At 42.4% G+C, this 144,179-nt stretch overlaps 2 protein-coding genes, 2 long non-coding RNA genes and 1 pseudogene across 5 annotated transcripts; 2 read left to right on the top strand and 3 right to left on the bottom strand.

Annotated features, from left to right (window-relative positions):
- Positions 1–10,280: 10,280 nt before the first annotated feature.
- LOC113877439 lies at positions 10,281–18,575 on the top strand. Of its 2 annotated transcripts, none has more exons than XR_003506744.1 (2): positions 10,281–12,612; positions 18,407–18,575. It is a non-coding gene; the product is annotated as an uncharacterized LOC113877439 (long non-coding RNA). The 2 variants fall into 2 exon arrangements; XR_003506743.1 differs by having other exon boundaries at positions 18,230–18,575.
- Positions 18,576–52,916: 34,341 nt separating this feature from the next.
- PTP4A2 (protein tyrosine phosphatase type IVA, member 2) lies at positions 52,917–81,187 on the bottom strand. The gene is made up of 6 exons (XM_027517519.1): positions 80,796–81,187; positions 64,081–64,778; positions 61,790–61,882; positions 57,780–57,910; positions 56,382–56,456; positions 52,917–55,407 (listed from the first exon to the last, which is right to left on the bottom strand). The coding sequence occupies exons 2-6, from the start codon at positions 64,174–64,176 to the stop codon at positions 55,299–55,301; spliced, it is 504 nt and encodes a 167-aa protein (XP_027373320.1). The 5' UTR covers positions 64,177–64,778; positions 80,796–81,187; the 3' UTR covers positions 52,917–55,298.
- LOC113877410 (tubulin alpha-1C chain-like) lies at positions 69,899–71,466 on the bottom strand. The gene has a single exon (XM_027517493.1). The coding sequence runs from the start codon at positions 71,360–71,362 to the stop codon at positions 70,013–70,015; it is 1,350 nt and encodes a 449-aa protein (XP_027373294.1). The 5' UTR covers positions 71,363–71,466; the 3' UTR covers positions 69,899–70,012.
- Positions 81,188–90,499: 9,312 nt separating the features above from the next.
- On the bottom strand, positions 90,500–93,252 carry LOC113877435. The gene is made up of 3 exons (XR_003506742.1): positions 93,212–93,252; positions 92,268–92,341; positions 90,500–91,865 (listed from the first exon to the last, which is right to left on the bottom strand). It is a non-coding gene; the product is annotated as an uncharacterized LOC113877435 (long non-coding RNA).
- A 3,477-nt stretch (positions 93,253–96,729) lies between these two features.
- On the top strand, positions 96,730–123,855 carry LOC113900429 (annotated as a pseudogene).
- The last annotated feature ends 20,324 nt before the right edge of the window (positions 123,856–144,179 follow it).

The following is a 144,179-nucleotide window of genomic DNA, read 5'->3' as shown; positions in this document are numbered from 1 at the left end:
CACAAATAAAAAACAATTTTAGAATTTTTACTGTGGTAAATACACATAACATAAAACATCATTTTAATCATTTTAAAGTGTATAGTTTAGTGACATTAAGTACAGTCACACTGCTACACAGCCATCACCACCATCCATCTCTGGAATTATTTTATCATCCCAAATTGAGACTCTGTGCCTATTAAATAATAATCCCCATTTCTTCCCTTCTCCCACAAGAAAAAAATTTAATGAATAAAACTAAGGGACAACTGCCAATCCAGAAATAAAAATACTTATAAAACAAGAGAAATTCTATCTATCACAAGTGTAACATTTCAAATCTATGGGGGAAATTCAGACTATTTAATCAATGGCAGGAGGACAAATGACTGTCCAATTTGAAAAACAAAATTTGAACTCCACCTCACACCAGACACATGTACAAAGTACCTTTGATTTGAAGAACTAAATGTAAAACACAAACCTCATAAACCACTGGAAGAAAAGTGGAAAAGGTGGATAGATTTGACTACACAGAGACATTTCACTTCTGAATGACAGAGGACTATGGGAGCAAAGTTAAAAGACATGTAACAGCCTGGAAAACAAACCTGTCATTGACATGCAGGAAGGCAACACAAGCACATCTCGAAATAACTATTCTTTTATTTTCCCCACTTCCTCGCGTCAATCAGAGGTCCCACTTTACCTCCAGGAGAATGAGTGCTTTCATAGCAGGAATATAAAGAGAAGGAAACAGCCAACGTTCAGATGTCATTGTTTTTTAACTTCCCAGATAGTCTGCTGAAGCTCACATCAGAAACCACACGTTTGAAAGGCAGAGCCTTTGATTTGCAAGAGACTGCTTTTGCTGAGAGAAGAAAATGTTCTTGAAAATCGAAAGGGAAGGTCCTGAAGGAAGCTGGAGGCAGAGTTTAATGCGTTAACTATAGATGGAAAAGAGAACAGAGACAACCCAGATCACGTGCCACCTGGGGAAGTAAATGGGGTCACTGAGCTGGGAGAGGGGTAAGGAGTGGGAGGAGGCATGACCTTGGAAAAGGTCGGTGGGTAGGGGCCTGGGATGAGGGAACTTGACCTGTGGGACCACAAGGAGTGGAAGGGAGTCAGTGCCTAGAGTGCTAAGCCCTCTCCATCACCACTACCAGGGGTTTTCTGGGCACGGGACCATCACCAGCAGATCTTCTGCCTTAAGTGGGCACCAGAGGCCACCTTGGCTGAAGAGCCACATTAGCCATTGGCTCTTCACTGACCAACCTGGGCCTTCATTGGCCGCTCTGTGGAGTGCTCAGTGGGAGTGATGGCTACCCTTGTCCTGAGTAGCACCCTTGTCCTGCTCAACTTTGCTGAGCAGCCCCGTCTACACTTACCCTTATTAATGCATTCCTTTTTCAAACAGTTCAAGACATTCACCAGGCTCCCAAACCAGGGGATGGGATCTTCAGCTCCCATAGCAAAGGTCAGTCAGTTCAGTTCAGTCGCTCAGTCGTGTCTGACTCTTTGTGATCCCATGGACTGCAGCCTGCCAGGCCTCCCTGTCCATCACCAACTCCTGAAGTTTACTCAAACTCATGTCCATTGAGTCGGTGATGCCATCCAACCATCTCATCTGCTGTCATCCCCTTCTCCTCCCGCCTTCAATCTTTCCCAGCATCAGGGTCTTTTCAGATGAGTCAGTTCTTCACATCAGGTGGCCAAAGTATTGCATTTCAGCTTCAACATCAGTCCTTTCAATGAACATTCAGGATTGATTTCCTTTAGGATGGACTAGTTGGATCCCCTTGCAGTCCATGGGACTCTCAAGAGTCTTCTCCAACACCGCAGTTCAAAAGCATCAATTCTTCAGCACTCAGCCTTCTTTATGGTCCAACTCTCACATCCATACATGACCACTGGAAAAACCATAACTTTGACTAGACGGACTTTTGTTGGCAAAATAATGTCTCTCTTTTTTTAATATGCTATCTAGGTTGGTCATAGCTTTTCTTCCAAGGAGCAAGCATCTTTTGATTTCATGGCTGCAGTCACCATCTGCAGTGAGTTTGGAGCTCCAAGATAAAGTCTGTCATTGTTTCCACCGTTTCCCCATCTATTTCCCATGAAGTGATGGGACCAGATGCCATGATCTTAGCTTTCTGAATGTTGAGTTTTAAGCCAACTTTTTCATGCTCCTCTTTCACTTTCATCAAGAGGCTCTTTAGTTCTTCACTTTCTGCCATAAGGGTGGTGTCATCTGCATATCTGAGGTTATTATTAAGATAAAAAAGCAACATATTAAATTAAAAGTATAGGATGATATGGGGCTTCCATGGTGGTTCAGTGGTTAAAGAATCCACCTGCCAATGCAGGAGATGCGTGTTGATTCCTGGACCAGGAAGATCCCCTGGAGAAGGAAATGGCAAACCACTCTGATATTCTTGCCTGGAAAATCGCATGGGCAGAGGAGCCTGGTGGGCTATCGTCTGTGGGGTAGCAAGGGAGTCAGACACAACTAAGAGACTAAACGACAACAACAAAATAGGGTAATATGCTTAAAAACTCATTTTTTAAAGACTGAAAGGAAATCAACAAAATTGACCACAGCTGTTGAGTCAGAATGAAGGGATTGTTCATTTTTTCCTCTCTCTAACTTTTAATGTCTTTATGGTATGTTTACTATTTAAAATTTTTATAAGAGGTTTTTTCTTTTTTTTTAAACTGGCTCCTGTTTGAAAAGCAGAAAACTATCCTGAAGGAGGAGGAAGAACACAGAGCCATGGAGAGTTCCAGGTGGAGGCCCATGGCCTGACAGAGGCAGAAATGCGGCCTGGGGTCGGGAACCAGGTGTCGGGGGTGGGAAAGCAAGGAAGAGAGCGCGACAGATGGAGAGCTGGGGAAGAGTGAGGCTGAGAGCGCCTGAGAGATGAGAGGTGGCGACCAGAACAGGGGCAGGGTCCTAACAGGGTCCAGGCCAGGGACCAGAGACGAAGCAGCTGCCTGGACCTACGGAGGGGCCCAGCCCCACTATAACCCACCAAGCCCTCAATACCCTGTCAACCCCACAGTTCCATGTGCCCGACCCAGGCAGCTGAGCAGCAGCCCATCCCCCAGCCTCTTTCCACCATCTCAGGAGGCGCCGCAGGGCTGCTGGGCTGATCTTAAACAGGGAAGTGACATGTTTGAACTTGAACGTTCACAGAACCCATGTCTGTGAGCAGGAAATGAGCTGCACCCAGTACAGAAACTCTGAGCACCACCTGGTATTACAAGTGCCTTCACACTCCCCCCTCCACACACACACACACGCACACACATCACACATCACAGCCTGCTTTCACAGGGGAAATTCTGGTACCTGGTGAGGACCAGAGGTATCTGCAGGAGGTACCCAGTAGCAGGGGTAGCAAAAGGCCTTTGTTTTTGAGAACCATGAGAATTTGCCAAGATGCTTCCAGACAATGATGGTGTCCCTCCCCACAACCCTTTGGCCCACTGACTCCTGGCAGCTGGGGAGCCAGTTTTGTGCACCTTGCCCTGCCACCCCTGGGCTCTGTGGCTTCCCTGGGCTTTCTCCTTTGCTGGGGAAAGCCACTCAGCCTTCCAGCAGGCATAGTTTGGAAATGCAGAAAGCTGATGCCCTGAGAGTAATCTTCCGCCGTGGAGTGCAGGATAAATGCCTCAGCTCTCTGGTCTTAAGAGGCACAACTCCAAGGCCTGCTCCTTGTGGGTCCTCAGAGGGGCCCCAGTGGGATTGGGCCCATTGCTCACCAGGGTAACTAGCTCAGAGAACAGCATGTTGAAGAAGTCATTTGTCCTGCAGAGTATCCTCCATTCTGGATTTGTCTGCCTTCATCTATGTGTATCATTCATCTTATTCCTCCTAGCGGAGTTCCTGTCACTAGAAGTCAACTCTTCCAGCAAGACACAAAGCAGCTGGGGCTGATGTCTGGCTAGATCCTCTTGGTCAATCCTAGACTCCACTTGCAGATGTGCGGTACCAATGCCCTGCTGAGTCTTGCACACTGAGGGCATTCTCTGGGGTATTAATACAACAGAGGAGACCTTTAAAAAATTTTTTTATGTATGTATGTATTATTTATTTATGGCTGCACTGGGTCTTCATTGCTGCACACAGGCTTTGTCTAGCTGTGGCAAGCGAGAGCTACCCTAGTTGCAGTGCTCGGGCTTCTCATTGGAGGTGGGGGGGGGGTCTCTTGGAGCGCAGCACAAGCTCTAGGATGCTCAGGCTTCAGTAGTTTAGTCCACGGGCTTAGTTGCCCCATGATATGTGGAAACTTCCCGGACTAGGGATTGAACCTGTGTCCCCAGCATTGGCAGGCAGATTCTTTTTTTTTTTTTTTTTTTGGCAGGCAGATTCTTAACCAGGGAGGTTCCCAGGAGTAATCTTTGACCAAGCAGGATGGGAGCGGGTGGCTCAATACTCCAGCTTGCTTGCCTCTCAGAGGAGGTTTCTAACACTGCCTGCATGGCATTTCAGAGGGTCCCCAGAGAAACTGGGGCCCAGTTGTCTAAGTGATAGGCCACTCATTAATTCACTTTGTATTAGATTTCTACCTTCCTGGCCTCACCTCCCCAAACTCCCATAAAGGTACTTCCTGTGATCATCTCCCAAATAAGCTACTTGTGCCCAGATCCTTTTCCTACGGTCTGCTTTTCTGAGGGAATCCAAGCAAAGGCAGACACTTGATAGGCAGGGCTATGCGTGCCACGTGACATTGCAGCAGGAAACACACACAGTAATACTAAGATTAAGCAGTGGGCTCAGGGGGTGACAATCTGATCCCTCCATCATAAAACTCCCTGTCAACTTTTAGTATAATAATTTCATCCGTTGGTGATTATTGCCTGAACCCATTATTTTATTAAGGGCTGTAAAAAAGATGATTTTCTTAATCCTATCAATCCTTCCACATTTATTAGCTGGAATTTTTTATAGGGAACTTTCTCTCATAAACTAGGGCTTTTAAGTTGAGATGAAATAGTAGAAAAATGACAGGATAAAGGCCTAATTCTTTCCTTTTCATGGCTAATCCTCAGGATGAGGAATTATGCCCTGGTTACCTCCAATGGTATTTAATGATACTTGGTTGATTTGAAGCCTTCTTTCTCTGAGCATCAATAGGGCCATATAAATGTTTATATAGTCAATGTGTTTCAATCGATATCTTGCTTTTCTTTTTGGCTCCTGTACATCCTTTGGACATGATCCCCTTATTCCTTGACAATGTCCTTGCTTTCTGGCCCAACAAGATTTCCCAGACTCATCTTGTCTATTTCCTGCCACAGATCTGGGATTAGCCAGTCTCCAAGGAGCTGAGATTTTTGGTAGTTGGAGAACACAATCTGGGCTCTAGATATGCTCATTGATAAAGGATTATCATTGCTGTCAACATTTTCAGTGGACAGAACTGGAAAATATACACTTTAGAACAGAAAAATAAAAGGATTGCAAGTTTCTGCTATTATTTCCAATTCAAATGTAACATTTTAAGGTTCTTACTTAACTTCTTTGGTCTTATCCTCATATCTCTTTTCTCAAATCCACTGAAGATCTTAGATTCCAGTCCATCATCATTGCTATGCTATGCTAAGTCGCTTCAGCCGTATCCGACTCTGTGCGACCCCAGAGACGGCAGCCCACCAGGCTCCGCCGTCCCTGGGATTCTCCAGGCAAGAACACTGGAGTGGGTTGCCATTTCCTTCTCCAATGCATGAAAGAGAAAAGTGAAAGTGAAGTCACTCAGTTGTGTCCGACTCTGTGCAACCCCATGGACTGCAGCCTACCAGGCTCCTCCGTCCACGGGATTTTCCAGGCAAGAGTACTGGAGTGGGGTGCCATTTGCATTATCCTGTGATTTATATAAACTAGGTTCAAAAATAATGCCAGTATTTTTACTAACAGAAAGACTTCCAAATGAAATGTTAAGATTTCTTTGCAGTTCTTTTTGACCTTCAAAAATGTTTCTTTATGGACTTCCCTGGTGGTCTAGAGGCTAAGACTCTGAGCCCCAGCGAAGAGGGCCTGGGTTCAGTTCCCTGGTCAGGGAACTAGATCCAGAATGCTGCAACAGAGACCCAGAACAGCTAAGTAAATAATTAAAATAGCAACTAAAAAAGATTAATTTTTTTTAAAGATATAGTAGCTATGTTGTGTCGTAAAGCCCACTGGAACATTGGAACAATCATTTTTACTGACTTGGTTATATCACTAACTTGATACACATTCAGGGTCCTTCGTTTCATGTTGCTTTCAAATTCTAGAGATGCTTTTTTTCTCCCTTCCTTTTGATTTAATGTTATTTTTGAATGTGTAAAATATTTATCTGATTCTGAAGTCAAAACCATACAACAGTCTATGTGTAAGAAAATATCCCTTCCATCACTGTCCCTCTGCTCTATTCTTTCCCACAAAAGTCATCATTTTCAGGGGTTTTTATATGTTTGTTTATTCTTTTACTATTTTTTTGCAAATATAAACAATTTGTATACATATTTATAACTCTTTCTGCCCCATTGTTACACAGAAAATAGCATCCTAGATATTCAGTTCTACGAAGTTGTGCTTTTTCACTTAGCAATACATCTGGAGATCATGCCATTGCAGTGACCTTCCACATTTCTTTTTACAGCCAGAGAATATTCCACTGTGTGAATGGACCACAGCTGATTCAGCCTGTCTCCTAATGATGGGCATTTGGATTGCTTCCAACCTTTTGTATCTCAAATAATGCCACAATGAATAACCTTGTGCAATAAATCATGTTAGCATTTTTTTCCAGTGTGTCTTTAGGTTAAAATACTGGAAGTGGGATTGCTGGATTAAAGGGTGAATGCACAAGCAATCAGGTATTTTTAAAAAGTATTTTCAAGTTCCCCTCCCAAAGAGTTGTACTGTTTGACATTCTCCCTAATAACGAGTTTTCAGTCATTCATTCAATAAATACATATTGAAGCCCTGAACAAGATAAACATGGTCCCTGCACTGAGGAGTTCAGTCTGGTAAGGAAGAGAAAGTAACAGATGGTGGCACAAATAATCATTCATGATGTATTAAGAAGTATCAGTTCTGGAAGAGTTTACGACAAGAAGTCCTAACCTGATTTGCGGGGTCAGGAAGACTTCCCTGAGGAATAATGTCTGAGCTGAATCTGATGAACAAGTAAGAATTAGCCAGGAAAAGTTGATGGAAGACAATACCTGGTAAAGAGGAAATAAAAACAGAAATAATAATAATCAAATTAAGGGAAAGAGAAACCCATTATAGCAAAACCTATGGGGTACAGTGATCTTTATTCAGAAGACAATTTATAACTCCAAATTATTTTACTGTTAAAAAAACTGTTGAATGCAAATAAGCTGAATATGCAACCTAAGGCCTAGAGAAATTACAAAATGAAGAAAAGTTGAAAAAATGAATAAAAATAAAATAAAAAATGAATGAAGTAGCAAAGAAAGAAATAAAAAGGAGTTGAAAGGATAAACTAAAGTTGGGTTTTCAAAAACATTTTTTTAAAGTACAAAATCACTAGCAAGCCTAATTAAGTATAACACACACATGTATACATATATGAATATAGAAACTGCTAAGGGAATTTAAAAACAACATAATAACATCATGGTAACTAATGTGCAAATTCACAGGAAAGTGACAATCTATCAAAACAAATTACCAGAATTGTCTCTAGTAGAAGTAGAAAAGCTGAACTGACCAATGATCAAAGATTTTAAAGACTGCCATTAAAACATGCCATAGGTCTCTCTCTCCCTCCCTCCCTCACATACTCTCTCCCTCTCCCTCTCTCTACCTTTATTCTTATGTTGGTTCCATGCCATCAGGTCACATACTCTCTTTGTGACCAGAAAGAAATCCACTGACATCCTCAGGGGCAACCTCACTGACAGCCTGCACCTCATTCCCTTGTGAAACATAAGAAAGAATAACATCCATCTTGCTAATTATAATAATAATAGTAATAATAATAGCAACAATAATAAAAGCCCCCAGCTGATTGGCCAACTTCAGTCACGAGTCCATCAGTCACAGGATTGACCTGGGCCAGGCCATACTTCACCTCTCCATGGCTTAATGCCTGGGGCACCACCTTGGTTACCACCTTGGTAACTCTACCCAGATCACGAGGAGTTGGGAGGAGTTATGCAAGGAAATAAAAGCCAGTGGAGGACTACGGTCCACTGTAGTGAAAACAGGAAGGAACAAGTGGCATGTGCAATAAATTGGAAAATGGCATGATGAATGGTGACCTTGTATCAGACAAAGCCATATAATACAGCTAAAATTTAACTGGCTATCATCTCAAATATCATCTATTTAACATTTGACAAACATCTGTGGAACACTTACCTTGCTCCAGGCACTGTTTTATTAGATATTGGGAAATCAATAAGAAACAAAAGACACAGAGTATCCAAAAATGTGTCTTCATGAAGCTTATGTTTGGTCTGTAGAGTTACGTGACCACAAGAACATGACAGAATGAACAATCCCATCCAGTTGAAAGGTCTTTCCTGTAAAAAGGAAAATCATGTTTACATATGTTAAGAGGAAAAAAGAAAGCAAAATTCAGCCTCAACCTGAATGGTCATGCACTTTTTTTTTTTTGGCTGCACCAGTGAAAGCGAGGAGGTTTCACTGAACCACCAAGGAATTCCTGGGAGTACATTCTTTGGGGAGTAAAAAGAATTAGATAATATAAGGAACTTGAATCCCAGAAATAGCCTACATAGACATTCCCATGTTTTAAGTCTCAAAGAGGCAATTCAGTGTTGTTTTTAGGATCAAGGATTGTCGGTTCAAATCCCAGCCTCACCACTCACTGGCTGGGTGACCTGGGACAGATTCCTTATCTTCTCTGTGCCCCAGGTTCCTCATCTATAAGAAGTAAATAAAACATGTACTTCTCAAATGGAATTGGTCATTTAAAAAGTATTTCCTGAGTTCCCACCAAATGCCAGGCATCATTCTAGGCATTTAGGAGACATTGGGGAACAAAACAAAGATCTTGGCCTCTAGCTGGGCAAAGAGTAAGCACAATCAGCAAGTAAGTTATGTGTCGTTTTGGAGCTGATAAATGCTGTGGGAACAAAAAGCAGAGCAGGGTAAGACACAAAGACGGCTGGGAGGACAGATTACTTACTGGCAACTAAGCCCACTCACTGCAACTACTGAGCTCAGGCATCTTTGAGCCTGTGCTCTGAAACAAGAGAAGCCACCGCAGTGAGAAGCCTGAGCACGGCACCTAGAGACTAGCCCTGCTTGCCGCAACTAGACAAAGCCCTCACGCAGCAACAAGGACCCAGCCCAGCCAAAAAGGAAAGGATCCCTCTAGTACTGCTACTGAAAATGTGGGGTCTGGCTGATCGCTGTTGAAGAGCCAATAAAGAGGCCAGGTTGGTGGAAAGGAAAGTTTGCTTTATTTTGTAGGCCAGCAACCTGGAGCAGGGGTGTTAGATGGAGGGGGCAGACGTCTGTCCAAAGGCTGACTCCCCACCGATGGACAGTCAGTGGGTAAGAGCTTTTACAGACAGAGGGAGGGGGCTACATGCAGAAACAGTACAGTCAGCTCTGACAATCATCTTGAAATTGGCCATCGGTGGTCTAATCAGTGTCATGTTGATTGTTTTAGGTACAGTTAATCTTCAGTTCCAGGGTTGTATTGTTTCCATTTCTTTGAGGCTAATTCTCAGAACTGTGGCAGCTTATGAAACTCCAATACTTTGGCCACCTCATGCTAGGAGTTGACTCGTTGGAAAGGACTCTGATGCTGGGAGGGATTGGGGGCAGGAGGAGAAGGGGACGACAGAGATGGCTGGATGGCATTGCTGACTCGATGGACGTGAGTCTCAGTGAACTCCGGGAGTTGGTGATGGACAGGGAGGCCTGGCGTGCTGCGATTCATGGGGTCGCAAAGAGTCGGACACGACTGAGCGACTGATCTGATCTGATCTGATGTCATGGCTACAGTCTGATCATCATGAAGTTAACTTCCCCACCTGGTGGGGTTTTCAGGATCTATAAGACAGCTCACAGGATATGGCTCAGAATATTATGTATAGCCCTTGAGAAGGAACTAAAAGTCCTGACCACGTTTAATGAGTACATTATTATTATTTGGTCTCCTTTGACTGTTTTCCTTTGTTTCCACATGTTCTCATTTCTCTGATTAAACTTATGCTTTGGCTAACGTTTTTCCACAGACAAAAGGCAGGCTGAGGACATGGGGGGAGCGGGGGAGGGATCACAGTGTCCTAATCTATTATATGGATTATGTTGAGCACAGAATGTCAGTGGGTGAGGTAGAAGCAGGGAGACCAACAAGGTAGCCATTGCAGCAATCCAAGTGATAGGCGATGGTTCAGACGAGGGTGAGGAAGTGGAGATAAGAAACAATGGCCAAATTCTGGGTATATATATATTTTTTTCTGGGTATATTTTGATGGCAGAACCAGTGGAATTTCCCAGTTGGAAAGAGAGGAATCCAGGGTTTTCAGTCTGAGAAACTAGAAGGATGCTCATCAACTGAGGTAGGGTTGGGGGGGACTTGGGTGGAACAGTCTTTGGGAATGAGGGAAAGATCAGGAATTCAGTTTTGAATGTGTTCAGTTTGAGATGTCTGCTAGACACCCAGTACAAATATTGAGTAAATATGTGGCTGGATAGGTGAGCATGTAGTTGAAAAGAGAGTTCTGGGAAGACAATATAATTTAGGATTCACGGGTGTGTAAATAAACGCATTGAAGACCATGGACCTAGATGGGAGCATCAGGGGAACGAGAGGACACAGGGAAGGGAGGACAAACAAGGCCCAAGCCTCGGGCACTCGATGTGAGAGAAGAGAAAAGAGACGAACCATAAAAGACACAGAGCTGGGATGAGCAGTGAGGAAGGAGGACACACCAGGAGCAAGGAGGTCCTACAAGTGGTGTCTGCAGGCAGCAAGAGTAATTAATTGTGTCAAATGCTGCTGATGGTTCCGAAAAGATGAACAGAAGTGGAGTACTGGGAGAGAAGGATGTCCGGGAACAGGTTTAGAGGAGACAAGAGGAGAGGAGTGGAGATCAAGGGCAACAATGCTTTAGAGGAATTTGGTTGCAAAAGAGAAGTTTTTTTTTTTTTAATGGGCTAATCTGAGACTTCCTTGGTGGTCCAGGGGTTGGGAATCCCCCTTCTAATGGAGGAAACACAGGTTTGAGCCCTGATCAGGAACCAAGATCCCACGTGGACAACTAGTCCCATGCACTGTAACTGCTAAACCCTCGAGCCGCAACTAAGACCCGTTGCAAGCCAAACAAATATTTAAAACGAAAAAATAAAAAAGCAAAATGGGCTGATAGTTAGCAGAGAAAATACGGCTTTTAAACAAGATTTATTTTTGTCTTACTTTATAAGATGGGAGAAATCACAATATGCCTGTTTCTGATGGAAATCATCCAGTGAGTCACTGAGACAGGTCACTGACTGAGACTGACCGGGGAGCAGGTTGAAACAAAATGCAGGAAACAGTCACTCAAAAGCATGTGGAAGTGAAGGGGCCATTGCCGTACAGTGTGATTGACAGGCAGCCTTCAGGGCACACTTGAAGCCTGTGGTCAAGAACTTGTGAGAATTAAATGAGCTAATACATAATATATGAAAAGCACTTAGAACAGAATTTGGCACATAGAAAATGCAATGTATTAGCTATTATTGTTTAAAATTAAGTGCCGAAAGGTCTAAGAGAACTAGAACTATAGCATTAATAATGCTGTGATAAGACAAAATCTACTCATATTTGGTATTTTATGTGTTTGGAATGTTTAAGAGCACTTGGTCTATTAGAATGACAAATTAACTGTGTAACTCTAGCATAAATGTGTAATGGAATAATTGATTAAGATGTATGATTGTCAGAAATTTTACTAAACTAATGCACAATGCTGGAACATCAAAGTGAGTTTTTGGCTCACCATATTTATTAGTTTAATTTTCTAGATTGATAAGAATTATTTTGCACTTACGAAAGTTCTGTTTGTTAAGTAAGAAAATTTGAATGCTTAAAAAGAAGTCAAATCTATTTAAATTTATCAATGCAGTTTTATGTTGGTGAAGGTGTTTAATTAACTGAGCTCATAAACAGGATCAAATATTATTCAAAGTCTCCTTAAAAATTATTCTTAAAATGTGTTAGGGTTATAAATAGAATAATAAGATTTGTAACCTGAACATAAAAGCCTGAGAAAGAACCAAAGTCTGTGAATTTGTAATTTTAATAAACTGACTCCATTTTTAAAACCAAAAATAAACTTTTTTAATAGTCTTCTCTGCAGACAAAAATCATCCTCAAGGGCAACAGAGAACAGCATCAACAAATCCCAGGGACAGCTGCTTCTTGTGGGAGAAGCGATCACAGCCGAAGACAAAATACCTTGCTGGGGAGGGTCGTGTAGAGAACTGAGCGCCATGAGTGGGCACAGGGTGGAGAAGGAAGGGAACGGGGGTGAAAGGAATGGAAGGAGAGAGAGGATGCTTGCCCGCTAGGGTGGAAGATGAGAGAAGGCTGAGTCTTCAAGGCAACTGGGAGGTGTGAGTGAAGTAGAGAAAGGCCATTTCAGGTATGAGATTTCTTCATTTGAACCCATTTTACATTACTCAGGATGCGTCAGTAAAAATGGAAATTGCTTTTTTTTGGGTGGCTGGACAGCCTTTGTTCAAATGCAGTCCCAGGTCACAATGGATCCACACGTAGGGCCTGGTTTAGGAGAATCTGAGGTGTCCAGGCAGAAAGTTGACTGTTGCAATGATCCCTGCAACTGTTTGCTGGCAAAAGATGCTGAATTTGAAAGGTACATGAGACGTGGGTGCCAGAGAGGGGGTCCTGCTGTGGGCAGAGATATTTTCTGAGGCTTTTCTTCAGCGTGGAAGGAGTCATCTTCAGGACCATTCTCCCTGTGCCTTATTTCTGGTTCATCCAATAGCCTTCTGGGTTTTGTTTTTTTCCAGTTTGGTTTTCAGATGTTGTCTGTTTAGTGTTTACTATGATCAGGCATTGTCCTCAGTTCTATTCACAATCATCTTGTTAAAACTCTCTTAAGAAACTGGAGATGGCGGGGTAGGGGGAAGGATGCCCAAGGTCACTGGCTAGTTAGCCTCGCCCTCCAGCCCAGACTTTTCCACCATGTTGGAGTGTCTTTCGCTGATGAGGTTTGCCTCCCAGAGACCTTGACACCAGGCTTAATGATGGCAAGTCTGAATCTCAGTCGCCTCAGGTATCACAAGGGAAGGATGCCACCTACATATCAGGCAGTTACGTCAATAAATAGGGACAACTGTACCAGGCGAAAGAGAAAGAAGGAAATATTCCTGGTTTTCTTTACAAAACCCCTGTGTTCTAAACTCAAGGACAGTGCAGAAAAGGAAGAGAATAGAACAACTTCACTTACTCATATTGATGAAAACTGATAAAGAAAATTATGACAGAATGAGAAATGTGATATTTCTTGTGCAACTAAGCTATACACTGAGTTTATACTCTTAAAAATATTAACACAGAGAACTTATAGTGTATTAAGAGAGAAATATGCCATGATCAAGAGTTATTTATTATAGGAATGTTAGGATAGCACAATATTAATGTCTATTAATATAATTTATTCTGAAAAATAGACTAAAATACTGGTTTAAAAGAAAAATACATCATGGCTTTTGGGGGCATTGTTTACAGGAATAAAAAGAGATAGATCAATATTAGAAAATCTATGAATATAATTTATCTTATTAATATGTAGAAAAAGAAAATGATATAATATTAAAAATAATGAAAATACATTTGATACATTTTATATCCATAACTATCTTAAATCTTAGTAAAATAGAAATAATTCCTTCAAATGATTATTTTTTTTAATGTCTCAAACCAACCTTAAGCACTGTACTTTATAATGAAACTCTAAATATAAAGAAAAATCAGAAATGATATCATGACTCTTCATTAATGGAGTTCTGAAAATACTCATTAATTTGATTAGGGAAACACATGAAAAAGAGTGTAAATATTAGAAAACAGGAGGCAAAGTAATCATTTTTAGAGTTAATATGATTATTTATCTGGAAATCCCCATAAAAGCCATTAAAAATATCATACTAAGAGAAGTAAATCAGAAAGAGAAAGACAAATACCATATGATATCACTTACTTGTGGAATGTAAAATACTGTATAAATGAACATATCTATGAAACAAAAAAAGACTCACGGATATAGAGAACATACTTGTAGTTGCCAAGGTGAGGCAGAGGGTGGTGGGTAGAATTGGGAGTTTGGGATTAGCAGATTCAAACGGCTACATATAGGATGGATGAGCAACAAGGTCTTACTGTATAGCACAGGGACCTATATTCAGTAAAGTGAAGTGTTAGTTGCTCAGTCATGTTCAACTCTTTGGGACCCCATGGACTCTTCTGTCCATGGAATTTCCCCGGCAAGAACACTGGAGTGGGTTGCCATTTCCTTCTCCAGGGGATCTTCCCTACCCATGGATCAAACCCAGGATTCCAGCATTGCAGGCAGATTATTTACTGTCTGAGCCACCGGGGGAACCCAATATCTTATGATAAATCATAATGGAAAAGAATATGAAAAAGAATGTATGTATATGTGTAACTGAATCACTTTGCTGTATTGCAGAAATTAACACAACATTGTAAATAGACTATACTTCAATACAAATTTTAAAAAACTGTACTTCAATAAAATAAATCTAAAAATAAATTGAGTCCCAGAACATGGCCAATTTACAAAATAAATACACAAGAATCAAATAAAAAGCAGTTAGAAATTACAATGGGGAGGAGTTCCATTCACAATATCAGTAAAGACATAAAGTAACTAGAAATAAACTTTCTGGTGGAAAAAGTCTATTGAGGGTCATAGAAGAGAACTTGGAAACTTCTTAAACAGAAACACTCAATATTTAAAATCCACCTATTTTCCTCAAATTAATGCAAAAATTCACAGATTCAAATTAAAATCCCCAAAGATCTTATCTTCAAATTTAACAAAGCAATTCTAAAGGCAATTTGAAGAATAAAGGTATAATAATATTCAGGGAAAGTCTGAAAAATAAGAGAAAGGGCTTGCCCATCCATTAAAAATTACCTTTTAGAAGTTAAAACAGTATGGTACTGGCAGAGATGTTTTTCGATGTGCCTGGGATTGTGTATTAATCAGCTATGACAGGGTGATAGATGTAAGCACACTGCCTTTGAAAGAAGAGTTTATTATTTACAGTTCCCAAGAGGAATGGGCATGCCGGGCCATGCCAGGACAGGTAAGGAAGAAATCCAGGTAGGTCAGGAGGAAGGAGGAAGAGGAAACCACAGGCCAGGTCCTTTTTTGTGGTTTTCATGGGGTAAACAACTAAACAGGTTTAAGATTGGTCAGCCCGAAACATTTCAGCTGCTCTGGGAATGGTCCCTAGGTGTCTGGTACAGGACCCTAGGGGGATTTAGGGCAGGGAGAATGTCGGCCTGGTGAGAGAGGCAGGTCAAGAATGTGACTGTGGGTATGGGCTTTGGATTGGTTGCTTTGCATTTGCGTTGCTGTTGTTCAGTTGCTGAGTCATGTCCGACTCTTTGTGACCTCATGGACTGCAGTATTCCAGGCTCCTCACTCCTTCATTATATCCTGGAATTTGCTCACATTCACGTCCATTGGGTCGGTGACAATATTTAACCATCTCACCCTCTGCCACCCTCTTCTCCTTTTGCCTACAACCTCTCACAGCATCAGGGTCTTTTCCAGTGAGTCAGCTCTTCATGTCAGGCGGCAAAAGTATTGGAGTTTCAGCTTCAACATCCGTCCTTTCAATGAATATTCAGGGTTGATTTTCTTTAGGATTGACTGGTTTGATCTTGCAAGTCCAAGGGACTCTCAAGAGTCTTCTCCAACACCACAGTTCAAAAGCATCAATTCTTCGGTGCTCAGCCTTCTTCACAGTCCAACTCTCACATCCATACATGACCACTGAAAAAACCATAGCCTTGACTAGATGGACCTTTGTCAGCAAAGTGATGTCTCTGCTTTTTCATATGCTATCTAGTTTTGTTATGGCTTTCCTTCCAAGGAGTAGTACCTTTTAATTTCATGGCTGCAAGCACTGTCTGCTGTGTTTTTGGAGCCCGAGAAAAGAAAATCTGTCACTGCCTCCACTTTGTCCCCTTCTATTTGCCACGAAGCAATGGGACCAGATGCCATGATCTTAATTTTTTAATGTTGTGTTTTAAGTGAGCTTCCTCACTCTCCTTTGCGTATGTGTGCCCGCAGGCAACTTGACTCATTGGAAAAGACTCTGATGCTGGGAGGGATTGGGGACAAGAGGAGAAGGGGACGACAGAGGATGAGATGGTTGGATGGCATCACTGACTCAATGGACATGAGTCTGAGTGAACTCTGGGAGTTGGTGATGGACAGGGAGGCCTGGCGTGCTGCGATTCATGGGGTCGCAAAGAGTCGGACACGACTGAGCGACTGATCTAATCTGATCTGATATGAGGAGTTAGCCTCTCTAGCCCTGGGAGAGGCAGTCTCTTCAGGATTAGTAAGAACCCAAGATGTCAGAGCATCCCTGAAACAGAAAAAAAAAGTTTTTAAATGATTAGTAGAACACAGTAGACAAACGACAATGAAACAGAATAGAAAGATGAGACCAAAGTATGTAAAATAATTTTATACGAGGGAATTCCTTGGCAGTGCAGTGGTTCCCTGGTGGCTCAGATGGTAAAGCATCTGACTACATGTGGGAGACCCAGGTTTGATCCCTGGGTTGGGAAGATCCTCTGGAGAAGGAAATGGCAACCCACTCCAGTACTCTTGCCTCGAAAATCCCATGGACGGAGAAGCACGATAGGCTACAGTCCATGGGGTCGCAAAGAGTTGGACAGGGCTGAGCGACTTCACTTTCCAGTGGTTAGGACTCGGTGCTTCCACTGCAGGGGCCCTGGGTTCCATCCCTGGTTGGGGAACTAAGTTCCTGAAGCCCAATGGCATGGCAAAAAAAAAAGATGTGAAAAGATAGTTTTCTAAATCACGATAAACTGTTAGATTATTCAATAAGTAGTGCTGGAACAACTTCCTAACCATTTAGGAAAAATTTAAATTAGAACTGTATCTCATAAAATAAACATGAGACAGCTTCAAAAACAACTTGACCAAAAATCTGTCACAGAATTTGAGACCTATTAAACAATTTTTTAAAATTTAATGAGAAAAAAATCTAAATGAAATGATAATGTGTTAGAAACATGAACAGGTGAATATTTTTTATAACCTTGGGGTGGGGAAAAGTTTGTCAGCAAAAACAAAGAATGCCTATGCAATATTTGGGACATCCTTGAGAAGCATTTCTTCTTTATCTGGAGTTCATATTAACTGTGGAGAAGGAAATGGCAACCCACTCCAGTACTCTTGCCTAGAGAATCCCATGGACAGAGGAGCCTGGTGGGCTGCAGTCCATGGGGTTGCTGAGAGTCGGACACGACTGGGCAACTTCACTTTCACTTTCACTTTCATGCATTGGAGAAGGAAATAGCAACCCACTCCAGTATTCTTGCCTGGAGAATCCCAGGGACAGGGGAGCCTGGTGGGCTGCCATCTATGGGGTCTCACAGGGTCGGACACGACTGAAGTGACATAGAAGCAGCAGCAGCAGCAACCTGGGGACAGGAGACTTTTCTAAAAAGAAGAAATAACCAATCAACTGCACTGACAATCAACTAAGTGAAAATAAAAGTAATGAGAAGGCATGTTAACCTATCAGGCAGATGAAGAGTAAAAAATGGCCAAATCCAGTGCTGGCGGAAGGTGTGGGAAAAGAGGAAAGGCCACGCCCGCCAGCCCTTTGACTCCTGCTTCCTCAGTGGTTCCAAACCCACAGAGACCTGGCACTTGTCATCTGCTTCCTCACCCTCATTCCTCAACCCCCTGTAACTCGATTTCCACCACTGTCACACCATTAAACTACTCCTGCTCCTGTGGAAACTTGAACGGACATGTCTCAGCTTTTGTCTTATTCAACTCCTTGGACATTGTTCACTACCTTCTCCTTGATACATCCTCTTCCCTTGGCTTCCATGCCCCTCCAACGCCTGGTTTTTCACTTATTTTTCCATCCCTCCTTCCCAGTTGTCTTTCTCTCTCCATCTTTTTAGTATTGGCATGTCTCCCGTTTCTCCAGGTCTTCCTTCTTCATGGTCTCCAGGAGCAAAGCAACGACTACCATTCACATCTGTCTTCAGAGCTCCAGACCTACAAACCCAACTGTTTACTAGCCTTTGATATCCCACAGGGCACCCCAAACTCAAATGGCCAAAAGGAAAAGCATCATCTTTGTTCCCTATCTTCCCCATTGCAGAAGAGGTCACTTCCACCTAACCAGAAGAAATAAAGAAACTCCCACTCCCACCAGCTGAAGAAACCAGAAACCTGGATGTCATCCTTAACTGCCTTCTCTTCTGCTCTCCCGTATCCAGACCATCACCAAAACCATCATGTAAACATAAACCACTTGAACTTCTCTCGGATCCATCTACTGATTTTCATTTACTCTGAGTGTCCTCTGATGCCACTGCATCAGCCAAATCAGGTTCAGCTCTTCTGTGTCCCTCACCTCCGATGACCAACAGAAAAGCGGGCAAAGGGTGAAAATAGAAAATTTGCCAAAGAAATTCAAATGACCAACAAATGTGAGAAAGTGGTCAACCTTATGAGTCATTAAAGATACTTCCAACTTAAAAATTAATAAGAAAAAAGGTGAGCTTTTTGCCTTTAAAAAGTCAACAGAGATAATGAAGTTCTGGAGAAATGGGATAAACCCTTCTGGAGAACAATTTTCAGTATCTGTCAAAGTTCTAAATGAACAGAAACTGTAACCCAGAGATTCCTCTTCTAGGAATTTATCCTAAGGAAATGATTGGTTGTGATAAGTATGGGCCATAAAGTTCATTACAGCCCTGTGTATAAGAGCTATTACCCACTGAGAACTTACTCTGGGCATTTTCTCATTTAAACCTTACAGCAATCAACCCTATGAGCCTGGGAGTATTGACTCCATTTTACAGATAAGGCAACTGAAAATTCAATGAATAACTTTCCTCAGGATGCTTTTAAGTATCAGGGTTGAAACTACATGTCTAAAGGCCCACACTCGGCTGTTTCCTCAACGTAAAGGCCTTGCTCTGTGGAGGGAGCAGGTTCAGGAGAAATGCCTTCTGGATACCTCTTGCTTCTGGGTATCTCTGCTTGGGGAGGGATGGTGCAGCACATGCCAGAAGGGATATATATGGAACTGCAAAAGCAGCTCCAGAGTCCACAGAGTGGCCTGGAGGTAGTCATCAGGTTGTGGGGCGGATGTTTAGGGCTCTGGTTTTGATATTGTACTTAATGGAAAATATATTTTACTTAACTGGTTTGGGGGACGTTATGGATATTATAGAGAAATGTTTCAGATAGGAATTGGTCAGGCAGCAGGTAAGCCAATTACAATCACTTAAGTGAGTCAAGGGATTTTATTTTGTCTCCAATGCCCTTATGGTGGTTTCTTTTATCTCCTGCTCTGCCATTCTGCTGCTCTGGCATCACAGCTATAGTAAGGAAGAATGAAGAATTGGTATGGAAATCCAACTAGCAGCCCTTCACGGGGGGGATAAAGTCATCAAGCCATGCTTTGGCACTGCCACTATGGAGACTTGATTGAAAAAAAACCAAAGGTCTAAGAACTTTCAAAGTCAGCTGGTAAGAGGAGAAGCTGAGGGAGGTTTTGGAGAAATCCTATATCTTCAAAGAGCCCCTTCATTCCGTATCTACTGGATAAGCAGTCCTTAGTTTTACCCTTGGTTCCCTGAGAGTATGTGATATAACCTTGGCAGGGGCATTGGCCTTCTCCAGATGGGCAGTGGCAGTGGGCAGGGTTCTCCAAGAGCTTTCCACCTGGCCTCAGGAGGAAGGGAGCTGGTACCACCTGGAGACAGCAATTTACTAATTAGTTTGGGGAAACTTGGATTGATAAACTGGCTCTAGGGGGAAAAAATTAATTTAAAAAAGCACCCTGGGGACTTGCCTGGTGGTCCAGTGGTTAAGAATCTGCCTTACAAGGCAGGGGACATGGGTTTGATTCCTGGTCGGGGAACTAAGACCCCACAGGCCAGGGAGCAACTAAGCCCCCACGCCACAATTACTAAGCCTGCACACCACACCTAGAGAGTCTGTGCACCACAACGAAAATCCTGCGTGCTGTAACTAAGACCCAAATAAATAAATATTTTCAATTAATAAAAAAAATCTTTGATTTATAGCATTCTCTGATTTCCAGGGTGTAAATATTCCCCCTGTAACTCAATTTCAAGCTACCACAGTGTAACAACCAGCTCTCAGAATTCCTTAGTATTTAACAATCAGCTCTTGGGAGGCTGTGCATGCCAACTCTAGTACATCACTCCTGGTAGCTCTTCTATTGGGACCCCCAGGGATAACTGCAGGGCCCTTTGAGGAAAGACAGGATTTGCCATCACATGAATGGGATGTAAAGTCATTACAAGTTGAATATGAAAAAGCAATCAGGCAATTAAATTCAACTTTGTAGTAACAAGCTGATGAGATTAGATATGTGGGCTACATTTGCATTAAAATATTTTAATATGCATTCTCATTATAAAATAGACAACTGTGAAGATCCGTTTATTCAGCAGGTATTTACTGATAATTTCCTCTCTGCTAGGGACGGTTTGAGACACTAGGGATGAATGCAGTGAATAAAATAAAGTTACTGTCCCCCTGGAGTTTAGTCCTTTTGAAGTAAGGTCAGATAGTCATCATTGTTATGATGAAAATCTAAGCAGAGAAGAGGATAGAGAGTGAGAGGGCTTTATTTTAGAACGGGAGTTCAGGGAAGCCCTCACTGAAGATGAGTTAACATTTGGGCAGAGGTGAGAATGAAGTGAGGCGGGGAGGCAAGCTCAGTCTCGGGGGAGGACTCCAGGCAGAAGGAGGAGCATGCGGGAGGATGCTGAGTTGAAAGCAAACTGTGAATAAGTGAGGAACATCAAGAGTCCACTGTGGCTAGAGCTCAGTGAGCAAGGTGCAGGGTGAGGGGGGCGTGGAAACGAAGTGAGAGAGGCAGGGAACGCTGCATGGCGGACACTATGCAAGGATACTGTGCATTTTATGCTAAATGTGATGGGAAGACATTGGAGGGTCTTGAGCAGGAAAATAGCAATATCTCCTTTGCATTATAAAAGGATGTTGTGTCGACATCATGTGGGTAGTAAAACAGGAAGCAGAGACACCAACTGGGTGAGAGATTATGGTAGTTTAAGTAAACATAGTAGAGGTGGAAGCAGTAAACAGTGGTTAGATTGTAACAGAGTTTACAGGACTTAACAAAAAACAGGATATGAGATGAAGTAAAAAGAAGATGAATCTTAGATAACCTCAATATTTTTGTGCTCCCTGCCCAAATTATTGGGATTGCCAGGGAAGAGCAGGTTTGGAATGGAAAGAACCAAGAGTTCAGTGAAATGATATGTCTTCATTTTGTCTTCATTCTTGAAGGATAATTTTGCTAAGTGTAAAATTCTGAATTGACATTTGTTCTCTTCCAACATGTTAGACACTGGGGAGAAAAGCAACCATTAAGGTGACATTTTCAGACAAACAAAACTGAAACAATTTGTCACTAGTAAATCAAATATACTGAAGATATTCTAAATATATTCAGTTCAGTTCAGTCGCTCAGTTGTGTCCAACTCTTTTCGACCCCATGAATCGCAGCATGCCAGGCCTCCCTGTCCATCACCAACTCCCGGAGTTCACTCAGACTCACGTCCATCGAGTCAGTGATGCCATCCAGCCATCTCATCCTCTGTTGTCCCCTTCTCCTCCTGCCCCCAATCCCTCCCAGCATCAGAGTCTTTTCCAATGAGTCAACTCTTCGCATGAGGTGGCCAAAGTACTGGAGTTTCAGCTTTAGCATCAGTCCTTCCAAAGAAATCCCAGGGCTGATCTCCTTCAGAATGGACTGGTTGGATCTCCTTGCAGTCCAAGGGACTCTCAAGAGTCTTCTCCAACACCACAGTTCAAAAACATCAATTCTTTGGTGCTCAGCCTTCTTCACAGTCCAACTCTCACATCCATACATGACCACAGGAAAAACCATGGCCTTGACTAGATGGACCTTTGTTGGCAAAGTAATGTTACAGGCAGACAAAAAATGATCCTGTGTGTGTGTGTGTTTGTGTGTGTTAGTCATTCAGTCATGCCTGACTCTTTGCAACCCCATAGACTATAGCCCACAATGCTCCTCTGTCAATGGAATTCTCCAGGCAAAGATACTGAAGTGGGTTGCCACTCCCTACTCCAAGGGATCTTCCTGACCCAGGGACTGAACTCTGGTCTCCTGCATTTCAGGGAGATTCTTTACAGTCTAAGCTACCAGGGAAGCCAAATGAAGCCAAATAAATGTTGACTGTAACTAATGATAAGATTATCTTGAGGTTTAAAAATAAATATTTCATTTGAAAGGCAAAGATTGCCAGAGTGGATGATAAAAATTCAACTATATATTGCCTACGGGCTTCCCAGGTGGCATTAGTGGTAAAGAACCTGCCTGCCAATGCAGGAGATGTAAGAGACACAGTTGACAGTACATAGGCTTCAACAGTACATGAACTATGAACTTCCAGATGTTCAAGCTGGATTTAGAAAAGGCAGAGGAACCAGAGACCAAATTGCCTACATCCATTGGATCATCAAAAAAGCAAGAGAGTTCCAGAAAAACATCTACTTCTGCTTTACTGGGTACACCAAAGCCTTTGACTGTGTGGATCACAATAAGCTGTGGAAAATTCTTCAAAAGATGGGAATACGAGACCATCTGACCTGCCTCCTGAGAAATCTGTATGCAGGTCAAGAAACAACAGTTAGAACTGGACGTGAAACAACAGACTGATTCCAAACCAGGAAAGGAGTATATTTCCTTTCAATACACAATATTCAATATACAAGGCTGTATATTGTCACCTTGTTTATTTAACTTCTATAATATCATGCCAAACGCTGGGCTGGATGAAGCACAAGATGGAATCAAGATTGCCAGAAGAAACATCAGTAACCTCAGATATGCAGATGACACCATCCTTATGGCAGGAAAAGAAGAACTAAAGAGCCTCTTAATGAAAGTGAAAGAGTAGAGTGAAAAAGTTGGCTTAAAACTCAACATTCAGAAAACTAAGATCATGGCATTTGGTCCCATCACTTCATGGCAAATATATGGGGAAACAATGGAAACAGTGAGAGACTTTATTTTGGTGGGGGAGGGGGGGCTCCAAAATCACTGCAGATGGTGACTGCAACCATGAAATTAAAAGATGCTTACTCCTTGGAGGAAAAGCTATGACCAACCTAGATAGCATATTAAAAAGCAGAGACATTACTTTACCAACAAAGTTCCATTTAGTCAAAGCTATGGTTTTTCTAGTAGTCATGTATAGATGTGAAAGTTGGACTATAAAGAAAACTGAGTGCTGAAGAATTGATGCTTTTGAACTGCAGTGTTGGAGAAAATTCTTGAGAGTCCCTTGGACTGCGAGGAGATCAAACCAGTCCATCCTAAAGGAAATCAGTCAGAATATTCATTGGAAGGATTGATGCTGAAGCTGAAACTCCAATACTTTGGCCACCTGATGCGAAATGCTGACTCACTGGAAAAGACTGTGAGACTAGGAAAGATTGAAGGCGGGAGGAGAAGGGGACAACAGAGGGCGAGATGGTTGGATGGCATCACCGACTCAGTGGGCATGAGTTTGAGTAAGCTCCAGGAGTTGGTGACGGACAGGGAAGCCTGGTGTGCTGCGGTCCATGGGGTCACAAAGAGTCGGACACGATTGAGCGACTGAACTGAACTGACACAAAAGAAAGCTGACATGGCTACATTAGTTACAGGATCAGATCAGTCACTCAGTTGTGTCCAACTCTTTGGGACCCCATGAATCGCAGCATGCCAGGCCTCCCTGTCCATCACCAACTCCCAGAGTTCACCCAGACTCACGTCCATCGAGTCAGCGATGCCATCCAGCCATCTCATCCTCTGTCGTCCCCTTCTCCTCCTGCCCCCAATCCCTCCCAGCATCAGAGTTTTTTCCAATGAGTCAACTCTTCACATGAGGTGGCCAAAGTACTGAAGTTTCAGCTTTAGCATCAGTCCTTCCAAAGAAATCCCAGGGCTGATCTCCTTCAGAATGGACTGGTTGGCTCTCCCTGCAGTCCAAGGGACCCTCAAGAGTCTTCTCCAACACCACAGTTCAAAAGCATCAATTCTTCAGCACTCAGCCTTCTTCACAGTCGAACTCTCACATCCATACATGACCACTGGAAAAACCATAGCCTTGACTAGACGGACCTTTGTTGGCAAAGTAATGTCTCTGCTTTTGAACATGCTATCTAGGTTGGTCATAACTTTCCTTCCAAGGAGTAAGCGTCTTTTAATTTCATGGCTGCAGCATAATAAAATTACAGACTTTGAAGTCAAAAATATTTCATAATGGAGAGATGTGGTCATTTCATAATGATAAAAATCCAATTTACCAGGAAGATGTAACAATTCTTAATTTGTATTAACCTAACAATACGCTTGGAGAAGGCAATGGCACCCCACTCCAGTACTCTTGCCTGAAAAATCCCATGGATGGAGGAGCCTGGTGGGCTGCAGTCCATGGGGTCGCTAAGAGTCGGACATGATTGAGCGACTTCACTTTCACTTTTCACTTTCATGCATTGGAGAAGGCAATGGCACCCCACTCCAGTACTCTTGCCTGGAGAATCCCAGGGATGGGGGAGCCTGGTGGGCTGCCGTCTATGGGGTCACACAGAGTCGGACACGACTGAAGTGACTTAGCAGCAGCAGTAGCAGCAACAACATGCTTTTTAACTTGTAATTTTAACTTGCCTTTTAACATGCTTTATAACTCCCTCTTGTACAAACAAGGGGAAGCAGGTTCTGTATCTAGAGGAGCAGTTGCCCAAGTAGCTAGCAGACAACCAATCAACCCTTAGTGGCTGCTACTTGTACACAGGGAGGCCAAAGACCTGGACCCACAGGAGCACCTGCTTTGTTTGGCAAGGAAGCACAAGACTCTGGGTTGGGTTGGCCAACGTCTAAGCCTCAGCTAGAGAGAAACTTGGAGAGCACCCAGTGTGTCTCCTGGGGTTGAGCAGACAACAGACAAACTTGCAGATCAAGAGCACACGACCTCAGGCAGTTCTGGGTCTGCTCCCTGACAGTGATGACCTAGATCTAAGACCTCCTGGACAGTCCCCAGGGAAGACATGGTATCCTTGTTGGCGAGTATGTAAACTTTCATAAGGGAAAATAGGTGCACAAATTTTTGGCTTCATTTAGGTTTCAAAAGAGTTAGATGGGGGACTTTGCAGGCTCCTTGCCCACAAATCCCTCCCATTCTGTGGCCACAGGAGAGGGAATTTAAGGAGCCCTATTTCAGGAGTTGGGACACAGCACAATTTAGAGGAAAGAGGATGGACTGTAATATATCAGGCAGAGCTCCATTCAGTGTTGAAAGTCACTTGCTGGATGATATAGACAAGTGATTTAACCTTTGTGAATTGCAGTTTCCTCACCTATAAAACAGAGATTATAACTGTATTACTTTCTAGGATTCTTGTGAAGATTAAATAATAACTTGTAAAGAGTTTAGCATAGAATCTGGTGTAGAAAATAATAAGTTATACCATTATTATTACATTTGCCACAGGCTTGCTTATAATAACAAAAACAAATGGGAACAACTTAATGTCGATCAATGGGGAATTGGTTAAATAAAGATGTTACATCCATGGCTTCCCTGGTGGCTCAGTGGTAAAGAATCCACCTGCCAACGCAGGAGACAGCAGTTCTATCCCTGGTAGGGAAAGATACCACATGCCACAGAGCAACTAAGCCTATGCAGAGTGAGCCACAACTACTGAGTCCACCGGCCACGACTACGGAAGCCCACGTGCCTTAGAGCCCGTGATCTGCAACAAGATAGGCCACCCCAAAGAGAAGCCTGCAGACTGAAACCAGAGTCTAGCCTCCACTCCCTGCAACTATAGAAAGCCCCTGTGAAGCAATGAAGACCCGCTGCAGCCAAAATAAATGATTTTTTTAATAAAAATTAAATTTAAAAATAAATAAAATTCAATGCAAAAAGTTAATAGTAAAAATAAAATTATAATGCATATCTATACTTGTTAATGTGGAAAATTGTTCGTGTATTTATTATTTTGTATTTTAAAAAGCAGGTTTTTATGTCAGTGTATATAATATGACCTGATTTTATGTTTGAATGTAAGTTTGTATAAATGCATATAGATGCATGTGTAATTATATGTGTAAGTGTTTAGAGAACTGTTTGGAATGAGATACACCAAACCGTTAACAGTGGTTATCCTTGCAGGGTGAGTACATGAGTAAATTTCTTTTCTTTCTGCTTATCTGCATTTTAATTTTTTTAATGATGACCATGTGTGATGTGTGTAATAAAAATAATAATAAAGGAAAAGATAAAATTTTGTGGCCCAGAGCAAGAGAAGACTCCAAATGAGGTCTGCCCAACAAAGCAGACTAAAAAAAAGGAATGAGGGTTTTTGTTTTTGTTTTTAAGAAAAAAGAAGCTTTATCCAGCTTTACAGAATTGTGATAAAATACTTAAATGGGAAATCTAAAATACAACACAATACATATAGCTGATTCACACTGTTGTACAGCACAAACTAATACAGTATTGTAAAGCAATTATACTCTAATTTTAAAATAAATGAAAATAAAATATACAAATGAACTATCTATGAAATATAAACAGAATTACAGACATAGAGAAGACTGGTGGTTGCCAAGTGGGAGGGAGTTGGGGGAAGGATGGAGTAAGAGGTTGAAGCTAGCAGATGCAAACTCTTACATATAGAATGGATAAACCAACAAGGTCCTCCTCTATAGCACCAGGGACTATATTCAATATCCTGATAAACCATAATGGAAAAGAATATTTAACAGAGAATATAGATTTGTATAACTGAATCATTTTGCGGTACAGCAGAAATTAACACAACATTGTAAGTCAACTATAGGTTGGTGCTCAGTCTCCATTGCGTCTGACTCTGCGACGCTATGGACTGTAGCCTGCCAGGTTCCTCTGTCCATGGGATTTTCCAGGCAAGAACATTATACTTCAATTAAAAAATACTGATTAAAATTTAAAAAAAATATTGATTAAACAAGAGTTCAGGTGGAAAAGATGATACACAGAATAGGAGAGTGAGTGAACTCATTCAGTCGTGTCTGACTCTTTGTGACCCCATGGACTGTAGCCCTCCAGGCTCCTCTGTCCATGGGATTCTCCAGGCAAGAATATTGGAGTGGGTTGCCATTTCCTTCTCCAGGGGATCTTCCCAACCCAGGGATTGAACCCGGGTCTCCTGCATGGCAGGCAGATGCTTTATCCTCTGAGCCACCAGGGAACACAAAATGGGAGAAGGTAACTGCAAATTATACACCTGATAAGGGTATATATGATATCATATTCATATAAAGAACTCTACAACTCAATAATACAATGACAAATGATTCAATTTAAAAAAATAAATAAAATTGTGATAAAACACACATAATATAAAATGTACCATTTTAACCATTTAAAGTGTATAGTTTGGTGGTACTAGGGCTTCCCTTGTGGCTTGGCTGGTAAAGAATCCTCCTGCAATGCAGGAGACCTGTGTTTGATCCCTGTGTTGGGAAGATCCCCTGGAGAAAGGAAAGGCTACCCACTCTAGTATTCTGGCCTGGAGAATTCCATGGACTGTATAGTCCATGGGGTCGCAAAGAGTTGGACACAATTGAGTGACTTTCACTCACTCATTCACTCAGTGGTATTAAGTGCATTCACATTGTTGAGCAATCATCACCACCTTCCATGTCCAGAACTTTTTCACCTTCACAAACTCAAACTCTACACACATTAAATTTCCCCAACCCCCTCCTTCCAAAACCCCGGGTAACCTCCACTTTAATTTCTGCCTCTATAAATTGACTACTCTAGCAGTCACATAAGGAGACTTCTACATTATTTGGTCTTTTGTGTCTGGTTTATTTCATTTAGCATAATGTCTTCAAGGTTCATACACACTGCAGCCTGTGTCAGAATTTCCTTCTTTTTTAGGCTGAATAATAAATATGACATTGTATGTCTACATCACATTTTGTTTACTTATTCATCCATTTATGGATATTTGGCTTGTCCTGTCTTTTAGCTTTGTGAATAGTGCTACCGTGAAATCAGTGTCTTATCTGGCTTTTTAAGGGAAGGCCACCAAATATCAGTCTGTGTCTGGTCTCTCTCCAGTTGCTTATTAGGTTGAGATTCACCTAGCATTTAATAAGCAGTTACTGAGTTCTAGGATCTAGGCCAGGTGCTTTCAACCCATTGCTTATAAAAGCCTCAAAAAACCCTGTAAATGAAGTAAGCACAATTTTCCCCATTTTACAGATGGGGATGGTCAAGTTCAAAGAGATTGAGTAACATGCCTGAGGCCAGTATAACAGAGATGCAGGATGGACTTGATTATGCTATAGTAAACAAATGACCTCAAGATGTCAGGGACAGTTTCTTTTTTCTCTGACAAATAAGGACTTCTCACTCATGTCAAATGTCATCTTAGGTCAGCTTGTGCTTACTCCGTGTCATTGTCAGACCAGGCTGAAGGGGCAGACCCTCTCAGGGACATTGCTGGACTCATGGTAGAAAGAAAGAAAAAGACAGCAGACCACAAGCTGGTGGAAAACATCTGTTTACAAGTGACATGGCCATTGGCACCAACGTTTTATTGACCAAATCAAATCTTACGGCCACTCCTGAACTCAACAGAATAAAGACGTAGTATAACCCTCCTCCAGGATGGACAGTGAATAATTTAAACAGAAATGTAATCTACAGCAGCCCTACAGCTGTGGATGCTCCTGGGCCTCAGAGAGAAGACAGTAAATCTGTCAGGGAAGCTGGCAATTGTTCAGGCTGGGTCCACTCTGCAAAAGTAAAAGCTAAAGTCTGTGAGTGCCCCAGAAGTGTTCTATCTCCAGAGGACTGACCCACAGTAACCAAAATCAAGGGAAACTGTAGAGAAATAGGAGGTCAAGATGTTTGTTTGCTGTGAGATTAGAAAGAGCACAGGGAGCAGACACGTGGGTCCCTTGGGAACACCGTGTCTCTTCCAGAGTGAGGGCTCCTGAGGATCGTGCTGTGACCCGGCGGTCACTGATGACCCTGCAGTCAGCACCGCAGAGTAATAGATAAGGCTGGAGGCTCAAGGCAGGCCTAGCCCCCCAAATTTCCTGAAATACTGCCATCTTTTTCCTTTCACGTAGAAAAACCAAGCCAGTGTGGGTCTGACACTATGCTGGCAAAAATCCCCCAGGGACCTCCTTGGAGCCTATAAGTGGAGATTATTCAGCCTGTTTAACAGGGGAAATAGGAGAGCAATGGTCAATGATATATAGGTAGATAGGTAGATACATATTATATATATATACATCATATACTATTATACATACATATATACAATGACCTTGCCTGCCTACGTTTTATATATATGATGTAATGTGCATGCATGTGTGCTAAGCCGCTTCAGTCATATCTGACTGTGAGACCCTATGGACCATAGCCCACCAGGCTCCTCTGTCCATGGGATTCTCTAGGCAAGAATATTGGAGCGGGTTTTCATGCTCTCCTCCAGGAGATCTTCCCAACCCAGGGATCAAACCCACATCTCTTATGTCTTCTGCATTGGCAGGCAGGTTCTTAACCACTAGCACCACCCAGAAAGTCCATATGATGTTATTTATAACATATAATATGTACAGATATATACATGTGTGTATGTGTATACATATGTGTATATAAAATGGGCAGACAAGATGAGGGAAAGGTCAAGGATTTTTTCCTGGTATGCAATTATGGATATTTAGATTTTTAAAAATTATTTTCTGAACTGTATTGAGCATACATCCATCTGTAATTAGGACACATTTATTAAAAATTAAAACAATTCTAGGGACTTCACTGATAGTCCAGTGGTTGAGCGTCCGCCTGCCAACTCATGGGCCAGAGGTTCCTCCCTGTTCCAGGAGAGTTTCCTGCGCCATGGGGCAAGTAGACCTATGAACAGCAGCTACTGAAGCCCACACACTCTGGAGCCCATGTGCCCCACCAAGAGAAGCCCCCAGGATAAGAAGCCCATGCATCGCAGCTAGAGAGTAGCCCCCACTGGCCGCAACTAGAGAAAGCCCATGCAGCAACGAAGACCCAGCACAGCCATAAATAAATACATAAATGCATTTTTTAAAATTACAACAATTCTAAAAAAATTACCGGGCTGAGGAACTGCCGTTTATGGGATTTCACCTTTCTTGGATTCTACCTAAACCCCAGCGGAGGAGCCCTTTTTTGGGTGCCCGCTGTCCATCCTGAGGGCAGGTGCTCCACCTACGGTGGAGAACAACATGCAGACATGTCCTCACAAAGCTCCCAAGCGGGTAAAAGACAATCAATGTGTGGTTTCCACCAAGGGCGATGGAGGCCCGAGAAGTGCAGGTGGTGAAGAGCTTTTCTCCAAATGCCCAGTGACTAAGTGGTTGGTCCTCCAAACAGTGTTTAAGACCAAGGGTTTTAAACCCGAATTAAAACCCTGGTTTCATTCCTTTAGCTGTGTGAGCCCCACACCACCCCCACCCCAGGTAATAACTAAATCTCTCGGCCTGGTTTTGCTCTCTGTAAAAAGGTTCGTTGAAAGATCAACTGAGACTATTGTTGTTGTTCAGTCACTCAGTCATGTCCAACTCCCTGCGACTCCGTGAACTGCAGCACACCAGGCTTCCCTGTCCTTCACTATCTCTCAGAGTTTGCTCAGATTCATGCCCAGTGAGTCAGTGATGCCAGCCAACCATCTCATCCTCTGTTGCTCCCTTCTCCTCCTGCCCTCAATCTTTCCCAGCATCAGGGTCTTTTCCAGTGAGTCAGCTCTTCGAATTAAGTGGCCAAAGTATAAGAGCTTCAGCTTCAGCATCAGTCCTTCCAATGAATCTTCAGGGTTGATTTCTTTTAGGATTGACTGGTTGGATCTCCTTGCTGTCCAAGGGACTCTCAAGAGTCTTCTCCTTAAGGAAAATAATGCATGGAAAATACTGAGCTCAGTTCCTGGCCTACAGGGAGTCACTGATATTAAAGGCATTTGACCCAGCACTCCCAAATCCAAGTTTGTTGCCCTTCTCAAACAGTGAGAAAAGTGCTCTTCTCGCTGCCTCTAACGAGGAACAGGCCTACTTCCTCAGTCACAGAGGTGCTCCCTGCAGTGCTGTAGGAACTTTGCAGCATGCTCAACTGCTCAGTCAGGCTCTCTGTGACCGCCATGGACTCTAGCCCGTCAGCCTCCTCTGTCCATGGAATTTTTCAGGCAAGAATACTGGAGTGGGTTTTCATTTCCTCCTCCAGGGGATCTTCCCGAGCCAGGGACTGAACCCGTGTCTCCCGCATCTCTTGCATTGGAAGGCAGATTCTCTACCACTGAGCCACCAGGGAAGAAATTGTTGTCTCTAAGGAGAGAGAACTGGGAGGCAGGGGTGGGGAGACTGCAGAGCCTTCCAGACTGTTTGAAAACATTATTTTCTCCTTCATGAATTCTTCTCAGGTTTAAAAATATAGGAATGAAATGATTTTAAGAATTTGAATTAATTAATTCCTCAGTGACTTCTTCTGCTTTTCCCTCTGCAGAGCCGGGCTTTCCTCAAAGCCGAGTCTGAGGACTACCTTTATGAAAATCTGTGCTCCCCTCCACTGCCAGCTCCAATGAATCAGAACTTCTGGGGCTGTGAAGGAGGGGGGCGCCTGGTTGGCCTCACTTTTAATTAGCTCCCCTGGTAATTCTCCAAGACACCAAAGTAGAAGAATCACTGCTTTATGAGCCCTTCGGCATATCAAGTGCTCAGAAATGTTACCTTCCCCTTAGTCTGCCTTCCCTGAGATGACATCACAGCCCAGCAGGCCTAGAGAATCCACCTATAACTTTGACATGATTTACTGTGCAAACTAAAATTATTCACCCTGTCAACTGTTGTCATACCAATACTGGTGGTCAAGTGCTGCCTCAACAGGTTAAATCCAGCACAGTAGAATTCTATGTAAATGTTAAAAAAAAAAAAAAAGAATGAGCAGACTCTTTTCACCGTACTATGTACAAGTTCTAAATAAGATAAGTAAAGTGAATAAAAATCAAAACGTATGACAATGTGCTTGGCCTGTTAGCACTTGTGTAAAAGCGCTTCACACACACAAGATGTACACATGTGTATTTGTGTATGTAGTATATGCAAATCTCTGGAAGGATAAACAAGACCTGGGGAGGGAGGAGTTGTGGTTTGCCTCCGGGAAGAGGAAGTGGGGATGTGGGTAAGAAACAGGCCTTTCACAATGCTGTATACCCACCCAAGCTCTCGAATTTTTGAGCCATCTGAATGCATTCCTTTTTCAGAAATAAACTCAAATGTAAAAGCATGCTGCCACTGTCTTGAAGCTGCTCTGAATGCATGAGCCTCGTTCTCAGCTCATCCCGATGGCTCCCTGTTCCTCAAACCGTCTTTTCATCTAAGGCTCTCTTTCCACAGAGTCAATCACTGACCTTGTCCATCCACAGGCGTATTTTGATCAGACTGCTAAGTCAGACAACTCCACTGGCAATTAACATTCCAGTCCAGAGGCAGCGAAAGCATGCTTGCAAAAGATTTCATGATTTTAGACTCTGGCAAGAGGCAAGAGGTCAGTGTGCTTATGTAAGCCGACACAGCTTCTCCACTGAGACGTGCTCAGGAAGGCAAGGTGCACTGTGGCTCACACAGGACAGAGGCAGCTCGGAGACACTCAGAGAGGAGGAACTGAGTCCGTCTCCTGCAGAGGGCCTTGACTGATCCTAAATTGATCAGTTTCAGCCAAAAAGGAAAATAGATTCTTAAGAATATCGCAAGGTGGGGCTTCCCTGGTGGCTCAGTGGTAAAGAAACCACCTGCCAATGTAGAAGACATGGGTTCGATCCCTGGTCTGGGAAGATGCCACGTGCCGCAGAGCAACTAAGCCCGTGAACCACAACTACCGAGCCTGCACTCCACAGCCCAGGCTCCACGACAAGAGAAGCCTGTGCACCGCCACTAGAGAGAAGAGAAAACCCACAAGCAGGGAAAACCCAAGCAACAGTGAAGATCCCAGCAGAGCCAAAATGAAAATAAATAAATAATTTTTTTTTTAATTTAAAAAAGAATTACAGAACGGTGGGAAGTCCCTGGCAGTCCAGTGGTTAGGACGCTGTGCTTCCACTGCTGGGGGTCCAGGTTTGATCCCTGGTTGGGGAACTAAGATCTTACAAGCCACGCAGCCAAAGAAATAAGATAATGCTGTGAATGGATGTTTTGCAAACACGTCAAAAATAATGCTGTGAATGGATGTTTTGCAAACACGTCAAAGTTTTTAAAAAAATAACAACATAAGGATAGCATAGGATGCAACCACTCCACTCCTAGGTATTTTCCCAAGAGAAAAAGAAATATTATGTTCCCATGAAGACCTGTACATGAATGCTGATAGCAACTTTATTTGTAATAATCTCAAGCTAGAAACAGCCCAAAATGTCCAACAAATTGTGGCATATCCACCCAGTGAAATGCTACTCAGCAATTAACTACTGATTCTTGCAACAAACAATATGGATAAATGTAAAAATAATAATAATAAATTGCTGAATGAAAAGAGGCAGACCAAAAAAGGAGTGCATGATTTCGTTTATAAAAATCCCTAGACAATGCAGGCTAATCTATAGTTACACAAAGCAGGTCAGTGGTTTCTCTGGTTGAGGTAGAGAGGGATGGGAGGGAAGGATTACAAAGAAGTGGAAGAAATTTGGGGGGTAATAGAGGTGTTCACCATCTTGATTAGAGTGACGGTTTCATGGGTATACACATATGTCAAAATATCCAGTTACACACTTTAAATACATGCAGCTTTATTGTCTATAAGCTCAACAAAGCTTTTTTTAAACAAAAAGAATCATGGAGTATCACGTGGAACTCAAGTTCCACAGGTTACGCTTTGAGGATTGAAGGAACTATTCTTGATTTTGATTGTAGTGGTAATTACATGACTGTCTACGGCATTAAAGTTCATCAAATTTCTTTGAATCTAAATACTTAAAAGCAATGATTTTTGTTGCGCGTGAATTATACCTCAATAAAATTGATTTTTAATAAACAGGACACACACATGGGCACATCCACGCAGAGAGACCAGGTTAGCAGCTGGACCCCAAAAGCATCTGGTGCCCACCTGCCACTGCTGCAAATACACTCTTTCTCCTCTCTCTCTCTCTCTTTCTCGTCTCTGGCTCTTCATATGCCTCTCTCTAACCTTCCCACAGATTGATTCCCTTCCAGTTCTTTGGCCCAAAAGGCAGAACATTCAGCTGTCAGTACTTTCTAAGCTTTATGTCTTAAGGCTCAGGTATCAAAAAAAAAAAAAGGAAACTTTTTCTAAGCCTCAGTACCTGGTTTGGAAAATGCGATGGTTGGAATAATTTCAGTAGTTCTCAGTGAGGAAATACCCACTACAGAATGCTGACCTTTAGAGAAAGAGGCCAGGGACTCTAGATATCTAGAAAATATAAATATCCCAACAATAAAGAATCCTCCTGTGATCCACTTTCAAGTGCCCCACTGCACATAAAGATGAAAAACCTGTAAGTTTATCTGAGCCTAGAATCTACATCCATTCTACATACAAGCATGGTTTTTAAAAATACTTCCCAGGAGGTCAACTCAAATGAAAATCAACAAATTTGATCTATTTAGAGAATTGCTTTTGATAGAACTGTCACCAGTCCAAGTGCTTATAGTGTTTGAATTGCAACACATACCCACTTGGGCTTCCCCGGTGGCTCAGCAGTAAAGAATCCCCCTGCAATATAGGAGCCGAAGGAGACCGGGTTCGATCCCTGGGTCCGAGAGATACCTTAGAGGAGGAAATGGCAACCCACTCCAGAATTCTTGCCTGGAGAATTCCATGAACAGAGGAGCCTGGCAGGCTACAGTCCATGGGGCCACAAATAGACGACTGAAATGACGTAACAGCAGTAGCAGCAGCTGCAGCCTTCAGACTGCATTTACAGCCATGGCTTTCAGGGTGATTCTCCGTGTAGGTACAAACATCTATTGCAGTCTCTAGGGTATTTACAAATGTAAAATATATTTTATTATAAATTCCTTCTTTTTTCTTATGGGTCAGGTCAGTTCAGTTCAGTTCAGTCGCTCAGTCGTGTCTGACTCTTTGCAACCCCATGAATCGCAGCACGCCAGGCCTCCCTGTCCATCACCAACTCCCGGAGTTCACTCAGACTCACGTCCATCGAGTCAGTGATGCCATCCAGCCATCTCATCCTCTGTCGTCCCCTTCTCCTCCTGCCCCCAATCCCTCCCAGCATCAGAGTTTTTTCCAATGAGTCAACTCTTCACATGAGGTGGCCAAAGTACTGAAGTTTCAGCTTTAGCATCAGTCCTTCCAAAGAAATCCCAGGGCTGATCTCCTTCAGAATGGACTGGTTGGCTCTCCCTGCAGTCCAAGGGACCCTCAAGAGTCTTCTCCAACACCACAGTTCAAAAGCATCAATTCTTCAGCACTCAGCCTTCTTCACAGTCGAACTCTCACATCCATACATGACCACTGGAAAAACCATAGCCTTGACTAGACAGACCTTTGTTGGCAAAGTAATGTCTCTGCTTTTGAATATGCTATCTAGGTTGGTCATAACTTTTCTTCCAAGGAGTAAGCGTCTTTTAATTTCATGGCTGCAGTCACCATCTGCAGTGATTTTGGAGCCCCCCAAAAATAAAGTCTAACACTGTTTCCACTGTTTCCCCACCTATTTCCCATGAAGTGATGGGACCAGATGCCATGATCTTCGTTTTCTGAATGTTGAGTTTTAAGCCAACTTTTTCACTCTCCTCTTTCACCTTCATCAAGAGGCTTTTTAGTTCCTCTTCACTTTCTGCCATAAGGGTGGTGTCATCTGCATATCTGAGGTTATTGATATTTCTCCTGGCAATCTTGATTCCAGCTTGTGCTTCTTCCAGCCCAGCATTTCTCATGATGTACTCTGCATATAAGTTAAATAAGCAGGGTGACAATATACAGCCTTGATGTACTCTTTTTCCTATTTGGAACCAGTCTGTTGTTCCATGTAGGAAACTGCAATCCTAATATACATTGTAATCCTAATATACATTGTAATCCTAATTCCGCCATTAGGATTACAATGTATATATGAATATATATACTAATGTACTAATTTAGTTCTCAAGCAATCATATGAGGTATATACTATCATTGGCCCCATTTTATAGATGAAAAACTGTGGCACAAAACAGTACCCCAGTTCACACAGCTAATAAGCAGCAGAGCAGGAATTTGAACCCAGGACTTTTACTCCAAGAATCACATGGTCTGAAGTTCTACATCATACAGACTTTAGCACTACATCACATAGACTTTTAGCCTAAAAATCTAGAGTCTTTAAGCTACCTAAAATAGCCCACAAATTTTATTTCAGGCTAGGAGGGTTGTTAGCGGCTTCCCAGCTGGCACTAGTGGTAAGGAATCCGCCTGCCAATGCAGGAGCCTCAAGAGATGTGGGTTCAACCCATAGGTCAGGAAGATACCCTGGAGAAGGGAATGGAAACCTACTCCAGTACTCTTGCCTTTAAAAATCAGCCCATGGACTGAGGAGGCTTGTGGGCTACGAACCCTGGGGTTGCATAGAGTTGGACATGACTGAGTGACTGAGTAAGGCTGTTACTAAATAATGATGATGAGGATGAGATCCAGTGGTCTAGATGCCCTGGGTCTCTCCCAGTTCTAGAATCTATTTATTCTGGCTATGTTCCTAAACAACTCTTCCTGTTCAGTTTAGCCTTATCCTTGGAAGCGTGAGGAACTTCCCTGAAGAGGAAGAGTGTAATGTCAAATTAGTGACATTTTTAGCTATTAAAAAACAATCACAACATCTAGTGAGGACACAATACAGACCCTCTCAAACACTGCTGGTGAGAGGGCAATGAGTGGCTACTTCTCAACAGAAATTCAGCGAAATATCGTATCCTTTGACTCAGACTTCATTTAGAAAATCTTTCCCAAGGAAATAGGTTTCTAAGGTGGTTTGTTGTCATTCAGTTGCTCAGTCATGTCCAGCTCTTTGTGACCCTATGGATTGCAGTATGGCAGGCTTCCCCTGTCCTTCACCAACTCCTGAAGCTTGCTCAAACTCATGTCCATGGAGTTGGTGATGCCATCCAACCATCTCATCCTCTATCATCCCCTTCTCCTCCTGCCCTCAATCTTTCCCAGCATCAGGATCCTTTCCAATGAGTCAGTTCTTCACATTAGGTGGCCAAAATATTGGAGTTTCAGCTTCAGCATCAGTCCTTCCAATGAGTATTCAGGACTGATTTCCTTTAGGATGGACTGGTTGGATCTCCTTGCAGTCCAGGGGATTCTCAAGAGTCTTCTCCACACAGTTGAACTCCACCACAGTTCAAAAGCATTAATTCTTCAGCACTCAGCTTTCTTTATAGTCCAAATCTCACATCATAGATGGACCTTTTTTGGCAAAATAATGTCTCTGCTTTTTAATATGCTGTCTAGGTTGCTCATCGGAGAAGGCAATGGCACTCCACTCCAGTACTCTTTCCTGGAAAATCCCAGGGATGGAGGAACCTGGTGGGCTGAAGTCCATGGGGTTGCTAAGAGTCGGACACAACTGAGTGACTTCACTTTCACTTTTCACCGTCATGTATAGGAGAAGGAAATGGCAACCCACTCCAGTGTTCCTGCCTGGAGAATCCCAGGGATGAGGGAGCCTGGTGAGCTGCCGTCTATGGGGTCGCACAGAGTCAGACACGACTGAAGCAACTTAGCAGCAGCAGCAGCTGGTTAGTCATAGCTTTTCTTCCAAGGAGCAAGCGTCTTTTAATTTCATGGCTGCAGTCACCATCTGCAGTGATTTTGGAGCCCCAAAAATAAAGTCTCTCACTGTTTCCAGTTTTTCTCCATCTATTCGCCAGGAAGTGATGGGACCGAATGCCATGATCTTTGTTTTTTGAATGTTGAGTTTTAAGCCAGCTTTTTCATTCTCCTCTTTCACTTTCTTCAAGAGGCTGTTCAGTTCCTCTTCACTTTCTGCTAACTGAAAGGGTGATGTCATCTGCCTATCTGAGGTTGCTGATATTTCTCTCAGCAATCTTGATTCCAGCTTGTGCTTTATCCAGCCCAGCATTTCGCATGATGTACTCTGCATAGAAGTTAAATAAGCAGGGTGACAATATACAGCCTTGACGAACTCCTTTTCCTATTTGGAACCAGTCTGTCTACTCTTCCATGTCCAGTTCTAACTGTTCCTTCTTGACCTGCATACAGGTTTCTCAGGAGGCAGGTAAAGTGGTCTGGTATTCCCATCTCTTTAAGAATTTTCCAGTTTGTTGTGATCTACACAGTCAAAGGCTTTGACCTAGTCAATGAAGCAGAAGTAGATGTTTTTCTGGAATTCTCTTGCTTTGTTGATGATCCAACTGATGTTGGCAATTTGATCTCTGGTTCCTCTGCCTTTTTTAAAAACAGATTGAACATCTGGAAGTTCACGGTTCACATACTGTTGAAGCCTGGCTTGGGGAATTTGGGGCATTACTTTGTTAGCATGTGAGATGAGTGCAATTGTGTGGTAGTTTGAACATTCTTCGACATTGCCCTTCTTGAGATTGGAATGAAAACTGACCTTTTCCAGTCCTATGGCCACTGATGAGTTTTCCAAATTTGCTGGCATATTGAGTGTAAGCACTTTTACGCATCATCTTTTAGGATTTGAAATAGCTCAATTGGAATTCCATCACCTCCACTAGCTTTGTTTGTAGTGATGCTTCCTAAGGCCCGCTTGACTTCACATTCCAGGATGTCTGGCTCTAGATGAGTGAGCACACCATCATGGTTATCTGGGTCATGAAGATCTTTTTTGTATAGTTTTTCTGTGTATTCTTGCCGCCTCTTCTTAATAGCTTCTGCTTCTGTTAGATCCAGACCATTTCTGTTATTGTGCCCATCTTTCCATGAAATGTCCCCGTGGTATCTCTAATTTTCTTGAAGAGATCTCTAGTCTTTCCCATTCTATTGCTTTCCTCTATTTCTTTGCATTGATTGCTGAGGAAGGCTTTCTTATCTCTCCTTGCTATTCTTTGGAACTTTGCATTCAAATGGGTATATCTTCCCTTTTCTCCTTTGCCTTTAGCTTCTCTTTTCTCAGCAATTTGTGAGGCCTCCTCAGACAACCATTTCACCTTTTTGCATTACTTTTTCTTGGGGATGGTCTTGATCACTGCCTTCTGTACAATATCATGAACCTCTGTCCATTGCTCTTTAGGCACTCTATCAGATCAAATCCCTTGGATCTATTTGTCACTTCCATTGTATAATTATAAGGGATTTGATTTAAGTCATACCGGAATGGTCTAGTGGTTTTCCCTACTTTCCTCAATTTAAGTCTGAATTTGGCAATAAAGAGTTCATGATCTGAGCCACAGCTTGTTTTTGCTGACTGTACAGAGCTTCTCCATCTTTGGCTGCAAAGAATATAATCAATCTGATTTTGGTATTGACCATCTGGTGATGTCCATGTATAGAGTCTTCTCTTGTGTTGTTGAATTAGAGTGTTTGCTATGACCAGTGCATTCTCTTGGCAAAACTCTGTTAGCCTTTGCCCTGCTTCATTTTGTACTCCAAGGCCAAATATGCCTGTTATTCCAGGTATCTCTTGACTTCCTACTTTTGCATTCCAGTCCCCTACAATGAAAAGGACATCTTTTTTTGGTGTTAGTTCTAGAAGGTCTTATAGGTCTTCATAGAACCGTTCAACTTCAGCTTCTTCGGCATTAGTTGTTGAGGCATAGACTTGGATTACTGTGATATTGAATGATTTGCCTTGGAAACGAACAGAGATTGTTCTGTCATTTTTGAGACAGCACCCAAGTACTGCATTTCAGACTCTTTTGTTGACTATGAGGGTTACTCCATTTCTTCTAAGGGAAGTGGTAGAATACACATAATATAAAATTTACCATTTTAACCATTTTAAAGTGTGTAATTCAGTAGCATTTAGTACATTCACAATATTGTTGTGCAACCATCACTGATATCTAGTTCTGGAACAGCTTATTACACCAAAAAGAACTCTCATAACCTCATAACCATTCAGTAGTCACTCCCCATTCCCCTCTGCCCCAGCCTCTGACAACCATTAATCTGCTTTCTGTATCTATGAATTTATCTATTTGGATATTTAACATAAATAGAGTGACCTTCTGTGTATGACTTCTTTTACAAGAATATTGTCTCTAAGGTTCATCCATTTTGTAGCATGTATCAGTACTGTATTACTTCTTTGTTCTAACTTTTTAGTAAAATCCATATAACATGAAATAAAACATTTTAAAGTGTACAATTCAGTGACATTTTGAACAGTCACAATGTTGTGCAACTACCACCCTATCTAATTCCAAAACATTTTCATTACCCAAAAATTAAATCCATCCTCATTAGACAGTTAATTCCCATTCTCTCCTCCTCCCCTGACAACCATCAATTTGCTTTATTTCTCTATGGATTTATCTATTCTGAATATTTTATATAAATGGAATCATATCTATAAGATTATATATATACGATCATAAATATATGACATACGAATCGTATATATATTGTGTATAAATGGACTCATAGGTATACTATAACTTTTTTGTGTTTGGCTTCTCTTATAAACATGACTTTTTTAAAGGTTCGCCTACACTGTAGTATGTATCAGTATTTCATGCCTTTCTATGGTTGAGTAATATTTCTCTGTATGGATGCACTACATTTTGCGTTTCCATTCACCCATTAAGGGACATTTGGATCATTGCCACCTTCTGGTTACTGTGAATAGCGCTGCTATGGGCATTTGTGTACAAGTTTCTGTTTGAACACCAATTTCCAATTCTTTCAGGTATATACCTAAGATTGGAATTGCTAGGTCATATGGTAATTCTTAAAAACTGATTTTTTTCTTTTTTTTTTTTGGTCATGCCACATGTTAGGCAGGATCTTAGTTCCCTGAGAAGGGATCAAACCCATGACCCTTGAAGTGGAAGCACAGAGGCTTAACCTAGACCACCAGGGAAGTCCCAAAGGGTCATATGCTAATTCTAAGATTAACTTTTTGAGGTACCACCAAACAATTTTCTAGTGACTACCACTTTTACATTCCCCCAGGGATGTTCCAATTTCTTCATCTTCATATCCTGCTAATGCTTATTTTGTTGTTGTTGTTGTTGTTGTTATGGCCATCCTAGTGGGTATAAAGTCATATCTCATTGTGAGAGTTTGGATTTGCATTTTCCTAATGACTATGATGTTGAACATCTTGTGCTTATCAACAATCTTTATATCTTCTTCGGGAAAATGTCCTTGTCCTTTTTAAAAATTGGGTTGTTTGTCTTTTTGCTGTTGAGTTGTGCCTGAGGAAATAATTTTAAATGGGAAAACTATTTAAACATAAACATCACAATATTATTTACAGTGGTGAAAAATTCAAAGTGACACTAATCTATAATAATAGGGGATATAAAAACAGTCCCAGCCCTTAAGGGGCATTCTGTCCTGAAAAAAAAAAAAGAACACAAGAAACAATGAATTCAGTAAGACCCAACGTTCAGGGTGTGCACAGGGTTACGAAAGGCGCTCAGAAGAGGGCTGGGGAGAGTCGGGGACATCTTCCCCAGACAAATGAAGAACTATGAGGGTGATTATATGCAAAGCAGAGGAATGGTGCATGTCCAGAGTTGCAAAAGAGAATGATACAACTGGGGAACTACAAAGAGTTTTTTGGTCTGTGCTTTTGTCAAAGGTTCAGTGTAGAGAAGCAGGAAGGAGCTGGAGCAAGATCGTTCTTTCATGCTAAATCTTTACCTGAAACCTCAGAGGGCTTCAGAAGGAGGCAACATGATGAACTTTATGTTTTGGAAAAATTACTCTGACAGCCACATGGAGAATGGGTGATGGTGGGGCCAGACTGGGGTCTAGTTAGGAAGAGTTACAAGACAGAAGGACTAAGACGTGGCTCTAGGGATTAGATATGATCCCTATATCTACTTCCTGCCTGTCATGAATTAGACTGTGTCCCCCCAAAATAGATATGTTAAAGTCCTCATCCCCAACATTTCAGAATGTGACCTTCTTTGGAAACAGGGTCAGTGCAGATGTAATTCGTTAAGATGAGGTCATACTATAGCAGGATGGATCCAATACGACTGGTGTCCTAATTTATTAGAAGACAGTCATGTAAAGACAGAGACACTCAGGGAAAACTCCATGTGATGACAAAGGCAGAGATTGGAGTGAGGTAGCTGCAAGCCAAGGAGTGTGAGAGATTGGCAGAAAACCACCTGAAGTTAGGAAAAGGCAAAGAAAGATTCTCCTACAGATTTCAGAGGGACTGTGGCCCCAGTCAGAAACAGCTAACATTTCTAGAGTGGTTACTCTATCACAGGTTGGGTTTTAAGTGCTTCACTCAGCACAATCATTTCAACCTCTGAGTTCCTTGTGAAAAAAGATTCTATTATTATTTCCACTTTATATTTAAGAAAACTGAAACGAGGTCTTCTCTGGTGGCTCAGTGGTAAAGAATCTGTCTGTCAAGGCAGGACACCGGGTTTGACCCCTGGTCCAGGAAGATCCCACATGAGGTGGAGCAGCTAAGCCGGTGTACCACAACTATTGAGCCTGTGCTCTAGAGCCTGGGAGCCGCAACTATTGAACACGTGTGCCACAAATAACGCAACTCGTGTGCTCTAGAGCCCATGCTCTGCAACAAGGCACTGCAACAAGAGGCCTGCAGACTGCAGCTAAAGAGCAGCTCCTGGCTCTCTGCAACTAGAGAAAAGCCCAGGAGACAACGAAGACCCAGTACAGCCAAAAGTAAATACATAAATAAAATCATTAAAAAAAAAAAAAAAGAAAACTGAAACACAAGAGTAGTTGAGTAAGTTTCTCAAGGCTACAAAGCTAGGGAAATGGCAGAGCCAGAATTTCGTGCTTGGCAGACTGACTCCAAGCTCTAGTGTTCTTACTCGATATACTATGCTGCTGATGCTGTGGCTGCTGCTAAGTCGCTTCAGTTGTGTCCGACACTGTGTGACCCCAGAGACGGCAGCCCACCAGGCTCCCCGTCCCTGGGATTCTCCAGGCAAGAACACTGGAGTGGGTTACCATTTCCTTCTCCAATGCATGAAAGTGAAAAGTGAAAGTGAAGTCGCTCAGTCGTGTCTGACTCTTAATGACCCCATGGACTGCAGCCCACCAGGCTCCTCCATCCATGGGATTTTCCACGAAAGAGTACTGGAGTGGGGTGCCATTGCCTTCTCCAATATACTACTCAGCCATTCTAATACATATTTACTGAAAGTTCAATGGAAGGATGAATGAATGAATTGTTGAGTAAATCTAGATTTGTTACCAGGGGGAAAGGTGGAAGTGATGAAGAAGAGAGAAAAATCAAGGATGAAGCCCAGATACCTTGCTTGGAAGACTTAGTAAATAAGGCATCGCCATTTACTGAGGCAGGAAAAAGAGGGGCAAAGTCAGATTCAGGGGTGGCAGCTAAAAGCTCAATTAATATATTTCTTGAAATGCTGAGTTTGAACTTCAATGGGATGAGTAAGTGGGATGTCCTGTAGTCTGTTGGACACATGGATCTGGAGCTCCAGAGAAAGATGTCGGTTGTAATTATAGATCTGGGAGCCAAGAGTTGTGCTTCGTGTCAGGGGCTTGGGTGAGATCACCAAAGCAAAATGTGTAGGAAGAGAAAAGCTGACTACCTATGACAGAGCTTTGGGGGAAACTGGAATTCAGTGAGCCAGTGGGGGAAGAGGAGTCTTAACTTACTAGCATAGGGTCTGTCATGGAAAGGACAAAAGTCAGGTTGTGGTGGGTTGAGGAGTGAACAGAAAAGGAACCGAAGGGTAAGCATACATGCTGCAGGTGGGAAAGATGGATGATGACTGGGACAGCAAATAGGCGCAGAGGCAAGCATACCCAGTGCTGTGTGGAAGTCACTCACGCCAAGTGATCATTAGACTTTAGGAATTTTGCAAGCTGGTTGTTAAATACAGCCATTATTAAAAATTAAGTTATTAATAACACCGTCCTACTATATAGCACTGCTGCTGCTGCTGCGTCACTTCAGTCGTGTCCGACTCTGTGCGACCCCATAGACGGCAGCCCACCAGGCTTCCCATCCCTGGGATTCTCCAGGCAAGAACACTGGAGTGGGTTGCCATTTCCTTCTCCATTGCATGAAAATGAAGAGTGAAAGTGAAGTCACTCCGACTCTAGCGACCTCATGGACTGCAGCCTACCAGGCTCCTCCGTCCATGGGATTTTCTAGGCAAAATTACTGGAGTGGGATGCCATTGCCTTCTCCATATAGCATAGGGAACTATATTCAATATCCTGTGATAAATCATAATGGAAAATAATATGAGAAAGAATACACATGTATAACTAAACCAGTCTGCTCTCAATGAGAAATTAACACATCATTGTAAATCAACTATACCTCAATAAAATAAATTTTTAAAAATTAGTTATAAAAACATAAATAATAAAAACAAAGCTTATACATTCTTAAGACTCTTCACTTTCTTTTACTATTATTATTATTTACTATTATGGTATCTGTTTGGTGGAAATATTAAAATGGTGTGCCACTACACCTTTTCAAAAATCTATGTCTACTGGTAGCTTGTGATGGGCCATGGCAGGAGTATTTATACCATGGAAATTGGAAAATGCTACAGACAGGGCTTGTTTTTGTGATTGTGTACATTTAAGAAATTAATGGAGAAAATGTTAGTGATGGATATCAAACTTTAAAGTGCATCCTGTCTGTAGCCATTACATTGTAAGCAGCATCCAAAGAAATGGAGGAAGTAGTCCTCCAGTGTTCAGAAACTATTTTCCAATTCCATAAAGAAAGCATGTCACTGATGAATGAGTAAAGTTCTAACATAAGTCTTCATTGTTCTACTTCCATGTCTGTAACAAAAAGGAAAATAACAACGATCATTTATGCTGATCATAAATGGTATCATTTGTTACCATAGGTTGGCTAGGATATAAGAGTTGTGGAAAAATCAACAAAAGCATTCTGCGATAATTAATTGACTGTATGGAATTTACAGTAAAGATTTATTATTTTAAAATTGCATGTTTCTTTTAATTTTCTTCCAGAAACATCTTAATAAAAATTGGCCATTTCCAAGAAACACTTATTGCATGCCCACCAATAAAAGGCAATCATAACAAAGTAGAAAATTCACCATATGGCTATTACTTAAAGAAAAAACAAAAACAAAAACAACTAGCACACACTCAAGCACATCAGCAAAGTCCAGTACCAAAGTCACATTGTTTCATACGGGCTAGGATTCAGAATAGACACTGAAATAAAACTTAATTCAAACCCTGAACTATTCAGGTCAAAGGACCTCTACAGAAGTATCTGTCCTCAAAAGCATTCCGGTTTGAGACATGATTTCAGAATCAGTTCAGTTCAGTCACTCAGTTGTGTCCGACTCTTTGCGACCCCATGGACTGCAGCACGCCAGGCCTCCCTGTCCATCATCAACTCCTGTTTACCCAAACTCATCTCCATTGAGTCGGTTATGCCATCCAACCATCTCATCCTCTGTCATCCCCTTTTCCTCCCACCTTCAATCTTTCCCAGCATCAGGGTCTTTTCCGATGAGTCAGCTCTTCGCATTAGGTGGCCAAAATATTGGGAGTTTCAGCTTCAACATCAGTCCTTCCAATGAACACTCAGGACTGATCTCCTTTAAGATGGACTGGTTGAATCTCCTTACAGTCCAAGGGACTCTCAAGAGTCTTCTCCAACACCACAGTTCAAAAGCATCAATTCTTTGGTGCTCAGCTTTCTTTATAGTCCAACTCTCACATGCATATGTGACTAATGGAAAAACCACAGCCTTGACTAGATGGGCCTTTGTTGGCGAAGTAATGTCTCTGCTTTTTAATATGCCATCTAGGCTTTCAGAATAAAGCACAACAAACAATCACAAGACATTCAGTGTACAAGAGGGATTCTATAATTCCCAACATACTCTGAACCTGATAGAACAAATCTAACTTTCTAAAAAAACTGTATGTTATACATCCTTTGTATCAGTAAAATGTACAGTAAACATATATGTGCATATGTATATATATATACACACACACACACATAGAGTCCATGGAATTCTCCAGGCCAGAATACTGGAGGGGGTAGTCATTACCTTCTCCAAGGGATCTTCCCAACCTAGGGATTGAACCCAGGTCTCCCACACTGCAGGTGGATTCTTTACCAGCTGAGCCACCAGAGAAACCCATCACGCATTCTTTTCATCAGTAAAATGTACAGTAAACATATATGTGCATGTGTATACATAGATATATATGTGGGTACATATACACACATACACATATACATACAATTGTTTTTGCCCAGATATTGTTCAACCTCCTCACTACATCAGAAGCAGAGTGGTCTCATTACCAAGGAAATGAGGTATGGATTTAAGGTAGTAAAGGCCTCTGATGCTGAGGGGCTGGAAGAGGCACTCAATCAGCCAAGGATGAGAGAATGATGAGGGGTGGGCTTTCAAGGCCCAAGGAATTCCTTGCTCTGAGTGATGGGGAGGGCGACAGAGGAGAGCAGCAATGAGCGGCAGTGGTTGACTGTCTCAACTGGTATTGCCCAAGGGCAGAACAATAATCTAGATGTGGCCAACCCCTCATCTCCCTGTGACCTTTGTAGTACACAGGTCATGGGAGAATGAGTAACTTCTGTTTTTTGAGGTTGCAGAGAAAACAGTTGTCCTCAGGGGGCAACTTGGTTTCAGTTAATAACAGCTTCACTTATTGAAAGCAAGGGGAGTGTACCACAGAGATATGATCAGGGTTTCCGAGTGAGACATTTCAAGTGTGATACTGGGCAAGGTACGGACCCTTTCTGAGCTTCCATGTCCTCCTCTGTAGAATGAAAGTAAAGTGATCTACCATTCAAAACATAACACATTTCAAACACTGAGTGCAGTGCCGGGCAGACGGTAAACTTTCAATAAATTGTAAATACTACTTTGGCTATATAACTAAAAATGGAAGACACATAATTACATAAATACACATATTAATACATGGAGGTAAGGAGGTAAAATGAAAGAAATACCCATAATAAAGGTTGTCCCTGGATGGCAGGACAATTAGGATTTTTTTTTTTAATTCCACATCCTCTGTATTTCCCAAAGTTTCTACAGTAAGCCGATTTTGACTAAAAAATTTTTTTTCTAAAGCAAGGAGTGTGCATAAGAAGAAAAATCTTCATTAAAAAAAAAGGAAAGAAAAAAAGATCAGTGTTGTCTCAGGGCATGAGAAAATAAGTCCTCCACAGGACACACAGGCCTAGCATCTGGGCAAATTATTGCAAAAGGCAGAAAAAACACGTGAGGGTTTAGCATTTCCTAGTCATCCTTTCCCACCTCTAAAAAATTGATAAGCTCAAAGGCTATCTCTTCTTCTCTATTTTCTGTCTCATCTTTTGATTTTTAGATTTCAAGAGGACTTGTGATGAATAAAGGTGTTATAAATTAATCTAAACATGATTCAAATCTCTAATTTATGTATTCATTAAAATTTTACCTGTTATCAATCTTAGGGTTCCAGGTGTTAATGGCAACTCTAAGCGAAAGTCAAATATAATCATTTACATAAAAGCATTAGAAGATGATTAATTGGTATTTTTGTGCAGCTGTGATCTATTCTGCACTTCACAGGTGAAAAAAAAATGTTTCACTAAAAACATTTACCTATGCTGATCCTCATGAAATCGCGGAACATCCTCCAGGTTTTCATGTACTCGGTTACATTTATAGCATTTTCATTACTGGAATCACATTTCATATTTCCGGATTTCAAAAGGCATTGCAATTGCACACCCTTGAAAATTGGGCTGATTTCCACATCATTCCTTGTATATTTATGTATTCTGTTCCAACAGGAAGATAGAGATTAAATCTACTTGTGTTAACAAATTTCTGTTTGTGTGTCTTAGCATGATTTGGGTAATATATTCCAATTTCAAGGGGCCTAAACTTGCAGTGTCCTAAAAAAAAAAATGTCACAGGGCTTAGGTAGAGAAGTATTTTCAGAAAAGTGATTTATCTATGCTGAATAAAAGCTGTAGCATGGCCAGCTCAGATCCAGTTACGATTGCTAAAGCATGTCCAGGCTGGTTATCTAATGCTTCTGCAAGAATTTAGGCCACGCATTAATGCACTGAAGATAAAATCAATTTGAAAATTTCTTAAATCAAATACCAATCCTGGAGTAATACTCTCTGTGCAGGAGAATCAGCCAACAGTAATAGAAAGCCAATTATAAATTATAAACCACTCTGCTCAAATGTCCTGGTTTGTTGCTGGTAGGGCCCATTACACACAATTTGCACAAGTTAAATCCACTGACTAGAGAGAACTGCTGTTCACACAGACACTTGCACTCCTCTCTGCCTCACTCCCCACACTTAATATAAAGATGCAGCTCAATTAATAGGGATTCACTGAGTAAGAAAACCCAGAGCAATGCGATCATAAACATCTCATTCTACTATAGCAGTACAATCAAGCAGTTAGCAAGAGTGGAAGCCTAAGAAGGTTAAATGATAATGCTTATGAAATTCTGAAGCCAGTTATACTCAGCAGATACTGGCTAGTGTCATCCTCTTGTTTCTGTCTTCCTGACTGCCTCAAGCCCAAAGCAGCAGAGGAGACAGAGGCCCCAACACTAAAAACACATCTCCTGGCCTACTATAAGCCATCATCAACCTTGTTGTTGTTCAGTCACTGTCGTGTCCTACTCTTTGCGACCCCATAGATTGCAGCATGTCAGGATTCCCTTGTCATTCACCATTTCCTGGAGTTTGCGCAAACTCATCTCCACTGAGTCAGTAATACCATCCAACAATCTCGTCCTCTGTCATCCCCTTCTCCTCCTGCCTTCAATCTTTCCCAGGATCAGGGTTCCTTCCAACGAGTCAGCTCTTTGCATCAGGTAGCCAAAGTATTGGAGCCTTAGTTTCAACACCAGTCGTTCCAATCAACTTTTAGGATTGACTTCCTTTAGGATGGACTGGTTGGATCTCCTTGCAGTCCAAGGGACTCTCAAGAGTCTCCCCCAACACAATTCAAAAGCATCAATTCTTCAGTGCTCAGCTTTCTTTACGGTCCAACTCTCACATCCATACACAACTACTGGGAAAATCATAGCTTTGACTAGATGGACTTTTGTCAGCAAAGTAATATCTCTGCTTTTTAATATGCTGTCTAGGTTTATCATAGCTTTTCTTCTAAGGAGCATCTTTTAATTTCATGCCTGAAGTCACCATCTGCAGTGATCTCAGAGACGAAGAAAATAGTCTGTCACTATTTCCATCGTTTCCCCATCTATTTGCCATGAAGTGATGGGGCTGGATGCCATGATCTTATCTTTCTGAATGTTGAGTTTTAAGCCGGCTTTTCCACTCTCCTCTCTCACTTTCAAGAGGCTCTTTAGTTCCTCTTCGCTTTCTGCCATAAGGGTGGTGTCATCTGTGTATCTGAGGTTATTGGCATTTCTCCTGGCAATCTTGATTCCAGCTTGTGTTTCATCCAGCCCAGCATTTCTCATGATGTACTCTGCATGTAAGTTAAATAAGTAGGGTGACAACGTACAGCCTTGCCATACTCCTTTTCCAATTTTGAACCAGTCCATTGTTCCATGTCCGGTTCTAACTGTTGCTTCTTGACCTACACACAGGTTTCTCAGCAGGCAGGTAAGGTGGCCTGATATTCCCACCTCTTAAGAATTTTCGGGTTTGTTGTGATCCAGTCAAAGGCTTTAGTAGTCAATGAAGCAGAAAGCCTACCACCCATAAATGGTCTCTCAGCTTCTACTCTCTCCAAAACATTGTCATTCATTCAGCTGTTATTTATTGCACACATAGTATTGCAGCAACTGAGTTTCATAAGAGGTATGGCCTCTACTTTAAGGACTTTTTAATATAATTTTATGGCTGTGCTGGGTCTTTGATGCTGTGTGGGTGTTTCTCTAGTTGCAGTGAGTGGGGTTTAGTGTCTAGATGCTGTGCACAGGCTTCTCATTTTGGTGCCTTCTCGTTGCGGAGCATGGGATCTAGGGTGCACAGGCTTCAGTTGTGGCACATGGGCTCAGTAGTTGCTCTTTGGCTCCAGAGCATAGGCTCAAGAGTTTTGGCACACAAGCTTAGTTGCTCCACAGTACGTGGGATCTTCCCAGACTAGGGATCAAACCCTTGTTTCCATCATTGGCAGGTGGATTCTTTACCTCTGAGCTACTAGGGAAACCCTAATATAAAGACTTCTTGAATAAGCTTTTTGAGCACAGATCTATGTAATTGCTATGTTTACCAACCTTCAAAGGCTCCTCATTACCCAAAGATATTACCAACTCAAGACTGATTCAGAATGACCTTCAGTTCAGTTCAGTTGCTCAGTCGTATCTCTTTGCGACCCCATGAATTGCAGCATGCCAGGCCTCCCTGTCCATCACCAACTCCCAGAGTTCACTCAAACTCATGTCCATCAAGTCAGTGATGCCATCCAGCCATCTCATCCTCTGTCATCCCCTTTTCCTCCTGCCCCCAATCCCTCCCAGCGTCAGTCTTTTCCAATGGGTCAACTCTTCGCATGAGGTGGCCAAAGTACTGGAGTTTCAGCTTTAGCATCATTCCTTCCAAAGAACACCCAAGGCTGATCTCCTTTAAAACGGACTGGTTGGATCTCCTTGCAGGCCAAGGGACTCTCAAGTGTCTTCTCCAACACCACAGTTCAAAAGCATCAATTCTTTGGTGCTCACCTTTCTTTATAGTCCAACTCTCACATCCATACATGTGAGGAAACCACTGTGAGACCACTGGAAAAACCATAGCCTTGACTAGACAGACCTTTGTTGGCAAAGTAATGTCTCTGAATGACCTTAGTGATGCCTGAACATGGACATTTTTAATAAACCACATAGGTGAATCTGATGTTTCCTCCTGAGTAAAAAATAGACTTTCAAATTTCTTGCTGTAATATGCAATACCCTCTACAATATGACCCCAATCTTTCCAGCCTCCTCAAATCCACACAATTTGGTCTCTGCCTAAATTTCACCATTACTCCTTGCTGGACTTCAGCCATACCACCCATTGCTACCTCCTGAACATACAAGTTGTGTTTCAAGTTGAAACATGCTGTTACACTGCTTGCAAAGTACTTCCATTGCCTTCACACAGCATTTGCACATAGTAGGCTCCCTTACCTTCATCAGAGACCTTCCCTGACCCTTCCATCTAACTCCATACATAACCCCATCAATAACCCCTTTTACTTTCTTCGTATCTTCATAGTTACTAACCACTATCTGAAAGTGTATTACTTATCTTTGTATTTATTCTCTATCTTCACTAGAATTTAAACCCTGTAAGGGCATTTATTTGCCACCATATCTTAAGTGCTTAGAATAGTGTAAGTATGTGGCAGGTGCTCAAATACTTACTAGTAAATTATCACTCTTTCTACAGGTGCTATAGTCACAGCACTTTAACATGCTATTTGTATAATCCCTTCAAGGCTCTACTATTAAGAAACTACTCAAAAGTACTCCCGACAAGGATGTGACGGTAGGAGCCTGTGGAATTTGTTTCTATTTTCTAAGTTAAAAAAAAAAGTCATAGGTTGAGAGTGAGAGCTAGAAAAATTTTAGTTTCAAGAGTACCAAGAGAGTAAATGGGACAGTGAAATGCAAATAGGATCATCAGATGATACTAAGGTCTACTTGAGATTGTGACTTTAAAACACAGAAACTGTGCCAGCAGGTTCAGCTGACTAAACTTGCAGAGGTGCCATATTGATCTTAACCAAAAATGGGAGTTCAGCCAGGCAAGTATAATGAAGCAAGAGATGGGGCAAGGCAATTGACTATGTAGCTAAGTGATTCTAACACTGGACCACAGAGTCTAAGCTGCATAATGAAAGACATGAAGTGAAAGATCAGTGAACTGTTAAGTCACATAGCTCTGTAACCACTGTCTACATATCTGGCTCCTTTACTGGACAGAGGTCCTCCAAAGTGGGATCAGTGTCTTATTTTTTCATTCTCAGTACCTCACCCATGAATTTGTTATCCAGATGGATGGAGAGATGTCCACCCATAGTTTAAGGGAGATTTCCCACCCCCAAATCGAATGATACATTAAGTTCCTCCTTTCTCACTGTTCTTGAAGCTTTCCAGTAAAAAGTTTCAGTGCTTCATCAAAACTCTATGGAATAAACAAATCCTTTGAGATGAGAAGAGATGCTGAATTCCTACAGTGCTACCTCCAAGAACTGAACCAGAAAGTGAACCTCATGTATCCCAACTACTGTTAAGTCTGCCCTTACTGAACACCCAGGAGGCATGAAATCTTCAAACTTGCCAACATCTGATTATTTCACCTCCTTATAGTAATTATAAGCAGGACCCAAAAGAAGCCTTGATAATACCAAGATTTCTAAGCAGACATAAATGAAATTCAACCTGAAGACAGAGAACAAATGCACAGACAAAGAGCATGTAAAATATGTTTTATTGTTCTTTAAAAGGGCTCAGGGTTTGGTTTTAAATCAGGCTGCACACCTTTCATCAGTCTGACATCTCTCTCACCATGTCAAACTGGCTTCAGCTAGCAATACTTCATTAAATCCGAAAGAAAAAAATTTTTTAATTTTGAAGAAAATCCAGTTTTGAGAACAATTAACATTATTCTGTAATTTACAACAATATGAGGGCTGATGTTGCATGTTATTGTACATACCCTTCTCCTCATACAGAACCAGGAATGTCACTTTCCTAACTCAGGCAGGCACTGTTACTGGTGGGTACTGCACACTCGCTCGCTCACTCACACACACACACTCTCTCTCTCTCTTCCCCCTTTCTCTCCCCCTCCCTTCTTCTCTCCCTCCAAACAACAAAACCCAGAGTATGTCAAAGGAAAAAGGTTTGTTATGGTATTGATCAAAACCCTTGGAGTCAACAGTCTGTCTGAGCTTAGAGGGTATGCTGTTTTGATCTTGAGCCTATGTTAAAGGAATCCACTGTCAGATTCTGAAATAAAGAACTTTGGATAGTACCATCATTTTTTCACTTTAAAATCCTAGAGACAATTTCAAAAAGCATTATTTTGCTTTGTTTTTTGGGACAGGGGAGGAGAGAATCTACAGATTTTCATTTATTTAAAAATCAAAAACAGCTCGGCACAGGAAATAGGCAGTTCACATAGCCAGCCAACATCTGAGGTATCATCAGTGTGAGACAAGGTCCTGGTCCATTCCTACTGGCCTAGCTGATCCTAACAAAATGGGAAGTTTAAGGCTCTGCATAGCAAATTCCAACAGGACAAGATGACCCTAAGACTCCATTCAAATCCTTAGAAGCAGAGCACTATTAATTATGCAATATTCAAATGGAGAGTGCAAGAGCCCCTGATGGTATCATCCAACTTGCTCTGTCAATGCAGCCTGGTCACAACAGCAAAGGAGCAGAAAAACAGCTTTTCTAGATCAGTACATTAAACCCAGCAAAGAATCTGCAGAAATGACACTACACCACTGCACTAGCCACAGTCCCTTTGCTGCTCTATGTCTCTCTTCTAACCCTGTTATGGCCTGTGGACACATACTCACTAGGCATTGTTGGTTTTGAACCAGCAAAAAAAAAATTTTTTTTTAAGTCTCATAAAGAACCTAGTAAGAAAATAACAAGGCAATCAGTGGTTAAACTGAACTGTACATATAGGGAGCAGTTTGGAAAATACCCATTTCAGGCATTTCTCAGGTCTAAAATATTGTGTCTTTGCTGCTACTCCTTTGACTGTTCCTGAAAATTCAGAGTACAAATAAGTCCTAAAATAAAAAACTTTACACTACCAGCATTCTCTGACATCATCAGACAGAAAATCAGAGTAATGCTACAGCCCACAGTTCTACAAGGTGTAGAAAGTGTACTAAGGCTCTGCCTGGACACATCTTTAGTGATGGCCTGGAGTACTCCCCTTCTGAAACAAACATCTCTGGGACATCCACTTAGCTTCATTGGTTGGAAAAGAGATGAATTCGACTCTCAGCTAAGCTCTCTGAGAGACTCCTCTTAAAATGCCATTTCCCTACAAATTTATCAAAACAAAAAATTCCTGGCTACTTTGCCTAATGCTGAATAGGGTTTTCAAGAAAAGAAACTAACATGAATACCCCATCATCAGTAAAGACTAAGAACCACCTGGATCATACAATATATATGTCACTGCCTCTTTTTTTTTTTTTTTTTGGTGTTTTTTGTTTGTTTTTTCCTAAAAGTGCCCAGGTGGGCTTAAGGCTGCCAGACTGCACACACATCTATAGCAACATGGGCTTCTCCTATTCCACCTACAACTTGTATCAGGGGAAAAAAAACAGGGATAGGAGAAAGTGAGAAGAAGGGAAAAATATACCAATCTCCCCCCACCCCCCTCCCCCAAGAAAGAAAGAAATCCCACAACAGGGATATCTATGTGCCAAGCATAATGGAAGAGTGTGCTCCCCAAACAGATGGTTCTGTAGAGGCTCATGTTCTGCTGGTTTTCCTTAGAGACCTATTTTGAGAAAGTTAAAAAAGACAGGAGATTTTGAAATAAATTCAATCCTGGCAGAAATTCAAACTCCAACACTAGAAGCAAAATCATCCTTCACTAAATTAATCCCTATTTTCTTTCTCTTTTTCTTTTCTTAAACATTTTATTCACGTTATAGAGGGATTTGTGTTTGCTTTTTTCCAATCATTAGGAGAGTGGTTGAGGAGTACTGAATCCATCACTACTTTGATGACACAGTTAAGATTCCAGATTCACATTTCCAGGTACCAAGAGTTCCCTCTAAATGCTACAATCAAGTCAGCCTTCGTATACACTTCTTTTTACTGAACACAGCAATGCCCGTTGGTATCTCTGAAGCGTAATCGCATCTTAGGTCGGTATTTCTCCAGGTAAAGCAGCTGTTTGGAATTGAATGCTCCCCTTCTTTTTCTGAAAATACAAGAATGGCAAACTTTATCATGTAAAAAAAGAGCTGCCTGACATGCATATTTATGGCCTATGGCCTTTCTAACTCTACACAGCTGAAAACCAGCATATTTCCCATACATCACTTCCTATGAGAAAGGGCTGAAATGAACAATGAAATTTCTGTGCCTTCCTAAATGAAAAATAGACAAATTTTCTTTGCTCTCATTAGAGTCTATTAATTGTTAATAAGTATCAGAATGGTTTATCCAAAGACATCTGACTATATTCTTCCCAATTAATATATTCTTCATATTAGAATTGGCAGCAAGTATTTAGGATAAATGAGCAAATATTTATATAAAGCAGCAGACACAGATGACATTCCTTGAAACACGTTACCTTCCAAGAGGTGCTACCATACATTTCATACCCTTTGTCACAAAGTGTCATTTTTTAATTTTTTTGGTAAGAAAAGGCTAAAAAGAGAAAGGGCAAGACAATAATTGCCAAAGAAAGAACAAAACAGCCTGTTATTCCAGACTGATGTCAAGATTCTGTTTGGGCGCTACCATCCTGATTCTGTGACTGAACAGGTCACTTCAGAGTCCTAGGTGATTACTCCCTCTGGTTTCTTCCTTTCCTCTTTGTCACAGAGTTACATCTGTAAGGCATTTTGGACATCTCTTAAAAGAAGCACTAGATCACTGCAACTCCATTACCTAGCTATTCATTTTAAAGATTTCTAGATATTCAAGTCATATACTGGACATATTCTACAATGTCCAAATTTGCCATCTAAATGAGAAAATATTTAAATCTGGGAGCCAGAGTGTTACTGTGAGTCTTTTTATCGCTTGCTATTTTTGGTATCTTCAAACAACATTCTAAGCCAAAGACAGCAAATTACTCTGTACTATAATTGGATACTTTTTATAATTGCTCCCTCTTGTATGATTTTGCTTTATGTATTTCGGAAAATAAAACTTCATACTCACTGTCTTATAAACTGAACTGCATCCTCGTACTTCATTCCACATTCAATCAAAGCAAGTGCAACTAGCACAGGTGCCCTGCAGAGAAACACTCACTTGTAAGTTGACCACAGGTCTTTGGAATTAAAGGATTCTTTAAAACCCAGGGTTACATATTATCAAAACCATTTAAAGCCTGAGCTTTCCTTATTCCTATATACTAAAATATCAGATATTTTCCTACATAGTAAAATATCTAAATTATAGATTCTAAGTTATTTTCTATTTTTAGTAAAAAGCACAAAAATTTAAACCTTTATTTAGAGATCTTTACTCTTTAAAATATTATCACGTTGTATCTTAAATTTCCCATCATTTTATATCACCAAAAATTCACTGATCTTTAAGCATTATCATAGTAAATGACCAGATGTATTAACCTGAGTGTCTCAGAATTTTCATTACAAATCAATTTATTATCATTTCTTCACCAAATATGAAAACAGTGCTAGATTTCCTCAACAAAATCGTTTCTATGAGGTAGGGGACTGTCAGAGAACTGGTAATTAGGATTTGCTTTCTATATCAACACACATATGTATTTTTTTTTTCTTTTTTAATATAACAAACGAAACAATGTTTTTAAAAAGTCCATTACAGAGCACTAACTTTGGACTGGCTACCTAACTAAGACAGCTATTAGTTTAAAAAATTTCCCCACGTCAGGAAAAGAACTGAAACTTCTTGACACTGAAGAAGAAACTGTACTAAACTGCAAAAAGGAAAACAACAAAAGGGTTGAGCAGAGGTAACAGCCTGAGTCACCACCACCATGAGGCAACAGCAGCCTTCATTAATGTTTTGAGTCAAAGTGCAGATCATAAATTGACAATCTACTGTTGTTGAGTGTTGCAACACCATTTCATGAAATGCTCAAGGGAAAAGTTTTTAAAATCAAAGTCAATTTTCATTCTCCATACATTTCCTTAGAAGAGTTTAAGGTTCAACCATCTGCTCTTTATCTATTAATTTCCTATTCATCTCAGACCAAAATGAACCATGTACAAATTCTTCAAATCTAAAGATATTTTACCATTGTTGTCAATTTAAAAGACCTAAACCTTTGATTACTGGAAATGGGGAGAAAAAACTAACATATTGAATTAAAGCTGTATTTTTGGCTCAAAGATAAGAAAATTACATTAAAACAGTTTCAAAACAACTTGAGAACCATCACCCACTAAATCTAGTATAGTATCAGACTCAGACAAACAATGAAACCTAAGTTACTTTGAGAAATCATGACACCAGCTTTTACTCTCATTTCCTTTCAGGCAATTTAGTATTTAGTTAACAAATACACATCTCTACCAAAGTAAAAGTTTTGATAATGAATTCACAGACAAAAGGAGAAGAGCTTACCTTCCCAATCCTGCAACACAATGCACTGCAACACAGCAACCTGGTTCTTCACGAAATTTGGTTTTTAGTAGGTTTAGCCAATCATCTACTATCTGATTAGGGGGTGGCGCTCCATCGTCAAAAGGCCAATCCTAGGAGGAAAAGATCTTTGAAATTAAATTGATACTTTCTCTAGGATGAACATCCTAATGCACAACAGCTACACCATACACACGAGAGGCCTACCTGCACTAACTGTACTAACATGTACCTGTTCTTAATCACACAATTCTGATCACTTCTGAAAAATGATCAAGATCAAAATTCAAGCATGCCAAACAACTCAGCCTTCTCAATGAAGCACAGCCAGCATCAAAAGCATCGAACTTTATCTTTGGAAATAACTCTTATCATAGTGACAAGAGGCTAGCATTCTTCAAACATCTTATCTGAATAAAGCAATAATTAGACATAATAGAGAAAATTAAAATTAAAACTGAGACAAAGTAAGAGAGGACACAACACCTGTCAATAAGATTTAAGTCCAGTCTGGCAAAGAAGTGTACCAACTAGTATCTCATTGTTCTCTACAAACAAAAATAATTTTGAAGATTACCCTCTAAGTAGCTCTAAGTTACAAGTATCTTTTCTTTAGAGCAAAACTCTCTGATAAGTAATTTCCAACAGCAGACCATAACAGAAACAGACTACGATCTTTGTGCTTACATATGTATTTGGTAAAAGTCAAGCAGCAAATATTTTTAAAGCTCTGCCTAAATTATACATATCCCATTTTATAAGCACAGTGCCACATGATACAATCCTGAGAAAAAAATACCATTTTCTCAAGTATTCCTTTCTCCTTTAATATTCATTGATCTCGGTTGTTTTTCAATTAAGACCAACCCCATGTGAGTTCACAATACAGGCAGGAGTTTATCTTCCTTGTTACCAAAACACAAGGTTCTGAGAAATCAACATAAGTCACCTTTGAAGAAAGGAGAGAAGGGAGATTCACGAGTTACATACCCTCTCTCCCATCTAGCTTCAAGGACAGAAATGCAAAGACACTGGAAATATTTTTTAATACTATTCTAGTGAGACTGCATAAGGACACTTTAAGATACTAGAGAAGGAAAAAGAGAAAAGTGACAGAACACTAAACTGATCCTGCCCTTACTCTGGGCACCACTAGAGCACTTCATGTAGCCATTAGCCACGACAGCACATTACGTTTGTCAACTATACCCCATAATTAAAGAGCTGTCAGTGTTGTTATCATAAATGTTGCTAGAGTTTAACTGTAAATACCAGTAAAACCAGTATCTTAGTTAAGAGCTTACTTCCTCTAAAACTCTGAAATGCATCTGGTTAAGAAACAGTAGTATGAAACATGCCTTTACTGACTCACACGAGCAGTTTCTATCAAAAATCCACTAAAGTAGTAAAGGAGTACGTCAAGGCTGTATATTGTCACCCTGCTTATTTAACTTATATGCAGAGTACATCATGAGAAACGGTGGATTGGAAGAAGCACAAGCTGGAATCAAGATTGCCGGGAGAAATATCAATAACCTCAGATATGCAGATGACACCACCCTTATGGCAGAAAGTGAAGAGGAACCAAAAAGCCTCTTGATGAAAGTAAAAGTGAAAAAGTTGGCTTAAAGCTCAACATTCAGAAAATGAAGATCATGGCATCCAGCCCCATCACTTCATGGGAAATAGATGGGGAAACAGTGGAAACAGTGTCAGACTTTATTTTGGGGGGCTCCAAAAATCACTGCAGACGGTGACTGCAGCCATGAAATTAAAAGACGCTTACTGCTTGGAAGGAAAGTTATGACCAACCTAGATAGCATGTTCAAAAGCAGAGACATTACTTTGCCAACAAAGGTTCATCTAGTCAAGGCTATGGGTTTTCCTGTGGTCATGTATGGATGTGAGAGTTGGACTGTGAAGAAGGCTGAGTGCTGAAGAATTGATGCCTTTGAACTGTGGTGTTGGAGAAGACTCTTGAGAGTCCCTTGGACTACAAGGAGATCCAACCAGTCCATTCTGAAGGAGATCAGCCCTGGGATTTCTTTGGAAGGAATGATGCTAAAGCTTGAAACTCCAGTACTTTGGCCACCTCATGCGAAGAGCTGACTCATTGGAAAAGACTCTGATGCTGGGAGGGATTGGGGGCAGGAGGAGAAGGGGACGACAGAGGATGAGATGGCTGGATGGCATCACCGACTCGATGGACGTGAGTCTGGGTGAACTCTGGGAGTTGGTGATGGACAGGGAGGCCTGGCATCTGCAATTCATGGGGTTGCAAAGAGTCGGACACGACTGAGCGACTGAACTGAACTGAACTTCAAACTGATGGTTGAAACCATCAGTCTTTTCTAATAAGCCTCTGATTTACAAGAACACTGGTCAAAGTGTTGAAAGGTCTCAAGTTGGATATCTTCACCTAGCAAAGGTAAATTATTGATTACACTTAAATTAAAATTTCTGCCTAGGAAAAAAAAGAAATTCCAAGCTTAATTCTAAATGTCCCTTTTTTTTCAAGCTTTAGTTAGACCTTTAATTTTACCTGATCACAGCTCTTCAAAACAAAAGGCTAGATTTAAAGGCTTGGAATAAATCTCAGATCTACCATTATCTTCTACAAACTACTTCAAGTTCTTTAGTTCTATTTTATAAAGGTGTTTACCAACATTACTGATTCAAACAGACTACGGTCACTCTGCAGTTCATTTTCTCACCCTGCCAACTGTCAAAACAAACTGATTTCTCATCTACCCACTAAAGAACATACTTACAATACAGGAAAAGAACTTGTATTTTGGTTTAATTTCAGAAGTTAAAATTCTGTTTTTGTTTTTTTTAAACATAGGGCTACATTTACCCATGTTTATACTTATTCCCAGTGATCCAGCCAGAGGACCTTAAAGCCATTCGGAAATAGGACTGCAAGCAAAGTATTATTACCATGTCATACTATTAAAATACATTTTCTTAATAAACCATAATGTTTGGTTTTTTAGATTTTATGTTTTCACCAAAGTGGAGGTGAGGAAACTTTACGGATCAGGTATGAGACAACTGCCTTACCAACAGGACATTCATTTTCTTTGTATCAACTGCCTTCTCAACTAGTAACCAATGCAATCAAAAAACAGGAACATAACCTTGTACCATTACCTTGCTTAGTACTTTCTTCCTATCCAATCATTTCAAAAATCTCTAGTTGTCTTTGCACTACAATGCCTTCCCACAACTATGTCAAACAGCTCTAAGACACCAAGACTACAGGGTCAATCAAATATGTGCTACTCTAATATAGACAATTTTTTGGAGAATCAAGTATAAAATTTCACCTAATGTGAGGTTCCTATTTCCACTAATAGAATATTTAGGGGGCAAGGAGAAACTTAATTTAAAATAATTCCAATCACTATATTCAAACTGAACTATGAAAGAAATCAAATCATACAAAAGCTTGTTAGAAACCTACCCCAAAATATCATAGAGTATGTTAATTATTCTCAAGCTAGGTGGCTTCTCCCTTTCCCTTCTTTTCCTTTCTCCCACCTTTTTGTCTCCTACAAGTTATCCTGTGTCCGATATAAACTGGACTCCTACAATATAAAATATTAAGTAACCAATCTGTACTTGCAAAGTGAGAGAGAATATTTCCACGTGATTTAAGAATGTCTAATGGAAAAGTTAGATTCAAACCAGTAGCCTAGAAACAAAAGCTAAATATCACGTTAATTGCCTAGAGAAAAATGAAATTTCCGATTCTTAAAATAAGTGTACGCTAAATTTTGCCTTTTATTTGTTGAAAATACTCTGCATCTGTAGATTTTAAGGGTACAAATGAACAAAATTGCCAACCCAAAGGAATTTTACTAGATTGCTATGATTGTTGTATCTCCTGTAAGTTTAAAAAACAAACTACGAGCGCCAAGTTTTAAAAATGTCTATGTTTGAAAGGTACAACTTGTTTGTAGTGAAAAATTAGAACACTACACACTCACTAGAACGTGGATTCCTTCTTTTTCAACTGGTGCTTTATCATATGTAGCATCACAAACTCGAACCAAAGTTGTCACTCCATACTTCTTAAGTTCCTTTAAAGGAAAACAAATATAAAGAAATGTTTTTAGAATCTGCAATTAAAGCTTTAAAAACATATGCATATAAATTGAAATGAGACTTCATTCTTAAACAAAGATCAAAATCATTCTTCTTATAACAACATAGACAATGGACACTCTTGTATTCACAGCGGAAACATCAATAAGACTCACTTTTGTACAGGGCAATTTAGTAGCATAACACAAAAACTTTAAAAACACACATAAACTTTGGCCTTGAAATTCTACTTATGGAAATTTATACTAATGAGATAATTAAAGATATACACAAAGATTTAGGTACTAGCATGTTCAGCACATGCTGTTTGAGACAGTAAAAAGCTAGAAATATTAATAGTCCAAAAACAGGCAAACGGTTTAAGAAAGTACAGCGCATTCATACAGAATACTGTCACAGCTATATTAAGGAGGTTGGGGGAAATTTTGTTTTAAATACACAGTGTAATCCTATCTATATGTATATTTATAAATATACACATAAATACAGAGAAAAATGTCTAGATAGCAGGCAGCAATAGTTAAGTATTTTTAAATTGTCTTTTGCTTATTTGTATCTTCTGATTTTTTATGTAGTAAGTGCTTTTTGCTTTTTGTAATTTAAAGAAATAGTAATTTTGAAATTAAATTTAGAAAGTGGTTTATATTACAAAGTCAAGAACACAGAAATAATTATATCCAGAATTCTTGCTTCTTTAAAAGTTTTCCTATAGGGCCTTCCCTGGTGGTCCAGTGATTAAGACTCCTCCTTCCAATGCAGGGGACACAGGTTTGATCCCTGGTCAGAGAACTAAGATCCCACATGTTGCACAGTGTGGCCAAAAAACAATGTAAAAGTTTCCCTACAGTAATGCCACCAATATCTTTTTATAGTTGCAGGAGTCTATGACCAAGGAATCCACAGGCTGAAAATAGTATCATGTAATTCAGCCAGGCTTAAAGGTGACTGAACAACCTGAGGGCATACAGGCTTGGAATCAACTTGGACACTGTGTACACAAGGTTAAGAAGCTCAGAGAATTAAAATATAAATAAGCAGGAACAGTGATATCCTACAAGTGTCAATCATCTGGTTATCTAAAGAGAAAAGTTATTTTAATTGGTAAAAGACTTTATTTTTCACAGAAAGGCCTCTTTATAAAACAGACTCAGGGAAGTTGTGCTATATATTGAGTCAGGAATTTTAAAAAATTTCAAAACACAAATAAAATCCCATTAAAATGAACTCTACAGTAGCTGTTCATTGAAAGGTTCCAGTACAAATTTTTTATGGTAAATATTCGTGACCTTCAGCAAGTCAAAAGACCTCTTCTGAACTCAGTTTTGCCATCTGTCAAGTGACAGAGGTAGATTTAGGATCCTTGGCCATTCATCTAGCTCTCCAAGTCTACTTTACAAACATATCAACAGAAATCACACTGGAATTGAACAATCTGAGAATGATTTAAAAGCTTACATTCAAATGTCTGTTGAATAAAGTACAAAAAGTTTCTCTACTACTACCAACAGAAAAAAATGCAGGATCTGACATAAAAATGCTGCCTCTAATACCTTTCCCTCCCCCAAATTTCTGGACACATGTATACGATGGTTACTATTCCTAAGTTGTTTGACAGTAGCTTTTCATCAAAAGTGGTCAGAACATTTGAGGCAGAAATGGGTTTTAGTGTCAGAGATAATTCCACCACATACTTGGGTGCATTCAGACAAATTGCTAAATTACTAAATCACTCTGAACCTCAGTTTCTTCATCTATAAGAGGGAAACAATGGTACCTATACCTCACAGAGTTATTGTAAGGAGTAAATGATACAGTGTATAGAAAGAACTGCTTATTGTAGTGCTGGGTACATACTAAGTATTCAATAAATGTTAATTACCTTTATTATTGAATGTGTAACAAAAGAACTGTTAACAATGTTGAAAGGATACAGTAAAAAAACACAGTACTAGATATATCTCTAAGATATCCCCAAATTCCATAAATGTTCTTTTAAAAATCTGTTTTAACTAATTCAGCTCAATTCAAACAAAGACCATCCATACTTCAACCACAGAAATAAATGGCTTTGTGGTAAAAGATTTCTTTACAACGGTGTTAATTTTTAACGTGACTTTACCTATAAATCAAAGGTGGATTATATACCAAAAGGTAGACCATGCTACAATCTTACCTCTGTGAACTTGTTGAGGGTAGCATTGGTAGGGTTGTGGGTTATCAAAAAACGCATGTTCTCATAAGAGATCTCCACAGGGGCTGGACGGTTCATTATGGCAAATAAAAAGTGTGAGCGTGCGTGTGTGAGTGTGATGGGGAAAATGAAAAAAAAAATCAATAAATCTTGAAATGTTTCACAGCAGAAAACATTAAAAAGACCACTAAAATGCCTAAATCAGTGTTCTCTCTATTCAACTTGTTTATTCTTTCAGAAACTTCTCTCTTCAAGATAAGCAGAAGTATTTAGAATCCACTTGAATCCAAATTCAACTTGGGCCTCAATGTCTGTTGATGGATACCTTCAGACTACAAAAAAATTCCAGCTACATACAAAACTTAAGCAGCCTTTACTACATTTAGGCACTAGTGAGACAAGTTAAAAGTATAGGTCGCTTTCCACTTTTGTTTACTTGATGCTTAATTTTACTGGAGTCATTAAAAGAAATATGCTTGCAATTAAAAAAAAAAAAAAAAAAAAGAAGCCAACTATTTCTGAGGCCAATCTCGGTGTCCAGAGTCTTCAAGGCAATGTTAATTATGGCACATGAACCTCCAAGCTCACTTGTCAGCGGAAACGCTGTGCTGAGCCTGGCAGAAGTCTGCCCTCACGCTCAGAATCGCCATAAATGTGCAACGTATATTCCAACGAAAAACCTGGAGGAGAAAAGCATAAGTAAAATGAACTGGAGGTTGACAGCATAGTAAACACAATGCCCAAAGTCAAGAATATATTTTTTATGAGCTCAAGACATCTGAAATGGTGCCGCTTCGAAACTATTGCCATCTATCAATAAAAGGATAAAAGTGTATATACCAAGGCTTTTTTAAAAATCAGAGGATTCAAAAGTTAAGTATGCCAAGGACTTCCCTGGCGGTCCAATGGTTAAGACTCCACACTTTCACTCCCCTTTCACTGCAAGGGACACAGGTTCAATTCCTGGTCAGGGAACTAGGATCATGCTTGCCATGTGGTACACACATACACAAAAAAGTATGCTTTTCTTTTTACAAAATGAGGTTCAATAAAGTTCTGTACTAATAAGATTTCTAACTCAAGTCATTTTAAAATGATTATGATTGAGTTTTTAAAAAATCATTTCTAAATAATTAAAAGATTTTAACTTAAAACCTCTCTTTCATTAAACCTCTTTCATTAAAAAGTTCACAATGATCTTGTTTTTCTGCTGTGATGTTAACGATTTCTGATTAAAACTGTATCTATAAATGGATAAAGGATATTTACCAAAATTCCATATGAGGATTTAATTCTTTCTATACAAAATATATGCACTGGCCCCAATATGATATCAGTTCAAAAAGTACTTTCAAGAAATTATCTTCTTTTCCTCACAACTCTGAGTAGTTTTTAACTACCTATGAAGAATGACGTAAGAGGTTCAGAAAAGTGAATTGACTTGCCTAAAGTGAATGAATTAGTTGAGCCCAAATTCAAACTCAAGTCTTCTGTTAAGTCCTATATTTTTTCAAAGGTACCACAATGCCAGCTGACTCAACCAATGAACAACTCCTCTATTTTCTCATTTCTAGTTCTATTTATCTTTTTACTATTTCACATATCACTGACTCAAGAGTACAAAGGCATCTAAAGGTTGATTCACACAGCAGTCTTCTGTCCGAATATTAATTCCTACTAAAAACAAGGCAAGAAGAGAAGTGACAGAATTTTCAAAACAGTAATCTGTATAGCTGGCTCAGTCAGTGTATCAACATAATCATAAACTCCTCTGGAAACAGGAACAAGGTCTAAGTTCTTTTACCTGCCTCTTCCCTAAGCCACCAGTAAATGCTTACTTAGAACTCTAATAAAGATCACTGTGACCAGATGAAAGATGATGACAGAGGCACTTGAAGGGAGAAATTTAAACAGATAAGAATGAACCTAAGCCTCAAGCTTTCAAGCCTAACCTTCTATCTTCCAGTCTCCTTTTTATAATATTCTATAACATTTTATTTTGTAAATTATATACTTCTGATCATATTACCACAGAAACAAGCACGAAACTAAAACATTCCTAAAATATGAAAGATATAAGATACTCAAAAAAGGAATCTTAAAAACTTCAATACCCCAGCAAACTGAGTTATCCACTACTTGTGAAAACAAAACTTCTGCCTTCAAACTAAGAAAAACATAATACACACCATCACTCTCATTCATAATTCCATCTGGTAACCCTAAAACACAGCCACTTTAGATTATACATTTCACAGAGGATTCCTTGCACAGTCAAGGAATTTTAAAGCTAGCAAAACTTAAAGAGATCAAATACACTGACCTTAAAAAAAAAAAAAGAAAGAAAAAAGATGCTGTTTGGGATTCAGAGAGATTAAAAAGATTTAACTAAGACCATACTGCTAATTAGTAGCAGATCAAGGACAAGAAGCCAAGTCTTATTTTTCCTTCAATTTTGACTAATGAAGGTAACCACTTATTTTTTAAGTCATAGTCTTATTCATGACAATGTAACTGCTCTTCAGATATTTACTTGGATGTTCATCTGCAATTCTTTGACCTTTTAATAAGGGGAGAAAAGATTATTAAGTAACTACTCAAAGAACAATGGTTTGTGAGCAGCTCAGAGTGAAACACAGTGAAATTCTAACCTGTTAGAATCCCTTCATTTAATGTTATCATAGCGAATGTGTGTGTCAGCTGAGAAAGACACTGAAAGACCAGCATTGTAGTGATGGCCAGGCTTAAAAGGTTACAGCTCTAGCATTAAGCTTTCTACCGAGTCAGTGTTTGTCTGCTCAGCAAACAGAACAACCTTTATCCCATCTTATTCCTCCAAGCTCATTTTGAAAGGACCACTTCCAGGGATAAGGATAATTTATTATTAGTTTCAATTCTTTTTTTTCTTTTTTGGCCGCACAAGTTTAGTCTCAGTAACCTAACCAGGAATCAAACCCAGACTGTAGTAGTGAAAGCGCTGAGTCCTAATCACTGGTCCATCAGGGAATTCCCAGATTTTAAATTCTTAATACCATACTGAGATCCCCAGCAAAGGAATTTCTGCCAAATGAAACAATATGGTCTATCAAAGTTAACAGATACATGATAAAAGCCAAGTTTCTGTTGCTTCCCCTCCCCCACAAGTTCAACTACACATTAACTGTTAAAAGCTCTTGCACCTGTCAATTCAGATAAACTAATGTTAGTTTCTGTGACACCCTTAAGAATGAAAAGCAAACAGTCTGTTAAAAAAAAAAAAAATCATAAACAACCCACCACAGCTGGAAAGTACTCAGAAGTTACAAAGCTGTAAATTTTAGCATAAACTCAGCACCTGCAGACTTTACTGGAAAACTTTCTCAAGTTTTCTAACATTGATTCTGCTCTACCTACTTAAGTAAAAATTGATTTTTTTGTTTTAATTTACCAAATGGTAGAAGAGGCTTGTTTACTTGACAGTGATCAAATTCAAATACACATCCAAATAGTTCCTTCACCCTTTATCTGTTATCAACTCTAACTTTTAAAATGTTGAATTTGGGATATTTCCATTTCCCAACCAGTAATTTCCATTTTGAAGAAAAGAATGTAACTTCACTGAAGAATTGGAAAGGATGGTCTGTGACAGAGAAACCCATTTAAATTATAGAGGGAGAGAAGGGGGCAAGAGAAAGAAGAATGTAGAAAGAGGGGGCTAAAGAGCAAGTAAGCAGAGGCCTACCAAGCTAGAATTGTGCACTGCCAGTAAGACTAAATCAGTAACACAACAGAGACCACTTAAAACTCTGAAGAGCGTATGTCACAAGTTTAAATATCCAGTGTCAATACTCAAGGAAATGGCAACCCACTCCAGTGTTCTTGCCTGGAGAATCCCATGGACAGAGAAGCCTGGTAGGCTGCAGTCCATGGGGTTGCACAGAGTCGGACACGACTGAAGCGACTTGGCAGCTGGCAGCCGCAACATCTACCCAGATGAGACTCCAAAGTCAAAATGCATGAAATAATACAATTTATCATCTAATTATGGCACAATGTTAAAATAAAAAACCACAGAGAGGTTAAAAAAAACAAAAGATCAACGTAAACTGGTATGGAAAGATGGCTAAGAGACAATAACAAGTGAAAAGAGTAAGGTGCTTACAATATGAACAATATATAAAGAAATATTTGTGAGTACTGAATGTATTTTCATTCCTACAGACTATCTGGAAAGTAACAAAGAGAGGAGGCCAACAGTGACTGCCTCAGGGTGGAGGCGACTGAAGCTGAAGGAGCATGATTTACAATATATGCCTTCTGAACAGTTTCTGGGTTTTTACCTTAATTTTAATATTTTATCTTTTTTTTTTCCTGTTAGCTGCGCCATGCAGGGCATGTGAATCAGGGATCAAACCTGTGGAATCTTAACCACTGGACCACCAGGCAAGTCCTTTTACTTTTTAATTCTAGGGTGATAAAGAACTCTACAATGATTTACAATTCCACTACAACCTTAACTGCTATGGTCACTGGATTACAAAGAGCCTCAAAAGGGGGCTAGTCCCTCTGTCCCCACCAAGTCTGTACCCACATATTTCCAGAAAGACAGCTTTCTTCTTTGTCAAAGATACTACTGAGTAAAATTCAGATCCTGCTTTGGCAACTGTTAATTCTAAGTTCAAATATAGAGAATTCAAGTGCATGAGAAACTTTACAAAATCAGCCCCATTTAATGTAACCCAAACTTACTGAGGGGCTTCCTTAGTGGCTCAGTGGTAAAGAACCCACCTGCCAATGCAAGAGACACAGGTTGAATCCCTGGGTCAGGAAGATCCCCTAGAGAAGGAAATGGCAACCCACAACAGTATTCTTGCCTGGAAAATCCCATGGACAGAGAGGCCTGGAAGGCTACAGTCCATCGAGTCACAGAAGAGTCGGACATGATTCAGTGAAAAAACAACAAACTTACTGGGCATTTACCTTTTAAAAATCCTGTCAAACCACTCACACCAAGCTTTCCACTGAGAATCACCTCTATTCTTAAAGTAAATGATACAATAACCATTTGATAGGTTATGCCAGTGTTCACCAAATTAAAACTGCACGTTATAAGTAAATATACAATAAAGAACTCTAGATCTTAGAAAATAAAATCTAAAAACAAAGGTCTAAAGAACAAATATACATTTACTGTTTACTCTTCTTACCAGAAATTCTACAGGAAGTCATGCAAATTTGAGTCAGCTTGTTTCTACAGCAGACAACATGAAAGCATAATACAGTGTATAAGACTCCAGGTAAGTTTTATGGTATATAATTCTCCATGCAAGAATACTGGAGTAGGTAGCATTCCTTTCTCCAGGGGATCTTTCCAACCTAGGGATCAAACCCAGGTCTCCTGCATTGCGGGCAGATTCTCTACTGTGTGAGCAACCAGGGAAGCCCCATATAAGACTAAAACCTTGCAACAATTTTTTCCTAAAACAAATTCATTTCACTTCATTGAAGACATCTGCATTGGCCTTAAAATAAGTATGAATAATCTATCAAAAGAAATTCATTCTCACTAAAGATCAGACATTTTTCCTGCAATTTAGCTAGTTAAGAATTCATAAATTCAAGTATTTATTGGACACAATGTGTATCATATATTCTTATAGGTACAGCAAGAGCAGTAAGCAAAACAAAAATTCCTGCCAAGATGGACCTTATATTTTAGTAGACAGAAAAAGACAAATAAAACGTGCCTTTGCTATGAAGAAAAATGCAAAGCAAGTGAGCCTGCAATGTCAGAAGGGAGAGGGGATTCCACTTTTATTTATTTTTTTTTTTTTTGGAAGTGGAAATATCACCTTTATTGATAAGACAGGGCCACAGTGTGCAGCTCCACGGAACACAAATAATACAGTCCCAAGATGAAACCGCAGCAGACATGCTAATACTCGTCACCCTCATCATCTCCCTCTGCACTGTCGGCTCCAACCTCCTCATAATCCTTCTCAAGGGCAGCCATGTCCTCACGGGCCTCAGAAAACTCTCCTTCCTCCATGCCCTCACCCACGTACCAGTGAACAAAGGCACGCTTGGCATACATCAGGTCAAACTTGTGGTCCAGGCGCGCCCAGGCCTCAGCAACAGCTGTGGTGTTGCTCAGCATGCACACAGCTCGCTGTACTTTGGCCAGGTCTCCGCCAGGTACCACAGTGGGAGGCTGGTAGTTAATGCCAACCTTGAAGCCAGTGGGGCACCAGTCCACAAACTGGATGGTACGCTCGGTCTTGATGGTGGCAATGGCAGCATTGACATCTTTGGGAACCACGTCACCACGGTACAACAGGCAGCAGGCCATGTATTTCCCATGGCGAGGGTCACATTTCACCATCTGGTTGGCTGGCTCAAAGCAAGCATTGGTGATCTCTGCTACAGAAAGCTGTTCATGGTAGGCTTTCTCAGCAGAGATGACAGGGGCGTATGTGGCCAGAGGGAAGTGGATGTGGGGATAGGGCACCAGGTTGGTCTGGAACTCTGTCAGATCCACATTCAGGGCGCCATCAAACCTCAGGGAAGCAGTGATGGAGGACACTATCTGGCTCATGAGGCGGTTAAGATTTGTGTAGGTTGGGCGCTCAATGTTGAGGTTTCTACAGCAGATGTCATAGATGGCCTCATTGTCTACCATGAAGGCACAATCAGAGTGCTCCAGGGTGGTGTGGGTGGTGAGGATGGAGTTGTAGGGCTCAACGACAGCTGTGGAAACCTGGGGGGCTGGGTAAATGGAGAACTCCAGCTTGGACTTCTTGCCATAATCGACAGAGAGGCGTTCCATCAGCAGGGAGGTGAACTCAGAACCAGTTCCCCCACCAAAGCTGTGGAAAACCAAGAAGCCCTGAAGACCCGTGCATTGGTCAGCCAGTTTCCGAACTCGGTCCAAGACGAGGTCAATGATCTCCTTGCCAATGGTGTAGTGACCTCGGGCATAGTTATTGGCGGCATCTTCTTTGCCTGAGATAAGTTGCTCAGGGTGGAAGAGCTGGCGGTAGGTGCCAGTGCGCACCTCATCAATGACTGTGGGTTCCAGGTCTACAAACACTGCCCTGGGCACATGCTTGCCAGCACCCGTCTCACTGAAGAAGGTGTTGAAGGAGTCGTCTCCTCCCCCAATAGTCTTGTCACTTGGCATCTGGCCATCGGGCTGAATGCCGTGTTCCAGGCAGTAGAGCTCCCAGCAGGCATTGCCGATCTGGACACCAGCCTGGCCAACGTGGATGGAGATGCACTCACGCATAACGGAGACTTGTACGGTTCTGCAGGGCTGGAACAGGGGAGGGGACGGCCGCGAAGATCTCCCACTGACAGACTACTAAGGAGTCCGGGGGAGAAGTAGTGGGATTCCACTTTTAAATAAGGCTAGCAGAAAACGCCTCAATGAAAAAAGTGACATTTTATCCTAGACCTATGAGCCAAAAAGACATTTGAGGGAGCACTCTAGGCAGAGGGATTAGCTCCTGCAAAGGTTATGAGGTGGAGCCACGCTTGCAGTGCTCGAGGAACAGCAAGGGGACTAGTGCTACTGGGACAGGCCAGGCAGGGGAATGGAGAGGGTCAGAGAAACGGAGAGGGCCTTGTAGGCCAACAGAGGTATCTGACTTTTATTCAGAGAAAATAAGAGGTTTCAAGCAAGAGTGACAACTTATATTTAAAAGGATCATTCTAGATGCTACCTGGAGGCAGAATGTAAGAGCAGTAAGGGTGAAAAGCAGTGAGATCTGGGAGGAACTTGATGCTACAATCCAGGAGCTAGATAATGGTAGCCTGAGCCAAAACAGCAGCAGGAGAGAGAATATGAATCAGTTTCAAGATATACCTTAAAGTAGAACTCCAAAAGACTTGTCCAAAGATTAGACATGGGATCTTGGGGAAAAAAGTCAAGGCCTTGAGTAACTTAAGAACTCTCAGATAGCTGACTATTCAGACAACAGACCATAAAATCTTCAAAACCATCAAGGAAGAAAAGCAGAGAAATGCCTCTGTAAAGAACTCCTGAATCTACTGCATTTTGACCATTTGAGATAAAAAGTATCTTAAGACTTGTAAACTAAAGAAGACTCAACTCTGCTAATTAAACTCTCATTTTCTGGGCAGGGGCCTGGGAGAAGTAGGTGAAGGGGATTTAGAGGCACAAACTTCCAGTTATAAATTAAGTCAGTCATATACAGCATAAGGGATATAGTCGATAATACTATAATAACTTTTTATGGTGACAGATGGTTACTAGACTCACAGAGGTGATCATTTCATAATGTATTTAAACGTCCAATCACTACATTATACACCTGAAACACATACTGTACCAACTAAACGTCAAGTAGGGAAAAAAACCTCATCTTCTGGGTAACTGGTCTCAAACTGGAACTTTTTACTCATCTTTCATAACCTACCCAACTCATCAGAGCCCCGCAGAAACAAAGTTCTACTCTCTGTACTACTAATATTTGTTCTTCCCTCTATTGTTGCATTTATCAAACGAAAAGCAGATGCCATTTGGCAACCTAAACTTGAGGCGATTCAAATTAATGTTAGTTCTCTTCCCTTACTGACTACAGTCCTGGTGAATTGATAAAGAGGTATCATTAAATTCTACACAAATTAGGATCCAAAATATCTGTAAACAAGCTAAAAATAGCAACATGCTTCTTACTGATTAAAAAAAAAAAAGTTTTGTAGTCACTCCCTTGGTTATTCCCACTTCTCTACTTCCTCATTTAAGGAGGGAACTTGAGAATCAAGTTCCAGTACACAAATCAATAATCAGTTCTATAAAAAGAAATTATGACCTTGTTGGTGGGAAAATATCTTAACATTTCAGAACCAGCAGGACATACATGGCCTGCCACTCAGAAAGGAAAGGAAAGCAATTAACTAGCAATCACACCCGCTTCTGAGGACAGCGCCAGTTCTTTTCTTGAGTCCTGTGGGCTGTTTCCACTCAAATGAAAAGGGAGTGGTTTTTAAATTTGTATGTTCTCTGGTGATTAGAAGCAGTTGTCCTTTTCTGGTAATTCCTACCTCTACAAATAACTGTAATACCAAAATTGCATTAAATTATTTTCATGCCACACTTGAAAATATTTACTTTTCAACTTTGGACTTCATTGTTCCTCTAAAGATTAGCAATTCTCTAGCTGAATCTCTTTGCCCAAACACGTTAAATATTTTTCCTTCCAGAAATAAAATTTAAATGGAGATAACAGCACTATGGCCAATTTTCACTTAAAAAAAAAAATTATTTGAATACCAGCAAAAACATTAACATCCTAAAACATCATTCTAGTATTGGACATAAGCTTATTTTTTTCAGTGACTCTTTTAAAGATTAAGTTAAATAGCTCTATTAAATTGATTCTATTCATTCTCTTCCATTTCCAGGCAAAGGTATCATGACTATACTCTCCATGGGCTTTATGTTTAAAGACTTCAGTTTATGTACAAGACTCCCAAGCCTCTTTATTACAAAATTTAAGCACCTTCTTTTTCTAAAAAACTGTAGTACTTTCCTATATGGAATAGGTAAATATTTCAAATTCAGCTGCATTCCCATAAAATTAAATATTAATATTTGTTTTCTTCTTTCCTTCCATCTTTATTTCTTTAATCTCAAAAGGCTAAATAATTTTTCTGGAGAACAATTTAAGTCCTAATCATTTTACTTTAGTTTATCACTATATATACATTAACCCAAGAACCACTGAATTACTTCATTAATAAAGAAATGTATTTGAGAGTCTGAACTTCAATTGTAATAAAGCAAACTCAGAAGTAAAAATCCAAAAGGGCACCTGAATTCACCCTGTCAACACCACTTTGAAATGTTTTCTGAGCTATATCAGGACAGTTAGAACGACTATAACAGCTGCAAGTTCCCTGAGGTTGCAAAATAGATACTTGGGAAAAGGTTATTTGAATCACCTTTCAAAATAACCTACAGCACAGGAGCAGCATGCAAAGCAAAAACTTCCAGGCTATTGTTAGCATTATTTAAAATATATGTTTCAGAGCTTAGCAGTTTATGGGTCAGCTTAACTCTTTCATTTCCCCATTCTGTCTAACCTATTGAGCATATTTAAAGGTCCTCTTCAAGTATCCACCACTAGAAGCGGGGAAGGAAGCTCTCTATGTACAGGATATGGAATAAAAACATTCCAAATTACATCTTGTCAGCATAAGTTTTGTTTGAGCCCCAGAAACTTTTCTGCTGTTAGGGCATTTTGGTCCAAGTTTCCCCTAAGTCAGTTACACTTCACTTCCTCTCCTAAACTTCTTATAAATCACATTATACTTCTCAGCCATCTCTCTGTGCACTGAGTATAGTACAAGATAAACAGACAAGAACCCAAATCATTCAATTTGGATCTGCTGGTGGCCTTTTAAAACATACTGTCTATCCACTAATTGCCCAATAATGACTTGATGTTTATTTTCATAAAATGCAACGTTCAAAAATCTTCAGAAACCATACAGTGAAGGCAGCTGTTTCACATTACATGTAAATGTGAAGTAAAAAGGGTGAAATACCTCTATAATGCCAAGGGATTATTATTCTTTGCTCACCAGCTTAGTTCAACATGGATTCACCTTCCCTCTCTTCTCACTTAAAGAATGCAAAATTTCATCTTTCATGTCCTCTTCCTCCAAATGCTCACTGAAGTGAGAGAGAATACACCAGTTCGGAATGATACTAAAACGCAGTCATCTACTCTTACAACAAAAGCATTTGTGGGGCTCTGTGTGCATACCATATTAATCAGGATCCTAGAGAATACATGTGGGTGAAAAATATTTGATGGTGGGTATTACAATTTCATTATTAATGCTACATACTTTGAAGACACAAAATAAGCATGAGTAGAATGGAGTGGGATTAAGACTTAGGAAAGATAAAACTTTTATGACAAGACTGGCAGAAATAGTGACAGGCCATGGTAGCACGACTTGAGAAAGGAACTAAGTCTTGGGTTAAATAACTCTCAGGAGGCCTTGACCATGCTGAGAATTTCACACCGATTCAAACGCAATAAAAGCTCTCAGGGATTTTAAAAGCAGAGTAATAGTAACTCTTTGCTCACTGAGAGAAAACAAATATTGCCGTATTGGTGGGCATCTCCTGATCTACTAAGCGGCTCCGTAATTACCAGCAAGCTTCACAAAAATAGCCTCTCAGCTTACTAAAATCTACCTGACAGTTGAATTCTTTTCTTAGTAAACAGATACAAATTTAACTAAATTCTACTTGTGGATGATCTCTAAATGAATATCTCATCTCACTAGAAAAACAGTTCAGAGTTAAGGCTATGGCTTAAATTTGATGTGCTCTTCATCCAGAAAGATCTAAATTATTTGAATGATTTAAACCAATTACCAAGAGGAAACCCGTTTGTAACCACATGTGTGGAATGAAGAATGCCACTAGAATCTATTGTTTTTCCATCATATCCTTCTCAATTTGCTGACAAATCCTGCTGATGACTCATATCCTTCTGCACTAACCAACCAGTCACTCTGTTCCCTCATGATAGGCTTTCACTGATAATGGAAAGAAGGAAACTCACCAATTTTCTATTAAAAACAGTAAATATCAGTATGTGTATATAAATCCAATCTACAAAGACTACGGTGGTACAACACAGTGAATGTTTTCAGTGAAAGACTGCAAAAAAAGTTACGCTCAAATCTCAAAACTTAAAGACAACTGGAAGAAAGCAGCCTTGACTGTGAATTTGAATTCTCGTCAAACAATACATTAGTTAAGAGCCAACATTTTTGACCACTGCAGAAATAAAAATATAAAGTAATTTATCTGATCTGCTAAAGCAAATATATCATGTGTGCATTTTATGCCAAAAGAATTAACATTTTCTGAGAAGAATGAAATTTCAACCCAGAAATACTATGAAGAAAATTAAATACACTAATTTTCTAAAAGGTAAAGACTGTTCTAATGGTCAAAATATTTTTTCAAAACAGGCTCAACTAGCAAGGAAAGGGTCACAGAAAAGCTTAATCTTAAAATTCTCTACAGTTTAAAAAGGAATGTTATGTAATGTAAATTTATATTTAAATGATGAAATTTAGTTTCTATGCCACTTAAAATGGAGTGGATGCTGTGTTACAGAATCTACGGGTAAAAAATCAGCGCAGGCAAGCAAAACGTATCTGTATTCAAGTCACATAAAGCTGTTGCTATAATCTGTCAACCCCTCAGCCATTTTTTTGGCAGAGAGTTTATGCACTGTAAATCTACACTGACTAAACAAACAGGGCAGGAAAAACCACCTCAGCGTGTGCAAGAGATGGGCTCCATCCTCACACAGGCTCCAGGAGCCCCAGAGGGGAACGACTGGCAGTGGACAGAGCCTGCGGTGCTGTGCAGCTTCTCCTGTGAAGGCGTCATAGAGACAGTTTCTGGTTTAGCTTAAACCTCTACTACTCCAAGGAGGGAGAGATTCCTGATACAGTATCCACTTGAGCCTTGTATCAAGCAGTCCTGTAAGGCTTCAAGCCGAGGTCAAAGGAACCAGAGAACGTGTTTCAGTCAATAAAATGAAGGCTAACCAGAGAAAGCAAGCAGACACCTCTATATATATACACTAGTTCTGAAACTGAAAATGGATAATATTTCAAAGTAACAGATTCAAATCACCATTTCCCAAGTAATTTTAGTTGGTGGCATCTGTTTATTTAACAAACCCAAGATACAAAATTACCTGAACTGTAACATCAAGGACTCTTGCTTTATAAACTTAAGAGAATAATCATTAGTTTCTACATAATCCAACTAGTATCTTGAGAAAAATCTCAAACAACATGCCCCAAAGAGCAAAAAAAGTAACTGAAGTATCCTTAATTTAAAAAAAAAAAAAAAAAGAACTAAATACTAAATTTCAAGCAAAGAAAAAGGTAATTTCCTTAAAGTCTACTAATTCCTACACAACTCATGTAAATGACTAGAGTTAACTGAGGAGGGTGGGGGGAGAGTTAGAAAGAGACTTAAGTACTTTAAGCCCCAAGGGGAAAAATTTTTTTTAATCCACTGCCGCCATCTATTTACTGATACTCTTTAGGATTCAACAATTGATCTCTAAACCAATTTTCTCATCTACAAAACTGGAAGGCTGCCATTACTTACTCCCAGGGTTATTATGAATTTAAAATGATATCATTTGTGTTTCAGCACAAAGAAGATTCTTGAGACGATTATGTTGAAACCTAAAGCATGCTGGACTTCACAAGTATTCCAAGACTTCAAAATCTCAAGCCACCACCCTAATTCAATAAACATAACTAAGTCTGGTATGTCAGAACTACCGGTCCTGATTTCCAGTTGCTTAAAATTTTTAAAGATCACTAACTTCTCTAAGTAGCAGAGCTGAAGCGACAGCACTTGAAGAAATCAACCTAACTTGGGCTTTCCTCTAAAGTTTCACTCAAGAGCAACAGCTAAAAATGTATATATTGTTCCTCTGCATCTTATTTGTAAATGCTTTTTCCAGAGGCTTCACTGGTTACCAATCCCATATTCCGACAACAACAAAAGTACAGTCAAACCCTCTAAAATAAATCTCCATTAAATTTCAACTTTGTGTCTCAAAACTATAAAGTGTTCTGGAACTACTTCATATAGAAATACTGTCTTTAAAGACAAAGTGAATAAAAATAAATCTTTTTCCTTGTTCATACAAGGGTCTTTTCAAGTAAAACATAAATATGAAGCTTTCAGATTTTTTTAAAAGTATGTGCAAAAGCATTCAAACATTTACTCTTCCCTAGTGCCACCAAAGTTCAATGATGTTGTAAATGGTTTCTGTCTATAAATTTGGTTCGCTCAAATTAAATATTAGTTGCCTGACTCATTGAGGGAGTGGTTTGACTTTTGCTGTTCTGAGTCAGAATATACCCGGTTCAGCAGTTCTAAACAATTTTTCATTTGTAAGGTGGTCTACAATGCTAGCAGCCTTTTCCAGCTACTAAATATAACAAACTGTTACCTCAGTAGTAAAGTCTTAGTGATTATAACACTTTGAATCTGTAGTCCAATTTATAAATAATGAAGTATTTTCATATATATTTTCTTCACAATCTCACAGTCTCCTGAAGTAAATATATCACAAAGCTGAAGAGAGATTTTTACAAAAGACAACTTCTGTGACTCTTAGACCCAATTAATACACTCTTCTTCTTTCCCCAAAAATAAAAAACACAAAAGTCTATTGGGTTTCTTTAATCAGACTTTTCTCTCCCAGACATATCCCAGGTGCCTCATAAAAACTCTGTCTCAAAGCACACACCCTAAGGCCCCAAGTGAGTTCCAAGGCAGAATCTCCACCCACATAAAAGCCTATCCTAACTTAGGCCCCAGAGAGCCTCAAGTCAGCATGTCCTTAAAGATCTACTCGCCTCCAGCCAGTCAGTCTTGTGCATTAACCTCAACACCTCTTACCTGTACAAGCTGCTAGGTCACTGTGTGGACGAGAAACTTCAAAGACAGACAACCTAGCGTGAGGGAAATTAATGGTATAGTGGAGAAATCAAAGACTTTGGAGTCAGACTGACCTGGGTTTTTAATCTAGCTCCCATTCTTTTACGTTCTGACCTGGGACAAGTTAATTAACCTCTTTGAGTCTCCATACTGCCTCATTTCATCACTGTAAGTCAATGAGGGCTCATCACTGTACCCCTAAAGTCTGGCAAATAGAAACCATATGTGTCAAATGAATGCAAATGAGAACACCTACCACCTTTTAATAGTAGCTGTGAGAACTAAACAAGAGTATAAAAAGCACCTGGTACACAGTAGGCACTTAATACTAATTAATCCAGTCACCCACCGAATGATAACAATACTACTCACTGTTTCTCAAAGTAGAGAGCATGCTAATGATCAAGAAAATGACACTGTAAGAAATTTATAATTTCTGACTTCTAATTACACACGAATGCTTTTGCTTGTAGTTCTATCACATTTAATACCAAAAGGACCACACTACTCTTTGCATGAACTGAAAAGACTTCCAACTTCTAAGAGACTTCTCATCATTTCAGTATAAAATCCGTATAAGGCACTCTTCATCAAGAACCCCTTCTTCCTTCTACAACACAAGAATCTGGAAAAGCCCATGGCAATGATTAATCCATTCACAATACAACATGAAACTACTTTTAAAATGAATACCAGCAAGCAACTTTTCATCATCTTCACCAACACAATGATTATGCTGGCAAGTGATGATGAAGCCTTAATTTCCTTTTGCATGTGGAATAAGGCATAATAACTTCACTGACTTCCTGTCTGAACGACTCTGTAACACAGAGCAAGGCAGCCAGTAACTACCAAATTTAATCCAGCAGCAGCTACAACTTGGTGACTCCACACAGAAAACCATTTGCTGAATGCATACAATGATGCTAGAACTGCTATTTTATACCTTTGAAAAATTCTAGAAAATAATAAACTACCCTATGATTGAGCTTCATCATCAACATGCTACACCATTACTATTTCTTAAAAGCTTCTCTCCAGAAGGGTAGCAAAGAGCTAAAATCTAAAACACATTTCTTATATATTTACCTAACAATAAAACACCTCTCACCTGAAAAACTAGCAGTACTTTACAAGTGTCTATCTGAACATTCAAAAGGCAAGAGTCTAGGATCCCAGGCAATACTCAAACTTGTTTTAGTTAGCTTTCAGAACCCAGACTAGGGTGGGATGCCAACCAATCATGTGCTCGACAAATTTGGAAATTGATGTCCATGTTCTGAAATATTGGGGGGGGGGGTGGCGGGGGGAGGCACAGGGCCAGAAAATGATTGCCACTGGAATAGACTTCTGTACCCTTTGCTCATACTTGAACCCAAGGACCCAGGAACAAGATGCTCCTGGAAAGAACTCCTTAACCCAGGACACCCAGGTTCACTACGGCCCTAGAAAACGATCAAGGATGGCCCCCAAGGATGCCTGCTCACAGACTGGACAATCACAGGCAGACACTTCCACGCTCCCTCATCCGCCTGCCCTTCACCTTCTCCCCAGCTCGCTCTCACGCTGCTCTCACGTTGTCCCGCCCATCACTCTACCCCTAGCACGCAAACTCTCCCTCCCCCACTTACTCACGCTCCCCATTTACCCCACTCTCCCACGCACAAGCATTCTCCCCTCACTCACTCGTTCCCACATGGCTCCCAGCTCCCTCTCCCCTACACTCACCTCCCACCCTCCTGACACTGTACCCGCTACCGCCCCCAACTCACACTTCCCCTCACTCTCCTCTGCAAGCGAGCGCGCGCGCGCACACACATACACATAGCCCCCCAACTCCCCCATCTGCACTTTCTCCCCCGCCACGCTCTCCCCACATGCACACTCAGCCCTGTTCCCCAACTCACTCTCGCCTTCACGCACGCACATTCCCCCCCCACACACACTCCACATTCTTGCACACAGCACTCGCTCCTCTCCCCTCCCACACGCGCGATCCCCCCCACCCCCACCCTCGCTCTCCACGCTTCCCGGCCGCGCTCCCCCCGCCCCCGGCCCCGGCCCGGCCCTCCTTCCGGGGACGTGTCTCGGGCCTGCACTAATGGCTGCGGCGCCTCCCGCCCTCCCCTGCCCCGAGGCCCCCGGGAGGCGGCGCGGGGGGCCGCCCGGGAGCCGCGCAACTCACGCTGGCGAGCTGGGGACTGGGCATTGAAGTCTGGCGGCGGCGGGAGCGAGGAGGCGCCTCTCTCCTCAGTCACCTCGGCGGCGGCGGCGGCGGCGGTAGCGGTGGCGGCGACGACTCCCCCCCAGCCTCGGCGCGCGACACCCGGCCCGGCCCGGCGGCGGCGACGGCGCGTGTCCACGAGTCCGTCTTGCTGCTGCTGCTGCTGCTACGGCCGCCGCTGCGTCTCCGGCTGCTGCCGCTGTCCTCGCTGCCGCCGCTGCCCTGTGGCCTCGCCTCGCGCCGTGACCGGCCGCCGCTGCCGCTCCAGCCGCTACCGGACGGACGACGGTTACAGCCCCGGCCGATCGCGCCGCCGCCACCACCACCGCTGCGCGCGCAGCCGGAACCAGCTCTCGCCGCCGCCCCTCAGGGGGCGCTGCGGGGCGCGGCGCGCGCGCCCGCCGGCCCGCCTTCCGCGCCCGCTGACTGGCTGGCGGGCTGGCTCGAGGCGGTGGGGCCCGCCCACCTGCCCCGCGGGGCGCTGACCCACTGCCCTGGGTGCCTCCCCCGCTCCTCCTCGTGGTTCGTTCCGATCAGCACTTCTGGCTGCGGAAGGCGCGTCCATGTGACAGGGAAGGCGGGGGGGTGCAGAACCTGACCGGGGGAGTCATTAGCCCACGCCGTGGCCCGCCCATCCGCACCTGGGCTGAGCAAGGGCCGGAGGCCGCAGGGTGACCCTCAAGGTCGAAGGGTGTTTTCCCGCGACAGGGCCCTGAGGCCTGAGGCCAGACCCTGATGGGACGAGGCGGAGACCGAGCCCTTTGCTCGGGGATTTCCAACCCAGAAGTGAGAACCGGGGCAGCTCAGTTCTTGGCTGCCCTTTCTCGAGGCCCCAAATAAATGGCGTGTGTGTCTGCAATTGCTCAGGATATTTTTGCGTGCCCCTACCCTCGCTCCCCGCCCGCGACACATACACGCGCGCGCGCAAACCTAGGAATCCGAGGAGATCAAAATTCAAACTTCCGGGAGATAGCATCTTGGGCAAGTTACTTCCTATCTTCGTATTTTCAACTATTAAATAAAAATGATTATCAGCTACCTCGTGGGGCTCTTTTCATTACGTATGAAAAATGCGTGATAAAGAGAAGACCCTGAATTTAAAGACACGGATTATTCTAGAGCTCTCAGTATTCTCTCTTGCATTTAGAAGGGGGGCAGAAATTCTTTGTCGGACCATGAATTAGGAGTTTTGGTTTGAAAGATGTGGTCACCAGTGACTTGGGAGATTGGTCTGGGCCATTGCCAGATGGCAGCAGGAAAGCAGCACTGGAGGCTTACCCTTGAGAGCTGGGGAAAAGGGGCAAGGGGCTCTGTCTTCCTCCTTCACCCTGGGAAGCCTCATCTTCTCAGAATTGTCATTCAGATGCTAACTAGTGGCCTACTCTTTGCAACCCCATGAACTGCAATATGCCAGGCTTCCCCATCCTTCACCATCTCCCTGAGTCTGCTCAAACTCATGTCCATTGAGTCAGTGATGCCCTCCAATTATCTCATCCTCTGTGGTCCCCTTCTCTTTTTGTCTTCAGTCTTTCCTAGCATCAGGGTCTTTTACAATGAGTCCCCTCTTCACATCAGGTGGCCAAAGTATTGGAGCTTCAGCTTCACCACCTGTCCTTCCAATGAATATTCAGGGTTGATTTCCTTTAGGATTGGCTGGTTTGATCACCTTGCAGTCAAAGGGACTCTCAAGACTCTTCTCCAGCACCGTAATTTGAAAGCATTCTTTGGTGCTCAGCCTTCTTTATGGTCCAATTCTCACATCTGTACTGGAAAAACAATACCATTGACTATATGGACTTTTGTTGGCAAAGTGATGTCTCTGCTTTTTAAAATGCTGTGCCGGTTTGTCATAGCTTTTCTTCTAAAGAGCAAGCATCTTTTAATTTTGTGGCTACAGTCACTGTCCTCAGTGATTTTGGAGACCAAGAAAATGTCACTGTTTTTCACTTTTTTCCCCATCTATTTGCCATGAAGTGATGGGACTGGATGCCATGATCTTAGTTTTTGGAATGTTGAGTTTTAAGCCAGCTTTTTCACTGTCCTCTTTCACCCTCATCAAGAGGCTCTTTAGTTCCTCTTTGCTTTCTGCCATTAGAGTGGTATCATCTGCATATCTGAGGTTGTTGATATTTCTCCCATAAGAAGCAAGTGTTAGTCACTCAGTCATGTCCAGCTCTTTGTGACCCCATGGTCTGTAGCCCACCAGGCTCCTCTGTCCATAGGATTTCCCAGGCAAGAATACTGGAGTGGGTTGCTATTTCCTTCTCCAGGGGAACTTCCCAACCCAGGGATTGAACCTGTGTCTCCCACATTGCAGGCAGACTCTTTACCACTGAGCAACTAGGGAAGCCCATATTTCTCCTGGAAATCTTGATTCCAGCTTGTGAGTCAGTCAGACACCTATCTAGAAGGTACTCCTGCCCCTTGGGCTGCCTCTCCCCAACCTCCTCACCCCAACACACATATTCACTTGGCCCTGTGGGGAGAAGCAATGGTCAGTACACCTTCCCCACAAGGTCAGCCTGGGGCTTTGCTCTTGACAAGAAGGCATTCATTACAGTTTAGCAGTAAAAGGAAAGGTTTTATGACTCAGCCACCTCACCACAGCACAGATCCCAGGATGTTCACTACCAGTAGGTAGCCCAGGAAAAGTGAAACAGAAGTCACTCAGTCGTGTCTGACTCTTTGCGACCCGACCTCACTGGACTGTAGCCTACCAGGCTCCTCCATCCATAGGATTTTCCAGGCAAAAATACCGGAGTGGGTTGCCATTTCCTTCTCCAGGGGATCTTCCCGACCCAGGTATCAAACCCAGGTCTCCTGGGTTTTAGTCTGAGCGACCAGGGAAGGAGGAGATAGGTATTCCAGGGCAAAGCCGGCTGGTGGGCTGTGTGGGAGTTGAGACGCCTTGAAGCAAGAGGGGCTGCAGATCAGAATCCAGGCCCTTTGGGTGAAGAACACAGGCTCAGCTCTCACATTCTACTTGGCTCCAGCAGACAGCATTTTCTACTTCCTCAAAGCACAGGTTTGAAACAGAGAACTACCTGCTCTGCAAAACTTTTGTTGAGTCTCCTGGTTATTGATTCTTCTGCTGAAGTCCCAAAACACCTTATGCAATCCCCTATCATAGCCTGTATCACGTGTATTATAAATGCCTAGTTTCATGTTCTCCCATATTTAGACTGTGTTACTTGAGGCAGTGTAGCAGACTGTTGAGTAAACGAATGACTCTTCCCCCTGTCTAGCTCTCAGTCCAGCCCTAAAATGTCAGTTAATAATGTAATAACAACATAAAGATATTAATAGCCATCATAACAGGTACTATTTATTAAGCATCTACTCTATTCTGAACCTGCACAAGGTGTTTTAAAATATATTATCAAGTTTACTCTTCAAAATAACCCTGTGAGGAAGTGGAAAGGAATTCCTCATTTTCAAAGGAATTGGACGGAATTCCCTGGCAGTACAGTGGTTAGGACTCCACGCTTTCACTACCAAGGGCTTCAATCCCCGGTCAGATTGAACAAAGGTCCTGCAAGGTACGTGGCGCAGCCAAATAATAAAAAGAGACTGGAGGCTCAGAGAGACAAAGTGACAGAAGCAGGATTCAGCCCTTGTCTGCTTCTGAAGCCTACACAAGCATGAGGTTAGCCTCCGACTCCAGTCAATAACGTGTGTGTCAAATTAAGCCGGAATCCCTTCTAAGATGTTGGCGACACCCTCCTCTGGGAGCAAAAGGCCTGAGACCAGGGCACCACCAACTCCCCACACTCCCAGGACAGCAGGGAAATGCTGTCCTTATGCATGAATGACCTTATGCAAACGGTTTCCCAAGGAAAGTTGCACACGTCAAACAGATCACGAACTGGGCTGCAGGCCCCTTATTACGGTGTGAACCACCCTTGGCAGTGAGTTTTACACATAATAAGTGCTCTGAGTTCATCCAGCACCTTTGCTCAAGCATTCCAAGTGCCATTAGCTTATTAATCCTTCCAGCGCCCCTGTGAGGCAAATTTGGCGGTCTTCTCAAATGATTTTATGAAGCATTAGCTCCTTGAGAGCAGGAGCTGTGTGGGCCTGCCACACACGGGGGTTAGAGAAAGAAATAACGGTAGTGTGGCGAAGAAACCAAGACCCTTAGGGAAGTGGTTTTACATAGAAGTGGGTGCACGACGCAGGTGCCTGGTTCCCACTGTGAGACCCTAGACTGTTTCATCAGGCATCCTTGCATTGCCATTTTATTGCTTTGTAACTTTGGGAAGTTACTTCACCTAGTCTCAATTTCTCCATCTGTAAAATGGAAAAGGAAACAGTACTTACCTCATGACATAGTTTTGAGCTTTACAGGACTAGTGTATATAATTCAGGTAACACCATACTGGACACATAGTAAGTGTTCAATAAACGTTAGATATTATTACAATCGTTAGAGTGGTACATGGAACTGTGGGATGAGTAAAGGGCATGAACTTTGCTACTACTGACTCTATAGAGTTTATTTCAAAACTGCAGGCTCTGCAGTTTTGTGATCTTGGACAGATGACTTAACTTCAGGAATGAACCTCTGTCCTCATCTGTGAAATGGGATAGCTCTGAAATGACGATCTTGAAAGTGCTCTGTAAACTGCCAAGCACTACAGAGACATTAACTGTAGTTTTATACTATTACTCTACAGGAATCCCAGCTCAGCCCCACAAATTCCCAACTTCTAAAGTTGCTTCCCTGGTGGTCCAGTGGTTAAGACCCCACCTTCCAATGCAGGGGGTGCAGGTGCTAAGATCTCACATGCCTCCTGGACAAAACCCCAAAACATAAAACAGAATCAGTATTGTAACAAATTCAATAAAGACTTTTAAAGTGATCCATATCAAAAAAAACAAAAAACCACAAAACTTAAAGTTGCCTGTTGTATAATAGGGCATTGATGATCATATCTATCTCAGGGGGTTGCTGTGAAAATAAATCCTTAAAGGCTTCCCTGATAGTTCAGCTGGTAAAGAATCTGCCTCCAATGTGGGAGACCTGGGTTTGATCCCTGAGTTGGGAAGATCCCCTGGAGAAGGAATAGCTACCCACTCCAGTATTCTGGCCTGGAGAATTCCATGGACTGTATGGCTTTCAGTCTTTAAAGACATATTTAAAGTACCCAGCATGGTAGGAGGTAGTCCATACATGTTTCTTCCCTATCCCCTAATGGATGCTGCCTTTCAAAATCTTCAAGTTAAGAAAGCTGCAGGGTTTGGTAGGAAATCTAGGGAATCAACGGAGCTGGGATTATTCTTGACTCTGCCACTGTGTGACTTTGGGCAGGTTACCTAACCTCTCTGCCTAGCTATCAGGAGATAAAGTATGCCTACACTGCGAAGTTTTAGGGAGAAAAGACAGAGCCGGGGCTTGCCTAATAATACATGCGAGCTACTGACAAATGCACAGACAGGCCGGTGGACTTCTCTATGGAAAGGACCCAATGGGAAGCAACGACCAATTCCCCAACCCGAAACCAAACGGGGTCACGAGCTGCAAAATGAGCGGTCCGGGCTCCAGAAAATTCAGCTGAGCTTGGGAGGTCCCTGCCCAGCACTGCTTAGCGCGTCTGGACCCTGCCAGTGGACCGGTCAGGAGAAGGCCAAGAGAGGACTCAACCCTCTCCAAAGTGATAACGGGGGAGGGGGAGGCAGGAGGAGGAAAGAATGTACTGATTCACCGCCCCACCCATCCCCTGCCTCTAATCTCTCTTCCGGAATTTTACAGCCCTCTTTACAGGGGCGGAGGCCCAGGGGGCAGGGCCCGGGTTACTGCGGGCTGCGGGCACCTACTCCCCCGCCCCTGCCCTTGTCAATCAGCTTCTGCGGGAAGCCTCGGCGAGTAGCGCAGACCCTGGCGGTCCGCCCTCGGACTGCAGTCGGCCTTCGGGAGCTCCTAACCGAAGAGCCTCGGCGCGTGCTGCTAGGGGGAGCCGGGTGTGGAGGGAGAGAAGCTGTGAATTCCGGGAGACGTCCAGGCTGGCTCCCGGGATGGGTTCGCGGGTCAGAAATTCCCTCCCGCGGTGCAGGTAGGAGCGGGAAAGCTGCCGCTGAATCAAGGCTGGGCCTGGGTGCTCTGCAAGGGCCCAGCCTCCTTCTGGATCCGGCCCATCAGCTGTCAGGATCCCCCTCTCAACCGCCGTCAGGTGTTACTGGATTTCAGTCAGAAATCCAGAAAGAAAAGGACTTCAGGAACTGGCAGCGAGGAAGAGGGGAAAGTTTAGAAACATGGCTCAACCTCCTTACTTTATCTTAGTATAGATGGGGCAACTGAGGCCCCGGGAAAGTGGTGCTGAGAGTCAGGGGAGGACTCCGAGCCAGCACTTTAAGTTTGGCGCTGCCCTGACTGCTCGATTCAGTTCACAGCGTTCCCTGATAACCTTGAGTTTCCCTGTTGGGCAGTTGGAAAATACCAAAGAATTTATTAAGAAGTGGAAAAGTGCTGTTGGAAGTAGTGTAGCAAATTTCCCTACACAGCGAACGCAGTGATTGGGAAGTAATGATGCGCACAGCTAACACTTACTGAGACTTACTCTGTGCGAGGCACCATTGTAGTAAGCTCTTATGGGCTTCCCTGGTGGCTCAGAGGGTAAAGCGTCTGCCTGCACCACGGAAGACCCGGGTTAGATCCCTGGGTCTGGAAGATCCCCTGGAGAAGGAAATGGCAACCCACTCCAGTACTCTTACCTGGAAAATCCTATGGACGGAGGAGCCTGGTAGACTACAGTCCATGGGGTTGCAACAGAGTCGGACACAACTGAGTGACTTCACTTTATAGGTATTGCGTCCTCAATCGCTAAGTCGTCTCCGACTCTTTGCGAGCCCACCAGGCACCTCCATGGGATTTCTCAGGCAAGAATACTGGAGTGGGTTTGCCTACTCTAGGGGATCTTCCCCACCCAGGGATCCAACCGGGGTCTCCTGCGGCATCTGCATTGGCAGGCGGATTCTTTACCACTGAGCCACCGGGGAAGGCTTATAGGTATTAGGAGTTCAATTTCACAACAGTACTAGAAGGTGGAAATTGTTATCCAAGGTGAATAACAGAGAGGCCACTTGACCAAAGTCACACCCAGAGGGATTTGAACCGAAGAGTATCTGTCCTGAGCCCCATACCCTCAACACCATCTACACCTCTGCACCATCTGCTTCTCAAATGATATCAAATGTGGTTATGATCTACCTCCATGAGGGATGTTGGTTTAACGGTGTAAACTCTTTTCTTATGGCAACTTCTTTCAGAGTGACTTAGATTGTCTGTGAAAGTGAAAGTCGCTCAGTCGTGTCCTACTCTTTGTGACCCCATGGACTATACAGTCCATGGAATTCTCCAGGCCAGAATACTGGAGTGGGTAGCCTTTCCCTTCTCCAGGAGATCTTTCCAACCCAGGGATTGAATCCGGGTCTCCCACATTGCAGGCGGATTCTTTACCAGCTGAGCCACAAGGGAAGCCCAAGAATACTGAAGTGGGTAGCCTATCCTTTCTCCAGGGAATCTTCCCAATCGAGGAATTGAACCGGGGTCTCCTGCACTGCAGCTGTATTCTTTATCAACTGAGCTATCAGGGAAGCCTGTGTATAAATGTTTAATATATGCTCTCTGACCATATATTAAGTCTCTGACACACTAAGACTTCAAAGTACCAGGTTAAATGGGGCAATCAAGGTCACATATGGAGAAGGAAATGGCAACCCACTCCAGTATTCTTGCCTGGGGAATTCCATGGGCAGAGGAGCCTGGCTAGCTACAGTTCATGGGGTTGCAACAGTGGGACACGACTTAGTGACTAAACCACCACAGCCCCCAAAGTCACATTGTGAAACAGAGGACTCCTTCCTCGATGGTGCAGGTCTTGGTTCCGTCAGGTGCCATGGCCAGAATCTTGACTTTTTGCCCTCACAGTGGCTTTCTGCCCTGCTTCCATCAACATATCACCTACTGTGTCCTCAACTTGCGTACATATAAACTACACAATTGAAGGTTTCTTCTTGGCTGAAAGCCAAAACTATAGCTTATCTTTTATTACAATGCAAATATCACAAGAGGGGAAAACTGGGTCTTACCAGCCATTTGCATGTATTAAATAATGAGACTGGGATTATCAGCCCCTCCCTAAACATCAATTTTGGTAGGAGAGAGAAAGAGCAGAAGGGCTACAAACTTACCAGAGCTAATGTTGGAAAGAACTTCAGAAGTCATCTAGTGTAGCCTCTCATAGGCCCAGATAAAGAAAACGAGTTTCCCAGGCCATTTAAAGATATTGAGGGCCTGAGGAGGGTTGTTGTTTAGTCGGTAGGTCGTTTCAGACTCTTTGTTACCCCATGGTCTGGGAGCCCATTGGGCTCCTCTATCCATGAAATTTCCCAGGTAAGAATACTGGAGTGGGTTGCCAGGGAATCTTCCCGACCCAGGGATTGGGACTGAACCCAAGTCTCCTGCATTGTAGGCAGATTCTTTACCACTGAGCCACCAGAGGGCCTGAGGAGGGTGGGAAGACCCACTGTGGGGAAGGGAACAGGACAAACAAAAGAACTGAAGATTAGATTAGCCTCAGTGTCAGAAGCCTTTCCTTTCTAGCTTTGTTCTAACTCCCAGCCCCAGCCTTAAAAATTATATGCACCTTTTATAATATGTAAATTCTACTTTAAGGCTGCTAAGGGAATTGCCTGGCAGTCCAGTGGTTAGGAGGCAGTGCATTCATGGCCAGGGCCCGGGTTCAATCTCTGATCAGGGAACTAAGATCCTAAAAGCTTAGTGGTATGGTCAATAATAATAATAAGGCTGTTAAAAAATAATATATGCTTCTTATAAAAAAATTTTTAATTATAGAGATGAATGCTTAATAAAGTAAAAGTCCCCTGTAATCATACCTAAAGAAAGAAAACCATTAACAGTTTGTATTATATTGTTCTTCCCTATCTTTCTCTGTACATTCATATTTTTTGATGTATTCCTATATGCACGCACATGTGTGCATGTTTAATAGAAATGGGATTGTTTCTCTTAGCAATATGCCTTGGACACTTTCCCATGTCAGTTGCATTTAGATCTACATTATTCTTTTAAAGGCTGCCTATGTAGTATGGCTAAACTATAATTTAACAGGTTCCTTAATGATAGATACTTGGATTGTTTCCATTTTTTTGCTAACACAAGCAGTACTGGAATGGACATTTCTGCACATACATCTTGGATTCCTTTTAGAGGAATTCTGTAGGATAAATTCCCAGAGAAACTGTTCCTTTTAAAGCACCATGCTGCATAGATTATCACTTTCATCTTATTCCAAATACCCTAAGATAAAAGGCTGACCCTGATGTAAATTACACAAAGTGCTTAGGCTATAGTACACTTTTAAAAAATATTTATTTAAAATATTTATTTCCTGGAATAGGAAATGGCAACCCACTCCAGTGTTCTTGCCTGGAAAATTCCATGGACAGAGGAGCCTGGCGGGCTACAATCCATGTGGTCACAGAATCAGACACAGATGAGCATGCAAACACATACCCACCATTTATTTACTTGGCTGCACTGGGTCTTTAGTTGCATCATGCAAACTCTTAGTTGTGGCATGTGGGATCTAGTTCCTTGACCAGGGATCGAACTGGCCCCCCTGCATTGGGAGGATCAGGTCTTAACCCCTGGACCATCAGGGAAGTCCCAACTAATGTGTTATTTTCATGATTATTATTACAATTATTTCATGATATCATTAGTCTGGTAGGTAGAAGTTCATTTCTTCAGTCAACAATTAGTAATGAGCTTCTACCAGTGATGAGCCAGAGGATCCAATAGCAAACTGATGTACACCCTGCCCCCAAGAAACCAACGGTCTAGTTGTCCATGAATGTATCACCCAGGGAGTACAATAGTGTAGGATAAATGCTACAAAAGTGGTAACTGCAGGAGAGATAAGGGAGAATATAAGAGAGACAATAACCAACCTGAAGAAGGGCAGGCAAGAGAGGGGAGAGGAAAAAGAAGAAACAGGTTCAATTATCAAAAAGGGAAGTAATGAGCACTCCAGCCACTAGAAGTAACTAAGCAGAGCCCGACACCATCTCCAAGAACTACTGGTAGAAACAGTAAACCAAACCAGTGGTTTCTCAAATGTCTATGCGAAGACTGGTGCTTGTGGATGGAGACAGCAGAAAAGTAAGGATAAAAAGGTAAATTTCAAAAACAAAAAAGGTACATTTCATATGCGAAATTTATTCAGTTTAAGGAACAGGCTTTCATTCTGACAGTATACTCTTCCTACCTTTTTTGGTATTAAAATATCCTTCCCTGGACTGCAACGGAACTGGCACCTTTGCTGTGCATCTGTGGTGCTACAGGGTGGACCCTTGTGATGCGCACACAGCAGCCGGTGTTAAGACCAAGGGGCTCCTTAGAGTACCAGCTCGGACTAGCAGTTGTCTCAGATTCCCAGAACCCTGCTCCTGTGAAAGGCTGAATTTAAGATGAGGGAATTTATGATGTATATTTGTGTAAATATATACACAAATGCAGAGTAATTTATAAATTGGGAATTTTGGGGAAAGATATTAAAGTTCAGTTGCTAAAAAAAATAAAATAAAATAAAATATCCTTCCTTTCATGAAGTAGTGGTTGTAGTAAATGATAGTTGTTTTTCTTTAATGTTGTTGTTTGGCCAAACTAAAAGCTAGCAACCACATCTGGATCCCCTTCCCCACTTTTTAAACTTCTGGGACCTCTGAGCCAGGTGACTTCTAAGGCTCTTTCCATCATTGTGTTTACAAGATCTCTGCTCAACAATGATCATGACCTGAAGCTAAGTTAAGTTTGCACTCTGTGAGCCAAAGCCCATTGCAACAGACCCAAGGTTAAAAAATAATAATAATAAGTACGTCAGTAAGTAAAAGGGGGGAAAAAAAACAATTTGGTAACCTCTTAAACAATTATTTTTTGGTTCCCAAACCACATCAGAGTACCTCAAGTTTCCATGTAGACTTGCTCTCTTGCTCCCAGGAAATGCAGCACTGAAGAAGAGAAACCACAGAAATAACAGATAGAAGTGATATGGGAAAAATCAATTTGGTGCAGTTTTCACAAACCTTTAAAATAGAGCGATTTAAGTGATGATGGGGTTTTATGACCAGCAGTGGCAGAGCCTCTAATGGCACTGCTGGTGTTTTTTGGCATTTCTCTGTGCAGGTGGGGAGGGGATTTTTTTTTTCCTCTCCCTTTCCACTTAGAAGCAAATGGAAGCAATGAAAAGCAAAAGTCTCCTGTAAGGTCCCATTAAGAGAAACAAATGAAATGCGGCTCCCCTATAACCAGAAATCATAAAATCCTCAGACAAGCACCGGGCATGACTTCCCTGCAGGAACTGAGTATTCACCAGCACACCTGGCTCTGCTGTTACCATGGCAACTCCTCACCTTTACATTCCTTGACTTGGGGGGTTGAGACTGGTTCAGGGCACATTGGAGTTTTTCATGTTTCTCCTTGACTTCTGGAAAAAGGAAAGGGGAGGAGAGGGAAAGGATTCTAAATCAGCTGACCTCCTGCCTTGGCTGTTTGCTTTTCGGCTTGTGTAACTAGGCCTCACTGCTGAGGGGAGCCTGCAGTGGGTTGAGAGCGTGGGAATGGCTCTGCCAGAGCCCAAAAGACCTAGGTTCAAATCTCAGCTCCTCAACTGAATCCATTTATTCATTCCAACAAACCCTCCTCTGGGCCAGGCACTAGCAGTGCAGAGAGATGACTGAATAGCCAGAATTGGCCCTCAGAGAGCTGACAGTCCAGAGGGAAAGTTGGGTCAGCAGATGACCACAAGCCAGCGTGACAAGTGACTTCACCAAGGCAGGTGTCGATTCTATCCCTGCCCAGAGAGGTGACCTTGTAGGGAGGGGAGAAACAAGCTCACACTGCATTGACAAGGACTCTTGGAAACCCTCTAGCAAGAGTTCCTTCTTCTTGGGCCCAAAGAACTCAGCATGAGGGCCCGAAATTAAGGGTGACAAGAGTTGAGATTTGCACTGTGGATCTCAGACATGTCAACTCACTTATCTGAGCCTCAGTTTCACCATCTATAAACCAAAGCTAATATTAACTGCCCTACTCCTGCTGACAAAAATTACATTAATTACTATAGAATGATGATTCAAAGAACAGACAGAACCGGATCCAAAGCCTGTTGCTCCAGTGCCCAACTGTGACGTAATTCTGGACTTTAAACCCTCTGAGTCTCACTTCCCTCACATGTAAAAGAATCATCCTATGAATCTAGACTCTGAAATACAGAGTGAAGTAAGTCAAAAAGAGAAAAATATTGTATATTAACACATATATATGGAATCTAGAAAAATGGTGCCAATGAACTTACTTGCAGGGCAGGAATCGAGACGCAGACATAGAGAACGGACCTGTGAACACAGTGGGGGAGGAGAACACGGGACAAATTGAGAGAGTAGCACAGACATAGATATACACTGCTGCTGCTGCTGCTGCTGCTGAGTCCCATCAGTCGTGTTCGACTCTGTGCGACCCCAGAGATGGCAGCCCACCAGGCTCCCCCATCCCTGGGATTCTCCAGGCAAGAACACTGGAGTGGGGTGCCACTGCCTTCTCTGACACTACCATGTGTAAAACAGCTAATTAGTGGGAAGTTGCTGTATAACACAGGGAGCTCAGCTGGGTGCTTTGCGATGACCTAGAGGGATGGGATGGGGTGGGTTTCAGGGAGGCTCAAGAGGGAGGGGACGTATTTATACTTCTAGCTGATTCACGTTGTTGTATAGCAGAAACCAACACAACATAGAAAAGCAATTATCCTCCTATTAAAAAAAAAAAAGAATGTATAATGATAATCATACAACACACAGTGATGTGAGAATTAGATGGGATGAGACAGGTGAACCATATAGCACCCCCAGACAAAACGTGCTAGTTACTTATTACAGAATCCCCTGATCTAGTGCCTGATGTGTCCCTAAGTCAGATATTACTGTTGTCATTATTATGTGGCACTCAGTAGAAACTCCGTAGACGTTACTTTCCCAGCCTCTCTGGACCCTGTCCTCTGACCACTCCACCTTTGCATCGCCTCTATCTTTCACATGTGTTGGCTGTTTCTCTCCCAAGCTAAGGAGAGGGCAGTTTAAGCTGCATCCCTCCCCAGCAACCCCTTCTTCACCTTGGCCTGAGCCTCTCTCCTGGGCTGAATGAAGGTGGAAAGGGCCTGGGCTGAGCCCCAAGGGCTCCTCTGGAGACCGAGGTGGGGGAAAAGGCAGGGAGTGCGTCAGTCCTGATGCAATCGCAGGCTCATGGCTTGGCCCACTTCCTCCTCTTTGGGTGTTTACCGGAGCCTGGATTCCACAGGAACCCTTGGAACAGAGCACTGACGAGGGCAGGCAGCACACAAAACTGTGTCTTCTTGGGGGACAGTTTAGACAAAAAAGCGATACCGCGTGTGGGCCTCAGGGGCCCTGGGCTCAGGGACACAAGAAAGAGATACCAGGTGTCGAGTCCAGAGGAGGGGCCAGGCTGGAGGAGGGGGACTGACCGCAGGCTGCTGCCTGGCCACTTCCAGACCAGCTAGGAGAGGCCCAGTGAATAGGCCCTTTATTCCTGGGCTTAGACGCTCGGGGGAGGGAGCTCTGGAAGGGTGTCTCAGGTGACAAGGAGCCTCAGAAGAAGCTGAGAGGATCCTGTCCCTTCCTTCCCAGTAGAAACCCGAGCCGGAGAGAAGCTTGTTTCCAGGCATTTGCTGAGAGCTTCATCGCGGAGGCCCCTGGCCAAGCCCACCACCTTGTGGGTCACCTAGCCACAACCTCAGAAGTGCGGAGTCACACGGGGTAGAGAACACAGGTTTTTGGCAGTCATGTCGCAGAACTTCCAGTTACTGGCTGGGTGCCCCAGGCAAGTGACTTCACCTCCCTAACTCTCAACTTCCTTGTGTCAAACAGAATCATCAGAGTAATAGACTTGAGACATAAAGCCCCTAGGCCCTTAGAACAGAGTCTGGTGAGGGCGAAAGCGCTCACTACCTGTTGCATATTGTTATTTTTATTAAGACACAGCAGGAGGCAGAGAGGCAATGGAGCCCAAAATCAGCTGTTTGCTTCCAGGTCCAGGCACTGAAATTCTTTCCTGCTTAGAGAGCCTTCCCCTTTTTTTTTCTTTTCCTCTCCCCTGCCCTCTTCTCCCTCCCTCTCTCTCTGTGCCCCTGAAGCTGAGGCCTAATTGTCCTTCTTTCAGTATCTAATGACTGTTTCCCAGTTATCAGGAAAGCATCCGACCGCCCCTCCCCCAGAACTGTGAAACCGAGTAAGCAAAGCTTGCTTAAACTCCTGAGTCATTCAGCAAAACCGGCCCGAGATAATCAGTGGATCAAGGAAACTAGATGCAGAATGGGGGAAACCCAGCAAAACCCAGCCTCAAAACCAGGGCCTCCTCTCAGGGCAACTTCCCTCTGCTGGCCCCTAGGAGGGGCTTTCATTCAGGCTCCATAAACAAGACAGCACGGGGCATCTGAGACCTTTCCATTCCCTTCTGCTCTCAGAATAAGACATGAGCTACACCTGGGTCTCTAGCCTGCCGCCAGGCCTTCCCATGAAATCTTGTTTTACACAAACTCTGTGGGACAAACTCTCTTCCTTGCTGCCACGCCCCAGTCCCAGGGAGAGTTGACACCCTGCCTCCCATCCTCCCTGCCCGATCATTTCTCAGCCCCTGCACCTTGCCTTCAGCCCAACCACTCCACGGCCATCACAGTCATCAGTGGCTTCTTAGTTGCCAAATCCCAAACTCTGTCTCCAGGCCATTCCTTCTTGCCCTCTGCAAACATTCAAACACTCTGACGACCCCCTTCTTTAAACTCTCCCTCCTGGGGCTTCTGTCAGACCACAGCCCCCTGGTTCTCCTCCCCCTGAGACCAGCACTCTGGGTACTGGCTGCTCTCCCTGTCCTCATGACTCTGCTCTTAGCTGTCTTCCCTTCCTTATCTTCAAGCCCCTTCCCAGGTTTAATCTGTTCCCAGGTCTTTAACTTCCACCTCTTCGCTGGTCACTTCCCTGGTGGCTCAGATGGTAAAGAATCTGCCGCAATGTAGAAGACCAGGGTTCGATCCGTGGGTCAGGAAGATACCCTGGAGAAGGAAATGGCAACCCACTCCAGTATTCTTGCCTGGAAAAGTCCATGGACAGAGAAGCCTGGCAGGCTACAGTCCATGGGGTCCCAAAGAGTCGGACACGACTGAGCAACTAACACCTTCCCAGATCATATCTCCAGCCTAGATCTTCTACCAAATGCCACCAAGCAGCTCTATTTGCATGACCCCAGGCACAGCAGGCTCAACACACCCTAAACCCAACTCTTTACTTCCTCCCTAACCTGCTCCTCCTCCTGGGTTCCCCATCTTGACGAATGACACCACCTTTTACCCTTTACCCAAGCCAGAGGCTCAAACATTGTCTTTGCCATCTTCCTGCCCTGCCCACAAATCACCATACCCTTAGCATCTCATCGATGGCCTCCTTTCTCCTCCATTCCCATTGTTTCTGCTCCACTTCAGGTCTTCATCATGACCTGCAGCCTAGATTATTACACGTCTCGCAAGTAGGCTCTCAGTCTTAATTTCTTCCCCCTTTGTACTGGATTTGTCTGGGAGTGTCTGTCCAGCTGCAGTTCTTTTCTTGAGGACCACTGTTGCCCACAGACCTCACAGAGAGGTGCCCTTAGACTCACGATCTCACCAAAGCCTGCCCTGCAATCCTCACAGTGCTTGAACCAGAGGTGTACATTTGACCCAAGCTGAGCTGTATTCTGTCTTCTGGGACTCTGAAACTGGGGCATAGTGACCATAGTCCAAGCACCACCCCAGGGGTCGCATCAGTAACGACAATGAGTGGAACAGCCCAAGGAGAGACAACAGGGAATGGGCGACGGTGGCACATGGAGACTGTGGGCCTTGTCTATGACAGCAGCTGTTACTCTGCTCTAGCAGATGGTTGCCATGGGAATGTAGGTCCAGACTTGTCAGATATTGTGATTTTCCATACTTTCATGTGAAATTTCCCAGTTTTCAAATATTGGGCACTAATTCATTTTTTAATGCCACCGACTAAGAATATCTTGTGCATCATATTTGACCTACAGGGCTGCCAGTTTGTAATCAGCACCAGGGAGTCAGACACCGGCCCCAAAGCTGGGGACGGCCACTTTCTGCCATGTATGGAGACTCAGAGAAGCCCTCAGTGTAGCCGGAAGAACAAAGCCTGCTCCTGCTGGCTCCTTGCCCTCTGCCCCCACCCCCACCCCAGGAACACTACAGACCCACATTTCCTGGCCTTCTTTCTCGGCCCTCCTGCCCTTCTTTCTAGGCCCAGCACTGTGTGATAGTTAAAGTGATGGGCTCTGAAGTCAGAGAGACCTGGGTTCAAGTGCTGACTCTGCGACCTCTGGCTGCGTGCTCTCGGGAAATTGACTTCACCCCTCTGAGCCCCAATTCCTTCCTTTGTAAGACAGGGTACTTTCTTCATAGGGTTGTTATTGGGGTTAAAGGAGATAGAGCTCAGAAAGCTCTTAGCACAGTGCCTGGCATCCAGTACACACTGAATGAATGTTACCCATTATTGTTATTTTTATTATTGCCATGTCGTAGCATTCCTCCTCAGCACAGCCCTGTCTCAGAGCCCTTTCTTGTTTGTGTAACTCTCTGGGCACTTACCATTTGTTCTTATTACTTTTTAAAAAAATTTTATTTATTTTAATTGGAGGCTAATTACTTTACAATATTGTAGTGGGTTTTGCCATACATTGACATGAATCAGCCATGGGTGTACATGTGTTCCCCATCTTGAGCCCCTCTTACTACTTATCACTATTTCATCAGCCTTGGTATATTGTAAACTCCTCTTAGAGGGAAAGGCCACGTTCTCTCTCTCTTTATATGAATGAGAGGGGAAAGAAAGTAGTTGAAACTATTTTGTACATAGTGGGTGCTCAAGATACATGTATTTGTTGGTGCACTGCTGGAATTTAAGCTCCATGACAGCAAGGGCCTTGTCCATCTCATTAACTATTGGATCCCCTGAGCCTAGTTTTTTACATATATGTTGAGCATATATGGAACCCTCAATAAACATATATCGAATAAAAGAATGAAAGGCATCTCTTCCCCCTCTCCCAGGATTCTTTAACATACTTAGGAGGTTATTGGTGCAAATCCAACCTGCTGTTTTAAAATAGTAGGTTCTGGAATCTCTGTTAAGAGCTCCCCATTTTTCCTTTGGGAAACTGTCCTTCCCCCACTCAAGGTGGCTTCCCCATCTGAACTCTAGGAATAGTCATGTGGCCCAAGACTAGCCAATTAGAGAAAACTACCCCCTGGCCACAGTGATTGGTTCAAGATGGGCTTGTAAGTCAATCAAAGCCAATCAGAGCTGAAAGGATTGGGAAGAAAAAATTCGCTTTCCTCAGAGGAAGCTAAGTCATGAGAATACAAGCCTAGAGCTGCTAGTGGCCGCATTACCACAAAGAGGAGAAAGCTTGCCTAGAAAGGAAGCAGACACAGAAAAAGGCCTGAGAAACAGAAGGAGACAGGTTCCTAATGGTATCTTTTGAGCAAGCGTATCTATTTGTGCCTAAATCCAAGCCCTTGACTGTTGTCTTAGAGACAATAAATTATTTTTTTTTCAAGTCACCTTGAGTTGAGTGCTAGTCACACATCCAAAGGAGAGCAGATTAATATTTGGATTCTATAGAAAGGCAGTCATAGTAGACATAAACATATATCTTTATAGGAATGTGCCCAGACACAGTGATCTTTCTGTAAGAACTGGTGCCTACCCACAAACTAGACTAACAGCCATGTTAGTACTGAACCCTGCCCTCCAACTATACAACTGGTTGGACCAGAAGTAGATGTGTATTGCAGCATAATCAGATCAGATTCTCTCTCCTGGGGATTTGGGTTTAGGACTGAAGAGATCCTAGTTCTGTCTGAACTACATGCTTAAACTGAGGGGATAGAAAGTTGGGAGCTGGGAGAAAGTCACATTCATGGGGGACCTTAGAAACTGATCTATTCAAGAAGAATGAGGTTGACTCACATGGGAAGAGAGGCTGTGACCTCTCTGAGAAATAGAGAGCAAACAGAGAGAGAGAGAGAAGAGTTGCTTCCTCTTTTCTCATGAGGCAAATTACTTCTCCTTTTAGGCTCCAAGAAATTTCTCTGTGTTCATATAATTCTCTCTTCCACCATTACCCTCCCTGCTTTTTCGAAAACTTAAAATAGCTTTAGTGGTTTGTGTGTGTGTGTGGGGGTTGTTTTTCCTTATATCTAAAATGTTTTTTAGACAACTATCTTAGAAACAAGTCTGCAGTCAAGGTGTCCTGTTTACAAGGCTGATGAAGTCCCTTTGCTAGGCTTCCTAATCAAGACACCTACACATTCAGTTATTAGGTGTGTAACCTTGGCCAGAACACATGGATTCACTGAACTGGCTTCCTCCTCTATAAAACAGGAATAATAATGCCCACCCTACCAGGTAGTTAAGAGTGAATGAGATAAGGTGGAAAGATTTTACTTAGCACAGTGCTGGGCACCAAGAAGCCATGTAATCATTTTGTGCCAAATGCAAAAGAGGAGTTGAGTCCAAGTCCAGAACCAGGCCACTAAAAGGTGCCAGTTGGAGAAGACTTTTGAGAGTTCCTTGGACTGTAAGGAGATCAAACCAGTCTATCCTAAAGGAAATCAATGCTGAATATTTGTTGGAAGGACTGATGCTGAAGCTCCAATACTTTGGCCACCTGATGCGAAGAGCCAACTCATTGGAAAAGACCCTGATGCTGGGAAAGATCGAAGGCAAAAGGAGAAGTGGGTAGCAGAGGATGAGATGGTTAGACAGCATCACCAACTCAGTGCACATGAAGTAGTGAAAGACAGGGGGCAGGCTGCAGTCTGCAGGTCACAAAGGGTCAGACACGGCTTAGCAACCGAAGAACAACAGCTACACGAGGAAGTCTAAGGGAACAAGCCTTCTCCCCATCAGCACCCTTTTCATCATGTGCACCCGATTTTCAAAAGCATTGAGGAGGCAAAGAGTGTCTTTATTTTTAAAAATGCCAGTTCTGGGGACTTCCTTGGTGGTCCAGTGGTTAAGAATCTGCCTTGCAATTCAGGGGACTTGAGTTTAATCCCTGGTCAGGGAATTAAGATGCCACGTGCTGAGGAGCAACTAAGCCCACATGTCACAAGTACCGAGCACGCCACAAGTAGAGAGTCCAAATGCTGCAATGGAAGCTCCTGCGTGCTGCAACTAAGGCCTGACAGAGTGAAATTAATAATTTTTTTAAAAAAGGGTATATAAATGCCTATTCTGGAACTCATTCCAAGGATATAATTCAGACAAAAAATACATTTGCATAAGAATGCTCATTGCAGTAGTGTTTATATCGGAAAAAAATTGGAAATGACTGACATGTTCAACACTGTGTTTCGTTTAATAGATGATAGTACATATATACAACAGAATATTATAAAGACTAGAAGAACAAAAGACAATCTTTTTAAATTAAAATAAACATGGAGTAGTTTGCCAAATATTATAATGTAAAACGCAAAATGTGAACATTTAAGGTTAAAGCACAATATTTCAAAGAAGTTTCTCCTTCTCATCCCAGCATCACACACACTGTCTCACACACCACTCGCCCAGCTATACATTCATCTTCTCTGCCTTTGGGGTAACTAGGGTGGGAAAACTGAAGAAGCATTTATGTAAGTTCAAGTCCTGAGGCCTCTAACATGTGAGGTATCGACAAAGATGGATGTTCACATCATTTTCTGAGCTTAAAAAAAAAGCAGTTTACAAAAATATTGCGGACAATGTGAACAATGGTTATCCCAGGCCATGGGATTTCAGGTGTCTTTTTCTTCTTTGTACTGTCATGTATGGTTTGAAATGTACATAATGTATATACATTATGTTTATATTTATGAGAAAAAATGAAGCTATTTTCATAAGGGAAGGGAGTTACCTTGATTTTATTTTCTCCTCTATTGTCCTCAATACATATTCTACCAGATTACCTCTAATATGCCTTCCTTCTTCATGCACAGGGAGACGTACCTGGCTGCCCGGTTCTGTGGAGCTGCTCCAGACAGAAGCTCCTTGTTCAGGGAGGGGAACCTTCCATGAGCCTGGCAGAAACGCTAGGCAGCTCACTACTGCCCTCTTCTGGTCAGAACAGGGCAGTTCTGATGTGCTAAACAGCACACCAGTCACATCGTGATTGGCCAAGGTCACCTACCCTTGCAGTCATCAGCGTGCTGCACACCACCACTTGCTCTAGCAGGTGGAATAGAACGTCTCCTGGGAACCTCTGGCTTGGCGTGGACAGCACTGTCCTGATGGGTTTGCAGTCATACCCTTAGCCTCCCTTAGCCCAGGTCATAGCCTGTTTGAGGGTGGGGTACTGAGTAAGTGATGAAAAACTTTCCTGCTCGCTAAAGAGCACTGATGGTTTGGAGTTCAGGTTCCAGAAAGTAGAAGGCAGGGTTGAAAGAAGATAAATACAATCATCCCAATTATAAAAGCTCTTAGGACCCAGGGGTTAAGACTCCGAGCTTCCACTGCAGAGGGTGAAGGTTCCATGCTGGCTGGGGAACTCAGATCTCACATGCCATGTGGTGTGGCCAAAGTAAATAAATAAATAAAGCTTGTGTTCTTGTATGCTTCTAATTATTTTTCAAGTATTTGTCAAAGCAGCTTGATATGTACAAATAAATTCGCACAAGGATATTTGTTGCAGAATTGTTGGCAAAGCACAAAACTGCAATCTAAATAGCACTCAGTATGGGGGCATTTGGACAAAATGGAATAGTATGCAGCTATTAAAAAGAATGAGGTGGATCTATATGTGCCACTCTGAAATGATGTCCAAGATTCATTGTTAAGTTAAAAAAAAAAAACCAAGCACGATATGTAACTGTCAATAAGTGTAAATGTGTTGTGTCTTAAATAAGGATCTGTGTAACAGTACACATTTCTATTTAGATATGTATAGAATACATTGGAAGGAAACACTAGGAATTAATAATAATAATGACTATCTCTGGAGATGGCAAAAAGAAAAGAGAACTAATCTCAGTTCAGTTCAGTTCAGTCACCCAGTCGTGTCTGACTCTTTGCGACCCCATGGACTGCAGCACACCAGGCCTCCCTGTCCATTACCAACTCCTGGAGCTTACTCAAACCCATGTCCATTGAGTCAGTGATGCCATCCAACCACCTCATCCTCTGTCATCCCCTTTTCCTCCTGCTTTTAATCTTTCCCAGCATCAGGGTCTTTTCAAATGAGTCAGCTCTTCATATCAGGTGGCCAAAGTATTGAATTTTCAGCTTCACCATCAGTCCTTCCAATGAGTATTCAGGACTGATTTCCTTTAGGGTGGACTGGTTGGATCTCCTTGCCCAAAGGACTTTCAAGAGTCTTCTCCAACACCACAGTTCAAAAGCATCAATTCTTCGGAGCTCAGCTTTCTTCATAGTCCAACTCTCACATCCATACATGACCAGTGGAAAAGCCATAGTCTTGACTAGATGGACCTTTGTTGGTAAAGTAATGTCTCTGCTTTTTAATATGCTGTCTAGGTTGGTCATAACTTTTCTCCCAAGGAGTAAGTGTCTTTTAATTTCATGGTTGCAGTCACCATCTGCAGTGATTTGAGAGCCCAAAAGAATAAAGTCTGCCACTGTTTCCACTGTTTCCCTGTTTCCCCATCTATTTGAAGTGATGGGACCAGATGCCATGATCTTAGTTTTCTGAATGTTGAGTTTTAAGCCAACATTTTCACTCTCCTCTTTCACCTTCATCAAGAGGCTCTTTAGTTCTTCTTCACGTTCTGCCATAAGGATGGTGCCATCTGTGTATCTGAGGTTATTGATATTTCTCCCAGCAACCTTGATTCCAGCTTGTTCTTCATCCAGGCCAGCATTTTGCATGATGTACTCTGCATATAAGGAATCCATACATACACACACACACACAAAAAAAAAAACTGTTAGAACTAGTAAATGAGTTTGGCTAGGTTATAGGATATACACAAAAATCAGTTGAATTTCTATACACTATGTCTTAGTCCATTCAGCTGCTATCATAGAATACCATAGATTGGGTGCCTTAAAAACAACAAAAATTTATTTTTCACAGCTCTGGAAGCTGGAAGTCTGAGACCAGGGTGTCAGCACGGTCAGGTTCTGGTGAGATCCTCTTCTGGGTTGCAGACAGCTGTCTTCTCTGGGGTCCCTTTTATAAGGGCTCTAATTCCATTCATTGGATTCACGCTCATGATCATATCATCTCCCAAGGCCATCATCACACTGGGGATTAGAACTTCAATGAATGAACTTTGTGGGGACACAAATATTCAGCCCATAATAACTAGCAATGAACTATCTGAAAATGAAACTGAGAAAATAAATTTATTCACAATAGCATCAATAAGAATAATATACTTAGGAATAAATTTAACAAAAGGAGTACAAGATTCATACACTGAAAACTACAAAAGATTGTTGGAAAAGAAGAGATTAAAAGAAGACTCAAAAGATACCTAAGACTTAAATGGAAAGAAATCTGTTCATGGATTGGAATGAACAGATGGGTTTCTGGGGAGTAAGATGATAACGATCCCCGAACTAATCTACAGTTTCAATGCAAGGCCTATCAAAATCTCAGCTGGCTTTTTTTTTTGCAAAAATTGACAAGCTGATGCTAAAATTTATATGGAAATGCAAATGACACAGAATAGTCAAAACAATCTTAGGGGGGAAATTTCAAGCTTCTTAACATAGCTAAAATAATCAATGTGTGATACTGGCACAAGAATAAAAAATAAGATGAGACTTCCCTGGTGTCCAATGGCTAAGACTCTGCACTCTCAATGCAGGGGGTCCAGGTTTGATCCCTGATCAGAGAACTAGATCCCACATACCACAGCTAAAGACACCACAACAAAGATTAAAGATCTCTAGCACTGCAACTAAGACCCAGTGCAGCCAAATAAATACATGTTTTTTTAAAAAATAAGATTCACTTCAGTTCAGTTGCTCAGTCGTGTCTGACTCTTTGCGACCCCATGGACTGCAGCACACCAGGCTTCTCTGTCCATCACCAATTCCTGGAGTTTGCTCAAAACTCATGTCCATCGAGTCAGTGATGCCATCCAACCATCGTATCCTCTGTCGTCCCCTTTCGCTCCTGCCTTCAGTCTTTCCCAGTATCAGGGAATGAAATAGAAATGGGAGTCTCGAAATAAACCTCTACATTTATGCTCAATTAATTTTAGACAAGAGTGCAAAGGAAACAATTGGATATCCATAGGCAAAAGGACAAAGCTGAATCCCTACTCATGCCATATAAACAATTTAATTCAAACTATATTATAGACCTAAATGTTAAAGCTAAAACCACAAAACTCTTAGAAGAAGATACAGTAGCAAATCTTTGTGATATTGTATTAGGCAATAGTTTCCTAGATATGACACCAAAAGGACAAGCAGCAAAATAAAGAAATAGATAAACGGGGCTTTGTAAATATTGAAAATCTTTTGCTTCAAAGGATAATGGAGCAGTGAAAATCTTCTGGAATTAGAGTGTGGTGATGATAGCACAATTGTGTGAAGATACTAAAAATCACTGAGCTTTACACTTAAAAGTGAACCATGTTGTATGTGAATTATGAGATTGGTGCAAACATAATTGTGGTTTTGGACTATGAGTTTTAAATAATTATAACTAGGCTCAAACACATCTTTATTAATCAAAGTAGGAACCATTGCAATCAGCACATTTTTGCCAACAATAAATAAGTTTGTTTATTCCTGTAGTGTAAAAATCTGTGCTTCGGGATTTGACAAACTCTTGTAAAGCATTTTCTGCTTCCTGTTGGTTGTGGAAGCATTTTCCCTGCAAAAAGTTGCTTGAAGAAGTGGTAGTCTGTTGGTGAGAGGTCAGGTGAATATGGCAGATGGGTAAAATTTCGTAGCCCGATTCTTTTAACTTTTGAAGCATTGGTTATGCAATGTGCGGTCGGGCGGAATCATGGAGAAGAACTGGGCCCATTCTGTTGACCAGTGCTGGCTGCAGGCATTGCAATTTTCAGCACATCCCATCAATATGTTGAGCATACTTCTCAGATGTAATGGTTTCACTGGGATTCAGAAGGCTGTAGTGGATCAGACCAGCAGCAGACCACCAAACAGTGACCATGACCTTTTTGGTGCAAGTTTGGCTTTGGAAAGTGCTTTGGAGCTTCTTCTCTGTCCAGCCACTGAGCTGGCTGTCGCCAGTTATCTTGTAAAATCCACTTTTCCTCGAACACCACAATCCAATAAAAAAATGATTCGTTGTTGTTGCAAAGGATAAGAGAAGATGACACTTCAAAACGACGATTTATTTGATTTGCAGTCAGCTCATGAGGCACCCATTTATCGAGTTTTTTCACTTTTCCAATTTGCTTCAAATGCCAAATGACCAGAGAGTGGTCAACGTTGAGTTCCTCAGCAACTTCTCCTGTGGTTGTAAGAGGATCAGCTTCTATGATTGCTTTCAATTGGTCCTTGTCAAATTCTGATGGTCTGCCACTATATACTCCTCATCTCAAGGCTCTTGTCTCCTTTGTAAAACTTCTTGAACCCCCACTGCCCTGTACGTTCATTAGCAGTTTCTGGGCCGAAAGTGTTGTTGATGTTGTGAGTTGTCTTTGCTGCTTTATCACCCATTTTGAACTCAAATAAGAAAATCGCTCAAATTTACTTTTTGTCTAACATCATTTCCATAGTCTAAAATAAATATAAAATATATATAATAAGTGAAGACACTCAGTTGTGTCTGACTCTTTGCGACCCCATGGACTGTAGTCCACCAGGCTATTCCCCATCCATGGAATTTTCCAGGCAAGAGTATTGGAGTGGGTTGCCATTTTCTTCTCCAGGGGATCTTCCTGACCCAGGGATCGAACCTGGGTCTCCCATACTGCAGGCTGACGCTTTTATCACCTGAGCCCCCAGAGAAGCCCGCATAATAAGTCATTAGCAAAAAAACATGAAGTGACGGACTTCCCTGGTGGTCCAGTGGTTAAGACTCCATGCTTTTGGTGCAGGGGGCGCAAGTTTGATCCCTGGTCAGGACGCAGGTTCAATCCTTGGTCAGATCCCACATGCCACGGTGCAACTAAGCGTGTGTTCTTAAACAATGACCCAACTCAGCTAATAATAATACATAAATAAATAAGTATTTAAAAAAAACATAAAGTGAGAAATGAGCATTAAAATGATACATAACATAACCACATTAAAGAACATATTCCAATATCAAATGGCAAAGTTCAACAGTACAAAACCGCAATTATTTTGCACCCACCTAATATATGGCAATAAAGCTATTATTTTTTTAAAAAGGACTTTGTGATTATTAAATGGGAAACACCCATAATTTCCTCCTGATGTTTTCCTTCCATGGGCAAGGCATTCATTGATGCAATAATCCTGTCTTCTCTCTGCCTCCAACTCATTCTTCCCCTAAAGCAGAGAAATGACTCAATAGATCTGAGTTCGGGATAAAGAACTGTTACATGTAGTTCTGCACACTCCTTTCCTCCTGGATTTCCAGGAGGCATTCTGCATGCTTCTCTATATCTATGTCTCTACAGCATCAGCCCCTCATATGTGCCAGGCATTGCTAAAGGAGCTAGAGAGTCAGTTTGAAAGAATAGTAACCTAACTCCTGCTATAAAGGAGCATACATTTTAGTGAGAAGACTGATAATAAACCAGAGTATATTCATATATTATCTTAGATGGTGTTAAGTCCTAAGGAGAAAAAAATAACATAGGAAAGATGAATAGGAAATATCAGGAGAGGGTGTGAAATTTTAGGTAGAATGTCCAGGAAAAGCCTCACAAGATGGCATTGGAACAAAGACCTGAAAGAGATCCAGAAGCTAGTCATGTGTATATTTGGGGGAAGAGATTTTCCAGGTGGAGCAAACAGCATATGCAAAGGCTCTGAAGTAATGGGGAGGAAGAGCCTGAAACATGAGGTCTGAGAAGTCTCAGGAAGCCAGCTCAGATAATGCCTTGTGGCTCAGAGTACAGACTTTGGCTTTTACTCATGACTTTAACCACTAAAGGTTTTCGAGCAGAGAGGTGACATTTAAATCTGTTGAGAATAGATTACAGAGGGCAAAGGCAAAAGCAAGAAAATCAACTAGGAGGCTGTTACAGTGATAATGATGATGGCTTGGACCAGAAAAGGAGCAGTGGAGAGAGTGAGAAAGGGTCAACTCTGGAGTTATTTTGAAGGTAGAGCCGACCAAGTGTGTTGATAGCCTGGAGCTAGGGTGTGTGAGACAGAGAAATTAAGGATATTTCAAGGTTGATGTCCTGAATAACTAAAAGATGCAGTTGCAATTAATTGATCAGAGGTTAGGGGGAATGGACCAGGAACTCAATCCTGGGCATGTTAGTTTTCAGATGCCCATTGGACATTCAAGAGGATACGTTAAATAGATAGTGGGATACGCGAGTCTGGAGTTCAAAAGAGACGTCCAAGCTACTCATTGGCTTACCGTTTAGCCACTTGCTAGCCTCATGACCTTAGACAAGTCACCTATCTTAGAGCTACATACTCCTCTTCTGTAAAACAAGGATAAAAACAGTAGCTCTAACACACAATTGTTGTGAGAATCAAATGTGATGATCTGTGAAGTAACTGGTTCACAGGAGGCTCTGAATAAATTATCGCTATTATTAAGTTCAATTAAACATGCATTTAGTTGCTGGAAACACAAACAATGAAAGATACAGTCCCTGCCCTCAATCCCAATGGAGAAAACTTGGTCAAAGTTTTCAACAATCTTTAAGGTAACAATAATCATTTGGGAGAAACGTCAGGTCCTGGCACCTAAGAGAATAAAGAGAAGAAAGGAAGAGTCAAATATGATGGACAATAGGGACTTCCCTGGTTGTCCAGTGTCTAAGACTCCATCCATGCTCACAGTGCAGGGGGCCTGGGTTTGATCCTTGGTCAGAGAACTAGATCCCAACATGCCACAACTAAAAAGGTCCTGCATGTCACAAGCAAGATCAAAGATCCCTCAGGCTGCAACTAAGACCTGGTGCAGCCAAATAAATAAACAAATGTTTAAATCTTCCAAAAAGCAAAGATAATGGACAACTAACCCCAGGATGAAACAGTCCGGAGAACTGGAGGGAAAACCAGAATTTATATGTGGTCCTGACATCAGCTTGCTGGGAAGCTTTGGACTCATCAACTCTCTATCTCTCTCACTTCCCCAAACGGTAAACCCCAGTTCCCGTGAGATGTTTAAAAGTGACCAAAGGTGCTCAGGGGAAAAACACAGATGCAGTAACACTAAACACATCACTTCCCTCAGGCCTATTTTCCCTTTCCTCTGATTGAGCCCTGTCTCCCCATGAGGACTTCTCCAATCTCCTGTGAGCCCCAAACCTGGTTTTTCTAAGCTTCTAATCAGCAGGGTAAATAGCTCAGAGACTCTGAACAACACTGAAGACCCCTAGCACATGGCAGAGGTGCTTGAACCAAAACGAAGAGGAAAGTCAGGAGCATAAGGGGAGAGAAGGTACCACTGAATTCATACTGGGCAGGGGTTGTGCTAGGTGTTCTCATGGCTGAGAAAGTTGTTGCAAGGATTAAATATGAACTCACATTAGAGCATTGGGCCCAGGGTCTCGCATATAGTAAGAGCATAATAAATGTTGGTTGTATCATTTTTATTGCATCTCTTTTAATCCTCACAACAACCTTGCAAGCTTAGTCCTCACAACTTTACAAGCTGGGCTATAAACTAAGAGGCAGGGACTTCCCTGGCAATCCAGTGGTTAAGAATTTGCCTTCCAATGCAAGGGATGCAGGTTTGATCGCTGGTCAGGGAACTAAGATCCCACACGCCATGGGGCAACTAAACCCTCACGCAGCGACTACTGAGCCCACATGCTCTGCAATGAAGATCTCACACGTTGCAATGAAGATCTCACACACCGCAATGAAGACCCAGTGCAGCCAAAAATAAAGATAAAATAAGAGGCTACGCTGTGCTTAGTTGCTCAGTCATGTCAGACTCTTTGCGACCCCATGGACAGCAGCACGCCAGGTTCTTCTGTCCGTGGGGAATCTCCAGGCAAGAATACTGGAGAAGGTCCCCCTCTTCCAGGGGATCTTCCCAACTCAAGGATCAAACCCAAGTCTCCTGCATTGCAGGCAGATTCTTTACCGACTGAGCTACCAGGGTGTAATAGCACATGCTCTTGGATCGGACAAATCTGGGCTCACGTTCCATCTCTGCCACATCTAGGCTTTTGGAACCCCGGGAAAGCTGTTTTATCTTACTGTAAAGAGGAGGAAATAATGGTCATTACTAAACAAAGATTCATCTAAAACACTTAGGGTAGGGCCTGGCACACGGTAGCTGCTCAAGAATCACTAGATATTCCTAGTACTCTTGGAGGAGAGGACACAAAAGTTCCAGAGGTTAGGTTACTTATCCAAATTCACACAGCCAAGTAGAATAGACTCCTGTGGTTTTATCTTGCTCAGTATCCATACCTCCTCTTTTGGTTAGAGTACCCTCGCTCTTTGGAGAACCACCCTCCCCCACCCTTAGGCCTTGTGATTTGGGTGGAGTTGACACCTCTATTTCAAGCTTTCAGTGAGGGTGTGTGACTCAGATCTGGCCATTTGCTTATCCCATCTTCCTGGTCACAGCAGTTGGTTCAAGGGTGAACTTGTGGCACTTCCCTGGTGGTCCAGTGGCTAAGATTCCACATTCCCAATGCAGGGGCCCTGGGTTCAATTCCTGGTCAGGGAACTAGATCCCACATTGCCATAACTAAGAGTTCAAATGCCACAACTGAAAAAAAAAAAATCCCACATGCCACATCAAAGACAGTAGATCCTGTGTACCAAAACCGACACCTGGCACCACCAAATAAATTTTTTAAAAAAATTGTTTTTAAAGAGTGATCTTGTGACCCATGCAGAGCCAACAAGAATGCTGGATCTTTGTTGAATCCATCGGGAAAGATATGAACCTGGCTTTGGACATGACACTGGGAGGCTATAAGTTTGGATTTGCTGGGGGTTGCCAGGTAGAGAGAATGCCTGAGTGCCATGCAAATCCAAAGGAATCAGAGCTGAAGAACAGAAAGAGACTGAAACCTGCAAACTCTGAGCTCTTGCCTAAACACTTGAGCAGACACGTCTAAAGTCTGTACCTCAAGCTTCAGGTACTTGAAGCAATAATGAGACAAGAATTCACATTCTCTCTCTCTCCGCCTTAAGACAACCAAAAAATCCTTACTTGGCAAATGCATCAGTCAGGGTCCCAGCTGAAAGCAGATGGCACACTCAAATTAGAATCATTTGAAGAGGGTTTATTTACTATGGTATAGACAGTGTAAAGTGGAAATGAGTGTTAGTCACTAAGTCGTGTCTGACTCTTTGCGACCCCATGGACTATAACCCACCAATCTCCTCTGTCCATGGAATTTTCCAAGCAAGAATACTGGAGTGGGTAGCCATTCCCTTCTCCAGGGATCTTCCTGACCCAGGGATTGAACCTGGGTCTCCTGCTTTGCACACAGATTCTTTACCATTTGAGCCACCAGGGAAGCTCAGTGTAAGAGAACCTCAATGGGAAGCACGGTGACCTGGGACTAGTAATAACTGAGGAGTTATCACTACATATAGGCCTGAAGAACAGAGGAGAAAACAGTCACCTGGACCCAGAGGAGGGCCTTTGGTAGAAGAGCAGTGGCTGTCCATCACAGAGTACCGCCAGCTTGCAGAGGGAGCCAGGGGTATAAATACCTCTCTCTCCTCTTGCCTGTCATCCACAGGCTCCTCAATGAACAGGCCTAGCAAGAAGCCAGAAGGCAAAAAGTCTGTAGGTGTAGCAAAACCAGGCAGACCCAAGGCAGGATGGGAGATGGATACAGAGAGGCAGACAGGAGATGGCCCAAAAGCCTCATCTGGCGGTCTCTCGGATAAAGTCCCATGAAGAACTTTGGAAGCTGAGTTTTAGTTCTCTCATAGTTCCCTGTACAGTGCTCACCTCCCTTCCCTGGAGAAGACCCCCAGGTTGGCACACAGGAGATAGGAATTCTGAGCATCTGGGAAGAAGAGATAGGAATTCTGAGCATCTGGGAAGAAGATGCTAACCTTGCAGAGAGAAAGAACCTGCCAGGCCAGTGGACCACGTGGCCAGAGCCCTGGACCCTCAGGTCCTCACCCCGCCAGCTCCTTTGACCCCATGGAAATCTGTCTGCCAGCTGGTTTGGCCCCAATCTCAGGCACCACAGGCAGCAGCTTGGTGACTTCCCTTTCTCTCCATAGGAGATGTCTGCTTCCTTCTGCAGCCAAGCCAGAGAAGCTTCTGGGATTCCCCAAGACTGGCCGGGGCCCAAGAGGGCCCTGAGGACAGGGCTGAGCTGCATCCAAGTATCTTGTTTTGGCCACACAGACACCTGTTCCCTCTTCTTCCTTTACAAAACAACTCACCATGATCTTTTCAGCCAAAATAGTTTCCTCCCTACCTTTCAAATCCAGTTTAAGCCTTAGAGTCTCTTCAGAAAGGCTTCCTCATTAACTCACCTGACTCTACATTCTCCTGCTATAAAAATGATGATAACAGAAGAACTTATACATGTACAATAACTAATAATAGCAATGTGCACACCACTGAGCTCATTGCCTTGTGGAAACCATTTCACTTAATCCTCACGACCACCTTGTGAAATAGGTGCTATCAATAATATAGACTATGTTGTGAACTGGCACCCCTCAGATTGGCACCTTAAAAGCAATTACTTTATCCATTTCTACAGAGGAGAAAACTGAGACTTGGAGAGGATTAAATTACTAGTTTCAGATCACACACGTAAGCAACAGGCAGAGATGACGCCTAAAGCCAGGGACGACCGGTTGTGAAGCCCAAGCTCTTACAACTGAAATGTTTTACTGCAGCCCAGCTGTGAAATCTCAGAGTTAGGTAGTGGCTGGAGGAGTTCCTGAATTTTCTCTCTAACATGTATGTACATGTGCTGGAATCACAGTCAGTGACCCTAACTTATGTACATATAGAGTAAGCAACACTATTCCCCAAGTTTTTGCAGCAAACACCACCAGCGCCCCTTTGTGGTTAAATCCACTTGGTCACCCCTCCAGCTCTCAAACCCTAATGAGAAGCCAAACACTTGAAGATAATTTCATTAGTGATGTCAGAACACATTACAGATGAAATACAGAAAACAAAAGAACCCACTAGGAGTTACTGGTAAGACGCTTACGCTATTAGCCTGCCCCATTTCCCACTACCAACAAACCATCTTTAGCCACTTGGAAAATTGGCCTTGTTTTCACTTCCTTTGTGAAATGTCTCATGTGGTAATTTTCCCAGAGTGTAAACAAGTCTTTTCACAGTAATCAATTCATTAACTTCTCACAAAAAACACTATAAAGTAAGTCATGTTATCATCTCCATTTTTTAGATGGGGCATCTGAAGCTCAGAGAGGTTAAGTCACTTCCTCAGAGTCACACAGCTGGCAAGGGATAGAGCTGGGATTCGACTCGTTGAGTCAGCCTTCTGAACTTAGGCATTTAACGACTGCTACTCTGTAGTTTGACAATAAAGCTAAATGAAGATTATGAGAAAATCCATCAAAGCACTAAAAATGAAAAACATGCTATGCAGGATTGTAGAATCTACGTGCTCCAGTAATACAGAGGAGAGATCGTCCACTTAGAATGCGTGGCTGGTTGGATTGATCAGCAAAGGTAATATGGAGAACAGAGAGCTGAGGAACAGCCATCAGAGTGTCTATGGGACAGGCAGGTAAGCTTAGAGAGCAATCAGGGAACAGACATCCGTGGTGGAGGGTGAGTGAGTGACCCCTGAACCTGCAAGGGGAAACTTGAGGATGGTGCTAGAACATCATCTGGTGGGAGAAGTTGGGAGGAAGGACTAGCAAAGTGAAGAAGAGGAGCCCTTCTTTTCCTTCCTTAAACCTGTTTGCTAAATCCCTATTCTATGCCAGGCACTGCTGCCTTCACAGAGTTTGCAGTCTAATGGAAGAATGTATTAGTACATTTTTGGTTGCAAGTGACAGAAACCAACTCACACTGGCTTAAGCAAAGGGGAATTTGTTGGCTCACTTGACTGAAAAGTTGATTAAAGGGTGAACCTCAGGCTGGTTGATCCATGGGCTGGAAAATGTCAGTAGAGGCTTCCCTGGTGACTCAGTAGTAAAGAGTCTGCCTGCCAATGCAGGAGACACGGATTCAATCCCTGATCCGGGAAGACCACATATGGTATGGAGCAAATAAGCCTATGGGCCACAACTGTTGAGCCTGTGCTCTAGAGCCTAGGACCTGCAATGACTGAGCCCACGTGCTGCAAGTACTGAAGCCCTTGCATCCCAGAGCCCGTGCTCAGCAGCAAGAGAAGCCACAGCGATGAGAAGTCCACACACACAACTGAAGAGTAGCCCCCACTTGCCGCAGCTTCAGAAAAGCCCGTGCAGCAACAAAGACCCAGCACAGCCAAAAATAATGACATTTTTTCAGTGGGAGTCAATCTCTTCCTGCCTTGATCCTGCTCTCCTCTGAGTTTCCTCCATTCTTAGGCAGCTTTTCTCCTTCTGGTGGTGTCGTGATGGCTGTCCCTGGCTCTAGGTTTTCTTCTTAGCCTGTCAATGCCATCCCTCTTCTAATCCCCGCCCCTGAAAAAGAATCTTTATTTCCCATTTGTTCCAGGGAAAATTCTAAGATTGGCTCTGATCAACTACCTTGATTTTATGCCTAACACTGACCCAGTTATGGGGCTTAAGGATGGAATATGACAATTAGCCAGGCCTGAGGGACAGACACACCCTTCCGTGCAGCCCTACCCAGACCACACAGATTGAGGAAAGAGGGATGGCTCCCAGGGAAAACTGGAGTGCTAACTAAGAAGTGGGGAATGAATGCTGAGTAGGCAAGAACAACAGACGGCTGATCCAGGGATTCAGGCAATGATCCTGGTGATTACAACAGCGTGTGATAAATGGCATGTGGAAGGAAGTGGCTGGAGGAGCACATAGGAAACACCTAACCCAGAGGAAGTAACTGTAAGCTGAGACCTGAGGAGGTCTCAGGATAAGGAGGGGCATGGAAGGGGTAAGAAGGAAACGGGTTGTGAAGGTTTCTTGAGATATGTGAAACTGTGTGTTGTTTGTTAAAGTCACTTCAGTCGTGTTCAACTCTTTGTGACCCTATGGACCGCCAGGCTCCTCTGTCCATGGGATTCTCCAGGCAAGAATACTGGAGTGGATTGTAATGCCATCCTCCAGCAGATCTTTTGGACCCAGGTACTAAACCTGCGTCTCTTACATCTCCTGCACTGGCAGGCAGGTTCTTTACTGCTAGCGCCACTTGGGAAGCCCGTGGGAAACTGTGGTCTGAGCATTAAGAGGAACAGTGTAAGTGAAGATTGCCTGGATCATGAACTTGGCCGGAGCACAAAGGAAGGCAAATTGATTTGGGCCTGAGAGGAGTTGAAGATTTCAGTTTGGGATGTTATTTTTGAGGAGCATGAGGGTCATCCTGTTAGAGATATCAAAGAGTCGGTTTGGACATGTGAATGCAGGGTTTAGGAGCAGAATCTCTGGAGGCAGCTCCAGGATGGTCATTGAAGTGTGGGTGAGACATTTCTGGCTGAGAAGATCAAGGTTGAACAGGCTCGTTGAAACGGTCAATGACAGACTTCCCTGGTGGCCCAGTGGTTAAGACTCTGCCTGCCAATGCGGAGGACGTGGGTGCAATCCCTGGTTCAGAAACTAAGATTCCACACGCCGAGGAGCAACTAAGCCTGTGCTCCCCAACAAGAGAAACCCAAGAATTGTAATTAGCGTAGCCCCCACTCACCATAACTAAAGAAAGCCCACACACTGCAATGAAGACCCAGCGCAGTCAAATACAATATATATTTTTTTAAATTTTAAAAGTGTAGCCAAAAATAAAAAAAAAAGAACTGCTAAGTCACTTCAGTCGTGTCCGACTCTGTGCGACCCTATAGACAGCAGACCACCAGGCTCCGCTGTCCCTGGGATTCTCCAGGCAAGAACACTGGAGTGGGTTGCCATTTCCTTCTCCAATGCATGAAAGTGAAAAAGTGAAAGTGAAGTCGCTCAGCCGTGTCCGACTCTTCGCGACCCCATGGACTGCAGCCCACCAGGCTCCTCCGTCCATGGGATTTTCCAGGCAAGAGTACTGGAGTGGGGTGCCATTGCCTTCTCCGAAAAAGAAAAGGACATCCAAATGGCCAATAAGCACATGAAATCAGCATATGAAAACATCATTACTTATTAGAGAAAACACATGAGAACAATGAGATACCATTACACACCTACCAAAATGGATGGAATTAAAAGGACTGAAAGTATCAGCAAGAAAGCCGAACAAATAGAACTGCCAATGGGACTGTAAACTGGCACGACCGTTTTGGAAAACTGACAGTAATTTATGAAAGCAAAACACATGTATCTGCTTTGACCTAACAATTCTACTCACATATATATAGCCAAGAGAAATAAGTGCTTAAGGCCATCAAGAGATTTGTAAGAGAATGTTTTTAACAGCTTTATTCAGAAGAACAAACCAAATGTCCTTTGTTATATGTTTATTCAATACAATACTACACCACACACAAGCGAGAACTTAGTACCGATGCAGATGAATCTTAACAGTTATGTTGAGTGAGAGAAGCCAGACTGTGTAATTTTATTTATAAAAAGCTCAAAACCAGATATAACTAGTTAATGGTGATGGAGGTCATAAGGTGTAGCTTCTCCTGTGGAAGGGGATGTACCTGAAAGGCGGCCACAGGAGGCTTGCTGGGGTGCTGAAAATGGTTTGTATCTTGATCTGGATGGTGATTATAAAGGCATTTACAGTATAAACATTTATCCAGCTGTTTATTTAAGATTTTTAAGATCTGTGCATTTGTACAACACAGAAAGCATAGCTAATAATAACTCTAAATGGAGTATAACCTTTAAAATTGTGAATCACTATATTGTACACCTGTAATTTATATAATATCACACTATAACTATGCTCCAGGGACTTCCCTGGTAGTCCAGGGGTTAAGGCTCTGTGCCTCCAGTGCAGCGGGGGTACAGGTTTGATTCCTGGTGGGGGAACTAAGATCCCACATGCCGTATGGCGTGGCCAAAAAATAAAAAATTATACTTCAATTAATATAAATACTTTAAAGTTTTTTAATTTATTTTTTAAATTGAAGGATAATTACAGTAGTGTTGGTTTCTGCCGTACACCATGAAAAGTTTTTTAAAAAGAGATTTGTGCACATTACTGTTTCTATTTCATGCCTAAAAAACCAGGAGGGAAGCTTAGCCCCACCTCCAAAATACAAAAGAAACGATGATAGCACTGATCTGGGGACTATTGATATTTTACAGTTTGTGATATGAGATGATGTTTCCTAAGACTCAGCTTGATGATGAGATCCCCCAGGGTCAGAAGTCTTTGATTCTGATCTCCAGTGTTCCAAAGCACCTGTATCAGGCCCGCAGCATCCAGGACTCGGCGTCTGCTCAGAGCAGCGCACTCCAGCCCCTGAGTGTTCAGCTCAACACTTATTTCTGGCATGTCTGCTCTGTGCCAGGCCCTGAGCTGAGAGATGGGAATATGAAGACAAATAAAACACCATCCCTGCACACTTAAAAAGCTGCCAACCAAGATGTGAGTGCTCCAGGATGAAGGGTTCTTGCAGCAGCCAACTTATCCATCAGCACATGTAAAATAATAATAGTAACAAACAACCACCATTTATGAACTGCCAGGTGCTTTATGTAACAGATTTCACGCCACACCCCCCCCCCTTAATTGCTATTTAAAACCACAACTGCCTGCAGCTACTTTTGTCTGTTAGGGGAGTGGCATAATTTTTCTCTGGGTATACAGGATCTTTGTTTAGAAAATACTTAATAAGTTGCTTTGGCATGAAGAATGAAACTCCCCGGGGCTAGGCAAGACAAAGGAGCTGAACTGCTTTGCAAATTAGAGTGGGGAAAACGCGGCAGCAGGGCAAGGGAGGGAGGTCTGAAAACAGGAGGAAGGAGATGTTAGGAAGTATAGTTAGGGAGATCTACGTTGTTTTTGTTTTCCCAGATTCTGTTCCTTAGGGTACCACCCCTTTGCCTTCCTAACCTCACACATTCTTCAGCTCTTACCTTTCAAAAATTACTTCCTCATACCACACACAGCCTTCAAAAGGAATGAACCAAATCTCTATAGACTTGGGGAAAGGCTCAGGATATATTGTGAAGAACAAGTAACCAGCACAATAGACGCTTAGTAGAGTCTCGTTTTTTAAAAAGGAGTTCTGAAGATGTATTTACAACTGGCTACACATGGAAAATTCCTACAAAACTACATAACACTGTATCAACAGCTGTTACTACTAGGGATAGTGGTAGGGAATATTCAGAAGCTTTTATTTTCAGTTCTTATCCTTTTTACCTTCAAGCATTTTATCAAGATATTTTATCCCTTTTTCAAAAGCCTCTTCCTCCAAGCAGCCTTCCCTGACTGCTGCAGTCCATCAGGTCCCCAGGGTGTCCTGGCCTCCTCTGTTGTGACATTCAGACCTTTGTAATTCCTCTCCCAACCTCTCCCACTCCTCTACCTCCTGCATCCACTGTACTCTTCCCAGCTCCAAACTGACAGACACCAGGAACTCCTAGGAGAGTGCTTGGCATAGCTGTTAACCGAATGAATAAATTCTTCCACCTCCCAAAGAGTTTTTCTCCAACCTTGCTTTGGATCTTCCAGAGAGAGGAAGCACATACAACCCAGCCCCACCTGGGTGTGCTGCTCAGGCCCTGCTCGTGGTATTCCAGCTAATTCTCTGCCCCGAGCAGGGTGAGATGCCCTCTTTCTTCATTCTAGAGATACGTGGAAAGGGAACAACTGCTGCCCTCTTCAGAGCCTCAGCCTTGAGCGACGCTGAAACATCCAAGACCAGGGCAAACTGTGAGAAGTGTGAGCAGGTGAGGGAGCCAATTACCGGAACTGGCCAGGGCAGCCTGGCTGACCTCAGCAGGAGCAGGGACGGCCCTCCCTTTCCATCTTCCTTTTCTTTCCGACAGCAGGGGAGGAGGAGACCAAGGCCTAATTGCTTTCACCTTGAGAAAAATCTGCTGCTGACCATGTGCGGAGAGAATCACTCAGTTATACAGCAGGGGCTCCAGATGATACCAGATCAGGAAGGCTGACATTTTCCCTGAGGCCCTCGCTAACGACTAACGGGAAGAGACATCCTTGGCCTACTGCCCCTCCTTGCTCAGGCCCACCAATCACAGTGTCAGCCCATTGCTGGCTTTCTTTCTGCCCAGAACCCCGCAGGGAAATTTCCAAGTCTGCCTCCTCCCCACCAAGGCTGCTGTCACTAAGATGGTGCTTTCACTGGGTTTTGCCCAGGCCAGAGTGAAGGCTCTGGGAGAGAATTAGAGCTGTCTCACAGGCGCCAATGGCCGGGTGGACACCTCTATCAATCCAGCCAGCCTCTACCCACCAAGCTCAGACAGGAAAAGTGATGCTGGCCACTGGGACTGCCAGGGAGCGCCACTGGCCAGCCACGGGTGCCCGATTCTGCCCAGACACTTCTAACAATTAAGGCAAAGGATGAACTCTCAAGGCTTCCTCCATCCCTGAGGAAAAGCAGATTCAAAAGCCACACAGTGTTCTCAACCCCTGCAGTGAAGCAAGGAATATAATAAAGAGAAAGCACTGTAGCTCAGGACAGCAGTCTTGAAGTGATGCTATGCAGGGAGTCTGCCACCAGAAGCTCAGCATTTGAGTCACTGAAAATCACCCAGGAAGTATGTGATACAGCATATGATACAATGAACAACATAAAGTCTAGGAGCACTAGCTAGTCACCTATTGGAGCCCAGGTAGAAGTTTCCTTTAGGAAATTCCTTTTTTTTTTTAATTTTATTTATTTATTTATGGCTTTGCTGGGTCTTCATTGGGCTTCCCTGATAGCTCAGTTGGTAAAGAATCCACCTGCAATGCAGGAGACCCTGGTTCGGTTCCTGGTTCTGGAAGATCCGCTGGAGAAGGGATAGGCTACCCACTCTAGTATTCTTGGGCTTCCCTGGTGGCTCAGCTGGTAAAGAATCTGCCTGCAATGTGAGAGACCTGGGTTCGATCCCTGGGTTGGGAAGATCCCCTAGAGAAGGGAAACTCTACCCACTCCAGTATCCTGGCCTGGAGAGTTCTATGGACTGTGTCCACGGGGTCGCAGAGTTGGACATGACTGAGGGACTTTCACTTTCACTGTGGGTCTTCATTGCTTTGCTCGGGCTTTCTCTAGCTGCAGTGAGCAGGGCCTACTCTTCACTGTGGTACACGGGCTTCTCATTGCAGTGGCTTCTCTTGTTGCAGAGCACAGGCTCTAGAGCTCAGTTCAGTAGTTGTGGCACACAGGCTTAGTTGCTCCACAGCATGTGGAGTCTTCCCAGACCAGGGACTGAACCCAGGTCCCCTGCAAAGGCAGGCGGGTTCTTAACCACTGGACCACCAGGCAAGTCCTCCTTTAAGAAATTCTCAAGAGACTTCCCTGGGGGTCCAGTGGTTAAGACTCCTCGCCTCCACGGCAGGGTTCAGTCCCTGGTTGGGGAACTAAGATCCCACATGCCAGGTGATGCAGCCAAAAGAAAGACATTTTTGAGAGGCAACAGAAGACCACAGCTCCACACATAGGCCATTTCAACCACTTTCTAGCTGTGTGACTCTGGTCATGCTGCTTAACCTCTTTGAGCTCCAATTTCCCCAGCTGTAAAATAGGGTTAATAACACCTACTTTAAAGGGTGTCACAAAATAAAATTAATATACATAAACTATCATAGTGCCAGAAAGCGCTCACTAAATGGTAGGTGTTCATATTATTATTATGGTAGCATCATATCATCACACATTCCAGCACCAACACTGCTGAGGTGGAAAGTGGGAAGGCCTTTAGAAACACGCAGACCTGGTTGGATATCTAGTTCCATTACTTCCAATGTAAGGCCTTGGGAGAGTTAATTCACTTCTTTGAGCTTCAGTCTCCCTCCATAGGTGACTCAGATGGTAAAGAATCTGCCTGCAATGCAGGAGACCTAAATTCGATCCCTGGGTCAGGAAGATCCCCTAGAGAAGGGAATGGCAACCCATTCCAGTATTCTTACCTGGAAGATTCCATGGACAGAAGAGCCTGGTGGGCTACAGTCCATTGGGTTGACACAACCAAATGATTTTCACTTTCACTTTCAAGGCCTTGGGAGAATTAATTCACTTCTTTGAGCTTCAGTCTCCCTCTATAAGAAAGCATGACTAATACAGCCTTGTCAATGGGATGGATAGAGCTCAGCCATCACCTGAGACTGAGCACATAGGTGCTCAGGGAACGTTACCTGCATGGGTACAGGATCATCACCCTCTTTCCAGCATCCTCTATCTGGTTTGTTTGGTAGTTTTTACTGAAAGATAAAAGCCTGCATGTGGTGGTTTAGTCGCTAAGTCGTGTCCGACTCTTGTGACCCCATGGACTGTAGCCTTCTAGGCTCCTCTGTCCATGGGATTCCCCAGGCAAGAATACTGGAGTTGGTTGCCATTTCCTTCTCCAGGGGATCTTCCCAATCCAGGAATTGAACCCAGGCCTCCTGCATTGAAGGCAGATTCTTTACCAACTGAGCTACAAGGGAAGCCTGCATATGGATTTTATCAAAGCCAGTGGTCTCTTTCCTGTTGATTCTTCTAGCCATCTCTATACTATTTGACCCTGCTGGTCACTACAGAATTTTTTGAGACCTCCTGCCTGCCCCCTTGGTTTTCTTGACTCTGATCCCCTGATACCTCTCTCTCTCTTTCTTCCCAGGCTCTTCATCCTCCTTAGCTTACTCCTTATTCTTCTGTCCTTTGCTTTCCACATTTTACCTTCTCTCCCCCTGAGAAAGGCCACAACACAGTCAACAAAGCAAGCTCAGTCTATCCTTGATCCTGATCTCAAAGGTATCATTATTCTTCCAGCAACCACAAGTCAAATCCTAGATTCTTTTCTGTTTCCTTTCCTGTCTTTCTGAATCCATTCAGTTGCCAAGCATCTCTATTTTTCCCTCAAAACATTTCTCACATGTACCTCCTTCTTTTCCATCTTTCCTCTTGCCATTCAAAAACCAATACCAACCCAGATCTTATCTAGTTTAAGTGGCTAATTCCAATCTATCCTGAGTATTACAGCTGACCTGAAAAGATCACTTTAATCATACCAGATAGTCTCTTTTCACCACTCTTTCATCTCCACTCAAAATTCTATTAAGGCTGTTTCCTTCTTTCAAAGGCACTCAAGGGCTTTCATATCTGATTTTCTACATTTGACTTTCCTTCAGGCCCCAACCTAGATTCTCCACCACATGCACGCCTTCTCTGTGTCTATTTTCTCTCCTTTGCATCTGCAGCCTCCTCGGTCTGGAGTGCCATTTCCTGCTGTATTAAAATTCGATCCATTCTAGCTCAAACCTCCACTCCTCCCGGAGGCCTTCCCTGCCCACTCCAGGGTGTAGTTATCATCTTCTCTGAGTTTCTCTGATGATGTTGGTGTGGTCCTTGCAATAGAGCTCTGCCTGTTTGAGGAGTTGGTTGATGCCTACTGGGACACCTGCCTGTGCCTTCAACTCACACCACAGGGCAGAGTTGGTATCTTGTACATCCACTTGGATGACACAGCATAGTGTCATAGCAATTTGGAGTTGGACAGACGTGTTCTCATCCTAACATGTCACTTTCCCACTGGTTGCAAGACCAACCTCTCCCAGACTTCCTCATCTGAAAAATGGCCGTCATAATGGCCTCATAGATTTGTTGTGAAGATTAAATGATAATGTATGCAAATAACTCTGCACAGTGCCTGGCACCCAGTCTACATTCAATAAAAGGTAGAGATTATTATAGTTCCTGGCACCTTCCAGTCTAAGCATTACTTATGCATTCCTACTCATTTGCATAGCCAAATAGTAATTTACATAGACTGTGATATTTTACTATAGGTATATCTGCTTTCAAAACAGCTCTCCTTTCCCAACTTTCCATTTTTATAAATGGCACCACTGTTCCAAGGCTCCCAGGCTGAAACCTTGGCAGTGTACTCAGCTTTTCCTGCTCTTTCATGGGCCAAACTCGTTGGCACTTAACCATGGGCTGTCTCTAACTGTTCTGAGAATGTCTTAACTCCCTGTTGAGACTGTAAATGCTTTAAGAGCAAGAACTCTGACTTATACTGCCTTGGTATCTATTATACTGGCATAGAGCAGGAACTCAATACATATTTGTTTTCTGACAAGATTCTATCAACAAATTAATTTACAGGGGCAGGTGTGAAGGAGATACTACACCAATCTGAAACACTGATCAGATATTCTGTGATTATGTTTTATCCAACATCCCTTCTCCACTCCATGAATTCCTCCTACCCATTAAGGCCCAAGTCGATATTCTCCTTGCTGTTAAGGCCCAAGTTAATAGTCTTCTTGCTGATATCTTCCATAAATATTATTTCCTTTCTTTCATTTAAACTACTTATTTAATTGCATAAAGTTTTAACCACTTTTTAAATTAAAAACTGAAAAAAACTGGAGTTCCTTGATGGTCCAGTGGTTAGGACTTGGGGCTTTCACTGCCATGGTGGGTTCAATCTGTGGATGGCAAACTAAGAGCCCACACACACAGAGAAAGTACCTGAAAATGATACAGTATAAAGTGACGATTAAATTTTTTCCTCTTAGTTTTATTTCTCAGAGATAACAACTGGGAACACTTTGGTGGGTATCCCTCAAGATCCTTTTCTGTTGCATTAGAAATTAAGAGCCTCTACTAAGACAGTATATAAATTAAACTTTTAAAAATGACTGTGTTTCTCTGAGATTTTACATGCCCCCCAAAATGACCATTTTCTAGGCCATGGGGAAAGGGATTAAAATAAATCCAAGTCGTGAAATAAATGAGTAAAATTCAAATTTGTTCCATGGCAATTCGACAGTGCCTATCACACTGTACAGTTTGTATACACCTCTGCCTCCCAGCTAGATTTATCCTAGAGCAGTAACTGACTTCCATTTTTATATTCTCAACACCTATTTTGTACATAGTAAGGATTCAACACATGTTTAGTGAAGAATGACTTAACTGGGGCAGGGGGGCAGGGTGCAGTGGCCTGGGCCCAGCCATGGGCACCAACCACCCTGGTGAGCTGGCTTGGCCTGCAGGATGTGCCAGAGCACATGGACATGGAGAAGGGCAACAGCATCCTGGACAGTCCAGACTCAAGGCTTCTCCCTAGCCCCAGCCACTGGTTTCTCTCAGGGCCCAGGGCAGCAAGGAGCTTGAACCAGCCCCCAGGGCTCTGGCCCAATGCAGGATCCCCCCATGGCCCTGAATCCAGCTTCTCTCTCTCCAACCCCCCAGTCTCCAGCTGCTCGCCAAGGTTATGACCCCTGGCCTTTGGCAAAGGAGTGGTGTTTGACCCCTTACCACCAATGGAAGTAAAGTACACATCCTCTATCAAGTACAACTCAGACTGGCACTTCATCAACGATGTCAGCCTGTCCTAGGACTTGGCGGTGGCCTCCTGCAGCCAGATCATCTCCTGGATTCCCAGTTGCACATGGCACATCTACAAGGCGAAGGTGCACTTCCAGCCCCACCACGAGCCTGCCCACTGCCTCAGTACCACCATCCTCTATCTCAAGTACCCCAAGGCGTTCTACACCACCACCCTGGATGACAACTGCCACAACACCCTGAGGAGGCACCTGTCCAGTGTGGAGCTCGAAGTCAGGGAGTTTCTGGGCGGTGTTTACCTGTTGGAAGAGAGCTGATTCGAGCACGCTGAGAGGCCGGCCAGCTTTCTGGTCCAAGTAGGGTTGGGCGAGGCTGCCCTCGGTTATCATTCCAGCCCTAGAAGAGTCTAACACAGAAAGTGTGTGTTAGTCGCTCAATCATGTCCAGCTCTTTGCGACCCCATGGACTGCAGCCCACCAGGCTCCTCTGTCCATGGGGATTCTCCAGGCAAGAATACTGGAGTGGGTTGCATTTCTTTCTCACCCCTAAGCCCAGCCTGAGAAATAACAACATATCACAATAGCTTCTAATTATTGAGGGAATTTGGTTTTTATAATTTTTCCAATTATTTTTTAAAGGAATGTATTTTCTAGTTTGCTATTAACATAGCTTCCCCCAAGGTGTGTTAGTTGCTCAGTCGTGTCCAACTCTTTGCTACCCCATGGACTATACAGACCATGGAATTCTCTAGGCCAGAATACTGGAGTGGGTAGCTGTTCCCTTCTTCAGGGGATCTTCCCAACCCAGGGTTCGAACCTAGGTCTCCTGCATTGCAGGCGTATGCTTTACTGTCTGAGCTATTAGGGAAGCCCTAAGCCTCATGACGAAAAAACACAAAAATAGCTAGAGCAAAAGGAAAATGGCCACACTTTGAAACAGGGAGAAGGAGAGAGCTCTTTTTCCATTGGTCAGTTTGTCAGAGAAAGAGCAGAAAAATTATCTGAGATAGAAAAAGTGAGCTTGAAGAAATTTCAGCCTCTGGTGTCTTCACTTCTACAAAAGTGGTGCTCACACAGTGAGCTGTGACACCCAAGTAGATTCTGTCTGTGGAGAGCTGAGTTCCATTCAGGTTTGTTTTTGTTTTTTTAATTTCCATTTGTATTTCCTGTTAACCCAAACCTCTGGAATCCTCTAAATCTTTTTTGTGATATTGAAAAACCCCAAACCAGAATATAAGATGCCTTTCAAGAAAGAGAGAAAGGAAACGCTCACCCTGTTCACAGTGGGGTCAGGTCAGCTGGTGGCTGAGTTTGGAGGCAACAGTTTGGTTTCGGCTCCTTCCACAGGTGGGTTCCAAGCTCGGCTCTGGTGTCATGTCCTGAACTCTTGGCATCTGGTAACATCTCCACAGGCTTGTGTAACTCTCCAGATATGTATTTTGGGGTTTCCAAATACTTCCCTAATTTTCTCATAAGGCAAAACATAGCACAGGCCCCTTTGGAGAAAAACAGCATTTTGAAAAAATCCTTAGGGAAAACACTTTCTGGGGAGTCCATGAGGAGGGTTTTACTCACACTGGGAGCTTTCAGCCACACCTAGAACTTGATGCCTCCTGGGAGGAGGTGGACACAAATGTTTCTGATAATCTAGTTCATCAGGGTGAATGTACTTTCCAGTGACTGAGTCAACACTGCAGAGGAATCCTGATGGTGCCTGAGGTTTCAGTTCAGTTCAGTCGCTCAGTCATGTCTGACTCCTTGCAACCCCATGAATCGCAGCACGCCAGGCCTCCCTGTCCATCATCAACTCCCGGAGTTCACCCAAACTCATGTCCATCGAGTCAGTGATGCCATCCAGCCATCTCATCCTCTGTCATCCCCTTCTCCTCCTGCCCCCAATCCCTCCCAGCATCAGAGTCTTTTCCAATGAGTCAGCTCTTAGCATGAGGTGGCCAAAGTATTGGAGTTTCAGCTTTAGCATCAGTCCTCCCAAAGAACACCCAGGACTGATCTCCTTTAGAATGGACTGGCTGGATTTCCTTGCAGTCCAAGGGACTCTCAAGAGTCTTCTCCAACACCACAGTTCAAAAGCATCAATTCTTCAGTGCTCAGCTTTCTTCACAGTCCAACTCTCACATCCATACATGACCACTGGAAAAACCATAGCCTTGACTAGACGGACCTTTGTTGGCAGAGTAATGTCTCTGCTTTTGAATATGCTATCTAGGTTGGTCATAACTTTCCTTCCAAGGAGTAAGTGTCTTTTAATTTCATGGCTGCAGTCACCATCTGCAGTGATTTTGGAGCCCAGAAAAATAAAGTCTGACACTGTTTCCACTGTTTCCCCATCTATTTCCCATCAAGTGATAGGACCAGATGCCATGATCTTAGATTTCTGAATGTTGAGCTTTAAGCCAACTTTTCACTCTCCTCTTTCACTTTCATCAAGAGGCTTTTGAGTTCCTCTTCACTTTCTGCCATAAGGGTGGTGTCATCTGCATATCTGAGGTTATTGATATTTCTCCCAGCAATATTCCAGCTTGATTCCAGCTTGTGCTTCTTCCAGCCCAGCGTTTCTCATGATGTACTCTGCATATAAGTTAAATAAACAGGGTGACAATATACAGCCTTGGCGAACTCCTTTTCCTATTTGGAACCAGTCTGTTGTTCCATGTCCAGTTCTAACTGTTGCTTCCTGACCTGCATATAGGTTTCTCAAGAGGCAGGTCAGGTGGTCTGGTATTCTCATCTCTTTCAGAATTTCCCACAGTTTATTGTGATCCACACAGTCAAAGGCTTTGGCATAGTCAATAAAGCAGAAATAGATGTTTTTCTGGAACTCTCTTGATTTTTCGATGATCCAACAGATGTTGGCAATTTGATCTCTGGTTCCTCTGCCTTTTCTAAAACAAGGTTGAACATCAGGAAGTTCACAGTTTATGTATTGCTGAAGCCTGGCTTGGAGAATTTTGAGCATTACTTTACTAGTGTGTGAGATGAGTGCAATTGTGTGGTAGTTTGAGCATTCTTTGGCATTGTCTTTCTTTGGGATTGGAATGAAAACTGACCTTTTCCAGTCCTGTGGCCACTGCTGAGTTTTCCAAATTTGTTGGCATATTGAGTGCAGCACTTTCACAGCATCATCTTTCAGGATTTGAAATAGCTCAACCGGAATTCCATCACCTCTACTAGCTTTGTTCGTAGTGATGCTTTCTAAGGTCCACTTGACTTCACATTCCAGGATGTCTGGCTCTAGGTGAGTGATCACACCACCGTGATTATCTTGGTCGTGAAGATCTTTTTTGTACAGTTCTTCTGTGTATTCTTGCCACCTCTTCCTAACATCTTCTTCTTCTGTTAGGGCCATACCATTTCTGTCCTTTATCTAGCCCATCTTTGCATGAAATGTTCCCTTGGTATCTCTAATTTTCTTGAAGAGATCTCTAGTCTTTCCCATTCTGTTGTTTTCCTCTATTTCTTTGCATTGATCACTGAGGAAGGCTTTCTTATCTCTTCTTGCTATTCTTTGGAACTCTGCATTCAGATGCTTATATCTTTCCTTTTCTCCTTTGCTTTTTGCTTCTCTTCTTTTCACAGCTATGTGTAAGGCCTCCCCAGACAGCCATTTTGCTTTTTTGCATTTCTTTTCCACGGGGATGGTCTTGATCCCTGTCTCCTGTACAATGTCACGAACCTCCGTCCATAGTTCATCAGGCACTCTATCTATCAGATCTAGTCCCTTAAATCTATTTCTCACTTCCACTGTAGAATCATAAGGGATTTGATTTAGGTCATACCTGAATGGTCTAGTGGTTTTCCCTACTTTCTTCAATTTAAGTCTGAATTTGGCAATAAGGAGTTCATGATCTGAGCCACAGTCAGCTCCCAGTCTTGTTTTTGCTGACTGTATAGAGCTTCTCCATCTTTGGCTGCAAAGAATATAATCAATCTGATTTCAGTGTTGACCATCTGGTGATGTCCATGTGTAAAGTCTTCTCTTGTGCTGTAGGAAGAGGGTGTTTGTTATGACCAGTGTGTTCTCTTGGCAAAACTCTATTAGCCTTTGCCCTGCTTCATTCCATATTCCAAGGCCAAATTTGCCTGTTACTCCAGGTGTTTCTTGACTTCCTACTTTTGCATTCCAGTCCCCTATCATGAAAACGACATCTTTTTTGGGTATTAAAGTCTTGTAGGTCTTCATAGAACCGTTCAACTTCAGCTTCTTCAGCGTTACTGGTTGGGGCATAGACTTGGATTACTGTGATATTGAATGGTTTGCCTTTGAAATGAACAGAGATCATTCTGTCGTTTTTGAGATTGCATCCAAGAGTCCATTCTGAAGGAGATCAGCCCTGGGATTTCTTTGGAAGGAATGATGCTGAAGCTGAAACTCCAGTACTTTGGCCACCTCATGCGAAGAGTTGACTCATTGGAAAAGACTCTGATGCTGGGAGGGATTGGGGGCAAGAGGAGAAGGGGATGACAGAGGATGAGATGGCTGGATGGCATCACTGACTCGATGGAGGTGAGTCTGAGTAAACTCCGGGAGTTGGTAGTGGACAGGGAGGTCTGGTGTGCTGCGATTCATGGGTCGCAAAGAGTCGGACACGACTGAGCGACTGATCTGATCTGATCTGATCTGACTGCATTTCGGACTCTTTTGTTGACCATGACGGATACTCCATTTCTTCTAAGGGATTCCTGCAACAGACCGCGCAGAAGCGTGACCGAGAGGAGTTACCCCTCGCCCAAGATCAGGGGCGGTGGCCGAGAGGAGGTACCCCACGTCTGAGGCCAGGGGCAACGGCCAGGAGGAGCCAGTCCACGTCCGAGGCCAGGGGTGGCGGCGGAGAGGAGCTACCCCACGTCCGAGGTCAGGGGCGGCAACTGAGAGGAGCTACCCCATGCCCGAGGCCAGGGGCGGCAGCGCAGGGAGGAGCTACCCCACGTCCAAGGAGCGGTAGCTGCGCGGGTGCAGAAGGGCCCAGAGGAGCTACTCCAAGAGTAGTAGTTCAAGAGCTACTCTTGAACTATGTTCAAGGTCAGGAGGGGCGGCGGTGAGGAGATACCCCTCCTCCAAGGTAAGGAGCAGCAGCCGCGCTTTGCTAGAGCAGCCCTGAATAGATACCCTACATCCAAGGTAAGAGAAACCCAAGTAAGATGGTAGATGGTGCGAGAGGCATCAGAGGGCAAACACACAAACCATAATCACAGAAAACTAGTCAATCTAATCACACGGACCACAGCCTTGTCTAACTCAATGAAACTAAGCCATGCCGCGTGGAGCCACCCAAGACGGGTAGGTCATGGTGGAGAGATCTGACAGAATGTGGTCCACTGGAGAAGGGAATGGCAAACCACTTCAGTATTCTTGCCTTGAGAACCCCATGAAAAGTATGAAAAGGCAAAATGATAGGATACTGAAAGAGGAACTCCCCAGGTCGGTAGATGCCCAATATGCTACTGGAGATCAGTGGAGAAATAACTCCAGAAAGAATGAAGGGATGGAGCCAAAGCAAAAACAATACCCAGTTGTGGATGTGACTGGTGATAGAAGCAAGATCCGATGCTATAAAGAGCAATATCGCATAGGAACCTGGAATGTTAGGTCCATGAATCAAGGCAAATTGGAAGTAGTCAAACAGGAGATGGCAAGAGTGAACGTCGACATTCTAGGAATCAGCAAACTAAAATGAACTGGAATAGGTGAATTTAACTTAGATGGCCTGAGGTCTAAGCAAAAAAAAAAAAAAAAAAAAAAACACAGAAAATTTTCACCCCTGCCCCCAACCCAAGTGAATGATGTCACAAGTCAAACACCAAAGCCTGGGTGCTGTGATGACCGTGTGTATGCATTTACGTGTTCGTTTTAGGGCAACAGTCATGGAGTTGAGTGTGAACAGAAGAAACTTTGTGAATTCAGGTGATGGGGCCACAGAAGCAGGGACACAGGCTGGGCCAGGCCAGGAGGCCACAGAAGCCAGGCTGCCGCTGGCCTTCAGCCGCTTGCCCATCCTGCTTCACACCCCATCCCACCCTGCCTCAGCCAGCCCTTACATCTTCCTCCTGCCAATCCTTGTGGATTTTTTTTTCAAACTTTAAACTTTTTGTTTTGTATTGAGGTAGAGCCAACTAACAATGCTGTGGTAGTTTCAGGTGAACAGCAAAGGGACTCAGTCATACATATATGTCCCTGTGGACTTTGAGTAAAGAAAGTGGCAGATAGCTTTTGCTCTTCTGATATCAGAGGGAACAAAACTGTGGGTATTTCCTTTGGAGGCATCCAAATGATGTCAGCTGTTTGGGGCTTGCAGAGTCCTGGAAGCTCGGACTCCTGCTAGATCACTGGATTTCTGCTTATGGCTTCCCTCTGTCCTGAAAGCTGCATTGAGAGCTCTGTGAGTACCCTGGAGCCACAGCAGGGACTTTCGTTATGAGGAGGGCAGGTGTGATGATAATCAGTGTCATTTAAAGTCATCAGAAGCCTGGAGGGCTAAATGGTTTGCTGTCTTCCTCAGATTTAATAGTGTTTAGCTCATCATGCTAGGAGAAGGCAATGGCAACCCACTCCAGTACTCTTGCCTAGGAAATCCCATGGACGCAGGAGCCTGGTAGGCCACAGCGCATGGGGTTGCGAAGAGTTGGACATGACTGAGCGACTTCACTTTCACTTTTCACTTTCATGCATTGGAGAAGGAAATGGCAACCCACTCCAGTATTCTTGCCTGGAGAATCCCAGGGATGGCAGAGCCTGCTGGGCCGCCGTCTATGGGGTCTCACAGAGTCAGACACGACTGACGTGACTTAGCAGCAGCAGTCCATCATGCACCTGATTGAAAGCATCCCTTCTGTGGAGCCTGTGACCGGCTCCATGGTCCCAAGTTTGCCAGTGTGAAGCTTAGCAGGGGGACCACTCGAGGGGGCACTCCAGGACCCCATAGTCTCCTGTCATCATGCAGAGCAGCAAATGCCTTATGCATTTGGAAGAGTACATTACACAGCATTTATTGATAAAAATGGGGGTTTTCCCTCTGACTTAATAATCTTGTCATTTAAGACAAGTGGTAAATGTAATTTTTAAACCGTGGTAAGAGAATTCCTAAGGTTTTGCTCTGACCCAATTGACCCTTGATGAGCTTAGGACAATGTCATGGGCAGTATGGCTGGAGAGATGTCGGGGAGAGAATAGAGTTTTTTAATATGGCCCTGTGTTGAGATGCACATTGAGATTTTTTTTTATACAAAATACATAATTGAGGTAAGTAGAAGGGAGCAACTGTGGATGTGTCATGTGAATGGAAAAGCAGATTCTGTTTTGTTAGGTTATTCACTAGGGACCCACCTGTAGTTCTCTTAAATCCTTTTTCTCCAAATCTGATTTTCTGAAAGTTACAGAAAAGGAAACATGTGAAGACATGGATCAAATGTCATAGATCAGTGGTGGATTCATGTTGGTTTGCAAGCTGGAAGAGATGATTTTTAAACCCACTGATTAAAGACAAACATTCCTAAAAGTGACTGGGAAATACCACTTACTTATGAGTTAAGAAGTCTCTTTTCTCAGACTCTTAAATTATGTCTTTTATGTAATAAGGATGATTTGTATTTTAAGAGAAAAGTTTTCTTTTGAAATTACAGAGCTTTGAAAAAGAATAAGTACCTTCTCATTTGATATGCTTCCCATTTCTAACCTTAGGGAGAGTATTTGATGAAAACGCCTTTTTAAATTTATCTTTGACATCTATCCCACTTCATTTTGTTTTATGACTTCTTCATTTAATAATAACTTATCTTTAGGGGCTTCCCTGGTGGCTCAGTAGTAAAGAATCCACCTGCCAATGCAGGAGACACTGGTTTGACCCGTGATTCAGGATGATCCCACATACCTCAAAGCAACTAAGCTCATACGCCACAACTACTGAACCTGTGTGCCCTAGAGACTATGCTCCACAAGAGAAGCCAGCACAATGAGAAGCCTGGACACGGCAACTAGAGAGTACCCCCACTTGCCGCAACTAGAGAAAAGCCCAAGCAGCAGCAAAGACCCAGCACAGCCAAAAATAAAAATAAATAAATGAATAAAATTGTAGAAAAGAAACAAGGGACTTCCCTGATGGTCCAATGGCTGAGACTTTGTACTCCCATTGCAGGCAGCCTAGGTTCCATCCCTGGTCAGGGAACTAGATCCCACAGGCTACAACTAAGATCTGGTGCAGCCAAATAAATAAATGTTTTTAAAAAAAGAAACCAATATTAAAATTAAAAATGAATTATGTTTTAAAAAAGAACGACTTTCATCTCCTACCCTTTTAAAAATGATTTATGGCTTGATTTATTTTTAAATAATAAACAGATTTACTTTGAGAATTCTGTATCTCACCCTTAAATGATTCAGCTATCAGTCAGAGCCTCAGGAGGAAACTGAACTAATCCAAATTATTCAAGAAACTTTAATGAAGGGGCTATTCAAGCAGTGTGAGCACCAAAAAGGGAGGTTGAGGTAGCCAGAGGCCAGCAATAGCAGGAAATTATTACCATGCTTGCTTGAAAAGGCAAGGGGAAGGAAATGGGAGTTTCCTGAGACTGGTGAGACCCTGAACCATACAAGAGGGGTTGCTGATAGGAGCTGATTATCTTGGAAGGATGCAGCCACTCCCAGAAAATAAGAAAATGAGGCACAGAGCAGGAGGAAACCCCCGAGAGCTCTCCATTCCTGCACGCCACACTCTTTCCAGTGCCTTCCACTGATGGAACTCAAGTGAGCGATGAGTCTGCATGACACAGTCCTTGGAGATTAGCTTCCTGGAGATTAGCACCATCGACGGGGGTGGGTAACACAGAGAGGCACACAGTCCACCAGTTACCAACTACCTTGTTGCCGAGTGATGTCAGCTCAGTTATCCTTCCATCTGGAGCCTAAACTGCAAAGTTAGCCACTAGTGTTTTTCATGCCAGACAGTAAGTGCAGAAGGAGAAATCATCAAGATATAAGATACAGTAGCTAAAGACCTTGCTTCAGTAGGCAGTCAGGAGGGTAAGCTGGTGCTCATAGCTGCCTTCTTCAGCCATCTATTCCATGTTCCCTTTACCTCCTGCCAGCACCTTGGCTGGAGGGGATTCTTTACTTGGTAGGATGATCCAAACCTTCATTTCCACAGGATTCATGCCCTTTGTGGTTCTGCTTTTATTGTTTTGCTATGATTTGATGGCTATTGGCTATGGGAATATTAATAGGTAACCTGGTGAAGCCACTGGGAGCAGACAGAGTTCTCCTTACTGCTATTAGTATCAGCAACCTAATTTCCACTAGATAATCAGAATCAGTTGCCTTGTCTAATGTTGTAAGCCCCTTTTCTGCCATTGACTCAATAGTATGAGCAGCCCAGGACTGGTGAGACCCTGAGCCATAGAAGAGGGGTTGCTGACAGGAGCTGATATCTTGGAAGGAAGCAGCCACTCCCAGAAAATAAGAAAATGTGGCACAGAGCAGGAGGAAACCCCAAGAACTCTCTCTTCCTGCATGCCAAGCTGCAGGAGCCTATGACCGTGCATACTCTTGAGTCAATAGCAGAAAGGGGCTTACAACACTGGATAGGGCAACTGATTCTGATTATCAAGTGGAAATTAAGTTGCTGATACCAATAGCAGTAAGGAGAACTCTGTCTGCTCCCAGTGGCTTCACCAGGTTACCTCTTAATATTCCCATAGCCAATAGCCATCAATGTAAAACCACAGCAAAGCAATAAAGGCAGAAACATGAAGGGCATGAATCTTATGGAAATGAAGGTTTGGATCATCCTACCAAGGTATGAGGAGCCCAAGATGACCACTTCCCTGATAGCTCAGTTGGTAAAGAATCTGTCTGCAATGCAGGAGACCCCGGTTCGATTCCTGGAGAAGGGATAGGCTACCCACTCCAGTATTCTTGGGCTTCCCTTATGGCTGAGCTGGTGCAATGCAGGAGACCTAGGTTCGATCCCTGGATTGGGAAGATCCCCTGGAGAAGGGATAGGCTACCCACTCCAGTATTCTGGCCTGGAGAATTCCATGGACTGTACAGTCCATGGGGTCACAAAGAGTAGGACACGACTGAGTGACTTTCACACTTTCACACATGATGACCAGGGGGAAATGTCAGCTTCCAATTTAACAGAACCAATTTATTAATAATTCCTGAGTTATCTGGAGGAAGCATTTCTTGAGAAACAGAACCTCAAAACCCAGTGAACCCAGAGTTGCAGGGATAGAAAGCAAAGTTTCTAAGAGTGAATTATTAAGTATAAATGTTAGAAGGATCACTCCCACTTTCACCCTGGACCTTTGTATTCCAGCCATGGAGAAGATGGCATCATATATTGCTTGCTTGCTTTCTTAGGGCATGTACCATATCCTTTGACATTACCCCGACTTTGCAGGTTGCTGCCTCCTAGATCGCATTCCCAGAAATCACCTGCCTGTGGTTTACTAGTATACATCTATTAATATGTAAGGTGTGACATCCGAATTAGATTTTTTTGCTGGTGTTTTTACCATCTTTCTTTTCTTTTTTGGCCACACCATATGGCATGTAGATCTTAGTTCCCCGAACAGGGATCAAACCCGTGTCCCTGCAGTGGAAGCGAGGGAGTCTTAACCACTGGACTGCCAGGGAAGTCCTTTACCATCTTCTAAGAAAGGGGTATTTTGGTTATTTGAGAACACCTTATATTTTTATCACCCAAACAAAACAACCAAGAAAATATAAACACTCTTGTTCCATAATGATCTTTTTAGGTTACACATGTAGACCCTACCTTAGATATTTGCTTTTGCCTTTAATGCCTGATCCTCACTCATATCTCATCTCCCATTGCCTCACCCCATCTAGTGGAGAACATGTCTGCTAGGCCTACATCAGCAATTTCACAGGGATGTTTTAGATCTCCTATTAAGAACCATTGCTGATGACAACCTCATAATTACGTGGCATCATAAAATGCGATATGCTCTATAATACATCCAAAAGTGTCAGGTAGGCCCTGTATTGAAGTCAAGAAGAAAGACAATGGCCCCAAATGCATCTCATCTCATATTTTGATCTGTTAACTTAGATTAAACTAAGGAGCAGTTTGGGATGAAAGAAGAGTATGACTTGTTCAAAACTGTAGGAGAAGCATCCTCATTATAATAATCATCCTCATGTATTTCAGTAGGTATCTATTTCTTGGAGCAAAGCTCTACAACTATTTACAGTTTAAGAGCTTGGACTCAAGACAACCCTAAGCTCCACACCTAATTCACTATTTCTGTGATCTGGGAAAATTACTTAAACCCTCTGAGCCTCAGTTCTTCCTTTGTGTAAAGCTAACATAACGATAGTCCTTTCTCCTAGGCTTAAAGGCTTATACAGAGCCTGGCATACACTAAGTCCTTAAAAAACGTTAATAATTGTGATTTGTAGTATTTACATACTAGGCATTATAGGCGTTGGGCTCTAAGATGAATGAAAGATTTAAGAAGAGAGATTTGTAATAGGAATATTTACCAGGAGGAAAGCAATCTAAGTTGCCTGTAGATTGCCTTTTTAGATGCTTCAGTCATTTTCTCCCCCTCCTCCTGCCCCTTCAAAAGACCTGATAAACTTTAAGAAAGCAAACACAATTGCTTAACAAGCTTTATCATAGCAACTGAATGTTATTATATAATAACACATTATATAATTTGAGAATAAATTAATTCAATTTAGGCCAACCTAATGATACAAAGAAATTCTGTTTTTATGCTTTAGAAATGTTTAATGGTAGGCATCATATTAATACCACTGATGGTGTGATCACTGACCTAGAGCCAGACATCCTGGAATGTGAAGTCAAGTGGGCCTTAGAAAGCATCACTATGAATAAAGCTAGTGGAGGTGATGGAATTCCAGTTGAGCTATTCCAAATCCTGAAAGATGATGCTGTGAAAGTGCTGCACTCAATATGCCAGCAAATTTGGAAAACTCAGCAGTGGCCACAGGACTGGAAGAGGTCAGTTTTCATTCCAATCCCAAAGAAAGGCAATGCCAAAGAATGCTCAAACTACCACACAATTGCACTCATCTCACACGCTAGTAAAGTAATGCTCAAAATTCTCCAAGGCAGGCTTCAGCAATATGTGAACCGTGAACTTCCTGATGCTCAAGCTGGTTTTAGAAAAGGCAGAGGAACCAGAGATCAAATTGCCAACATCTGCTGGATCATAGAAAAAGCAACAGAGTTCCAGAAAAACATCTATTTCTGCTTTATTGACTATGCCAAAGTCTTTGACTATGTGGATCACAATAAACTGTGGAAAATTCTGAAAGAGATGGGAATACCAGACCACCGGATCTGCCTCTTGAGAAATTTGTATGCAGGTCAGGAAGCAACAGTTAGAACTGGACATGGAACAACAGACTGGTCCCAAATAGGAAAAGGAGTGCGTCAAGGCTGTATATTGTCACCCTGCTTATTTAACTTCTATGCAGAGTACATCATGAGAAACGCTGGACTGGAAGAAACACAAGCTGGAATCAAGATTGCCGGGAGAAATATCAATAACCTCAGATATGCAGATGACACCACCCTTATGGCAGAAAGTGAAGAGGAATTAAAAAGCCTCTTGATGAAAGTGAAAGTGGAGAGTGAAAAAGTTGGCTTAAAGCTTAACATTCAGAAAATGAAGATCATGGCATCTGGTCCCACCACTTCATGGGAAATAGATGAGGAAACAGTGGAAACAGTGTCAGACTTTATTTTGGGGGGCTCCAAAATCACTGCAGATGGTGATTGCAGCCATGAAATTAAAAGACGCTTACTCCTTGGAAGGAAAGTTAAGACCAAGCTAGATAGCATATTCAAAAGCAGAGACGTTACTTTGCCGACAAAGGTTCATCTAGTCAAGGCTATGGTTTTTCCTGTGGTCATGTATGGATGTGAGAGTTGGACTGTGAAGAAGGCTGAGCACCGAAGAATTGATGCTTTTGAACTGTGGTGTTGGAGAAGACTCTTGAGAGCCCCTTGGACTGCAAGGAGATCCAACCAGTCCATTCTGAAGGAGATCAGCCCTGGGATTTCTTTGGAAGGAATGATGCTAAAGCTGAAACTCCAGTACTTTGGCCAACTAATGTGAAGAGTTGACTCACTGGAAAATACTCTGATGCTGGGAGGGATTGGGGGCAGGTGGAGAAGGGGACGACAGAGGATGAGATGGCTGGATGGCATCACTGACTCGATGGACGTGAGTCTGAGTGAACTCCGGAAGTTGGTGATGGACAGGGAGGCCTGGCATGGTGCGATTCATGGGGTCGCAAAGAGTCGGACACGACTGAGCGGCTGATCTGATCTGATCTGATTTGATAATCACAAAATTCAGTATTCAGTTCAGTCACTCAGTTGTGTCCAACTCTTTGTCACCCCATGAATTGCAGCATACCAGGCTTCCCTGTCCATCACCAACTTCCAGAGCTTGCTCAAACTCATGTCCATCAAGTCAGTGATACCATCCAACCATCTCATCCTCTGTCGTCCCCTTCTCCTCCCGCCCTCAATCTTTCCCACCACCAGAGTCTTTTCTAATGAGTCAGTTCTTCGCATCAGGTGGCCCAAGTACCGGAGCTTAAGCTTCAGCATCAGTCCTTCCAATGTATATTCAGGACTGATTTCCTTTAGGACTGACTGGTTTGATCTCCTTTCAGTTCAAGGGACTTTCAAGAGTCTTCTCCAACACCACAATTCAAAAGCATCAATCCTTTGGTGCTCAGCTTTCTTTATGATCCAACTCTCACACCCATACATTGACTACTGGAAAAACCATAACTTTGACTATATGGACCTTTGCCAGTAAAGTAATGTCTCTGCTTATAATTACATCCAATTTATAGAACTAGAGGTCAAAATTTACCAATTTACACAATTTTAGGAGTTTATGATTGTATCGTGGTCTTTAAATCCCTAAATTGGTCACACTTATAGTGCAGTACTTAGAATTCTGGGCTCTCAAAAGAAAAGAGTTGGAGGAATCACACTCTCTAACTTGAGAGAATACTACAATCTATAGTGAGTAAAACAGTATGGTATGGCTCAAAAACAAACACACAAATCAGAGGACAAGAATAGAGAGCCCAGAAATAAACCTACATACTTATGGTCAATTAATAATTAATTATTAATTAATATGACAAAGGAGGCAAGAATATACAATGGGAAAAAGACAGTTTCTTCAATAAAGTGATGCTGGGAAAACTGGACAGCTACATAAGAATGAAATTAGAATATTCTCTATCACCATATACAAAAATAAACTCAAAATGGATTAAAGACCTAAATATAAGACCAGAAATCATAAAACTGGAGGAAAACATAGGCAGAACCCTCTTTGACATAAATCATAGCAATACTTTTCTTTTAATCTGTCTCCTAAAAATAAAGGAAATAAAAGCAAAAATAAACAAATAGGACTTAATTAAACTGAAAAGCTTTTGCATAGAAAAGGAAACCATTGAAAAAACAAAAAGACAACCTAGAAGAAAATATTTGCAAATGATATGACTGCTAAAGGATTAATATCCAAAATATATAAACAGCTCACACAAAGCAACATCAAAAAACAAACGACTAGAGAATAGGCAGAAGACCTGAACAGACATTATTCCACAGATGAAATGCAGATGGCCAATAGGCACACGAGAAAACGCTCAACATGGCCAATCATCAGGGAAATGCAAATTAAAATCACAATGAGATATCACCTCAAACCTGTCAGAACGGCCTATCATCAAAGAGACCACCACTAACAAATGATGACAAGGATGTGGAGAAAAGGGAGCCCTCATGCACTGTTGATGGGAATGTAAACTGGTATAGTCACTATGGAAAACAGTATGGGAGTTTCTCAAAAAACTAAAAATACAACTACCATGTGACCCAGGAATTCTACCCCTGGGTATATATCTGTAAAAAACAAAAACACTAATTCAAAAAGATACATGTACCCCACGTGTCATAGTGGCATTATTTACAGCTGGTAAGATATGAAAGTAATCTAAGTGTCCATCAACAGATGAATGGATAAAGAAGATGTGTGAGACATATATAGAACATGGAATATTACTCTGCCATAAAGAGCAAAATCTTGCCATTTTAAATTACATGGATGGACCTGAGGATTTTATACTTATAAAATAAGTCAGGCAGAGAAAGATAAATACTGTATTTTTTCACTCATATATGGTTTTAAAAAGAAAATACATGAATATAACAAAACAGAAACAGACTCACAGATATAGAGAATAAACTGGTGGTTACCAGTGGGAAGAGGGAAGGGAGGAGGAGAAAGATAAGGGTAGGGGATTAAGAGGTACGAACTGCTCTGTATAAAACAAATAAGCTACAAGAATATATTGTACAACACCAGGAATATAGCTGACATTTTATCATAACTATAAATGGAGCATAACCTTTAAAAATCGCCCAAGCTGTGTGGCACGGCTCAAAAGAAAAAACAAAATAAAAATAAAAATTGTGGAAATTCCCTGGTGATCCAGTGATTAGGACTGTACACTTTCACTGCCAAGGGCATGGGTTTAGTTCCTGGTCAGAGAACTAAGATCCCACAAGCTGTGTGGATGGCCAAAATAAATAAATAAGTAATAAAAATGGTGAATCACTATATTATACACTTATAACTTATATAATATTGTTCAACTATACTTCAATAAAAATTAATTAATTTTAAAATAATCTGGGCTCTTGAGTCAGACTACCCAGGTTCACCCTGATGACCTTGAGCAAGGGATTAACCTTCCTGTGCTTTTATCCTGTCAACAGCAAAATAGGAATAAGAGTACCAGTGTCATAAGGACTATTGTGAGAATTAAATAAACTGAACAAATGAAGATGTTGGCTATTATTACTTATTTCTGTGATTCCAAGTTCCTAGGCCCTAGTAAAGAAGAGCATGTCCTATCAGAAAAGGTATCTGAAAAGTGCCCTATTGAGTTTGTCTCAGAAAAAAGTCTAATTACACAGGCAGTGAACCATTATCCCAAGAAATGCAAGCCGACTGTGACAATAAGGAATCGTTTTATGTACAACTACCCTAGAAGTTAGGGACAAATTTAATGAGTCAGCTTATTGGAGCACAGAATCAACTGACTGGCCCTGTTCTTTAATAAGCTGGATTTGTCAAGCTTCCATAAAAAAAGTGGGCCCTATGTCTCTGCCACACTGCGCCCCTGGGCTCATGACCTCACAGATGGTAGGATTTAAGTGGTCTCTGGCACTTTTGAAGGTAGGTCTTTTCCATTACTTAGAGAGTAATACTTTTTCCCTCCTCTGTTCCTTTTCATCTAGTTAGGGGAGAACAGAGGTGTTCAATGTGCTTTGTGTTTTGTGTTTTTCAACACTGAATATAATACAGCTCAAGAGATTATTATCAAGACTGATTTGAGGATATTAGGGAGAGAAGCAGTTGAGGGCTGGCCAGGCCCCTGAACCATGTCATCCTGCTGCTGAAAAACCTTTGAAAGTCTTTACTATACAAATTCAAAGGGTTTACATTTTAAAACATACAAAACTTAAAGGCGATTTCTTTTTTTACAGGATGCATACCTCTAAGACCCAGTGATTCTAAATTCCTTGTTGGTCCTCAAATTCACCAATAATTTGCTCCCTTCTACACTCCCTCAAGCCCTGGGATGTTCTTCTCCAACCCTTCCCATGGCTAATTCTTGAGACCCTTCAAATTCAGCTTAAATGACACCTCTTCCAAGAAGCATTTCTTAACGCCTCAGACCAGCCCCTCTCCTCTGTACTCTCACAGCACCTTGTACCTTACCCCATTCTAGCATTTACTGATAATATACTGACAAGCAACTGCCAGTTTATTTGTCCATGTCCCCCACTGTTTTGGCAAGCTGAGGACAGCAACCCACATCATGTTACTATTATGTCCCTAGCAACATGCACAGTTCCTGGCACATAGGAGATGCTCAAGAACTATTTATTGACCCTGACTTCAAACTATACTACAAAGCTACAGTAATAAAAAACAGTATGATCCTGGCACAAAAACACATACATATATCAGTGGAATAGAATAGAGAGCCCAGAAGTAAACCCACGCATTAATTATATGAGCAGTTAAATCTATTACAAGGGAGGAAAGGATATACAACGGGGAAAAGAAACCTCTTCAATGGTATTAGGCAAACTGGACCGCTATATGCAAAACAGTGAAAGAAGACTACTCTCTCACACCATGCACAAATTCAAAATGGATTAAAGACTTAAATGTAAGACATGAAACCATAAAACTTCTAGAAGAGAACATAGGCAGTAAGTTGTTTGACACTGTTCTCAGTAGTAATTTTTTGGCTATGTGTCCTCAGGTAAGGGAAACTACAGCAAAAATAAACAAATGAGACTACATCAAACTAAAAGGCTTTTGCACAGTAAAGGAAACTATCAACAAAATGAAAAGATCACCTACCGAATGGGAAAAGGTAGTTGCAAGTGATATATCTGATAAGGGGTTAATAGCCAAAATACACAAAGAAATCATACAACTCAACATCAAAAAGTATAAATTGGTACAATCAGTATGGAAACAGTATGGAGATTCCTCATAAAAACTAAAAGAACTACCATATGATCCAGTGATTGCACTCCTGGGTATTTATCTGAAGAATACAAAAACATTAATTAGAAAAGAACTATGTACCCCTTATGTTCACTGCACAATTATTTACAATAGCCAAGATATGGAAGCAATCTAAGTGCCCATCAATAGATGAATGGATAAAGAATATGTGGTGAAGATATACAATGGAATATTGCGTGCCTGCTAAGTTGCTTCAGCCATGTTCTACTTTGTGTGACCTTATGGACTGTAACCTGCCAGGCTTCTTTGTCCATGGGATTCTCCAGGCAAGAATACCAGAGTGGGTTTGCCAGGCCCTCCTCTAGGGAATCCTCCCCACCCAGGGACCAAACCCACATCTCTTACGTCACCTGCAATGGCAGGCGGGTTCTTTACCACTAGTGCTATTTGGGAAGCCCCACAATGGAATATTACTCAGCCATAAAAAACGAAAGCTTGCCATTTTGACAACATGGATTGACCTAAAGGATATTATACTAAGTAAAATGAGCCAGAGAAAGACAAAAACTGTATGATTTCACTTAGATGTGGAATCTAAAAAACAAACAAACATAACAAAACAGAAATGAGTTAGAGATACAGAGAATGAATAGGTGGTTGCCAGAGGGGAAGGGGGAAAAGACAGAGGAAAGAAAAAGTAAGGAAGATTAAGAGGCACAAACTTTCAGTTGCAAAATAAATGAGTCATGGTTATAAACTGTACGATGTGAGGAATATAGTCAATAACTCTGTAGTATCTCTGAATGGTGACATACCATAACTAGACCTACATGACCATTTTTAAATATACATACAGAAATATCAAATAACTATGTTGTATAACAGTAACTAACATAGTGTTGTAGGTCAATTATATTTCAAAAACAAACTCACAGAAAAAGAGATCATATTTGTGGTTACAAAGGCAAGGAATTGGGGGAGGGGGAATTGGAGAAGGTGGTCAAAAGGTACAAACTACTGGTTATAAGATAAATAAGTACTAGGGATGTGCCAGCAAATTTGGAAAACTCAGCTGTGGTCACAGGACTGGAAAAAGTCAGTTTTCATTTCAGTCCCAAATAAGTGAAAGTGAAAGTGAAGTCACTCAGTCGTGTCTGACTCTTTGTGACCCTGTTGGACTGTAGCCCACCAAGCTCCTCCATCCATGGGATTCTCCAGGCAAGAATACTGGAGTGGGTTGCCATTTCCTTCTCCAGGGGATCTTCCCAACCCAGGGCTTGAACCCAGGTCTCCCACACTGCAGGCAGAAGCTTTAACCTCTGAGCCACCAGGGAATCCCAAATAAAGGCAATGCCAAAGAATCTTCAAACTACTACACAATTGCACTCATTTCACACACAAGCAAAGTAATGCTCAAAATTCTCCAAGCCAGGCTTCAGCAGTATGTGAACTGAAAACTTCCAGATGTTCAAGCTGGATTTAGAAAAGACAGAGGAACCAGAGATCAAATTGCCAACATCCGCTGGATCATAGAAAAAACAAGAGAATTCCAGAAAAACACCTGCTTCATTGACTATGCTAAAGCCTTTGACTGTGTGGATCACAACTGTGGGAAATTCTTAGAGAGATGGGAATACCAGACCACCTGACCTAACTCCTGAGAAATCTGTATGCAGGTCAAGAAGCAACAGTTAGAACTGGACATGGAACAACAGACTGGTTCCAAATTGGCAAAGGAGTACGTCAAGGCTGTATATTGTCATCCTGCTTATTTAACTTATATGCAGAGTACATCATGAGAAATGCTGGGCTGGATGAAGCACAAGCTGGAATCAAGATTGCCAGGAGAAACATCAATAACCTCAGAAATGCAGATGGCACCACCCTTCTGGCAGAAAGCGAACAGGAACTAAAGAGCTTTTTGATGAAGGTGAAAGAGGAGACTGAAAAAGTTGGCTTAAAACTCAACATTCAAACGACTGAGATCATGAAATCCAGTCCCATCTCTTCATGGCAAATACATGGGGAAACAACAGTAACAAACTTTATTTTCTTCAGTTCAGTTCAGTTCAGTTCAGTCACTCAGTCGTGTCCAACTCTCTGCGACCCCATGAATCGCAGCACGCCAGGCGTCCCTGTCCATCACCAACTCACAGAGTTCACCCAGACTCACGTCCGTCAAGTCAGTGATGCCATCCAGCCATCTCATCCTCTGTCGTCCCCTTCTCCTCCTGCCCCCAATCCCTCCCAGCATCAGAGCCTTTTCCAATGAGTCAACTCTTCACGTGAGGTGGCCAAAGTACTGGAGTTTCAGCTTTAGCATCATTCCTTCCAAAGAAATCCCAGGGCTGATCTCCTTCAGAATGGACTGGTTGGATCTCCTTGCAGTCCAAGGGACTCTCAAGAGTCTTCTCCAACACCACACTTCAAAAGGATCAATTCTTCAGCACTCAGCCTTCTTCACAGTTCAACTCTCGCATCCATACATGACCACAGGAAAAACCATAGCCTTGACTAGATGAACCTTTGTTGGCAAAGTAATGTCTCTGCTTTTCAATATACTATCTAGGTTGGTCATAACTTTCCTTCCAAGGAGTAAGTGTCTTTTAAGTTCATGGCTACAATCACCATCTGCAGTGATTTTGGAGCCCAAAAAATAAGAACGGGCTTTAGGCTCTGAAAGCAATTTGAAAAGAGGAATCAAAAGCCTCTGATTTCAATGGGTAATTTCTAGAGTGTTATGCTGATTTAATATGATTATTTTACAGTGAAACCTCATACAATGGAATAACAGTGTTTTCACCTCTGGATTCGTTTCTTGTTTTAGTTATTTTGAAGTAGTTCCATTTTAAAGTATTCAGTTTCTACAAAAGAGCCCAATGATATTTAGATTAAAAAGCAACTTGTGTTCTAAACAGTTCGCTTTCTTCTCTTTTATAAAAATCACTCCAACCTAACACTTCTCTATTTTAACATAGAAATCTCACGCATTCTCACCAGCTCTTCCTGTTCTTCTTTCTGACTAGAATGGACTTTCTGTG

The sequence above is a fragment of the Bos indicus x Bos taurus genome, chromosome 2, assembly GCF_003369695.1.
Source record: "Bos indicus x Bos taurus breed Angus x Brahman F1 hybrid chromosome 2, Bos_hybrid_MaternalHap_v2.0, whole genome shotgun sequence".
In the NCBI taxonomy this organism is placed as follows: domain Eukaryota; kingdom Metazoa; phylum Chordata; class Mammalia; order Artiodactyla; family Bovidae; genus Bos; species Bos indicus x Bos taurus.
The sequence above is the reverse complement of the archived record's forward strand: the minus strand, read 5'-3'. Positions and strand labels throughout refer to the sequence as shown.

What these genes read in the sequence shown, in the direction of transcription:
- PTP4A2 (XM_027517519.1), bottom strand. Translation starts at nt 64,176, where the DNA reads ATGAACCGTCCAGCCCCTGTGGAGATCTCTTATGAGAACATGCGTTTT. An exon ending in CCCTCAACAAGTTCACAGAG is followed by an intron (nt 61,883 to 64,080) that starts GTAAGATTGTAG and finishes TTTCCTTTAAAG; the next exon opens with GAACTTAAGAAGTATGGAGT. An exon ending in GCAGTTCAGTTTATAAGACA is followed by an intron (nt 55,408 to 56,381) that starts GTGAGTATGAAG and finishes TTGTATTTTCAG; the next exon opens with AAAAAGAAGGGGAGCATTCA.
- LOC113877410 (XM_027517493.1), bottom strand. Translation starts at nt 71,362, where the DNA reads ATGCGTGAGTGCATCTCCATCCACGTTGGCCAGGCTGGTGTCCAGATC.